The following is a 118999-nucleotide window of genomic DNA, read 5'->3' as shown; positions in this document are numbered from 1 at the left end:
TTTTTATCTAGGTGTCATTTTACAGGTATAATTGGTTAAATCATTGGCCATGTGATTGAGCTCAATTCTAGCCCCCTTCCTCTCCCCAGAGTTTGGGAGGGTGAAAGTTCCAACCCCCTAATTAAATGATTGATTTTTCTGGCAACTAGCCTTTATCCTGAAGCCATCCAGCCAGTCTCCCCATCCCACATCCAAGAACCACCTTGCTGGGATAAATTCAGGTATGGTCCACAGGGGCTGGTATGAATAATAAGACACTCTTGTTCAGGAAATTCCTAGGGTTTGTGAAGCTCTGCTCCAGGAACTTGGGAAAAAATCCAAATGTACTTTTAAAAATTATACCACAAACTTGCAATTTGGGAGCGGTTAGTACCTATTGGAAGTGGTAGGTACCTATCTAAAAGCCTCAGTCATAAGTGAGAGAAAGAATATTATTTTAATGTCCTATTACAGAGTGAAAGTGCAACAGAACTATTGCAACATAAATATTAGTTCAGATAGGACAAATATGACCTTTAAATTTGGGTGTGATTAGTTTTAAATGTTCTTGGACTTTTTTTCACCAAGTTAGATAACTGTAAGTGAAAGGAAATGAGGCAGATCAAATAACTTGTTGAAATATTACATCCCTGATAACTAGTGACATATATTTAATGTTTGTTATAAATACCCTGTAGGTACTGCCTTTAGTGAACCAATTTAGATGAGATCCCCTGGGTATCAAAGCCATGAGAACAATGGCATATATTGAGGAGGATATTTTCCTATTTTGAAGGGTTTCTGCTTAGAATCTATGTGCTTATATATCTCAATAGAGGATTGGAAAGGAACAACTTATCTGTTAATAGGAATACTTGAGTCATCAGTGCTTCTGGTGGGGGGAAAAAGGAGCGAGCAGAGAACCACTTAATAAAAGTGGAAAAACTGTAATAGTGTTCCTCTGAGACACATTTTTAATAAAATTATGTTTTCATTTGAAAATCAGAATCAAAGGCATATTTAACCACAGTGAAAATAGCTGTTTTTAATCACCAAGTCTATCAAACATGATGATACAAATTTAGATAACATGATACGGCTTCTTCAATGTAATATAAACCTAATCGTATTCACATATTTACAGATGAGTAAAAGTGTTTTACCATCCAGTGACTCATTTAGGTGGAAGGCACCTATTTCTTAATTGTATTGTTTTAACCTTGAATAAAAAAAACCTTGTGTTTCTTTTATTGTTTTTTCAAGCCCACTTATTTTCAATGGACTCGTGACAGTCACATGTTCTTTTCACAAGTTGGTGGCCAAAGGGTATTACTGAAATTAATTCTATGGTCACTAATAGGCTTCAGAGACACTGTCCACATTTTCTTGAAGGGACACTATAGGAGTCTCAGGGTGTAAACATCCATTCATGTGCAAAACTGTCTTGCATCCGATGCCACATGCTTATGTTGATAAAGAGACTGTGCCTCCTCATACAGGATCAGTCAGGTCAAAACCACTTTTGTGGGCATTTGCATCATGAAAATTAACAGAACTGAGTGTCACACTAGTAGACTGAGAGTCTTCACCAGAACATCTTCTCTTGCATTTTTCTTTAAAAAAGAATCAGTAACAGAGCAATAGTAAATTTTATGTTTCATAACTCATTCTAAAATTTATGGGAAAATTTATGTAGTTGATATAAAAGGAATATGGAAGAACAATATACAATATTTATGTATTCCAGACTACATGTGAACCAAAGGTAAGTGGTTGTCCAAAACCAAACATTATGATGCAGTCATAAAAAATACACACATAAACAGATTCAGATACTGAAAGTGGGTCTTAGGTTTCCATTACGTCAGGGGTTCCCAACCCCCAGGCCACAGACATCAACAGATTTTGATACAAAAAGTGGGTCCTGTGTATCCATTACATGAGAGAATGATAGCATGTCAGCTTAACTTTTGTCATTACCAATCATTGCCTCTACAAAGGTGGTCAGCCCATTATTGTGACCAGCCTCCTAAAAGTTAATATGAGCAACAGTCCCTGAAAACAGATATTAGTATCTTTTAATAGGAGTAAAATAGTGGATACTACAAATGCCCCTGAGGAGTCCAATAAAATTTGTATCAAACACAGCAGATTTAACCAATGCCTTAAAATTATGCTCGCCATCACATTTTTCCAAGTGGCCCATCTTATTCTCTCCTAAAATTATAACTGCTGAAAAGGGGCTCAGATGTCTTCAATGCTGTTTGTAGACATTTGGCTGCCACCATGGTCTTGAGGCCAATAAAACCTATTAACAGCAGTCCCTTCTGCTATAAGATGAGCAATGAAGAGAGCTGCTTGATAAGGCCCAGCTTCCAAAAGTTACAACACTAAAATTCTAAATAAAAGATTCTGGCTTAAAGATTTAGATGTAAAAGCATTAGGAAAATATACAGATGGATTTGCTTATAGTCTTCATTGGGTAACATCTAAGTATAATACTAATGTTTTGAATTGTGTCCCTTCAAAAAGGTACATCCAAGTTCTAAGCCTGGAAACTATGAATTGTTTTTTTATTATTCTAGAACAAGGTGTTTGCAGATGCAGTTTATTTAAGAATTTTCAGATGAGGCTTTCCTGCATTTGGGATGGATCTTAAGCACAATGACCAATGTCCTTATCAGAGAAAAGAAGGAAAATTTTCAGACAGACACATCAAGGCCAAGGCCAAGCGAAGAGAGAGACAGAACCTGGAGTGATGCTGCTACAAGCCAAGGAATACCAAGAGCCACCAGAAGCTAGGAGACCCAGGGAGGATTCTCCTCTAGAGCCTTTGGAGGGAGCACCACCCTGCCAACACCTTGATTTCAAACTTTTGGCTTCCATAAACCTGAGGGAATAAATTTCTGTTGTTTTAGGCCAGCATGACTGTGGTAATTTGTTCTGGCAGGCCTAGGAAACTGACACACACATTAAAGCCTGAGTTTCATAAAGATCAATATATTTTCATAACATAGAAACCTTATAAAACCAATAGTTAAGATATGAATATCCCAATAGAAAAAAAGACAAAGATGACAAAGAAATGCCATTTAAAACTAGATAACTCTTTTCATATACAACATTTGAAAAGATTAAAAAGAGGCATAATGTGAAAAACTAGCTTTCTTGCCCAAAAAGCAGCTTAAAAGAATCTTGAATAAAGAATGCAGTTATAACTTCTAGCTTCCAGTTCTGCACATCAAGAGCTTGGAAGTCACCATTCCATTCCAACAACAAGTAAAAAGATGAACAAACTGACAAGTCAACAATTCTTCTGAGATCTGTGAAAGAAGTGAGGTCATAGCACAAACCACTGCCTCCAAAGCTGGAGACAGGTGGATCTAGAGAATTGTAACATATGGGAGCATAAACTCCCAAGCAGAGGTCCCGACAGTAGCCGCAGCCAAGGTAGGAAAGCCTGAAATGCAATTGAGGAATTGCTGCATGCTCAGTGTGGAAGTCTGAGAGTTAAAATTCCAGGGGGCCCAGTCATAGGTGGGCTCCTACGCTTTTGTGAATTTTACCTTCAGGAACATGACCAGCAAATATTGGAGAAATATCCCCCTGGACTTCCAGCAGGGAGAAGGAAAAGGGGCAACTTTGAAATATGGCATGGGACTTTGTTCTTAATTAGGTCGGCCCTCAGGAAAACTGATTAACCAGAGCCTAACCTGCTGGGGTTTCAGCTGAGCCTAACTAGCATAGGGGATGGGAAATATCCAAATCCAGCTCCCTCTAGCCACCCTGTTCAACCTAAGAGGGAGAAAGACTGAGACACACTTGTGAACTGCACAGTTCAAAGGCACAGGCTCACTTAAAGACTGAGACCACAACACAGAATTGTCCAATGCTTTCCCTCTGAAACATCTTACCACAACATGTTGAGAGGCCAATTCACAGCCATTCTTTTTACTTAATATACCACGTCCAGCTAGCAATAAAAAGTTCCAATTTAGTAAAAGGCAAAAAATACAGTTTGAAGAGACAGAGCAAGCATCAGAACCAGATATGGCAGGGATGTAGGCATATTCAGGTCAGAAATTAAAAACAATTATGATGAACATGCTAAGGGCTCTAACGGATACAGGTGACAAATGCAAGAACAGACTGTTGATGCAAGCAAAGATGAAATGTCTAAGAAAGAATCAAATAGAAATGCCAGAGGTCAAAAACTGTAACACATGAGGAAAGCCTGAAAGAGACTCTCAACTTGAGGACATGCCAGTGGAAACTTCCAAAACTGAAAGGAAAGACAACAATAAATGGAAAAAAAGAAAAAGAATCTCAAAATACTTTAGGAAAACTGTAAGACACGAGTCAAAAACCACAATCTCAAAAGTGTAGGTAACATATGCCTAATGGAAATATCAGAAGACAACAAACCAAAAGGAATAGAAGACATATTTGCAACAATAATGACTTAGAATTTCCCCAAATTAACTCAGAGACCAAATCACATATCCAGGAAGCTCACAGAACACCAGACAAGATAAAGATGTTATTGCAATGAGACTGTTCTTGAAGGATAGAGGGAAAGATAAAGGCCAAAATCAACACTATATCTAAGCATATTATTTTCAAACTACATAAAATCAAAGATAAAGAAAAAATCCTAAGAGAAGCCAGGTGGGGGGCTGAAAGGAAATCACCTTACTGATAGAGAAACAAAGAACAACATCTGAAATCTCAGAAAATATTCAAAACAAGAATTGAGTGAACTATTTGAAAGAGATTAAAGAAAGAGACCACCAACCTATAATTCTGTACCTTGAAAAACTATCCTTCAAAAGTAAAGAAGTCAAGGCCTGGAATGAAACTGTAACATTTTCCTCCAAGTGCTTATATCTGCTATAAACTGGTTTGATTTTGCTATGAACAAGGAGACTTCTAACTAATATTAATAAGTGCTATTTTTTTTTAGAGACAAGGTCTCACTCTGTCACCCAGTCTGGAGTGCAGTGGTATGATCATGGCTCACTACAGCCTCGACCACCTGGGCTCAAGCAATCCTCCTGCCTCAGCCTCCTAGGCAGCTAAGACTACAAGCACGTGCCACCATGCCTGGATAATTTTATGTATATATATTTAGTAAGCATGAGCTCTCAATTTTGTGGACCAGCCTTAACACCACCCGTAGGGTACTGAAAGTCTGGTGGTGACAAAGGAATGAGAAGAGACAGGTTAGGAGTTCATAAAGGTGGGAGCCAGGGGCCAGCTGCAAAATGGAGGCTGCAAAAGGCACCAAGCTCTGGTCTCCACACTATTTATTGAGTACACTCACTTAGCTCTAAGAAGCAGATGTGCAGGGGTGAAATGGTGAAAGGAGGGCAGTGTGTCATACACTTAATCTATAGCAGTGGCAGTTTAGGTAATTTTCTTGTGCTGAAGCAGCATAAACTTAACTACTGATTTATTCTTTAACTTATCGGAGAGCAGCTGTGGTGAGTGGGACTAACTAGGAGCCGGCATATCTGGCCACATTCCAATGCTTCAAAGGAGTGTCTTTTTCCTTGAGCACAGTGTTCATAGATAAGAGAGCAGGTCTCACTCTGAGCATGGGAACATGATGGCAATTAAGAGGCTTTCCTCCTCAGAGGCCTCTTGTGGCTTTCCACAACTTATTGTGCTGTATTTTTATGGCCAGTTTAGGCAGCCACCCCACAAGCCCTTTTCCCAACATGGCCCCCTTTTTTCTTTTTTAAAATTGCCATTGCTATCATGGCTTGTTCATGGTGTCTGGTCTCTCTCCAGAGGCATCTTCCACATCTGCAGACTAAAAGCAAACAGCATAAACAGATACACATTAAAGCAAAATTTGCAATAGTTGATCCTCCAATGGTCTTAATCCATTTAAGAAGGTTTATGTTTGAAAGTCCATCAGCAGCTCCAGCAAGAATGTCAGTCCCAGGCAGGAGAGTTAAATGAGCCTGAGATGCTTCAAAAACCTATTCCTTTAATTTGGCTATATCCAATGTTAAATTTCCATCCCTTCCTTCCAGATGATGTCTTTTTCCCAATGATGTTCAGTAACATTATATGAATGGGGAGTTATGCAGAAATCAGAAGTATTCCAATCACATTGCATTTATCATTGATGCTCTAAGCTCATTATACGATCTCCCATCCAAATAACAGTCTAAGATCATTTATTTGATTTGCCAATTGTCGGTCTATCTGGATCTGAGAATTCCACAATTTTGAGGAATTATTTTGCCAATTATTTACATATTCTGCAGTTTGAACAGAGGAGTGTAAAGCAATTCCAGCAGCCACAGCAGTAGCTGTGACAGCAATAAGGCCCATAATAACTACTATAAGGGTAAAAATAGATCTTTTTGTTCTGGTAAACACTCCCTTTAACATTTCTGTGATGATATGAATGGAAGGAGAGGCTTCCCAAGGGCTATTGAAGGAAACTGGTATCCAAACTCCTTCTCTAGCCCTCACCAGCAACGCAGATGTTTTCACACCAAATGTGGAATCAATACAGGTGAAAAGGCAACAGTTTTGACAAGTAATAGTTTGAGAATTAGGTCTAATATCAATATTTCTGACCATCAACATAAAAGGAGGCTTGACACAACTCTGAATGGGCACTGTTCGGTTGGAAGAAAACTGATACACAAACTGAAGTCTCTCACCTTTTCCCTCAAGATAATATTTTCCTTCCCAAACCCAAATATGAGATTGGGCCATCATTAACTTCCATAATTTGGAATGTTCAGGGCCTATTACTGGATTAATCATTTTTGGATGTAGGCCAGCCGTACCAAAATTGGTCCAAATTATGGGAAACTGGCAACGTTTTTCAGTGCAAATAGTGTCATCTCTTTGACAGTATAGTTCCTGTTTTAGTCCTGTCTTGCATCTATCATTCTGATTGGTACAATTAACTGAAAAGGTCCCCTTAGGGGACCAATCAATGATGATTCCATAGGAATTATTCTGCAGTACCACAGTGTGATCAGAGATGCAATCCTTCCAAATCAGTATTTCTAAATCCTTTGATCATTGTTGAGGTTATTGACACCTCCCTTTTCTGGGCTTAAACTGTTCCAATTGAACTGAACTCTGTGAATGATCCAGGCTCCATCCAGAAAATAAATGATAGGATACTAGTCTTAGATTATGACCTGGAATTTTAACTAGCCAGTATTGTCGGTAGCCTTTTAGGCAACTGATAGCTGGCCCTATGCAAAGAGGGGGGAACTGATAACCTATTGACACATTTATTAACATTCCTTCCTCCTCTGGGTGAGAGGGCCCAGGAGTATCTGCAGGCTCAGGCATTCAAACACTTTCATTAACATAAACCTCAACCGGGGGTTCCAACCATGTGACAGGCCTAGTTAAAGGCAGAAATTACCGCAATCATAGCCACCATCAGGTTACTCGAGGTTAGTGGTTTTTGTTGTGCCTTCAGGTTTTCTTCTGTAAGCTGGGTCAGCCTCTTGATCTATCCCCAAGTTGGTGGGCTCGCTTGATGGGTTTTGTTGGTCTTCATCTGGTTGGCTGAAATATTCATTCTAGCCATCAGGCATGCTGGGGGGTAGAGATCTTGGTTCCAAAGTCCTTTTCTCTTCTTTGGAATTTTGCTCATGGTAGAGTTTAAGATGTCTTGTAGGTACCCAAACTGAAGCTGGTTTTCTCCTGGGGAAATACAAGCAAACCTTCTTCCCCACGTTATAACTTTCTGTCTTTCCCAGGTCTTTGTTTTAGAGTCTTTCCACCACACAGGTTTTCCTTCATGAACATCTACCTTCTGTTCTGTTAAATGCTGTTCAGCTGCTGTAGTAACCTGATCCTGGGAGGTGTTCAAAAAATTTAAGGTAAGAAGAGCCAATTGTAACTGCATATGATGGGTGGAATACTCCCTATCTCCCTCTGTTTTCTGTTTATGTAATTGGATTTTTAAAGTTCAATTGGCTCGCTCAACAATCACTTGCCCTTGAGAATTACAGGGGATACTGGTACTGTGTTCAATGCTCCATTGTTTTAAAAATGGAAAGATCTACTACAGTAGCCTGGTCCATTGTCCGTTTTTAATTTTTGTGGAATTCTCATGACAGCAAAACAAGAAAGCAAGTGTCTTTTTACATGTGCCACAGTTTTGCCGATTTGGCAAGTAGCCCATATAAAATGAGAATATGTATCTATAGTCACATGGACATAAGAAAGTTTGCCAAATGCAGGAATGTGAGTGATATCCATTTGCCAGATCACGTTAGGTGCCAACCCTCGAGGGTTAACACCAGTTCCTTGAGGCAGTAGCTGCAGTACTTGGCACTGAGGACAATGTTGCACAATGTCCTTGGCCTGTTTCCATGTAATTTGATATTTAAGTCCTGCTGCGTTAAGGTGTGTTAATGAGTGGAAACTTTGGGCATCAGTAAGTACGGGGGAAACCAACAAGTCAGCTTGCTCATTAGCCTCAGTCAAAGGTCCTGGAAGATTGGTATGTGCTCAGATATGAGTTATATAGAAAGGAAAACCCCGAGTATGCACAGCTGTTTGTAAAGAGTTGAACAATTGATAAAGCTGTTCATCAATAAATATATTTATTTAAGGCAGTTTCAATATGCTGAGTAGCTTGCACAACATAAGCTGAATCTAAAACAATATTAACTGGCTGATTAAAATCTTCTAATTCTGTTATCACCAACTGTAATTCAGCTCTTTGGGCTGAGGAAAAGTTAGTGTGAATAACTTTATCAAAAGGTCCCACATACGCCACTTTCCCAGTACTGGAGCCATCAGTAAAAACAGTCACGGCTCCTTCCAAAGGGGTATCATGAGTAATTTCTGGAAGAACCCATGTAGTTAATTTTAAGAACTGGAAAATTTTATTTTTAGGATAATGATTATCAATACATCCCACAAATTCTGCTAAATTAACTTGCCATGTAACTGAGTTAATAAATGCCTGTTTAACCTGATTTTTATTCATTGGAACTATAATCTTACTGGGCTCAGTGCCACAAAGTTTAACAATTTGCATACGAACCTGTCCAATTAAAATTACCATCTGATCTAAATATACTGTAAGTGCTTTTATGGTATTATGTGGCAAAAAGGACAATTCAACTAAATCATCATTTTGAACAATAACCCCCATTAGGGAGTGTGAAGTAGGGAACACAATGAATTGTAAAGGCAAGTCTGGGTCAATCCTACTGACCTGGGCTTGCTGTATTTTTTCTTCAATTACTCTTAACTCTTTCATGGCCTCAGGTGTTAGTTCTCTTTTACTGTGTAAGTTGGAATCTCCCCTCAATATTGAGAAGAGATTAGACAGCATAAGTAGGAATTCCTAAGGTGGGCTGAATCCAATTAATATCTCCTAACAATTTTTGAAAATCATTTAAGGTTTTTAAAGAATCTTTTCTAATTTGAACCTTCTGAGGCTTAATGGCGCTATCCTGTACTTGCATTCCCAAATACTGAAAAGGAGTGGTTGTTTGAATTTTGTCAGGTGCTATAAGCAATCCAGCATTTGCAATTGCCTTTTGCAAAGATGAATAACATTGAATAAGTTGGTCTTTATTTTTTGCTGCACACAGTATGTCATCCATATAATGGATGATGTAACAATCTGGAAATTGATCTCTAACAGGCTTGATAGCTCTGTCTACAAAAGTTTGACAAATTGTGGGACTGTTTAATATATACCCTGGGGCAAAACTTTCCAGTGATATCTAGCTGCAGGTTCTTTGTTATTAACAGCAGGGATGGTAAAGGCAAATTTTTTGAAATCTGCCTCTGCTAAAGGAATTGTAAAAAAGCAGTCTTTTACATCTATCATAACAAGCAGCCAGTCTTTAGGTATCATGGTGGGGGATGGGAGCACGGGTTGTAAGTCTCCCATCGGTTGAATTACAGCATTGACAGCTCGCAAGTTGGTCAGCATGCACCATCTAACATACTTTATCTTGATTACAAATACTGGAGAATTCCAAGGAGAGAAAGTGCATGTAACATGTCCTTTTTCTAGTAGTTCTTTAACTATTTCATGAAGTGCTCCCAACTTTTCCTTAGGGAGCGGCCACTGTTTGACCCAGACAGGGTGCTGGGTCATCCATTTTAAAGGAATTGGATCTGGCGGCTTAACAGTGACTGCTCCCACAAATAACTTAATCCTTTTCTGTTTTTCCAGTAACTTGTATAGGTTCTGATATGACATTTTCCTGTCTTCCTAACCCTCTACCAGGCATATAGCCCATTTTAACCATTATCTTTTGACTCTCTGGACTATACAGAGGCATCGGGATAGAAATCTCAGTACCCCATTGTTGCAACAAACCTCCTCCCCACAAATTGACAGGAATAGGGGTGATAATGGGTTGAATTGTACCCTCCTGCTCATCTGGGCTGAAGCACTGAAGAACAGAAGAACTCTGATACACTTCTGAAGCTGTGTCAACTCCCACTAATCCTACAGAGGCCTTTTGTTTAGGCCACTGCTTAGGCCATTGATTAAGGGAAATGATTGATACATAGGCCCCAGCGTCAACCAAGCCCTCAAACTTCTTCCTTTGAATGGTAACAGTGCAAATAGACCTACTTTCTGACACCTGATTAACCCAATAGGCTGCTTTCCCTGTATAGTTTGTACTTCCAAATCCCCCTACTCTTTTTTTCTATGCTAGTTCCCAATTTAATGTATGGCAAAAGTAATAATTGAGCTATTAGGTCTCCTGGATTAGCACTCCAAGGTGCAGTGAAAGAAAGAACAAGCTGAATTTCTCCCTGATACTCAGAGTCCACAACTCCTGTGTGAATCTGCATACCCTTTAAATTTAGACTCAATCTTCCTAATAATAGTCCCACTGTGCTATCTAGTAGTGGCCCATACACCCCCATGGGGACCTTACAAGGAGGCTCTCCAGGGAGTATGGACACCGCTTCTGTACAGCACAAGTCTACCTCTGTGCTCCCTGATGTGGCGGGGGACAAGTGTGGTAAGTCTGCAATGGGATAGGTTGGGCTGGATTGGCTGGCTGGGTTAGATACACCCCATTTTGGATCAAGGCCGGGGCTGGCCCCTCAATCCATTTCCCAAAAACGGCTGTCCATCTTTATCAAATTTTGAATGACACTGACTTGCCCAATGTTTTCCTTTTTTACATGGTGGGCATATGCCTGGCCCTCTGCTTTTTCCTGATGTGTTTTTGTTGTTCTGACCCTTCTTACATAGCTTTTTAGTATGTCTCATTTGTCCACAATTGTAACAGGATCCTGAGAACTTCTGTGTGTTATTTCCAACTTTTAAACTTGCCATTGCCTGGGCTAGGCGATTAGATTTGTATACATGTCCTCCAATGCCATCACAGGCTTCAATATGTTTATTCACCTTGTCTTCTGGTGCTTTTCCTTTAATAGGTCTAATGGCCGCCTGGCACCCAGAATTAGCATGCTCAAAGGCCAATAGTTGGACAATTGTCTCTCGGGCATGTGTGTCCGAGATAGCCTTTTGAGCTGCATCTTGCAGGCAGGCAATGAAGTCTGGATAAGGTTTCTTAGGGCCCTGTCTGACTGAATTAAAGGAGGGATATGTAACACCGGGATCTTGAATCTTCTCCCAGGCCCTCACACACACTGACCTGAGTTGTGCAGTGGCTTCATCATTCATCACTAACTGTTGTTCTATTGTACCCCAGGCTTGTCCTATTCCAAGCAATTGATCAGAGGTAACGTTAACAAGAGGCTGAGATCTAGCATTTCTACGTGCCTGATTAGTGGCCTCATCTGTCTACCAAGTATTAAATTGTAAAAATTGAGAAGGAGATGAAGTAGATCGAGCTAATGTCTCCCAGTCAGAGAGGCACAGACATTTGTCATAAGCCACAGCCTGTAATAAGTTCAGAACATAAGGTGAGTTAGGTCCACACTGCCCTATTGCTTTTTTTAGATCTTTTAATATTTTAAAAGGAAAAGGTTCCCAGTGAGCCTGAGCATGCCCCCCAGCCTGCTGAGGTGGTATTATAATCACCATTAAACTGCCAAGCCTCCAAGTCCCCACTTTCTTAAACCTGACAAATGGAAGCCTGTATGGCCCCTTCTCCATAATGAACAGCAGGACGAGCCTGAATTGCTCCCTCTCCATAATGAACTGTGGGTCGGGCAATAATGAGCGCGGCAAGCCAAGTCTCGGTGAGCCTAGTCTCGGGCTCCCTCCCCCAAGCACTCACTGGGCTGAAGAGGAGGTGGCCATTCTGGACATTCCTCTGAAGGAGCCGTGGGCTGAACAATTTTCTGAGTAGGTTTAGGGAAACTGGGAAGATTGGCAGAAATCACCTCTGGACTCTCCTTTTGGCTAGTACTTGGTAGAGGCTATTCAGAGTCCTGATCATCAAACTTCTCTCTCTCCTCCTCTGACTCAGCCTCATCATCTGTCTGACGCCAGTTCTGCATGCATCAATGACCAAACTGACCAAACAGGCAAAGGAATCTTCTTTCCCTCTCTGTGTGCTTTTTAAAAGTCCTTTCCAACTCTTTCCCAATCTTTCAATTCCGAAGTTCCCTGTTTAGGGAACCAAGGACAAAACTGTTCCACGGCATGAAACTAATCCATAAGATTTTCTGTATCAACTTTTACCCCACCACGCTTCAAGAGCTGCCACAGCAAGCTCAAATACGTTGTGTACTTACTTTCAGTTTGTCCCATTTGTGTCCCTAGCTTTCTCCGAGCACCCCACTTACCTGCAGAGCTTAAAACCTTTTCGTCCTCAGGAGTCCTTTGTCCGTCAGTCCTCCGTTTCACACGCTCGAGAGTTTCTTCACCAGATTCTTTCAGGCCCCATGACTGGGCACCAGAATGGTGGGGATCAGCCTCAACACCACCCGTAGGGTACTCAAAGTCCAGGGGCAACAAGGGAATGAGAAGAGACAGGTTAAGAGTTCATAAAGGTTAAGAGCCAGGGGGCAGGCCGGGCGCGGTGGCTCACGCTTGTAATCCCAGCACTTTGGGAGGCCGAGGCGGGCGGATCACGAGGTCAGGAGATCGAGACCACGGTGAAACCCCGTCTCTACTAAAAATACAAAAAAATTAGCCGGGCGTGGTGGCAGTCGCCTGTAGTCCCAGCTACTCGGAGAGGCCGAGGCAGGAGAATGGCGTGAACCCGGGAGGCGGAGCTTGCAGTGAGCCGAGATCGCGCCACTGCACTCCAGCCTGGGCGACAGAGCGAGACTCCATCTCAAAAAAAAAAAAAAAAAGAGCCAGGGGGCCAGGTGCAAAATGGAGGCTGTAAAAGGTACCAAGCTCTGGTCTCCACACTATTTATTGAGTACAGTCACTTAGCTCTAAGAAGCAGATGTTCAGGGGTGAAACGGTGAAAGGGTGGCAGTGTGTCATACACCTAATCTATAGCAGTGGCGGTTTAGGTAAATTTTCTTGTGCTGAAGCAGCATAAAGAAATTACTGATTTATTCTTTAATTTCTGATTTATTCTTTAACTTATCAGAGAGCAGCTGTGGGGAGTGGGACTAACTAGGAACCGGCATATCTGGCCACATTTCAATGCTTCAAAGGAGTGTCTCTCTCCTTGAGTACAGTGTTTATAGATAAGAGAGCAGGTCTTGCTCTGAGCATGGGAACATAATGGCAATTGGGAGGCTTTCCTCCTCAGAGGCCTCTTGTGGCTTTCCACAACTTATTGTCCCATATTTTTATGGCCACTTTATGCAGGCACCCCACAAGCCCTTTTCCCAATATCTCACTATGTTGCCCAGGCTGGTCTCCAAATCCTGGGCTCAAGTGATTCTCCCTCCTCAGCCTCCCCAAGTGCTGGGATTACAGGTGCGAGCCACCGCGCCTGGCCATTAACACATATATATGTGAAAATATGTATAGAATATAAACTACAAAAAAGTAAAAATACCGTGTCTTAATATAACTTTACCATGGATTTGTTAAAAACTAAGGTAAAAGTCATTAAAAAAAAATACAAAGCATAAAAGAACATCAATCAAAATTACAAAAACTCCAAAATGAGTGGACAAAGACCAAAAAAACTAATAAAACAACTAAAAAATTACTTAAGCAATAAAACCTAAGCTATGATGACACAATGACAGCTTGTATCTTAAAAAAAACAGATTAGGGCGGTGTGTGGTGGCTTATGCCTGTAATCCTAACATGCTGGGAGTCTGAAGTGGGTAGATCATGAGTTCAAGAGATCGAGACCATCCTGGTGAACAAGGTGAAACCCTGTCTCTACTAAAAATACAAAAATACCTGTAGTCCCAGCTACTCAGAAGGCTGAGGCAGGAGGATTGCTTGAACCCAGGAGGCAGAAATTGCAGTGAGCTGAGATTGTGCCAGTGCACTCCAGCCTGGCGACAGAGTGAGACTCCATCACAAAACAAACAAACAAACAAAAAAAAAACCAGTTAAAGTAAGAATTTTTTTTTTTTTAAATTAAAGGAATAAGGAAGTCTGGAGAGAGCAGCACAATCCCCAAAACTCTCACAATCCAGATGGTCGCCGGGCCAGGGTAAGGTCTTGTGTCCTGACCCTTCCAGATGTTCAAAAGATCTGCAACACAGACAGAGTTTCTAGAGTCACTGGGGCAGCGGGGGGCACAGAGGAGGAGGGAGGAGGGGCTCCCTCGGGTGGGTGTGCATGTCTCAGAGGGCTCCTCAGGCCCTGGAAGGTGGCCTTGGGCCCCTGGCCTCCCCAGAGTCTATCCACAGGGCACTGGGGCCTGTGTGCTGCTCTCTGCTGAGGGGGTTGACTGGCACAGAAAGTGTGTATAAATGTTCTGCAGGAGGCACTGAACCCAGGCACGCACAAGGGCACCTTCAGGGGACTGGACCCTGGATACTGAAACAGATGTAGAGGGACTGGGAAGCTCAAGGATCAACAGGCAAAGTCCCATGGCCCCGGGCCCTGGGAGGAGCAGCAGGTTTGTCCACACAGGGCGAGATGGGGACCTGCCCCTCTACCCGGACCCTCCATGCCATCCAGACAGAAGAGCTGCACATTAAATGTGTGCAGTAGAGACAAAGCCTGAACAGCAAAAGAAATGTGAGTGTGCAGGTGCCGAGGACTTGTTGGCATCTGGAAGGAAGAAAACAACTGCGCATGTCCACAGACCCCAGGGCAGCAAAAGCCCTGTTTTTTTTTTTTTGGGTGGGGGGTGTTGCCCAGAGCAGACCCAGATGTCACTGGGAACCTCTCCAGCAGGATAGGGACAAGCTCTTTTGATCTCAACCCAGCTCCCTGCCTGGATCCTGCAGAGTTGCTCAACAGGATTCAACGCTGCATCCTAGGGGCCAGGAATCAGGACAATGCCGAGACAGTGGGCAGGAGGGCTGCAGAGGGACTTTATAGACACGGAAGACCCAGGACATCGACTGCCACGATGAGACCAGGTCCTTCAGGGGGCTGAAGATAAGATGGGAAGAGAGAGGAGGCCAGAGCTAGAGGAGGAGCTCATTAGTCAGAGAGTGAGAGACAGGATGAAGGAGATCAATTACATGCTGATGGTCATCTGCATGGTGGGACTCTTCCATATCTGCTCCAGAAGCTTCAGGGTATGCAGAGCAGCAGCAGTGATGGGCAGCCATGGGAAGGAAAGTGGAGAGTTAGAGTCGAGAAGGCACTAGGATCCTGCTGTCCTGGGGCTGTGGAACCCCACAGCCTCTGGTGTGCTCATCTCCAGAGCCTTCTCTGCAACCTGGATCACTTCCTCCTTGCAGCTAGGGAGGGGCCTCTGACTTCCCACAAACTTTCCCAGCCCTCACGTTTCGTAACTGTGCCCAGACAGGGAAAGCAGTGTCATCCTGTTCCTCCAAGAGGTGGCTACCCTCCACAGGACGTGCACAGCATGCGATTCCCTCCCTCTTTGTCCTCCTTTAGGACTTGTTTCTGCTCTTCTGATGAATCCCATGTCCTTTCTCCCTGTTGACCACAAATCCCACTGGTCTCTGACATAAGAACATAGGAGGGAAGGGCAGGGCTGCACTGTCAGGCCCTCCGTTAAGTCCATGGATTGCACCCTAGGTTGGCAGCACCTGCCACAGGCCTGGGGCTGAGTTGGGGTCTGTGGAGGCGATAACAACCGACGTCACAGACTAAGTGACTGTTGTATGCCTGGGATGACCTTAGAGACTTGGAAAATACTCAACCCTCACAAGAATCCCACAAGCTTCTGAAAGCTTAGAAACGCTGTAATGGGACTCTAGGAAAAGCCCCTTGTCCCACTGCCTTAATCCACAGGTGAGGCCGCAGTTGTCAGCACATGAATGAAGAGGCCCTGCTGGGATTTGCCTGAGCTGTGAAAGGACCGGGCAGGAGGGCACCTGGCAGGCCTGAAACAGGGAACAGGCTGGGCCTGACTGCAGTGCGTTGAGCAAGACAAACTTGTCAGGCCGGAGAAGATGGTGTGATGACAAGGGACCCCTGTGCCAGCTGCCTAGCGGCTCCATCCTGGGCCCAGCAGATACAAGAACCAGGTCGTAAGGGTAACAGCCGCTGCCTGCAGCAACACATAAGTCCCTCCACACACATACCCTAGGATTCCTGCCAGCCATGGAGGGCCTTGGTGACAGCTGGACACTGAATTCTCAAATGAAAGCTAATTGAGGATCCATCCCTAGCCCAAGGATTTGGGATTGGGTGAGAAGTGGAGGCCAGAGCCATGCTCCAGCATGGGATGCCCCCTTGGGTCTCTAGGATGGGGGGCACACTTAGTAATCCCAGAGGAGGATTCTCTACCTCAGGAGACAAAGGGAGTGCCCTGCGACCAGGAGCACACGGTGAAGGCTGGACAGGAAGGTGCTGCTGCAGGTCCTGAGAGTGCAAAGGGAGAGGGTGGACCCCTCCCACCTCCTGGCACATGCATTAAGAACTTTGTCTCCAGGGTCACATAGCATCTGTGAGGGGCTGTGTCCCACCCCACTCCCCGCACAGCACTTAATACCATACCCGCATACTCACCTCTTGTTCTCCATTCACAAAGGATGCTACCCGCCCCCACCCCCAAAATGCAGGGCTTTGGTGTTTGCTGTGGCACAGGCAGGAGAGATCTGGCTTTCTGGAAAAGGTCATCTTTGCACACCAGGGAAAGAATCATGGGGACCAGCAGAGTACACATGATGCCCATGGAAACAAAACTCCTACTGCTTTCTCATTAAGATGCAGAAAGAACAAACCACACCTCTACACCTATTTCCTTTTATATTTACTGAATTCGCAGCTCCCAGCTGAGGCTCCAAAGTCACAGGTGTAACCCAACTGCCCCCAAAAACCCTGTGCCACGGGCCCCACCTGGAGTGTCTCCACTACTTGAAGAGTTGTTATAACTGGTTTCAGAAAAGCTGTCCTCAGAGCTACCTACAGACACACAAACCTCAGAGAAAGGTGACTTCAGAGTGACACCCAGCACTCCTGTTCCACGCACAGCCACACTGTGGATGACAGCAGGTGCCCTGCTCTATCCTCTGTGATCTCAGACTCTCCCTGGGCTCTGTTGACTCAGCTGTGAGCCTTCAGATGAGATGGAAAACCTGAAAAAATCCCCCTTCACCCATTCACCTTCACTGGCCCATTATGGCTTTCAGCTCCACTCTTGAGAACCCTGAGTTTCCAACATAGATGCACACGTGTTGAGTTAGGTGAATGCAGTGAACAGAACCCAGGCCAGGCTCATGGCAGCTGGCCCAGAGAGCATTCTGGGAGGATGGCAATGCTGTCTGCAGTTTAAGCATTGGGCTACTGGGTAACTCGAAGCATGGCTCTCCAGAGGAAGTTCTGAACTTTTAATATTATTTCTCAAAATCAATTTAAATATAAATAGGCATAAATGCTACTGAGGTCCACACTGAAATGCACAGGTTTAAAGATTGAAGATGAGAAAGACATCGCTCCCCTGCCCTGGTGCTTCCTTGCCGAGTAGCTTGCTGCTCTGATCTGGTCATCCAAGGATGAGTACTTCCCAGGCACATGCACAAGAAGCAGGCCCCTGTGAGGCCTGGGGATGCTAACACACGGAGGACAGCAGCCTGGTCCAGAGGGCTCCCCAGCAGGGGCAGCTTTGTGACAGAGAAAGAGCAGCCCCTGCAACCACTATCCAGACAGGAGCAGAGCAGCAGGAGCAAGGGGGAAACCTCACTGTTCTCAGGAGCCCATCCTAGATGAGAACCCACACAGGCCTCTGGATTAGTTTGGGGCTCAACAGACTGCACAGGGTGAGCAGGAAAACTTTTCACGCTTGTGCTAGATTTCAGCACAGGGCTGTACACATTATAACATCACTGCGGCCCAGATAAGCTGCCCAGGGCTGATGTCTGAGATGAGAAGGAAGGAGTAGGACACAGCCCCTGTGCTCACGGTGACCAGCGATGGCCAGGATTCTTCCAGCCAAGAGTGAGAAAATACAGACTTTGGGAATGGTGATTTCAAGATGATCTCAGAGAAACTCTCAATCTGAGGTCTTATGGATTATACAAGAGAATTAAATGGTGTCATTGCCATCAATAGAAAGACGACGACGACATGGAGAAGAAAAAGTTCCTCTCCCTCAGTGTCTAGGAAGACTGTCAGGCAGTGCCCAGACCAGCCACAAAGTCCAGGCTCTGTTCCCTCTCCCTCAGATGGGGTCTGAACATCCTGGCTGGACCCAGGACATGACGTTGAACTAACTCTCCTGACCTTGCAAACTTGGCTTCCCCCCATGGCTTGGGTGCCCTCATGCCTGCCTTCTGCCCCTTGAAATCATGCTCCTTTTCAGGCCCAGGCCAAGACTGTGCCTCTCTCTCTCCTCCCTCTCTCTCTCCTCTCCTCCTGTCCTCTCCTCTCCTTCTCTCTCTCTCTCTTCTTTCTCTCTCGGAGCCCATTGGGCAGCCGGCCATAAATTCTTAAATCTCCTGCCGGCCATAAATTCTTAGAATTCCCTCTCCCTCTCCCTCCACCCCACCCCTCCCCCCGGAGCCCACTGGGCAGCCGGCCATAAATTCTTAGAACCTCCATGTTGGTAATACTGATTTGTACCCTTTAATCACACACAGCAGAGGCCCCCCTCAGTACTACAGACAAAGTGTGACCTAGAAATTAAAGAAGACTACGGGAATTCAGTTATGAGGAGATAGGTTCTGGGGCAAACAAGGGACATTTTAAAATCATGCATCCTCACCATATTGAGAAGTGAGAAAAATATAATCACCTACAGAGCAATCCAATTCAAATTACATACAATATGTTTCCACCAACTGCATACTCCACAGGAAACTCAAACCATAATTTGCCTCATTTTATATACTTATGGATTGAAACCAACCACTTTGACATGGTTTTTGCACAGGCTTTCAGAGGCGAACAAGAACCTTTATCAATAGTGGGTTCAACGAGGACATCATGGAACCTCTGCTGTAGAAAAGGCTTGTGAAGAATGGAAGTGGCAACAGTGAGGTGTCATGACCACTTCAATATCAGGAAGAAATAGAAGAGTCTGTTACCAGGTGAGATTTATTGAAAAATGAGGTTTAGAAGGGGATTCCCAATGAAAAAAAAAAATCCTGAGAGAGTTTTGTTCTATTAGTACCCAATTAACATGTGCCTGGGTGTTGACAGGATTTCCTTTGGATTAATTGCAATGTCCTTTGCATGCAATAAACTACACACATCGTGCTTACATTTTCACTAATAATTACCTATGCCTCTCATCAGGCTGCAAGAGTGATGGCATTTTTAATTAATAATGTGGACACTAATAAGGGGGAGACATGTATCTAGGGAAACACACACACACACACTCAGGCACAGTCAGCATCACACTACATGCATACACACACACACACACACAGCCAGTCCAGTGCACACAACCCCACCCCATATACAAAGAATGCAGCTGCTCTCAGGGACTGCAGAATGTGCCCATCGATTCTTATCTGGAACAACCATTTCTCCCATCACAACCTAGGTCCTCATTCACAACAGGAAGCTCAACTCCAGCTGCCTGTCTACAGGAAAGCCAGTGAGACAGTCCCATATTCCTCATCTGGACTATTCATCCACACAGGAGGGATTCCCCCATACATACCATTGTCCTGGACTCCCGAGGCTGCCTGTAATAACAGAAAACATATTGCTATGAGCACCAGACCATGCTGTGTCCTCTGTGTACAGGTCTTTTCCTAACTTGGTGGCATTAGAAAACCAGATGGCAAAGAGTGCTCAAGTCAAAGGAACCCAAAAGAAGAACAGGACAAACCGGCTCATGCTAAAGACACAAGTTTGTTTTGTAGGATGTTTCCTCTAAGTCCATGTTGCTTGGCAAGTAAGTAATTTGGTTCCAAGGATTAAATTAATCTGCTAAGAAAAAAGCTCACTGCCACACAATGTGTTGCTGGTGCTATCATATTCACCTGTTGTCCAATATCAAGCCTCCGTGGAGAACAGACTCTCCTCTGAAATTCTCCCCACCAAGGACACTGTACAAGTCACCTATGATACATCTGGTCAGATTCTCATATTTCATATCTTTATGCAGAGAGATAAAGCAAAGAAAGCAACTGTATTCCTCAAAGGCCGGGGGTCTGACCTTCACATTACATGGGGTCTCCTTTTCCTTGTCGTCCTTGTTAAGTTCCTTCACTGGATCCTCCGTGGAAACTAGGAGGACAAAGAGTGACCATCAGCAGGTGCAAGGGAGGAGCAGGGAGGAAAGGCTTTCTAGCTCCAGGCCTCATCAAGTGAAATAGCCCATCTTGAACAGGGCACACCACTCAGGGCAGGCTGCATGTCCCTGCAGCCTATCAGGGCTCCTGCCACCTTATCTGACCTGAGCTCACTTGCCCTCCCTTCCTGATTCCTTCCAAGGTCATTTCTTCCCTAGAATCCTCCTGTGCTGCTGCTGTGAGTATCATCCCTCCTAGAGGTTTTCTACTTGATAAGAAGGAACCTTTCTTTACAAAGAAGACTTAAGTCTAACCGAAGTATTCTATTTATTCACCAACCATTTTTTAGGACAATGAAACAAGTTTGAAACTTGAACTTTGAAACAACTTTGAAAATATTCAGTTTTCCACCCATTTAAAGATAACCCCTATTTAGCATGTGCTATCTGTCCTTCCACTCTCTCTTTCCCATACCCCGTGTGTGTGTGTCTGTGGAGTCCAATACTGCTCACACTCACACTGGCTTCGACACATCCTGTCATGGGGGGAGCATGTCGGGGTGCTGACCCTCTCTAACTCAGCTGTTAGAGATTTGAGCAGGGAAGATGGGCACCAGGCTAACACCCAACTTGTTTTTGAGATCACATATTGATTGGGTGCTGTCCCTTGGGTGTGTGTGTTACTAAGCTGGAGTACTTCTAAGGCTTGTGGTCATCACGATTTTTGTTTTGTTTTGTTTTGTTTTGTTTTGTTTTGTTTTGTTTTGTTTTGTGACAGGGTCTCACTCTGTTACCCAAATGGAGTGCAATGGCAAAATCATGGCTCACTGCAGCCTCAACCTGTCAGGCCAAAGCAATCCTCCCACCTCAGCCTCCTGAGAAACTGGGACTACAGGAGCATGTCACCACGCCTGGCTAATTTTTGTATTTTTTATAGAGATGTGGTTTTACCATGCTGCTTAGGCTGGTCTTAAACTTCTGGGCTCAAGTGATCCTCCTACCTCAACCTCCCAAAGTGCTGGGATTACAGGCATGAGCCTCTGCATTGGGTCCAATCATATCTTTAAATACAATAGGACATGTCCCTGATTATTCGCTGCTTTTGAACAGGAACTGAGAAATGACTCCACCATTGCAGCCAAAAGCCTGTGACTCCCCTTTGAGTGTTTCACATTAATGACCACCCCAAAGTCCACTGTATTCCTACCCTGCCTTACACCATCACTGACAACAACTTATAATAATGGGCAGTGTCTGGGATCTCTCTAGGCTGTCATACTTCCACATGCACACACAGATGCTGGAACTCCCTGGTATGGTGACAAGTTACACCAGGGCTGTCTGATGAATACAGAGTAGTAGCCCATCATGTCAACCTTTTACCCATTCCTGAGTTCACATTTGCCTTTTCCATTCAGGAAATTGAGAGATTGGGAAATTCATCTCTCCATCATCTTCAATCTGAGAACTCGGGATATTAAACTAACCTTCAGGTACAGCTGTGGTGAAGGATGAAAGGATTGACTGATGTGAAGTGTGCAATGGGGATGGAATTTTGTTTCTAGAACACCAATCCTTGGGTCATGCTTTACATAGATGAACATGCTTTCTAGAGAAAAGGATGCAGACTCCCAAAGACATTCACGATCACTCCACATGGACTCTCTCTTCCATAGCTCCACACGCTGATTGCACCCCTATGCCTATTTAAATGACATCACTGCCTCTGGGAACTACAGTGGATGGCCACAGTTGTTGATTAAACTCTTCATTTTTTTTTTTTCATCAAACTTCCCAACCTCATTTCCAGCAGGAAGCTCAAACCAGGGTGGCTGTCAAGCAAAAGCTGGAAGGAAAGTGTCACCTTTCTCAACACTAAGATTTCCCTTAGCAAAGGGATGATCCCAGAGTACATACCTCTTGCCTGAACCGCTGAGTCCGTCTGCGGAGAGAAGGGAAAACACTGTGAGCCTCAGACCATGCTGTGTCCTGTGTGCATGCGTCTTTTGTTTACTTGGTGACATTAGAAAACCGGATGGAACATGTTGCTCGAGGCAATGGCCCCCAAATAAAGCCTAGAAGGCACTTGTGGAAAGGCACAAGAAAAACTGTTTTGCTAAGATTTTCCAAATGATTTTGGGTGCAAAGTCACCATTATTTTCAAGAAGAACGCGTTTCTCCTGAGGAAAGTGCTCTCTGCCATGCAGTTTGTCACTGAAGCTGTCATCTATGAGTGCCATCTGGAACAAGTTCCAAGTTGGTAATGGACTCTCACATACATTTGCCCACCAAGAAATTCTGTAACACGTCTATAGTGTCCATGATAAGATTTGCGTATCTTAATTCAAATGAAAGAGAAAGAAACCAAAAGAAATAAAATTCCCATCTCAAGACAAAGAAAGAAGACTTTACTGAGTGATCAGTCGGAACCTGTTCTAAGGAAGTCTCACTGGTCCACTCCCCTGCCAGGTCATCCTGGAAATCTAGGAAACGTAAAGTCATTGTCAGCCATGGGAGCTGCTGAAGAACCTCTGGCAGTCTTGTGTGGAGGACACAGGGCTGACATGTGTGAAGGAGGTGGGGTAAAAGCACGGGCTGAACTGCTACTGGGCTACCCTCCTTGGTGGTGAAGGAAAGCAAAGGAGACCATCAGGAGAGCCTTGGGAAACACAGGCTTGGGTATCTGGCTAAGCCACCCTCATCACTGTAAAGTAGGCAGTGTTCACATAGGCAGCACATAAATGCACGCATCACTCCAGGACAGGGTCTCCTCACAAAAAGACGCCTGGTAAATATTCTCCTTTTAAAAAAAGTTACAATGTTTAACTTTCCTGAATCTACATATGCTCCTTCTGCACATATCATCTATATTACTGGATTTTAAATCATTATTGGGGTAAAAAAATACATTATATATATTATATTGCTTATTAAATGCAAACTTCAGTGGCATTAGTTCCGTTCACAATGCTGTGTAGAAAAGTAAAAACAGGCCAGGCACAGTGGCTCACGCCTGTAATCCAAGCACTTTGGGAGGTGGATCATCTGAGGTCAAGAGTTTGAGACCAGCCTAACCAACATGGTGAAACCCCATCTCTACTAAAAATATAAAAATTATCCAGGCGTGGTGGTGGGTGCCTGTAATCCCAGCTTCTTGGGAGGTTGAGGCAGGAGAACTGCTTGAACCCAGGAGGTGGAGGTTGCAGTGAGCTGAGATCACGCTACTGCACTGCAGCCTAGGTGACAGAGTGAGACTCTGTTTCAATTATTAAAAAAAAAAAAAAAAGGAAAGAAAGGAAAGTAAAAGCAATCTTAATTCAGTTTTCTTACCTTCCATTTTAGGAAACTGGAGAAAAAATATAGTGTAATGTAAACCAGACACAAAAATTAAAAAAAAAAACCACCAATATTTGCAGAAATCATTATAATAGAAATAATAAACAGAACTAAACAAAACCAAAAGCTGCTTCATAGGAAAGACAAATAGAAATGATAAACCTCCAGACAAGCTAACTGCAAAGAAAAGATAGAAGATACAACTTACAAATAATATAAATAAAAGAGGAATCATTCCTGCTAATCCCAAACAATTAAGAGGATAATAAAGGAATACTTAGAATAAATCTATGCTCACAAATTTGACAGCTTAGATGAAAATGACAAATTCCTTCAAAGGCAGAAACTATCATAACTACCCAATGGAGACTCAGATAATCTGAGTGGCTTATGTCTATTATAGAAATTGAATCAATAAGAACTTTTTAAAAATGCCCAGGTGATTTTACTGAATTCTACCTAATTCTTACAAAGGAAAACATAGTCTTATTATGTAAACAACTGATTAAAATTCTAAACGATTACCCAGTTACATTTAAAAATTATGCCCATTGCAAAATCTGCACAAGAATGAGGGCAGCTGTATTCATAATTGCCTGAACTGGAAGCAGCTGAGATGCTCTTTAGGCGGTGAGTGCACCAACCCACACTGTTACATGGACCCAACAGAATATGATTCACTGATAAAAATTAGTAGGTCATTAAGCTACAAAAAGATATAGAAAATCTTACATGTATACTGCTAAGAGAAATCAGTTAGTCCTAAGTGGCTGCATACTTTGTGATTCCAATTCTATAGAATTTTGGGAAAGAAAATCTAGAGAGGCAGTAAAATAAATGATCTATAATAGTCAGGGGTCCTAAGAAAAGAAGAAAGGGATTAAGAGGTAGAGCACCGGTCATGTTTTGGATGTGAAACTCTTCTGTCAGGGTGATGAATGACATTATGAGTTTGTCAAAATCACAATTTTGGCTGAACACAGAGTGAGCCTTAATGCAAACTCGAGACTTTCACGTAAGATGTCACTACTGGTTCAGCCGCTGTAACAAATGCACCACATTCATGTACGATGTTATCACAAAAAAGATACTGAGGGGGGAGGGTATATGGAAACCTTCTGTACCACTTCAGTTTTTATGTTCATTTAGAAGTTTCACATCATGTCCATTTGTTTGAAAATGCGGCAACACGATCTCAGGAAGAGTTCGATTTTAGCTACTGTTTAACAATCAGCTAAATATCTAAACCTTGCATTGAGATGTTCTTTACTACTAAAAGTGAACCAAACTTGAAGTGGAAATACATCTTTACTTCTGCATTTGTAGTACTAGTGATTGACTTGATACATTAAAATTTGTACACATTAAATAAAGAAGAATATAGTGTAGTAATTTTAGAGTTGTCTGAACTATGGGACACTGAAGAATCTGGAATCCTTATGCTTGGAAGAGTGAGTGACTGGATTTCCACAGTACCTTCAGATGGCTGCCTGCAAGGGTGCACACGACGATGACGCCAGAGCCTGAGCAATCTCTCTCTAAAACTGCCCTGGTGGACCGTGGATGTGCCATGGACGGTGGCTTCTTCTGAGCCCTCAGGCTCCACTGCCGCATCTTGGAGGCAACAATCTGGGAAATGTATTAAAATAAAGACATCTCTTGACATCTTGCTGCAGAAGACCAGAAACAAATGAGTAACCCTCTTTTCATAGTTTAACCCATTTCCTGTTTTCCCTGAGAACACTGTGCCGCCAGCAAGCTGCACTTCTATTTTCTAAATGGGAAATGGGTTAAATCAGGGTTCCCCATCCCCTGGGCCACTGATAGTTTGTGGCCTGTTAGGAACCGGGCCGCACAGCAGGAGGTGAGAAGCCGGCTGGGAGCAAAGCTTCATCTGTATTTACAGCCACTCCCCATCACTCACATCACCACCTGAGCTCCCCTCCTGTCAGATTAGCCATGGCATTAGATTCTCATAGGAACGCAAACCCTACTGTGAGCTACACAGGCCAGGGATTTAGACTGCATGTGCTTTATGAGAATCTAATGCCTGATGATGTATCACTGTGCCATATCACCCTCAGATGGGACGGTCTAGTTGCAGGAAAACAAGCTCAGGGCTCCCACTGATTCTACATTATGATGAGTTGTCTAATTATTTCCTTTATTATTACAATGTAATAAGAATAGAAATAAAGTGCACAATAAATGTGCTAGAATCACCCTGAAAGAATCCCTCCAGCCCATCCCTATCCACTGAAAAATTATCTTCCATGAAACCGGCCCCTGGTGTCAAAAACGCTGGGGACCACTGGGGTTCAATGTTTGATCCATTGTCCACTGTTCACCATCTGCAGATAGGCCTCCTGAATCTGAGGTGGGAATTAGGAAGAACTTGCACTGTGGGTTGCACTTAAAACTGTGCAGACTGATTGTGTAGGTAAATCCCTGTACTGAGATGAGACAATGTAGAAAGGTAGCAGATGGGAGTGACCAAGACCACAGGGCCTGGTGCACAAAGGTCTGGGCTCAAGTCCTTATTGGAAGCTACATGAAACTTAGAAGTTCTATAGACCCTTCTGTTTTTCAGTTCCCTCTTCTGAGTGTGGAAATGTTTATAATGGGCCATGTTATGTTATAAGGCTAAAAGTAATTAAACAGAGGTAAAGCCTGAAGGAACTGGGTGCTTCCTGAGTGCCATAAAGTGTTCAATCATTTTATGTCTGAAAGATTAAGCCAGGCCTTTGGTAGTGGGTAATACAGAGAAGGTGCTTGGGGAGGATGAAATTTTCTTTCTCCTTCACATGGGCCTGATGCTTTAGAGCTCATGGACAGTTTTTGTTATTTCCTGTGATGCCCACATCATCCTGGAGGGATGGGCAGGGCAGGGGCTGCCACCGATAGTTGACAGCTCAGGGAAGTGAAATGAGAGATTTGAAGTGACCTGACGAGAGTCACAGCACTCAAGAATGATGGATCTGGGACAAGAATGTAGATGGTTTTCTCGGGACAGAGGTCCCTGGAGACCTCTAATCATGGCCTGGACCCTGAACCAGGAGCTCTTTTCACTCCCTTTCTCAATCTTCCTGCCCCAAGGGATCTTCAGGAAGGTGGATGCCTGGAGGCAGCTAAATCCAGAGAAGAGCTCAAATCATTAAAACAAAACTTCTGTCACTAGATTTTAATTCTTGACCTAAAATACGGCACTTTCCTGCAAACAAATCCTCTCTGATGAACAAATTCAAATGTCTGGACATCCTCCCCAGCAGCTTCACACTGCCTGGCGGTGAGCAGCCCCATGACCAGTGACTACCCCAAGGGACCAGGGGGTCTGCTTGGCCCCCAGATTGTCTCAGAACTCAGAACACTCTAAGCCAACTGCCACCTGATGGCTGTGCCAAGAATCAACTTCCCTTTAACTGACCAACCCTGCATGAGTAGTTAACTGAAAATGGGGCAATCAGGGCTGGTGCTTAAGTGATTCAGTGAATTAAACCTGTGGCCCTCACTGCCTCACTGTCTCATCTGAGCAACTATCTGAGCCGGCTCAACTAAGGCCTGCCTGAGAGTGGGCAGTGTCTAAATGAAGTCTACTGAGTAACTTGGAAGTCACACCAGATGAAAAGGTTACTCGAATTTAATGAGACAGTGTGTGTTCAGTCATGAGGGAATATTATATTATAGATAAATGTAAACAGAAGAGCTAGTAACTGAAGCAGGGGAATAGCTGGCTCTAAGTAACAGCATGGGCGGTTTCCTGGGCACCTGAAACAATTGAGATGTATCAACAAGCCAACAGCAGAAAATCATGTTACATCTGAGACAAACAATATTTTAGACCTTTAAAAATAACCATTTTAGTATTACAGCAGCAGAATTAGAACCAAGGGGGGGAAGATAAGGAAGCTGATGAAAATTTGAAGGAGAGTTATCATCCAACCTAAGTATAAAGATGTACCTTTTCCAGAGGAAAAGAAACCAGGCAGTGATGTGGGCCCTGTATATTATGTGTAAACAGACACAGTAAAAGTTGCACTTCTGAGGTATAAATCTGAGAAGTTTTAAAACAATAGATTTCAGAATGAAAAATTATTACTCTTGTAATTTCATTGAGAGCAAATTAGTATCTTAAGAAAAGCTTATTTTTTAAACCAAAATTTTAGTTTGCTATTAGTGTATTTTTATATTATAGTTAATTTTAATAAGGCCTTATAAACAAATCTATCTAACCCCAATTTTGACTGCAAAGTAAGATTTTCATAAACTTTTTATAACCTCTAATTTTTTATTTTTTTTAACTTTTTATATCCACTTGATTGTATTTACCTTTTAAAAATGTCTTTAAAACAATTCCTCAAAACCTCTTAACTAGGCTATGTTTCCCATAGAAAATCTGTTTATTTTCTAAAAATCTCCAGATTTAAGCTGTTCCAGTATTTGATTTCAGATTTTCACATCTCTATTCAGAAGACTTTGGCCTGTAATCTGCCTTTCATGGAATGTCTCATTCTGTATTTAGTCTCAAGATCTCCTGATACAATGAAGGCAGTGTTGTGTTTTTTCTGGATCTATTCTATGAAAGGGTATGTACAAAATTGGCCTGGGAAACAGTACATTTTTCTAAACAGAGAAAAATATTTAAGGCAAAAAGCTTGATGGCAGAATCAAAAATGCAAATTGAGTCATAAAACTGAAACAAATTTATAAGTCTGTAGAAAAACTACAGTTTGGGAAATTAAAAAAAAATCAGGATGACATTTTAAGTACACATCTCATCTGAAGAAACTGCAGTGAGAAGATGGAAATGAACATACTTTCAGCACATCAGCAAAGGCTGCCTCCCATCTTTACCACGAGTCTCCCAGCTGGCAATTCAAACACAGTGGCAGTTGGGATAGAAGTCAGAATATACATCATCACATGACCTCAGTGACAGGTCACCACACAATGCTCAAATGAACACAGGAACACGTGCCATACTCTGGGGTCCAGCTGCCGCTATCTAGACCAGAGCACTTTCACAAGGACAAGGGGTCCACTCAGAGTCCATGCTTCATTTCAAAATCTGAATCCCAGACCCACAGTATTATTCTCTGTGTATGAAATCAATGTTAAATGAGGAAAAAAAAAAAGATCTGCCTTCCAAATATATTTGAGAGTGAAAATTTCAGGGTGAAGAGGGTCGAAACTAACACGTTCAGAATAAAAAGAGGTTCTATCCTTAATTTGAAATACAATTCCCACCCATTTTTACTATTCCTGAGTCATCAGAAATTTGTATATTAAGGAATTTTAAATTTGTTCCAGACTAAAGTTTAAAATGCCTTAGTACAAGTCCAATTTTTAAGTCGACCTCTAAGAATATAACTCATAGTCATTGTTTAAAATCTTCTTTTATTGGCTATCTATATTATTTACTGTTTTTCTCTGTATGCAACTACGCTTGCATACTTACTAATTTCTGAATGTCTTTGAGTTCACTGAGAGATTTCTCTGAATGTATACATGAAAGACTGGCTATTCATCCAGAGAGGAAGAAAAATGAAGCATTATATGTTCACCAATGTGTTGTTTGAAAATATATAAAGAATGATTTTCTAAATGGAGAGGTCCGATAACCTCAAACTCCAGGATTAAATGTCTTCTGGCTCATCAATCAACACCCAGTCACACCCATTCTTAGTATCTGGTCATGAGAATTAGCACTTGGAAGTCAACTGACAAGCCTCGCAAAACATGGAACAACTGAAAATTAAGAGAATAAAAATAAGAGCATTATCATGTTTAAAACAAAGTAGAGGCCGGGCGCACTGGCTCACATCTGTAATCCCAGGACTTTGGGAGGGCGAGGCGGGTGGATCACCTGAGGTCCAGGAGTTCGAGACGAGCCTGGCCAACATGGCAAAACCCCATCTCTACTAAAAATACAAAAAATTAGCCAGGTGTGGCAGCGGGCACCTGTAATCCCAGCAACTTGGGAGGCTGAGGCAGGAGAAATCACTTAAACCTGGGAGGTGGAGGCTGCAGTGAGCCAAGATCGTGCCATTGCAACAAGAGCAAAACTCCATCTCAAAAAAAAAAAAGAAAACAAAAACAAAGCAGATAAACCCATTAAGATATGAAATGGTTCAGTGCAAATTTCCATCACTGCAGATATATCACAAGCTTTAAGAATTATTAAATCAAATGGTGAATTGATGAGGTATAAAAACTTCATTAATACAGATGCTGCCATTTTTTTCAGGGATTACCTAATTGAGAAGGTGACTGACAGGATCTGAAATGGAACAGGTAATATTACCTGTCTAAATGGAGAATTATGATCGTGAACAACTGAATAATGTGTTTGCACATAATATACGCATATGTGAACACACATACATATATACACAGACATATATATGCATATATATATGTATGTATGGGACAGAAAGACAGTGGTGAGACAAGAAAAAAATGGAAAACAGATTAACATCTCCAATGTAAACTGGGAAAGAATTTTTTTTTAAATAGAGAATACATTAAAAAATAAAACCATCTCATTAGAGGAACAGCATTAAAAAGCAACTTTTAAAAGAGCAGCTTAGACTTTTTTATTTTTTATTTTTATTTATAGAGAACAGCTGAAATGAGCAAAAGGCTTTCCTTCCTGCTGCCACCTGAGTGTTTACAGGGAATGAAGACTAAAGGTCTTTCACATCAGTAGACAAAGCTCTTAGAAAGCTTAGTCACGGTGTCAGTGCTATATGATTTTTCAACTAATAAACCTGGACAGATGTGCAAAAACTTAACAGTTGTTACTTCCAGAGGCAGAAGCTGGCAGGCTGCAGAACAGGGAAAGGTGGAAACCCAGATTTCAGTGTGCCTTCTTCTGTACCTTGTGAATGTGCTACAAGTGTGTTATTCCTGGTGTGTTTATTGTGAATTTAGTTTTTTTTTTAAACTAATACTCCAAAATACTCATAGAAAACAAGCATTTTGTTTTGTTTATGCTTCACAGGGATAGGAATTCATGCAAGACAGAGAAAAGATAGCTTCTTGTTACTTGCTGATGTCTAGGGACTGCAGAGAAGGCTCACTGGCTGGGGCTGAATCCATAGCAAGAGGTTGGCATCATTTGGAGGTGACATCACTCACAGGTCTGCCAAGGTCACTGGGCTTGGCTGGAGGACCCACAGGAATCTCCCTGGTATCCTGGGCTTCCAAGCAGCCAGGCAGTCTCAGGACATTCAGAGCCCTGACTTGGTGGCCAAGGGCTCCATGGGTGAGTGACTGGAGTGAAACAGGCAGAGGCTCATGGCCTTTTCTAAGGAGCTTGGTAAGTTCCACACATCCCCTCCACATCGACTGTCAGTGACAAGTCAGCACCAGCGTCCCACCCCATGAAAAGAAGCATAGACCCCCACCTCTCAAGAGGAGAATAGCCAAGAAATGGCGAACGTTTAAAAATCCAACACAAATGCCTGTCTGAAAATCCCCAGCACAGAGATACCTCTCAAACATGAGATAAAAGAGCTGCCACTCTATGACCCAGGCCAAGGGTAAGACAAGTGTGGGTTTTACTTCTGCCTCAGGCACTGTGAGTTGACTCACAAGTAAACACAGACATTAAGGGAAATTAATCACAGGATTATGGAGTAAAAGGGTAACAAAAGCTAATGTAGACCTGAAATGCTGCTCTACAAAGGAACCACTTCATTCACTGTTAACTTAAAAAAAAAAAAAGAAGATTTATACATTTGGAAAACAAGTAGAAACCTTTTTTCCACTTTATTTGACGTTCAGGGGCTTCATGTGTGGGTTTGTTATATGGGTAAATCGTATCACTGAGGCTTCATATAAGACCTGATTAAACTAAAGAGTTTCTGGCACAGTAAGAGACTTGATTTCTTATAAAAGTTTATAGCCCACAAGATGGCCATCCTGCAGGCTGGGAAGTGCATGTCCTACCAAGGCCAGGGCCTAGTACATGGAAGGAGGAGTTGGGGCAAGAGCTTTATGCTGGACAGGCTGGCTGAATAGAAACCTTCAACAGGTTACAGGAGGAGCTGTGAATATTCATGAGAGTGGTCCTGATGCATGCATACCAAACAAGCAAATATGTAACATATGACCCATGTTCACTATTGGGTGGAGACTTAATATTTAAATGTATTACAATTAGGCCCTATACCTCAAATGGTCTTTTCAGGACACAAAGGCACACAAGTGCACAGCCTCTGTAAACCGGCTAGAACCCGTCCATGGTGGGTGGTCTCTTCCCAGGAGTTACTGAAATCAGTCTCATGTCCACTCAGAGCTGTCATCATGGCTGGTGTAAAAGGGTATTAGGGGCCAGTCAGTCAGTGTCTGGTGCTGAGCTACAACTGTTAATAGTGTTTATTTAGCTGTTAGAGAAAAAGAAGCCCTGTAGAAGCCAGAACAGTTTCTTCCTTGTTTAGGGGTGTGTGACTCAACCCTTGCCTGGCATGGTTTTACGTGCTGTTTACACTTTGGTACCTTACTGCCACAGAATCTGTTCTGTCAGTCTTATGACCTCAATTGGAACAGGCACACTGGGCAGTTGTGTCTAAACATAAAAGGGGCATAACAAGGCATCATGTTGCCCGTCTGTCATGGCCTGATGCCTAGCACTGAGCAGGAGTGGAGGAAAGGCCTGGGGCAAGCTAGAGTGATGGTATGGTCTGTGGAGCCTCACCCTGGGAGCAGCTGCCTCAGCTCATGGTTCCACAGCCCAGCTGCACTCATCTACAAGCCAATGCCTCCATCTGGAAAACCTGACAGCCTATCCTATTCCTAGTGCCCTGAATTTAAGCACCTCTCTGCCAAACCATCAAGAAAACTCTGGGCTCTGCCGATGCATGGACAGCCTAGTGCATACGCGGGGCATGCAACAAATGCCAAGAACAGCTACCTCCCTGGTGTCCAATGAGGACAACAGTCACCATCATGGCAGTGCAGCCTGAGTCCCAGACTTAAATTCCTTCTCAAAATGTGGAGCAGGGGACCCAGTGTAGAGTGCAGGGCCTCTGCAGACACCTCTCCTCCTGGGCCCCAGCCAGGAGGGGTGGCCTGGAGGAGCAGAGGGAGGACGAATGGACATGGGAGCCAACCCTGGCCTCAGAGGCACCACCATCCCTGCACACACAGGCACAGCCCTCTCTTCCTTGAGGGTCTTCCTCCAACACCTGGCCTGAACCACCCATGAAGAACAGACATCCCTCTCCCCATTCCGTGCTGGGAAATGGAGGCCCAGCACTTGCCTCTCACACTCATGGTGGAACTGTGACCAGGACCCAAGTCTCCTGACACCCTTAAAACGACATGCAGCCCTCTGCTGTGGGTGGGGAAGGGGTCTGAGCACAGCTGAGGTTTGGGAGAAGGAGGTCTTCTGAGAATGTTCTCAGGGTTCCCAAGGATGGTGGTGACTCAATGCACACAGGAGAAATCAGATAATCCCACGCCCTCCTCAAAAGGGACTTGGGGCTCAGGCTCTGATGGAGATGCCTCTGGATGAAGCTACTTCGATGGTTTGGCAGAGAGATGCTTAAACTCAGGGCACTAAAAATGGAACAGGCTGTTGGGTTTTCCAGATGAAGATAACAAGCAGAGGGTTGAAAGGGATGCCACTCCAAAGGGATGCAGCTAGCCAGCAAGCGCAGGAAAAGATGTCCAGCAGCACTGTCACCAGGGAAAGGCAAGCCAGAGCTACAGTGACATGCACTGTGCACCCACTGGATGGTCAGAGTTAGACACACACCAGAGAATAACACCGGGCGGTAAGGAGGTGATAAACACCGATCCCTGTGAACTGCTGCTGGGAATGGAATATGATTCAACCACTGTGGAAAACAATGTGGCAGCTCCTCAAAACACAAAGCAATTACCCAGCAATTTCATGCCTGGGGCCTAGGTATGTACCCAAGAGAACTGAAAGCAGAGATTCAGGTATTTGTAATGGGAATGTCCCTGACAGCACTTTCCATAATCACCAAAGGGTGGAAGGCACACACGACCGTCCCCAGATGAACGGGTGATGGAACACTATTCACCCCTCACAGGAAGGGGGCCTGATGCATGCCACAGCACGGAGGAACCCAGAAGACCTCATGCTGAATAACAGAAGCCAAACAAAGGTCATGATGAAATGTCCAGAAGAGGCCAGGCCATAGAGACAGACCCCAGAGGCTGGGGAGCAGAGGAGGGAGAAGCTGTTGAACGGATATGGGGTTTCCTTGTGTGGTCCTGGAAATGTCTTGGAACTACAGAGGCCATGCTTGTGCAATGCTGTGACGGTGCGGAATGTCACCAAATTACTCACTTAAACATGGATAGTTTTATGTTATCTGAATTTCATCTCAGTAATAAAAGTAAGCGGTAATGATTTGCCACCCTGTTTCCCTCTCCCTGCCCCCCAGCTGCTGGGCCCACCACCAGCCCCTGCTGTGCGGCCAGGACAAGGGCAGAAGAGTCAGTGGGCAGGAGCATGTGCAGGCGCAGCCCCAAGTGCCCCCAGCCCCTTGTCCTCTGTACTCCAAGCCTCCCTTGCAGTGAGGAGGGCCATGTGACAGGATCCCATGGAACACAAAGTGATAGCGGCTCCTCCCAGGCCTCAAAGCTCCTCAAGCCTCAGGCTCCTCCAGGCTCTGGGCCCTCCTGCGCACACAGCCAGGTACATGGGCTGGAGGTGTGGCCACCAATCCCAGAGCCTGGGGGACATGCTAGGCTGCGCCACAAGCAGGACACGAGTGGATGGCATTAAGCCCCTAAGACTGGGGGCGTTCCTGTCACCAAGTACAGTCTCACTTGCCGTCGCAGGTACTGGTCGTCTGGAGATACAGGTGGTCTTGAGGCTGGGGCGGGGGGCAAACAAGATTCGAGGTTTTCCTGGGTCACAGCTTTTCAAGGTTCTGTGGGGCGTCCTGTGTGTGGCCTGCCAGAGGAGTCTCCTGCAGAGACGACCTGCAGGCTACCCACCGGTGCTGGGCCACACAGCCAGGCTGGCCCCTTGCTATGACAGAGTAACATGCCCACGTCACCAAGTGCCTATGAGCCCCATTTCCCCAGGTGAGGAGGGCCACGCCCAGAGCCCCGCCTCGGCTCAGTGTCAGGCTGGTAGGGAGCTTGGGCTTCCCAGGGTGCAGTAGACACCCCAAAGGCAATGGTGGAGGAGCAGGAAGGGGAGCAGACCAGGAGGACACCCCAGCCCACCCAGGACCAGGCCTCAGCTGCCAGGTCTGTGCTGGCTTTAGTGGCAATAGAAGTGTGAGGAGGAAACCCAGTGAGCCCTCTCCCTCCCTCACCCACCCCAGCTTATGCTGCACCCCCAGTTCATTACCCTCAGGTGCTGGCACCTGGAGTACACACCTCCTGCAGCATCCCCCAGGTCATTACTTAAATTCTAGCAAATTACATTTTTTCTTTTTCTCTTTCAAGAACACAACGGTGAGAATTTTCTCAAGTCACAGAGATACAGGAGGGAAATGGAAGCAACTTGGATGGCCCTTGTCCTGCCACCCCTGCCTCCTGCCCAGGGCCACACCAGCACTAAGGTGCTTCTCTGGAACTCTGGGCTTCTACAAGACACAGACGTCAGCAGCCCAGGGCATGGAGGAGCCCAGGGCCAGGACTGGAAGCACCACTGCCAGCACTCGAATCTGGGAGGCAGCTCCAGTGCCCTGGGACCTGGGCCTGCAGGGCCACAGACATCTCCCCTCAACTGCCCCAGCTCCTGTGTTACCACTGGTGTCAAGGAGGAAACCCTGCACCCACTGGCCCACCAGGTGCCCAGGTGACCTTTCTGTGGTTGTGACTGGGCTGCTGTAATTTGTGGAGCCACCCATGAAGCAAAAGCCAACAAAAACGTTTGCTCAGGGCTCACCCCGTCCCTCCAGAACCCAGGTGCACCTGAACTGCTGCCCTCAAGGTTCTGCCTGCACTGTCTCCCTGCCCCATGCTCTCTAGGGGACAGGAGCTAGGCAGAACGGAACTGCGGGAATAAGGACACCTCGCTGCCTGCTCTCACCCAACCCCTACCTTGCCTGGGGTCTCAGAAGGGACAGCTCGGAAATCCACAGGCTTCACAGCCTGCAGGCTCGGAGGCAGAGGGGAGCAAGGTCCCTGAGGCCCCCAGGATCACACAGCTGTGAGACCAGAGGTCCGTGGAGGTCCAGGGATCATCTACTCAGAGACATCCACAGGCCTGGGCCTGACCCTAGAGCTCTGGGAGGGGAGACCAAGGCTGGGAGAAAAGGCACGAACCCAGGGGCTGCCAAGTGTCCTCAAGCCTGGGTCAGGAGACGGCCCATCCTCTAAGGTCCCCTGGGAGAAGTGAAGCCTCCCTTAGGGGGCACAGCATCACCTCCCTCAACCCCAAGCCTGGCTGCCTTTCTGAAAGGAGAGCCAAGTGGGCTCTGGAAGGCCTGGAACCTTCTCACGCCTCCCAGCCCCAAAGGGTGCAGTTCCTGCATCACAGCCCCCAGGGGACCCCTGATCTCAAACTTCCCCGAGTCACACTGACCCGCAGCCTCCTGGGGGCCGAAGACCCCCACCCCATCGAGCACAGAAGATGGCCCTGGCAGGCCCAGGGGAAGACAGGCAGGGAGAGATGGCCCCACTGCTGTGGTCCCCTGCAGCCATCGCCGGGGCGCACTCTCTGTTTGGCAGCCATTGCCTAGACCCTCGCACCTTGCCACAAGTGTGTAAAAGAAATCATGACACAGGGTCTTCACTGAGCCTTCTCCCTGCCATGTGACAGCTCCTGAAGTCCCTGCATCAGTCTTCCCACTGCGTCCCCAGCCCTAGCGTAGCCTGGCAGGAGCTGAGGCTCCCTAAGGAGTGCTCCTGGGCTGCCCACAGCTGCTGTTAAGGATTCTCTGATGTCACTCACAGGCAAACCAATGCAGAGAGGAAAAGAAGTGGGGGGCACAGAGAGGGCACACCCGGGGTCAGGGACACAGCACCAGCACCAGAAGTGGCCTTGCACCTGCAGAAGGGGGCTGTCACAATGGAAATGCAGCCACTTCCACAAGATGGAGGATGTGAGGGCCTGGGCTGCGCTGTACTCTGCCCTTGTTTGCAGCATTTTCTCCCAGGCTGTGCTAGGGCATGGGAGGGGGACCTCGTCCTGGACCAGGAAACACAGCAGCACTTCGGCCCCCAAAACGGAGCCCCTGATCCTCCCCACTGTCCTCAGCACAGCAGCACCCTTGCCCTGACTCCCAGCTCCTGCACCCTGCCCTTTTGCTAACTTGGGATTAAAATCATTATAAAATTGTTTAGCTGGTTTGTATCATTGTTAACCAAATGCTCCTACAGATAAGATATTGTGCACCTGTTTTGATTTGTCCTTTGACCTGAGGTCAATTTTCTTTAATTGTATTCATCAAATTTTATTTACTTTAGATAAAAGAGAACGTTTAGTTGCCATGTGCTCTATGGATTTGTGCTTTGTTAGAAATACAAATTCTGAGGCAAAACCTAAATCTATCAAAATCTGGATTTTAAATTTTTCCAGCTGATTCACATGCACAGTAATGATTGTTAAGTGGGGGAATTCTAGTCTTAAAAGGGGAAAAGATTATATGGGTACACTGATTTGCCAAAAAGATACAGTTAACATTGTATGTCTCAATGCATATACATCTTACCTCACCAAAAAATTAGTGAAAGGAATAATAAAGTTGGGGGGTGCAACGGGTTGAATTATAGATAAAACAAAAAGGCACATGATGATAGTTGTTAAAAGGCTGGGTGTCAGTTCTACTCCATTATTTATTTTGTGTATCTTTTAAATGCTCTGTAATAAAACACACACACACACACACACACACACACACACACACACACAGCTTCTTTCCAGAATTAAATTTATATTGCAAAATTTACCTGATGTGGAGGTCTGTACATCCTTCATTTCTACTGCTTTATTAGAAGCAGAATGTTTCATTTCAATGGTAGGCTGAATGGGCTTTGAAACAAAATAAATAATGTATGATGTATATGTCATATAATATTTAGTTAATAATTCAAGAAGAAAATATAAAAGTTATTACCTTCAAATGAAGATATTTCTCAGGAGACTCTAAAAAGCAAGTGAGACATATAATAAAATTATATGCAAATATGAAAAAACTAGCCACACACTCATGCGGAATTAGTATTGGGCTAAATCCTCAGGGTTAACTTTAAAAATGATGACTTTTGGTCTGGAGATGCGCTTTTTGTTATGGCAGCAACATGACAGAAATATACTGAAGAAAAAATATAAATTTAGATTTCATAAAACATGCAGATAACATATCAAAAGGGAGATTAGGTTTCCAATGACTGCAACTAAAATAGAAAAGTGTACATATATCAACAGGAATCTGATAATAAGAAGAAAAATTATCTTTAACCAGAGGAGCAAATAATGATCCTGAGAAGATTAAATGTCAAAGTTGATAATGGAATGGAACAGCATGCCTTTCATGCAACACATTAGAATAATTTGTATCATTATACTACAAGTATTTATTGTATTCTTTAATTTCCCCTGTGATTTAGAAAGGACACAGTTGTAATGACAGTTCAGTTGGATGTATAATTCATTTCTCATCAAAGAAAGTGTTCTGAATTGATCAGCCTAGATATACATATAGAATAACAGTTAATTTAAAAAGTTCATTTATTTCCATACCCACATGTGCTACTGGTATGCCTATGTTTCTTGTATCCTCCAGTTGAGCCATTTTTAAATTTCTTGATTCACTCATGTAAGAAGGTATATAAAAAACAACAGACATATATTTCTCCAGAAAGGAAAAAATTGTTACAGAATTATTAGATATTAATAACCTTTTGAATTTCAAATTCAGTGCAATATTCCTTGAAAATAATAATTTTAATATTCAAAGGATTAACTCTAATTTTTTTCTAAAATTAGCTTTGTTTAGTATATCATGTTAGTATTTAAAGAATGTTTATGAAACAACTATCTTATCAAAAAATCACCTAACAGCCAATGCTTCTGTATTTAGATTCATCTCATTTAAGTAACATCAGTGCAACATATATTGTTTATTCCTGATAAGTTATGGAGGAAGAAATGAGTCACTATGATTTACTACAATTTGAGCACTCCCTCTTGCCTTCAGTAACGTCTGAAGTGGCAAAAATCTCATTATCTGTGTGATTATCAGTGTGAATACCCTGAAGCCATCGGAAGTGAGTTTTCTCAAGTTCCCTCTTAATTTACTTCAAAATTACCAGGCTACCTTATTTCTTTCCTCCTTTCTACTACCCTCACAGTTCCTCTTTCTTTTCAAAAGTAATCCCTAGATCTGTGGTTTTGATTTCTTCCCTTCTATATTCTTTTTATGGATTATTCCCATGACAACTTTCCTCTTAATTTAGTGGTAGGATCTTACATCTATAATTTCTATTTCTTTATGTCTTTGATCCCTCCCCTCTGAACACAAATACATTCAGAAATGAATGCAAAATAATGCTTTCCATTGATCCTGTTATGTCTTGAACTGCCAGTCAGTGCCTCTTCTCCCAGATTTATCTAAAGGGAAGCTATACCTTTGCTACTCAGTGTGTGGTTCAAGGACCAGCAGCGTTGGCATCACCTGAAAACTTAAGAGATGGAGAATCCCAGACCTGCTGAATCAGAATGTGCATTCTTAACAAGGTCCCCAGCTAATTGATTAAAATTTGAGAGAGATGCTCTGGTCTACACTGAACGTGCTTCCACATTCCTTTTACCTTTTTGGATTCTATCTCGGAGTTCTTCCCTAATATGTTCCCTAAGTTGAGACTACGTTACAAGTCATACTATTTCTAATGGACTCTTTATGTGGCTATAACTTCCTTGAATTCTCCGTAACTAACACTATGCTCTTCTTTCCAATTCTCTTCTTTTGGCTTATATGATAGTATCTATGAAATAACTTTTTTTTTTTTTTGAGACTGAGTCTTGCTCTATCACCCAGGGTGGAGTACAGTGACACACTTGGCTCACTGCAACCTCTGCCTCCTGGGTTCAAATGATTCTCGTGCCTCAGCCTTCCAAGTACGTGGGATTACAGGTGCCTGCCACCATGCCCATGCTATTTTTTGTATTTTTAGTAAAAGAGACAGTGTTTCACCATGTTGGCCAGGCTGGTCTCGAACTCCTGACCTCAAGTGATCTGCCTGCCTCAGCCTCCCAAAGTGCTGGGATTACAGGCATGAGCCATCGTATCCAGTCTAAATTAGCAACATTTTACGACGTTAAATTATGGACATGTATGGCTGACCATATATGCTTATGTTCATCTATGGTAGATGCAGAGCTCTGCATGATCGGGAACCTGGATCCTTAATGCTGTCAAAATGGTGAGGAAGACAGCAAAAGAAGAAAACTTTTGTGCCCCTTCCCTGACAAGTTTTGGTACTGGAAGCTCACCTTATATTGTTTCTGCCTTTTTAATACCCCACACTTTCTTTTTCTGAAAAATTATTTCATTTTACCACCCTCTGTAATGTATATCTGCTTCTTTTCCCTTTACTTCCTGTACTCTCTGCCTTCCTCATCAACATTTCCTCTTTTACTCCTTTTCTTTCTTCTTTCCTTACTTTCCTTAGGTTTTACAGCTTCTTGAAATGAAACTAATAATTCAGCTCCTTTATTAGCACTCTCAATTTAATTTGTTGCTGACATCTAATAAGATATATAACTTAACATTTCACCTCTCTTTTTTCTTACTATGCATTTAATAGGTGATTTTCTTCAGCTATTGGAATATATATATCAGTGATGATGTTTTAAAACAAATATTCCGTAAATGACTTTTTAAAATGAAATACGGTTTTTACCTCTTAGCTGTTCATTTAGTGTAATTTTTCCTTTCTGTTCTGCAGCCCCAGAAAATTCACCAACATACTTCTGTGAAAGATTCTCAGAGATACTCTGTTCAAATTATTATCAACGAAGAGTTACAATTAAAAGATAATACAAGTTCCACAAAAAATTTCTAATAACTTTCTTGAAACAATTGAATTTCCTATTTTAAAAGACTAAAAAATAAGACAAGCATATATTGAAAACTAAAACCTTTCAATAGAGAACCTCATATCTGCTCACTAGGTCAAGCTTATTTTTTATCTTTATATGGCTACTGACTCTGTAAACCAAGCATGGAAGGCCAAAGGACACATATTCACAGTCAAATATTAGCTTATGTGCATATTTCAGCAAAAAAAAAACCTGACTTCAAAATACCTCACTCTACTTTGCATTCCCCACCAAAAATAAAAAGACATTTAAAAAACACAATACACTTACTATAATATTTACAGAATTAAGCATTTAAAATTTGTCTAACTACAGAATTTTTAGTGTTAAAATAAGATAGCATGACAGGAAACTTCAGCATATGCCATGTTTCGTATAAACAGAACATTATAGAAGCTGCTTCATTTAGGCACACAAGGAGTTGGAAAAATCTAAATAGTTCTTGGTAAAAAATATTTACTGACAGAAAAAATGCTTGAATAAATGACAAAGTAGTAGTAAACACTTCCTTAGATTATGTTTAAATAAATGGAAGCAAATAGTAGCAATAGTAAGCAACTCTTTCCCAAATAAGAAATCACCTCGAAAATATAAGCCTTAACTTTAAGAAAGGAAGAGTAAGAACATTTATTTATGAATCATCAAAAATCCACCAGGCACTTATTTGCATATTTGCATATTTTCTTTCCTAAACATTATAATAAAAATGATTATAATGATGGTCACCCCACTTCCTGGTCATTCTATGATGTAAGAATGAAATAATGAACAGATATGATCCATTTTTCTCTCTGTCCAGAATGTCCTTTTCCTAGGCTTTCACATGGCTGGGTCTTTCTCACTTTTTAGTTGATAGATTACATTTCACGTGCATAAAGATCCTCTGACTACAGAATTTCACTCCCACTCCCATCCTTAGATTACATTTCACATGCATAAAGATCCTCTGACTACAGAATTTCACTCCCACTCCCATCCTAACTACAAACTGCTTCAATAACATCTAACCTAAAACTCTGTTTTCCTTATAGAATGCATGTATAGTAACTTACAAGTGTTAGCTGTTTGCTTGTTTTTCTCTTAGTACTACAGCATAAGCTCTCATCCTGTATATTCAGTGTCTAACTGCCTAGCACATAGTTAGTACTCAAAAACAGAAAGGTATTCAATCTCGAAAGATTTTAAAATCTCTTGGGAATATCTCAAGTGCTAAATCACTATATTGCTATATAATATCTCTAGCCATAGTCTGTTGAAACTTAAAATACCCCAAATTAGAAATCCACTTGTGCATTCTAACTTTCCCATTCCTTCTTGACACTGCTGCCAATTTACTGTCCTTCAGGTTTACACAAGAATTCTCCAACATTTATTAAGTCACTGAATACCACTGGGACCATTTTATCTTACATTTGTATACACACTTACCAGTTAACAAAATGTTTTTCTATTTCTCACCACATTTGCTCATTACACGTACCTAAAGGGTACATTCCAGTATTGTTTTTATAAAGGCGGTAACTGATGTTCAAATAGGTTAAATAATTTTTTTATAAGAATCCACTGATATTAAAAAAAAGAACAAAGACAAGTAACATGTTTTGACTTCAACTTGGTGCTGGTAGCAATATGCAGCAGCTGCTTCTGCCTAAGAGGTCAAGCCTTTCCCATGTCTTTCCATGGATGTCACCTTAGAATGTCATCATTTGCCACAAAGGTACCCAATGTGTTTTATTTTTTAAAAAGATTTCTACTTATTAAAACAACATTAAACCAAATTGTTGTTATTATAGCCCGAAGTATTTACTATTCTCTATGCTTTTCTTTCTCCTGAAATATTCCTTGCAGATCTATACTGGATAATCCAAATGTATTAATGTTTTCAAGTCCCAGGCATTACCTCTTCAAGTTCCAAGTTGTGAAAAACTACAGTCCAAACTGTTTTTCTCTGAATCTCATTACAACTTTTACACATCCAGATATACTATACAGTCATATATGTGGCCCTACATTGACCTGGAATAATTCTTTAGTTTTTAGGTAAACTTAACTTCATAACCCAAATTGATTCCTTCTGACTGACTTTTAAGCCTTTTTTTTTTTTTTTTCACTGTACTACTCTGGCTTTTTAAATGAACCCTGCAAATTAGAAGAATTCTACTATGAGGCGAGAAAATAAAGTCAAAGCAACCTCTTTTATGATTTAACATCACGGAATGGTTTTATTTTTTAAAATAACAACAAAAAAACAACAGATAATACCTCAGAATCCGAAAGTGATTCTATATTGCCCTTTTGTCCTGATTCTGATGAGGACAATGAATCTGTAAAATGTTATAAAATGTTATTTACAGATACATTCATGAGAGAACATTTATCACTCTGAATTTTAAATACATATGGAACGCTATATCCATTCATAAATATTTCAATAAAATAAAAGAGCAAACAAGAAATTCAGAGGGTTGAAGTAGTTTTACGAAAAAGAAGTTGGCACTATGAAGAAAAGCATGAAAAAATCTAGAATGGATTTTATATTTGGGTGTACATATTTAAGTTTTTTACCATAGCATTTAAGCATTAAAAAATTATCAGATATTCAGTAAATTAAACTGTTACTATTTGTGTCCTGTCATGGAGTGCATTCAGTAATATCAGTACCATTTTGTCTTTTTCCATTTGCTGGCTTAGCTGCTCCATCCTATTAAAAACAAAGCAAAAAAAAAAAACCAACTTCAGAAAATGTATTTACTCACTCCCCCACTCAGTCAACCAGTTAAGACAATAAACATTCACTGTGTCTATCAAATCATAGGCAATATCCTGGGAAAAGCTGAAAATACATATAAAAGACAGATTCTGCCTTGTATTTGAGTGAAAGTAAAAATATATAAAAAACAAACAGAAAAGTCTAATTCACTAGTAATAAAAGAGAAGTGTATAAAGTACAGTAAGGGCACAAAAGGGACAACAGTCGGTTCTGCCCGAGAAGTTGAAAAACTGCTGTGAAGATGGGCCCTATTTTGAAAGGGAGACAAAGTACAGAGTGAGGGTATGAAGGTTCCTAGACAGGACAGCATGAGCAAAAATAAACTAAAAAGCTTCTGCACAGCAAATAATAATAATAATAATCAGCAGAGTAAACAGACAACCTACAGAGTGGGAGAAAATCTTCACAAACTACGAATCCAATGAAGGACTAATATCCAGCATCTACAAGGAACTCAAACAAAGCAGCAAGAAAAAAATCAAATAATCCCATCAAAAAGCGGGCAAAGGACAGGAATACACATTTCTCCAAAGAAGGTATACAAATGGCCAACAAACAAATGAAAAAATGCTCAACATCACTAATTATCAGGAAAATGCAAATCAAAACCACAATGCGACGCTACCTTACTCCTGCAAGAATGGCCATAATTTAAAAATTAAAAAAAAAAAAGATGTTGAAATGAATGTGGTGAAAAGGGAACATCTTTACACTTCTCCTGGGAACGTAAACTAATACAATCACCATGGAAAACAGTATGGAGGTTCCTTAAAGTACTAAAAGTAGATCTATCATTTTATCCAGCAATCCCACTACTGGGTATCTACCCAGAGAAAAATAACTCATTATGTTAAAAAGACACTTGCACACACGTTTACAGCAGCACAACTCACAACTGCAAAAATATAGAACTAGACCAAATGCCCATCAATCAATGAGTAGATAAAGAAAATGTGGCACATATATACCATGGACTAATACTCATCCATAAAAAGGAATGAAATAATGGTATTCACAGTAATCTGGATGGAGTTGGAGACCACTATTTTAAGTGAAGCAACCCAGAAATGGAAAACCAAACATCGTATGTTCTCACTCAGAAGTGGGAGCTAAGCTATGAGGATTCAAAGCATAAGAATAATACAATGGACTTTGAAACTCAGGAGAAAGTGGAGGGTGACAGATAAAAGACTACACTCTGGGTACAATGTACACTACTTGGGTGATGGGTACACCAAAATCTCAGAAATCACCACTAAATAATTAATTCATGTAACCAAACAATACCTCTTCCCCCAAAAATAATCAAAATAAAAACTGAAGGAATCTACCATAAAAATAAAGTTGTGATTATCCAAGTTGATGATTTAAGAAAATGTGGTACATACACACACCATGAAATACTATGCAGCCATACAAAATTATGAGATTGTGTATGTTCTTTGAGGAACATGAATGGAGTTAGAGGCCATCATCCTTAGCAAACTAACACAGGAGCAGAAAGCCAAATACCACGTGTTCTTACTTACAAGTCAGAGCTAAATAATGAGAGTAGACGGACACAGAGAGGGGAACAGCTGACACTGGAATGTGCTGTGGGTAGGAGGAAGGAAAGGATCAGGAAAAATAACTAATGATTATTAGGTTTAATACCTGGGTGATAATATGTAAAACAAGCCCCTGTGACACTAATTTTCCTCTATATCTAACCTGCACATGTACCCTCTAAACTTAAAATAAAAGTTGCTAAAACAGAACAGTTTTCAAATACATCTATAATTATCAAGCAAGCCCCAAGACAAAATAATCAAGTACAGTATGGTTCATGGAGAACCAGATACATAAAAGAGACTTTTGTCTATAGTATCACCTAGATAATACTGTTCAGTATTTACAATCAGTGTTTTGCAAATATTGCTGTAATAAAGAGTTTAATTTTATAGTATAAAATGATACATTAGTTAGACATGATCAGCTACCACTACCTGAGGAACATTATTACTACAGAGAGAGAAAAATGGAAAAAGAAATGTTCCATCAACTTTCCACTTGGACAAAGAATTAGTAATTGGAATTCTACATAGTAACGTATGGCTTGAAAAGATAGATTTGCTAGAACATGAGTTGGGGCTCAAAAAGGTTTAAATTTTTTAATCTAAAATTCTAAGCTTAGAGTTGAAAGATACTAGAAAATATACCTTAACCATCTTTTCTATTGATGACACATTTCTAATTCATTTCCTTCTTATTTATGACATATTTTTACAACATAACACATCTGAATTTATACATCCTAAACATTAAAAGGCTATATCAGATTAAGCCATATTTTAGAAATGCAGTAGATTTAATTAATGGGTAAGTTATGCATATTATGTTACCTGTAATACTCCACAATATAAAAATCCACTTGTCCATTTATGTATTTACATTTGAAATATTATAAGCTTGTTACATGCAAGATGTTATTCTAGGTACTCCAGGATACAAACAAATATGTTTCCTAACCTCCAGTAGCTCATACTAATGAAGGAGTGTTTAAATGATTATTTAAATAGTTAAATACAAAAACTTCTGAAATTTAAAATTTAAGAATACAAGAATTTTGAGTTGATATTTTCACAAACTACAATACAAAAAACTGAAATTAAACTCTTACATATGATTATTAAAGAGTCTCTGCTTCTAGAATTGTTATTTTGGGCAAAATATTTTTATTCAATTAGATGAAGATTTTGAGTACATTCTTTTTTTTAAAATTTTATTATTATTATACTTTAAGTTTTAGGGTACATGTGCACAATGTGCGGGTTTGTTACATATGTATACATGTGCCATGTTGGGGTGCTGCACCCATTAACTCGTCATTTAGCATTAGGTATATCTCCTAATGCTATCCCTCCCCCCTGCCCCCACCCCACAACAGTCCCCAGAGTGTGATGTTCCCCTTCCTGTGTCCATGTGTTCTCATTGTTCAATTCCCACCTATGAGTGAGAACATGCAGTGTTTGGTTTTTTGTCCTTGCAATAGTTTGCTGAGAATGATGGTTTCCAGTTTCATCCATGTCCCTACAAAGGACATGAACTCATCTTTTTTATGGCTGCATAGTATTCCATGGTGTATATGTGCCACATTTTCTTAATCCAGTCTATCGTTGTTGGACATTTGGGTTGGTTCCAAGTCTTTGCTATTGTGAATAGTGCCATGATAAACATACGTGTGCATGTGTCTTTATAGCAGCATAATTTATAATCTTTTGGGTATATACCCAGTAATGGAATGGCTGGGTCAAATGGTATTTCTAGTTCTAGATCCCTGAGGAATCGCCACACTGACTTCCACAATGCTTGAACTAGTTTACAGTCCCACCAACAGTGTAAAAGTGTTCCTATTTCTCCACATCCTCTCCAGCACCTGTTGTTTCCTGACTTTGTAATGATGGCCATTCTAACTGGTGTGAGATGGTATCTCACTGTGGTTTTGATTTGCATTTCTCTGATGGCCAGTGATGATGAGCATTTCTTCATGTGTTTTTTGGCTGCATAAATGTCTTCTTTTCATAAGTGTCTGTTCAAATCCTTTGCCCACTTTTTGATGGTTTTTTTTTTTTCTTGTAATTTTGCTTGAGTTCATTGTAGATTCTGGATATTAGCCCTTTGTCAGATGAGTAGGTTGTGAAAATTTTCTCCTATTTTGTAGGTTGCCTGTTCACTCTGATGGTGGTTTCTTTTGCTGTGCAGAAGCTCTTTAGTTTAATTAGATCCCATTTGTCAATTTTGGTTTTTGTTGCCATTGCTTTTGGTGTTTTAGACATGAAGTCCTTGCCCATGCCTATGTCCTGAATGATATTGCCTAGGTTTTCTTCTAGGGTTTTTATGGTTTTAGGTCTAACATGTAAGTCTTTAATCCATCTTGAATTAATTTTTGTATAAGGCGTAATAAGGAAGGGATCCAGTTTCAGCTTTCTACATATGGCTAGCCAGTTTTCCCAGCACCATTTATTAAATAGGGAATCCTTTCCCCATTTCTTGTTTTAGTCAGGTTTGTCAAAGATCAGATAGTTGTAGATATGCGGCATTATTTCTGAGGGCTCTGTTCTGTTCCATTGATCCATATCTCTGTTTTGGTACCAGTACCATGCTGTTTTGGTTACTGTAGCCTTGTAGTATAGTTTGAAGTCAGGTAGCGTGATGCCTCCGGCTTTGTTCTTTTGGCTTAGGATTGACTTGGTGATGCGGGCTCTTTTTTGGTTCCATATGAACTTTAAAGTAGTTTTTTCCAATTCTGTGAAGAAAGTCATTGGTAGCTTGATGGGGATGGCATTGAATCTATAAATTACCTTGGGCAGTATGGCCATTTTCACGATATTGACTTCCTACTCATGACCATGGAATGTTCTTCCATTTGTTTATATCCTCTTTTATTTCATTGAGCAGTGGTTTGTAGTTGTCCTTGAAGAGGTCCTTCACATCCCTTGTAAGTTGGATTCCTAGATATTTTATTCTCTTTGAAGCAATTGTGAATGGGAGTTCACTCATGATTTGGCTCTCTGTTTGTCTGTTATTGGTGTACAAGAATGCTTGTGATTTTTGTACATTGATTTTGTATCGTGACATGTTGCTGAAGTTGCTTATCAGCTTAAGGAGATTTGGGGCTGAGACAATGGGGTTTTCTAGATATACAATCATGTCATCTGCAAACAGGGACAATTTGACTTCCTCTTTTCCTAATTGAATACCCTTTATTTCCTTCTCCTGCCTAGTTGCCCTGGCCAGAACTTCCAAAACTATGTTGAATACGAGTGGTGAGAGAGGGCATCCCTGTCTTGTGCCCATTTTCAAAGGGAATGCCTTCAGTTTTTGCCCATTCAGTATGAGATTGGCTGTGGGTTTGTCGTAGATAGCTCTTATTATTTTGAGATACATCCCATCAATAACTAATATATTGAGAGTTTTTAGCATGAAGAGTTGTTGATTTTGTCAAAGGCCTTTTCTGCATCTATTGAGATAATCATGTGGTTTTTGTCTTTGGTTCTGTTTATACACTGGATTATATTTATTGATTTGTGTATGTTGAACCAGCCTCGCATCCCAGGGATGAAGCCCACTTGATCATGGTGGATAAGCTTTTTGATGTGCTGCTGGATTCGGTTTGCCAGTATTTTATTGAGGATTTTTGCATCAATGTTCATCAAGGATATTGGTCTAAAATTCTCTTTTTTGGTTGTGTCTCTACCAGGCTTTGCTATCAGGGTGATGCTGGCCTCATAAAATGAGTTAGGGAGGATTCCCTCTTTTTCTATTGATTGGAATAGTTTCAGAAGGAATGGTACCAGCTCCTCCTTGTACCTCTGGTAAAATTTGGCTGTGAATCCATCTGGTCCTGGACTGTTTTTGGTTGGTAAGCTATTGATTATTGCCACAATTTCAGAGCCTGTTATTGGTCTATTCAGAGATTCAACTTCTTCCTGGTTTAGTCTTGGGAGGGTGTATGTGTTGAGGAATTTATCCATTTCTTCCAGATTTTCGAGTTTATTTGCATAGAGGTGTTTGTAGTATTCTCTGATGGTAGTTTGTATTTCTGTGGGATCGGTGGTGATATCCCCTTCACCATTTTTTATTGCATCTATTTGATTCTTCTCTCTTTTCTTCTTTATTAGTCTTGCTAGCGGTCTATCAATTTTGTTGATCTTTACAAAAAACCAGCTCCTGGATTCATTAATTTTTTGAAGGGTTTTTTGTGTCTCTATTTCCTTCAGTTCTGCTCTGATTTAATTATTTCTTGCCATCTGCTAGCTTTTGAATGTGTTTGCTCTTGCTTTTCTAGTTCTTTTAATTGTGATGTTAGGGTGTCAATTTTGGATCTTTTCCTGCTTTCTCTTGTGGGCATTTAGTGCTATAAATTTCCCGCTACATACTGCTTTGAATGTGTCCCAGAGATTCTGGTATGTTGTGTCTTTGTTCTCGTTGGTTTCAAAGAACATCTTTATTTCCGCCTTCATTTCGTTATGTACCCAGTAGTCACTCAGGAGCAGGTTGTTCAGTTTCCATGTAGTTGAGCGGTTTTGAGTGAGTTTCTTAATCCTGAGTTCTAGTTTGATTGCACTGTGGTCTGAGAGACTGTTTGTTGTAATTTCTGTTCTTTTACATTTGCTGAGGAGTGCTTTACTTCCAACTATGTGGTCAATTTTGGAATAGGTGTGGTGTGGTGCTGAAAAAAAAGTATATTCTGTTGATTTGGGGTAGAGAGTTCTGTAGATGTCTATTAGGTCTGCTTGGTGCACAGCTGAGTTCAATTCCTGGGTATCCTTGTTAACTTTGTCTCGTTGATCTGTCTAATGTTGACAGTGGGGTGTTAAAGTCTCCCATTATTATTGTGTGGGAGTCTAAGTCTCTTTGTATGTCACTAAGGACTTGCTTTATGAATCTGGGTGCTCCTGTATTGGGTGCATATATATTTAGGACAGTTAGCTCTTCTTGTTAAACTGATCCCTTTACCATTATGTAATGGCCTTGTCTCTTTTGATCTTTGTTGGTTTAAAGTCTGTTTTATCAGAGACTACGATTGCAACCCCTGCCTTTTTTTGTTTTCCGTTTGCTTGGTAGATCTTCCTCCATCCCTTTATTTTGAGCCTATGTGTGTCTCTGCATGTGAGATGGGTTTCCTGAATACAGCACACTGATGAGTCTTGACTCTTTATCCAATTTGCCAATCTGTGTGTTTTAATTGGAGCATTTAGCCCATTTACATTTAAAGTTAATATCGTTATGTGTGAATTTGGTCCTGTCATTATGATGTTAGCTGGTTATTTTGCTCATTAGTTGATGCAGTTTCTTCCTAGCCTCGATGATCGTTACAATTTGGTATGTTTTTGCAGTGGCTGGTACCAGTTGTTCCTTTCCATGTTTAGTGCTTCCTTCAGGAGCTCTTTTAGGGCAGGCCTGGTGGTGACAAAATCTCTCAGCATTTGCTTGTCTGTAAAGTATTTTATTTCTCCTTCACTTATGAAGCTTAGTTTGGCTAGATATGAAATTCTGGGTTGAAAACTCTTTTAAGAATGTTGAATATTGGCCCTCACTCTCTTCTGGCTTGTAGAGTTTCTGCCGAGAGAGCCACTGTTAGTCTGATGGGGTTCCCTTTGTGGGAACCCGACCTTTCTCTCTGGCTGCCCTTAACATTTTTTCCTTCATTTCAACTTTGGTGAATCTGACAATTATGTGTCTTGGAGTTGCTCTTCTCGAGGAGTATCTTTGTGGTGTTCTCTGTATTTCCTGAATGTGAATGTTGGCCTGCTTTGCTAGATTGGGGAAGTTCTCCTGGATAATATCCTGCAGAGTGTTTTCCAACTTGGTTCCATTCTCCCCGTCACTTTCAGGTACACCAATCAGACATAGATTTGGTCTTTTCACATAGTCCCATATTTCCTGGAGGCTTTGTTTCTTTTTATTCTTTTTTCTCTAAACTTCCCTTCTCGCTTCATTTCATTCATTTCGTCTTCCATCACTGATACCCTTTCTTCCAGTTTATTGCATCAGCTCCTGAGGCTTCTGCATTCTTCACGTAGTTCTCGAGCCTTGGCTTTCAGCTCCATCAGCTCCTTTAAGGACTTCTCTGCATTGGTTATTCCAGGTATCCATTTGTCTAATTTTTTTTCAAAGTTTTTAACTTCTTTGCCATTGGTTTGAATTTCCTCCTGTAGCTCGGAGTAGTTTGATCATCTGAAGGCTTCTTCTCTCAACTCGTCAAAGTCATTCTCCGTCCAGCTTTGTTCCATTGCTGGTGAGGAGCTGCGTTCCTTTGGAGGAGGAGAGGCGCTCTGCTTTTTAGTTTCCAGTTTTTCTGCTCTGTTTTTTCCCCATCTTTGTGGTTTTATCTACTTTTGGTTTTTGATGATCATGATGTACAGATGGGTTTTTGGTGTGGATGTCCTGTTTGTTAGTTTTCCTTCTACCAGACAGGACCCTCAGCTGCAGGTCTGTTGGAGTTTGCTAGAGGTCCACTCCAGACGCTGTTTGCCTGGGTATCAGCAGTGGTGGCTGCAGAATGGCGGTGGCTGTAGAACAGCAGATATTAGTGATCCGCAAATGCTGCTGCCTGATCGTTCCTCTGGAAGTTTTGTCTCAGAGGAGTACCCGGCCGTGTGAGGTGTCAGTCTGTCCCTACTGGGGGGTGCCTCCCAGTTAGGCTGCTTGGGAGTCAGGGACCCACATGAGGAGGCAGTCTGCCCATTCTCAGATCTCCAGCTGCATGCTGGGAGAACCACTACTCTCTTCAAAGATGTCAGACAGGGACATTTAAGTCTGCAGAGGTTACTGCTGTCTTTTTGTTTGTCTGTGCCCTGCCCCCAGAGGTGGAGCCTACAGAAGCAGGCAGGCCTCCTTGAGCTGTGGTGGGCTCCACCAGTTCAAGCTTCCCGGCTGCTTTGTTTACCTAATCAAGCCTGGGCAATGGCAGGCACCCCTCCCCCAGCCTCGCTGCCTTGCAGTTTGATCTCAGACTGCTGTGCTAGCAATCAGCGAGACTCTGTGGGCATAGGACCCTCTGAGCCAGGTGCAGGATATAATCTCCTGGTGTACCATTTTTTAAGCCCGTTGGAAAAGCGCAGTATTAGGGTAGGAGTGACCCAATTTTCCAGGTGCTGTCTGTCACCCCTTTCTTTGACTAGCAAAGGGAACTCCCTGACCCCTTGCGCTTCCTGAGTGAGGCAATGCCTCGCCCTGCTTCAGCTTGCTCCTGGTGCGCTGCACCCACTGTCCTGCACCCACTGTCTGGCACTCCCTAGTGAGATGAACCTGGTATCTCAGATGGAAATGCAGAAATCACCTATCTTCTGTGTCGCTCACGCTGGGAGCTGTAGACTGGGGCTGTTCCTATTTGACCATCTTGGCTCCACCCTCCTTGAGTACATTCTTAATGAAATGACTTAGAAAACACAATGGAATACCTTTGTAATACAGATTTTGAGAGAGAAAATTTACATTTCTAAAATTCCACTTTTTTTTAATTAGAAAAAGGGTCTCACTCTGTTAATCAGCCTGGTCTTTAACTCCTGGGCTCAAGAAATTCTCCCAGGTCATCCTCCTGAGTAGCTGCAGCTGCAGGCGTGTGCCACAATTCCCAACCAAATTTCCATAATTTCTAATATGATTTTACTCTAATGACATAACCAAGGATAGAAACAGAAAATAAAAAACTTCTCTTCTAAAAAGTGTATGATGCCAAAAAAAGAGGCAAGCAAAATGGCAGAATAAAAGTCTCCATCAATTAATTCCCAACAAGGATACCAATTTAACAACTACCTACAAAAATAAAACACCTTTGTAAGAACCAAAAATCAGGTGAACACTGAAAGCACATGGTTTTAACTTATTACGACTACCAAGAGGCACTGAAGAGGCAGGAAAAATGGTCTTGAATCATCGATGCCAACACTCCCACATCCCCCAGCAGTGGTAGCATGGTACAGAGAGATAATCTGAGCACTTGGGAAAGGGTGAAGCAATTGTGAGACGTTGCATTAAACTCAGTGGTGCCCTATTATAGCAAAAAGCAAAACTGGAATAAATTCAGCTGATGCCCACCCACAGAGAGAGCATTTAAACCAGCCCCAGCCAGAGGGGAATCACCCATCCCAGTAACCAGAACTTGAGTTCCCATAAGCTTTGTCACCACCATGCTAAATTGTTCCGGGGCCCTACATAAACTTGAAAGGCAGTCTAGGCCACAAGGACTACAATTCCCAAGTGGGTCCAAGTGCTGAACTGTGCTATAAGCCAGAGGACAACGGGGAAGGGCATGTGACCTACTGAGACACCAGCCAGGGCAACTACAAAAGTGCTAGTGCTACTCCTCCTCCAATCCCAAGCTGAACAGCTTGGGGCACCAAAAGAGACACTGCCCTTCCGCTTGAGGAGTGGAAAGGAAATAGTGAGTAGACTTTGTCTTGTACCTTAAATACCAGCTCAGCTACAACAGAATAGGGCACTGGTCAGAGTCATGAGTCCCCCCTTACAGCCCTTAGTTCTGATATGATGTTTTTAGATGCTCCCTGGGCCACAGGGAACCCACTGACTTGAAGGGAAGAACCCATTCTTGGCAGTATTCATCGCCTACTAACTGAAGAGCCTGTGGACCCTGAATAACCAGCAGTGATACACAGGTATTATGTTGAGGTCTTGGGTGAAAACACTGACACGTACTGGCGTCAGGTGAGACAGGACATTTCCAGCTGTAATGGCTAGAAGGAAAGATTCCTTCTGCTTGAGAAAGGCAGAGGGAAAAGTAAAGGGGTCTTTGACTTGCATCTTAGGTACCAGCTGGACCACAAGGGCTAGAGCACCAAGCAGGCCCTTGGGGTCCCCAATTCTAGTCCTTTGCTCTTGGACAGCATTTCTGGACCATCCCTGGGCCAAACAGGAGCCCACTCCCCTGAAGGGTGCCAGGCCAGGCAACATTCACCACAAGCTAACTGAAGAGCCCTCAGGCCTTAATAGAACATCAGCAGTAGCCTGGCAGTACTCCCTATGAACTTGTGGTGGCACCCGCCACAAGGCGGGACTCCTCTGCCATTGGATAAAAGAGGTAAGAGTGGGAAGAACTGCACCTTGTGGTGTGAGTCCCAGCTCAGCCACAGTACAATAGAACACCAAGTAAAATTCTGAGGTTTTTTACTCTAGTCCCTGACTCCGAGATAGCACTTCTGCAAAGATATGGAACCAACCTAAGAGCCCATTAACCAATGAGTGGATGAAGAAAATGTGGTATATAGACCCCATGGAATACTGCTCATACATAAAAATGAAGGAAATAATGTCTTTTGCAGCAACTTGAATGGAGCTGGAGGCCATTATTCTAAGTAAAGTTAACTCAGGAAAACCAAATATTGTATGTTCTGTGGGAGCTAAGCTATGAGGATGCAAAGGCATAAGAATAATACAATGGCCTTTGGGGAGTTGGGGAGGAAGGGTGGGAAGGGGTTGGAAGATCAAAGACTACATATTGGGTACAGTGTACACTGTTCAGGTGACGGATGCACCAAAATCTCTGAAATCACCATGAAAGAAGTTATCCATGTAACCAAAACCAACCTGTACCCCCAAAACTATTGAAATTTAAAAAAAAAATTTAAGGAAAATGTCATTTGCAATAACAGGGATTAAACTAGAGATCATTATGTTAAGTCAAATAAACCAGACACAGAAAGATAAATATTGCCCACTTATCTATGGGTGCAAAAAATCAAAACAATTTAATATATTGAGATAGGCAGAATAAGGATGGTTACCAGAGGATGGGAAGTATAGTTGTAGAGTGTGGGGTTGGGGGATGGTTGATGTGTACCAAAAAACCAGAAAGTATAAGGCCCAGGATTTGCTAGCACAACGGATGACTATAGTAAAAGACAACTTAATTGTACATTTTAAAATAGCTGAAAGAATATAATTGGATTATGTGAATCACAAAGGATAAATGCTCAAGGTGATGAATACAGTTTATCTTGATGTGATTATTACACATTGCATGTCTGTATCAAACTATCTCAAGTAACTCATAAATATATACACCTACTATGTACTCACAAAAACTAAAATAAAAACATTTTGAAAGTATATGATACCAAAATAATGTGTCCAAGAAAAAAAGAAGTAATATGCTATCTACTGCACAGTTTTAGAAATAAAAAGCACCAGAGAGATTCCATGATTACTATAAGTAACTGTATCCATTGAAGATTTAGTTAATGGTAAGTTTTATAAGTCATGTTACCATGATTGATTGATTGACTGATTGATTGATTTTGAGACAGAGTATCACTCTGATGCCCAGGCTGGAGTGCAGTGGTGCCATCTTGGCTCACTGCAACCTCCACTTCCTGGATTCAAGTGATTCTCCTGCCTCAGCCTCCCAAGTAGCTGTGATTACAGGCACCCACCACCACACCTGGCTAATTTTTGTATTTTTAGTAGAGACAGGGTTTCACCATGTTGGTCAGGCTGGTCTCAAACTCCTAACCTCAGGTGATCTGCCTACCTCGGCTTCCCAAAGTGCAGGGATTACAGGCGTGAGCCACCGCACCAGGCCTGTTTGCGTGAATTAAAAGTCACAGTAAAAATACTTCTCCAAATAAACCTTGGCCACATTTCATATTTCTTGTATGGTAAGAAAGCTTAGCCTAATATAATTGTTGTATCACAATGTATTTAAAAGCCCATTATTTTCATCTCTACCCCCCTTAGTATTTACCAATCCTTTTACTGAAGAATCCAAACTCATTCCTTGTGACTTCTGGGCTCTGTTTTTGAACTGTACTACACTGGCTTCTTACACGAATTCTGCAAATTAGCAGAATTGTACTATGCAGTAGCAATATACTTAGCCCATAATTACTTTACTAGTTAGGGGCTGAAAACGTAAGAAAATAATTCCTTATGAGCACAAACAGCAGTGAGAAAGCAAAGTCAAAGCATCCTCTTTTATGTTTTAACATCACTCAATGCTTATATTTTAAAATGATAACAACAAAAACAACAGACAATACCTCAGAATCCAAAAGTGATTCTATATCTCTGTCTTGTCCGGATTCTGATGTGGGTGTTGTATCTGTAAAACATTATGAACAAAGAGAGTTATGAGAACATTTATCACCTTGAATTTTAAATGCATATGCAAGGCTGTACACATTCATAAATATTTCAATAAAGTAAAAGTAAGAGCAAAATAGAAATTCAGAGGATTAAAGTAGATTTAGGAAGAAACTGGTAATATGAAGAAAGACAGGAAAAATATTTCAAAGAAATGAATATTGTATTTGAGTATGACATACTTCAATGTATTTTCATAATAGCATGTAAGCATTAAAAAATTCCCACAGATACAGATATTCACTAACTTACCACTTCTGTTGTTTTTGTCAACAAAAATTAAACTGTCATTATTTGTGTACTCTTGTGGGGCACTGTCAATAACACCAGTATCATTTTGTGTTTGTCCGTTTGCTGGCTTAATTGCTCCATCCTATTAAACAACAACAACAACAAACTTCAGGAAACATTGTGTTTATTCACTCTACCACTCAATCATTCAACCAGTAAGACAATAAACATTCACTGTGTCTATCAAATCATACGCAATATCCTGGGAGAAGCTGAATATGTATATACATGATAGATTCTGCCTTATAATTGAGTGAGGGTAGAAATACATGAAAACAAGTAAAAACAGAAAAGTATAATTCACTAGTTCTACAACTGAAGTGAATAAAGTACTGTAAGGGCACAAAAGAGAACAGTTCTACCTGAGAAGTTCAGGAAATGCTGCAGAGACAGGGACTATTTTGAAAGAGAGACAAAGTGTAGAGTGAGGACAATCGGGTTCCTATACAGGACAGCATAAGCAAAAAAAAAAAAAAAAAAAAAAAAAAAAAAAGGCATGAAATGGCATGGCAAATGAGGGCTACCAAAGAAATGATAAAACTGGAACACAGTCAGAGTGAACGAGATAAAGAGATAAAATGGGAGAATCAGGCCAAAACATAAAAAATATCTATCCTATGTATCCTGCTACACTGTGAGCTTTCCCCAGGATGTAGTAAGGATCCACACAAAAGTAGATGAGTTAGATCATAATAAAAATATGTTAGAAAGGTCACCTTGGCAGCAATGTAAAGTTACATGAACATGGTGAGGAGGACAAAACTAGACAAGAGTATTTCAAAATTATGGGTCAGAGAGTGAATTACAGTAGTAAGATATAAAAATGGTAAGCTTGTGGAAAATACAGAGCTTGGTGAGTGACTGGACTGGTGATCTGAGGGAGGGCTGGAACCCAAAATTTCTCCTGCTTCGACATTTCAGTGCTACTTACTAGGTGTTATTTACTAGGATAGGAAAACCAGATGACAGTAAGTCACAAAAAGTCAAAAGGGTCAAAATCAGTAGAATTAAATCATGCAAGCCTATAGAGAACTCTGAAATTTTGAAAATGAAAATAAGTACAGAAAATAAATTATGAGATTTCAATTTTGCAATTACATATTTCAACTTTTTTAAAAAATATAAGATATACTTTTATTAATACATGCAAACATTTATTTCTGGAATATTGTGGTAACATGCACTTAAAATTGAGTGAAAATTTTTAATTTTAAAACATCAATTCAAAATGTGCCAGAACATTCCTTTTTAAAAATTCTGAAGTTTGAAACTGTAGAAGAGAAATGCTTCTGTGATTACAGAATTATCAGGCATTTTTCAGCACTACTATAATGTAAGAGAGAAATGCAAACCCCTATTTTTAAAATTGTATAGCTTTCTTATTCCCCTGTAAACAACATACTAATAATTCTAATCTCCTATTTACACCATATAGAATGGTAGCTAAAAATTGGAGAAAGAATCTAGCATAAAAAATTAGGCTAAGATTACCCAAGCTGATGATTTAAGTTTTCAAATACATCTATAATTTTCAAGCAGGAACCAAGGAAGTATCATCAAGTACAGGAAGGTACATGGAGAAATACAGATATACCACAGAGACCTCTGCTCATAGTATATCCCTAGCAATACTGATCAGTATTTACTCTAAAATTAGTGTTTTGTAAATATTGCTATAATAAAGGGTTTTATACTATAAAATGATATATTAAATTAGTTAAACATGATCAGCTACCACTACCTGAAAGCTGGAACATTATTACTACATAGAGAGAAAAATGGAAAAAGAAATGTTCCACTTGGACAAAGAATTAGTAACTGGAATTCTACAAAGTAACGTATGGCTTGAAAAGATGGCTAGAATATCAGCTGGGGCTCAAAAAAGTTTAAATTTTTTAATCTAAAATTCTAATCTAAGCTTAGAGTTGAAAGATACTAGAAAATATATTGTAACCATCTTTTCTAGTGATGGCATATTTCTAATTCATTTCCTTCTTATTTATGGTATATGTTTACAACATAACACATCTGAATTTATGCATTGTATACATTAAAAGGAAATACAGGCCGGTCATGGTGGCTCATGCCTGTAATCACAGCACATTGGGAGTCTAAGGCGGGTAGATCACTTGAAATCAGGAATTTGAAACCAGCCTGGACAGCATGGGGGGTGGTGCACGCCTGTAATCCCAGATACTTAGGAGGTGGAAGCAGGAAAATCACTTGAACTAAGGAGGTGGAGGTGCAGTGAGCCGAGAGTGTGCCACCCTGCACTCCAGCCTGAGTGACACAGTGAGACTCTGTCTCAAAAAAAAAAAAAAAAGGGAAATACAAATATAAGCCATATTTTAGAAATGTGATAGATTTAATTATTAGTTATGTTATGTATATTATGTTACTTGTAACCCTCCATTGTATAGAAATCCATTTGTCCATGAATTTATTTACATTCCAAAATATTATAAGCTTGTTACATGCAAGATGTTATTCTAGGTACTCCGGGATACAAGCAAATATGTCTCTTAACCTCCAGTAGCTCATACTAATGCAGGAATTTTTAAATGATTATTTAAGTAGCTAAATACAACAACTTCTGAAATTTAAAATTTAAGTATATAATACAAGGATTTGGAGTTGATATTTTCACAAACTACAATGCAAAAAACTGAAATTGAAATCTTATTATATGGTTATTAAGAGTGTCTGCTTCTAGAACTGGTTGTTATATTGGGCAAAATATGTATTCTTCATTTAGATGAAGAGTTTTAAGTGTACTCTTTATGAAATGGCTTGGAAAACACAATGGAATCTCTTTGTAACACAGATTTTGAGAAGAAAATGTACATTTCCAATTTTCCACAATTTTTTTTTAATTAGAGAAAAGGTCTTGCTACGTTGGCCAGCCTGGTCTTTAACTCCTGGGCTCAATAAATTCCCCCACCTCAACCTCAACCTCAACCTCTCTAATAGCTGGGACTACAGGCATGTGCCACAATACTCAACTAAATTTCCACACTTTTTTTTTTTTTTTAAGACAGTCTCACTCTATCACCAGTCTAGGGTGCAGTGCCGTGATCTCAGCTCACCGCAACCTCCGCCTCCTGAGTTCAAGTGATTCTCCTGCCTCAGCCTCTCGAGTAGCTGGGATTACAGACGTGCACCACCACACCTGGCTAGTTTTTGTATTTTTTGTACAGACAGGGTTTCAACATGTTGGCCAGGCTGGTGTGATCTTGGCTCACCTCCTGGGCTCAAGCTATCCTCCCACCTCAGCCTCCCAAGTAGCTGGGACTACAGGTGTGTATGTCACCATGCCTGGCTATATTTTGCAGAGCTGGGGTCTCATCATGTTGCCCAGGCTGGTCGCAAACTCCTGGTCTCAAGTGATCCGCCTGCCTCAGTGCCCCAAAGTGCTGGGATCACAGGCGTGAGCCACTGCACCTGGCCAAATTTCTGTAATTTCTAATATTATCTTAGTCTAACTACTCAATCAAGGACAGAAACAGAAGTTCTCTCCTAACAAGTACATGATACCAAAATAGTAAGTGTCCAAGGAAAAAAAGAAATGATATGCTGATATGCTATCTCCTGTATAGGTTTGACAATGAAAGGCATCCAGGAGATTCCATGATTACTATAATAAGTAATTGGATTCATTAAAGATTTCATCAGCCATAAGTATCATAAAAGTGCATATGATTTAAAAGTCACAGTGAGAATACTTATGAAAATAAACCTTGAGCATGTGTCAGATTTCCTCTATGATAAGAAAGCTTAGCCTAATATAATCTTCCTGCTACAGTGTATTTTCCAGCCCATTCTTGCTTTACCCTCACCCTCTTAGTATTTAACAATCATTTGTTATTTACCAAAGTAAAAAAAAAATGTTTAATTCAACTACTCATATTTCTAAAAAAAGGCTTTCCTTAACCAACTGTTCATTACAAACATAAAACAATAAGTAGACCACTACTAAATTTTAAGAGTAAATATAGAAACCTAGATTCAGAAGGAGAAAATTAATTTCATTAGAGCATTTTTACCTTGATATCAGAATCAATGTCTTCATTATCTGATGTAGGTAATATATCATCAATAGTTTGTTTGCCAGAAAACCTTTGGGGCAAAAAATGTACATAAAAATTAGTGCATTCATTTCTTTAAAAATAATTTCTGAGTTCATATCTGGATGTCCCCTCCAAAAAAAAATCAGGTGAGAGGTCAGCTATGTGTACATTAAATAATGTTTCTTAATACAATTAAAATTTAATCTGTTATAAAAGATTTTAGTTACCTCCTTCCACCTCTCCCAACATACCAAATATAGTCAAGGAAGACACCTTCAGTTCCAGAACAAATCATGACAGCCAATATATTGGCAGCGCCTGAGAATAATAGGTCTTCACAAATTACATGTCCTGGAAGCTGAACTGAAAATCCAATTAATGGCTTACATAATATTTGTTACCTGAACTGCAACAAATCTGATAACCTTAAAAAAGGTAGAAAGATACACTGTCTCAGCCAGGCACAGTAGTTCGTGCCTGTAATCCCAGCAATTTGAGAGGCTGAGGTGGGTGGATTGCTTGAGCCCAGGAGTTGGAGACCAACCTGGGCAACATGAAGAGACCCCAGCCCAGAAAAAAAATAGCCAGGCATGGTGACACACATACCTGTAGTCCCAATTACTTGGGAAGCTGATGTGAGAGGACAGTTTGAGCCCAGGAGGTGGAGGTTGCAGTGACCCAAGATCACACCACTGTACTCCAGCCTGGGCAACAGAGTGAGACTCTGAGGAAGAAAGAAAGGGAGGGAAAGAAGGAACAGAAAGGGAGGGGAGGGGAGGGCAGGGAAGGGAAGGGAGGAAGGAAGGAAGGAAGGAAGGAAGGAAGGAAGGAAGGAAGGAAGGAAGGAAGAATGGAGGCAGGGAAGGAACAAAGAAAGAAAAAAATAAGGAAAAAAAAGAAAAAAACTGTCTTTTCTCCATTATCTACCTCTGATTCAAAGATTAATCTCTGTCACTTAAAAGTGGCAGTCTCTGTTCTTCAGTGTGAAAACCAATTCAGAAGGCCTTATTGCTTCCCTTTACTCTAAAACAGTACAAGGAGTCTAAAAGCTAAATATACAAAAGTCAAAGGACAAATGTATGTTGTTATTAAAAATACTATTCCCAGAAGGATTAAAACAGTAAAAATTATAAAATCCAATTATTTTCCCTGTGTAAGACCTGCCCTATTCAGGTCCACATAAACTAGCAAGCCCTTTAAAAAGTTTCAGAGGCTCTCAGATAACCGAGGAGAGAGATTGCTGGAAAATCACAGTCCTGGTAGTTGTACCTCTATTTCCTTTAAGGACTATCTATCTTCCTTCCTATGGGCTCCCACTTGTAGATTCCTCTTCTGCAAGGCTCTGTGGCAACCTCCACCTTTAAATATTCAGCCAATGAAAGGACAAACTCCTAAAGGGGTGAGTTCCAATTACCAAAATCAGGAGCTCTCTAGTTCCTGGAAAACAAGCTAAAGGGAATCTGTCATCTGCCCCAGCATAGATGTGGTAACAACTACTCAACTGAAGCTCCATGACTGATTTGCCAGCCAATCCCACCCCTGCGCCCTAGCTTACGTGGACATGGGAAGGATGTCAGTGGATTAGAAAAAGAGGCAGGTGAGAGGACACCTGCCCTGGGCCACAGATCAATGTAGTTCAGCAACCTCCAGGCCCCTGGTACTGGAGGGGCTCTGAGACACCCTCTACAAGTTGTGGTGAAACCTTGAAGTCTGTCACTTGCTCCAATTAAACAAACAAAAAGGCAGCAACTTGTCCAGGACTCCTTTGAACCTACTTTAATATGCCTTTCTAGATAACTCCTAATATCCTGTATCCTTCATTCCTATAACTTATCTTTATCAAATTTGTCATAAACCCCAATATTCTGATCTCTTTTCTATAACCCTTATTCCTATCTAACTCAGTGTTGTTTCTCTTCAAACTAGGGCTTTCTCTACTAATTTCATTCTTATCCTCTACCATTAAGTTCACCAGTTAATTCCATCTTTTCCTCTTCCACTGTTTTCCCTAGTCCCACTTTCCCTTTCTATTATTAAAAAAACCCACCAACAGGATGATAAGAAAGGAAGAGCACTGAGCTTTCAGAGGAGTTCAGGAGTTCCAATCTTATTTCTGCCACTTTCTATAAACAAATAAGTAACTTGAACCTGTTTCAGTTTCAGGTTCTCCATCTGAGCAACCAATTGACCAGGGTGTTAAACACAGATTGAAGTACTAGATGATATTTCAGCTTCTCAGTAAGATTTCTTAATATCCTGAAATTCTATGTGATTTTGATTCTGTCTCTAGAGAAAGGGGGAATGCTTAGCTGGAAGAAATGGAAAAAAAATAATAGAACAATAAAAAAAACACCAAGAAAAGCAGAGAGGAAGGTTAAAAACTCAAGAAAAGGTTATAGAAAAATCACAGATTTTGAGAAAAAAGCTTCATGGAACTAGGCAGGGCAAACTAAAGAGAAAACTAAACTGGGAAGTCGGTAAGGAGAGAAATCAATTAGAAATAGCCTCTAACTAGATGTGAAATATACTTATCGTAACATGGTCTATATGTAGATATCCCTCACTTACAAGAAAATAATTCCTCTTCAGGATTTGCCTGGTCTTGCTTATGTAAAACCCATGGTCCTGTGGCTATAGCTAAATGAGACCTGTCCTGAAACCTTTGAGGGTAAAAATGAGGCACTGGTTACCACTGAAATTGTTAAGTATATTAGGACAAACTCTTGAATTAAACAGGCTTCTAAGGAAAAGTGTGTAAGACAGAGTTAAAATATAACTAGATTTGACTTTCTGAATTCATCTAATTTGTACCTGTACCTTGATCCCAGTGCTGCACAGGTATCTATCAATCTATGCTGAGGGACAGAGAAGGAATTTGGGAGCCCAGCAAGCTGTTGGTCAAATCATAGGTCAGCTGCTTGTTAATTATGGGATCATGGCCAATTAACCTCTCTGAACCACAGCTGCCTAGTTAGTAAACAGTAGGTTATAATAGCCTGGATATTTTGCAAAGCTGTTGTGATGACTATATGAGTTAAGCATATAATATGGTTTCTAGCCCAGAGTACAACACTCAACAGATGTTAGTTTCTTTTCTCTGTATTCTCTTAGTTAATATATAATTTTTAAAAATCTGTGAATCCTACCTGATAGCAGAGTCTTCAGAACGCCCATCCACTGTTTAAAAAAAAAAGTAAAATCCATTTTAATCAACAATAGAAATATGTAGAATATTGAAAACCTAAAAGGGCCTGGTTGCACCTTCTTGTAATCTCAGCTACTCAGGAGGATGAGGCTGAAAGATTGCTTGAGGAACCCAGGAGTTTGAGACCAAAGTGGGCAATATAACAAGACTCCGCCATCTCCATTTTTAAAAGTTATGCACACTTTGATGAATGCTTTAGACCTTGTTTTTAAATGTCTTTTAAAGCATAAGATTAATGCTTTCTTACAAAGTATTCTTTTTCAGATTATATGGAGACTATACTAAAATTAATATTAATTACATTATTGATAGGCAATTAATAATTTAAGAATTCTTACTTTCCCGTCTTTGTATCTATCAGATTCAATAGAGAATGGGATTTATAAAATGTGATACCTACAAGTGAATTGCTATGTTCAATAATCATAATCCTAACTGAACTCTATCAGATTGACTGCTGTTATTAGCAAAATCTGTATTATAAGTGAACAGTATCAAACTTAAATAGCATGATTTCCGGACTAATAGACTAGGACTAATTAGAACAGAGTATATAGCAACACCCCCTTAACCATAATATGTGTGAAAAAACAACATTTTTCTCTGCTTTCACACCACAACAATGATCATTAACACAGAAAACTTATGTGACCAAATGTGTGGGGGACATTTCCCCACCAACAAGGAATCAAACAATTCTGCAACAGGCACAAACTGGGTTTTCTGTAATTCAATTTTGACACTATCTACCTGGACATAGTGTCAGATCCCACAGGTAGAGGGCTAACTACCCAAGGTTGCCCGCTCCCCACACCCATCGCAATTCTGGGCCTCCAGAACTCCTGACTGGCTATCTTCAAGTTAAGGTTACGGTTGATCCATGACCCCTCTTCTGATTTAATTAATTTGCCAGAGTGGCTCACGGAACTTGAGAAGACATTTACTTACATTTCCTGGTTATTATAAAGGATATTACAAAGGATACAGATGAAGAGTTGCATAGGGTAAGGTAAGGAAAAGGGGTACAGAGTACCATACCCTCCAAGGATTCACTACCCTCCAGGAACCTCCACACATTCAGCTATCTGGAAGCTCTCTGAACCCAGTCCTTTGGGTTTTTATGGAAGCTTCATTACATAGGCACGACTGATTAGATAATTGGTCACTGGTGATCTACTTAACCTTCAGCCCCTCTCCCCTAGGAAGCTGAAGGATTTAGAGGGTGACCTGGAGGTTCCAACTCTCTAATCATGTCTTGGTCTTTCTGATGAGCAGTCCCCATCCTGAAGCTATTTAGGGGTTGCCAGCCATCAATCAATAATTAGCATATCAAAAGACATAACTTTGGAAGTTTTAAGAATTTTAGGAGTTGTATGCCAAGAAATGGGGTTGAAGACCAAATACATATTTTACAATATTATATCTGTGGTTTTGTTTTCTGTGGTTTTAGTTACCCAATGTAACCCATGGTCCAAAAACATGAAAATTCCAGAAATAATTTATAAGTTTTAAACTGCATGCCATTCTGAGTAGCATGATGAAATCTCCAGCCATCTTGCTCCATCTCTCCCACGACTTTTATCAGTCTTTGTCTAGGGTAACCATACTGTACATGGTATACACCAGTTAGCCACTGACATGTTCTCCTCCTGACATCCAACCATCAACATCATCAAGGCTCACCGGAAATAGATGATCCTCCTTCTGAATGCCAATAGTAGCCTAATTCTGCATCACAATGTTTATGTCATTCACCTCACTTCATCTCATTACAGAGGCATTGTATCACCCCACATCATCACAAGCAGCAGCGTGAGTACAAGAAGATGTTTTGAAGGACTATATTCACGCAACTTTTATTGTAGTATATTGTCATAATTGTTCTATTTTATTATTGTTGTTGTGAAGCTCAGACTGTGCCTAATTTATAAACTAAGCTGTATCACAGATATGTATGTAGAGAAAAAGCACTGCATATAAAGGGCTCAGTACTACCCACAGTTTCAGGCATTAACTGGGGGTCTTGGAATGTATCTCCCAGAGTTAAGACGGGGGCAACTGTACTTATTTTGTTGGACATTACACAGCTGCTGCAGCTCTACAGTTAAAAATGTTCAGTTTAAGATAAAATTTCCTCTCATAAAAAAGCTAGGTCTGTGGGCACTGTACTACGTTTTATGGTAAAACAAAAAAAACAGACCAGAGACAAGGATTCTTGCAAAGACTTTTCAGGTGACAGTGGAGAAGAGCTCAAGAGAGCTCAATGTACTCACTGTCACTAATCCTCTTCTGGGAAAGATACCGATTAAGTTTACTTAGTTCTAGCTATTTTCTCTGTGCTATGTATGGAACAAACAAGGCTCAAATTCACCTGCCATTTTATTTCTCATGAAAAGAACCACTGGAAAGATCACTCTCCTAAGAGCATATCCATGCAGAACCGTATCATTTGTTCAGAGAAAAGTTTAAGGAGAAACACTGGAGGTGAGGGTAAGTTGCCAGGGAGTACAACCTCATATGAAAAAAAAATATAAACAACTATCAACTCACTCAAACTTTCAGAGTGTGCCAACAGCTGTCACTCTCTCTAGTGGAAGAAAAAACATTCTTTTTCACTTCATGTAAAGCAAAACATTGTGACTTGGCATTTCCTGGGAAATCCCAAGCTTGTGCCTGGCTTCCTCCAGACTTTATCACTAGACAGAGAATTTAGCTGTAGATTAGCCATGTTATAACAACATAGAATATTTTGAAACTCATCCCTCAAAAGAAGAGAATCAGTAAGTAACATATTTATTCACCTACAGTATTCACTACTTGGACTTATTTCCTATTGAAAGGTAAATATGAAAGACTTTGGGATTCCAGTTTCATAAAGTATAAACTCTAGAGATTGTCTTCTTCTGTTGCTAGAGTCTATCACCAATCCTAGGGAAACAGAGATATGTGACCTTTTCTACAGAGAATTCAAAATACTTGTTTTGAGGAAACTCAAAAAAATTAACAATAACACAAAGAGAAACTCAGAATCAAGCAAAAATTCTGAAATTGAAAAATGCAATTGGCATACTATATAGAATGCATCAGAATCTTTTAGTAAAATAATAAATCAAGTGGAAGAAAAAATTGTGAGCTTAAAGACAGGCTATTTGAGAATCCATAGAGGACACAAAAGAAGAAAAAGTACAGAACGGTAAGGTTCACGTACAGGATCTAGAAAATACCTCCAAAAGGGTAAATCTAAGAGTTACTGGCCTTAAAGGAGAGGTAGAGAAAGAGACAGGGATAGAAAGTTTATTTAAAGAGATAATAACAGGGAACTTTCCAAATCTAGAGAAAGATATCAATATCTAAGTACAAGAAGGTTATAGAACATCAAGCAGATTTAATCCAAACAAAACTACCTCATGACATTGAACAAACTCTCAAAGGTCAAAAAGAAAGGATCCTAAAAGCAGCAAGACTTTTTTTTTAAAAAAAGCAAACAACATACAATAGAGCTGCAATACATCTGGCAGCAGACATTTCAGTGGAAGCCTTACAGGCCAGGAGAAAGTGGCATGACATATTTAAAGTGCTGAAGGAAAAAAGAACTATTACCCTAGAACAGTATATCTGGTTAAAAAAATAATAATAATAACCTTCAAACATGAAGAAGAAATTAAGATGTTCCCAGATAAACAAAAGCTAAGGGAATTTATGAGTACCTGACCCATCATACAAGAAATGCTAAAAATGACCTCAATCAGAAATAAAAGGAAATTAATGAGTAACAGATAATCATCTGAAGGTAAGAAACTCACTTTTAATTATAAGAAAAACAAAAAATATTACAACACTGTAACTATGGTATGTAAACTACTCTTATCCTAAGTAAAAAGACTAAACAATAAACCAATCAATAATAACAACTACAACTTTTCAAGACATAAATATATAACATAAATAACTGGTGCTGGGAAAACTGGATATCCATATGCAGAAAAATAAAACTAGACCCCTATCACTCACCAAATACAAAAATCAAAATGGAACAAAGACTTAACTTAAAAACCTCAAACTATGAAATTACTACAAGAAAACATTTGGGGAAATCTCCAGGACATTGGAGTGGGCAAAAATTTCTTGAGCAATACCCCACAAGCACAGGCAACAAAGCAAAAATGGATAAATGGGATCACACGAAGATAAAAAGCTTCTGCACAGCAGAGAATACAATCAACAAAGTGAAGAGACAACCCAGAGAATGGGAAAAAATATCTGCAAATTGGCCATCTGACAAGCGATTAATAACCAAAATATATAAGGAGCTAAAACCATTCTATAGGAAAAAATCTAATAATCCAATCAAAAGATGGCAAAATATTTGAATAGACATTTTTCAAAAGAAGGCATACAAATGGCTAGCAGGTATATGAAAAAGTGCTCAACATCACTGATCATTAGAGAAATGCAAATCAAAACTATGATGAGGTATCATCTCACCCCAGTTGAAACTACTTATAACCAAAAGACAGGCAATAATAAATGTTGGTGAGGATGTGGAAAAAAGGGAACCCTTGTAGATTGTCACTGGGAATTTAAATTAATATAACCACTATAGAGAACAGTTGGGAGGCACCCCCAAAGCACTAAAAATTAAGCTAATATATGATCCAAGAATCCCACTGCCAGGTATGTACCCAAAAGAAAGAAAATTAGTATATCAAAGAGATATCTGCACTCCTGTTTGTTACAGGACTGTTTTCAATAGCTAAGATTTGGAAGCAACCTAAGTGTCCATCAACAGATGAATGGATAAAGAAAATGTGGTATATATACACAATGGAGTACCATCTAACCATAAAAAAATGAGATCCAGTCATTTGCAACATCATGGATGGAACTGGAGATCATTATGTTAAGTGAAATAAGCCAGGCAGAGAATGACAAACATTGCATATTCTTGCTTATTTGTGGGGACTTAAAAATCAAAACAATTGAACTCATGGACATAGAAAGTAGAAGGAAGGTTACCAGAGGATGGGAAGGGTAGTGGGGGGGATGGGGTTAGTGGGTAGGTGGGAATGGTGAATGAGTACAAAAAAATAGAAAAAAAAAAAAGACCAAGTATTTGGTAACACAATAGGGTGACTATAGTCAACAATAACTCTTCATTTTAAAATAACTTAAAGAGTGTAACTGGGTTGTTTGCAACTCAGTGGATAAATGCTTAAGGGAATGGATACCCCATTCTTCATGATGTGCTTTTTCACACTGTATGCTTGTATCAAAACATCTCATGTACCCCATGAATAGCTACACCTACTATGTACTCACAATATTAAAAATTCAAAAATATAAAGCTCACAGTCAATTTTATCCAACTTAAGAGGGTTTCATTAATTTTTGTAATAATTGTGCATCAGGCTGGGTACAGTGGCACATGCCTGAGTCCCAGCTAATCAGGAGGCTAAGACAGAAGCATTGCTTGAATCCAGAAGTTCAAGGCTGCAGTACATTATAATCACACCTGTGAATAGCCGCTACACTTCAGCCTGGATAACATAGTGAGACCCCATCTCTTAAAAATAATTAATTATTTAATTAAATGTGCATTATTCAGGTAACTGGGATAACTGTAGAAAAACACAGGGCCATCAGATACAGTATAATACATCACTACTGATAATAGAGTTTATTTTCTTTTTAATCTTAGTTTCATATAAAACTAAACAACATTCACCTCTTAAAGGCAGTTCTTGACAAAACAAGGCAAAAAGTCCAAAAAAAATTGTGTCCAATATGTAGGATGAGTTATCCACTGCTCTCCCAAAATAGTGGATTTGATCATCAAGGAATAATACAACTTGTAACTTATTTGGAGGGAAAAGAGTTTTCATATATAGATGATTAAAAGTGTGATAATCCATTTAACCACACAGTCTAATTAAATCAGAGATTACCGATTTCTGAAAAAAATGTAATACCAGAAAAGCACTTCACATTTAAACAATGTCAAATAAAACAATTTGTATTTGACAATCTAAAAGACACTTAAAATCTTGGTAGGCCATCATCAATGACACTGTCATTGTAGTGCAGATATAAAGTTCATTTAGCCTTAGGACTAAAAGAATACCAGATATACATTAGGATTGGTAGCCAATTATTTTAAAAGGAAGTAATACACATTTGTCAAACATACATATGTTAGAAATGTGTTTTAATAGTATTTTCCCTAGGGATGAAGTTCAAAAGGAAGTAGTAAAAGCAGAGATGTCACAAGAGGGCCAATGAAAAGAGACTTGCACTAACAAAAAGAATCAGGTACTGACTTTTTTACTGATGTCACTAGAATACCGCAAAATACTGAGAACTACTGCATTCAGCATATTCCCTCATTTTTTTTCTCTGTGACATTAGTTTTCTGCAATAAAATATTTAAAAGATGTCAGTTTTTTGAAACCGCTACTCTGCAAACTATTTCTGATCAGAACTTGAAATGCTGTATTATAATTCCATGTCAGAGGAAGGGTATGTGCATCTCACAGTGGCTTCCAGTTGTTGCTGCCAGATTTTTCTTTGAGAATGCACCCAGAAGAACTTATCAAGCAATTGAGTACAAAAAGATATTCCCGTGAAAACCAGATAAGAAAGACTCCATTTTTCCTCACATGTGACCTTTAGAAGTTTTGAAAGTTCTGAAAAAATGTTGGCATGTGAACTCACCAGTCTAGACCAGTTTCCTCCCCTTGTGAAGGTAGCTGCTGCAGTTATAAAAAAAGTTAAGTAGGATCTTGGTAGGTACATCCTTCCATATTGGAACTCCAGAAGTACCAATCATAAATAATAGACTTTGTGACTCTAAAATTGTTCTTTTGAAAAAAGTAGCATGAGAGAGCTTTCAAAAGGTTAATCTAATTTACTTTTTAGTTACTGTACTTGTCAGAATTGATACTCCCTCCTTGAAATTCTCATTTAAAAAAAATTTGCAACATCACTTTGTCTCCTTTTTTCTTTAGCCACTGCTAAGTCTTCTCTACTAACTCCCTTTCCTCTAGGAAATGTTCATATTCCCAGGGTTTTGTAACTGGCCTCCTTCTCATTCTACATCTTTCCCACAGTGGACAGGCTCATTCAATTCTTCGACTTTGCCTAATAATTATGAAAAGATTATTCCATGTTTAAATCTCTGACCTCAGAGTTATCTCTAGCTATAAAAGCTGATTATCCATTTACCTACTGAAAATATCCTATATGAATATTTCATTAAACTGAACATGCATAGAAAAAAAAAAAAAAGAATCATTCCTGTTGACTTGCTGCTCTTTGCTCTTTATTCACCTGAAAATTTCCTACTTCTTACTCATGTCCAGGTTAAACGCTAGTGTACAACCTGGAAACCTAGTAATTATCTGAGATTTTTCTCTGCCCCCTAACTTTTTCCCTTCAATAATCACTAAGTTATATTAACTGTACCTCCTTTCTGTCTCTGTTTTATATTTCCACTGCCACTGGGAATATAAACATAAAAAAAAAGTTTACATTTTATGTTACTATTTCCTAAACATAAGCTTTTATAGAAAAAAAAATTATATTTCTTACATCTAAAAAATTAAGCAAAACAAATGAAAAAGGCATAATACCAGTTTAAAGAACCAACATGTTAAAATTAATAACTAAGTGGTATGATTTGGATCTGTGTCCACACCAAATCTCATGTCAAATTGTAATCTTCATTGTTGATGTTGGAGCCTGGTGGGAGGTGACTGGATCATGGGGGCGGAGTTCTCATGAACGGGTTAATACCATCCCCTTAGTGCTGTTCTCATGATAGTGAGTTATCATGAAATCTGGTGGTTTAAAATTGTGTAACAACTCCCCTCTCTGTCTCTTCCTCCTCTTCTGGCCATGTGAGGATGCCTGATTCTGCTTTGCCTTCTGCCATGAATAAAAGCTTTCTGAGGCCTCCCCAGAAGCAGATGCTGCCATCCTTCCTGTACAGCCTGCAGAACCACAAGCCAATTAAATTTCTTTTATTTATAAATTACCCAGTCTCGGGTATTTTTAAATAGCAATGCGAGAAGGAACTAATAAAGAAAACTGGTACCAAGGGTGGGGTATTTCTATAAAGATGCCTGAAAATGTGAAAGTGACTTTGGAACTGGGTTAAGGAGAAGAGGATGGAAGAGTGTGTAAGGCTCAGAAGAAGACATATTAGGGACAGTCTGGAGCTTCTTAGAGACTTGTTAAATTGTGACCAAAATGCTGACAGTGATTTGGACAATAAAGTCGAGGCTGAAGAGGTCTCAGATGGAGATGAAAAACTTATTGAGAACTGGAGCAAAGGTCACTTTTGTTGTGTATTAGCAAAGAGCCTAGCTGCATTATGCCCCTGCCCTAGAGATTTGTGGAACTTTGAACTTGAAAATGATGACATAATGTATCTCACAGAAGAAATTTCTAAGCAGCAAAACATTCAAGTGTGGCCTGGCTGCTTCTAACAGCCTATGCTCACATGAATGAGAAAAAAACAAACAAACAAACCTGAAAATGAGATATTTAAAATATATTTATTTAAAAGGTAAGCAGAGCATAAAAGTTTGGAAAATTTGCCGCCTGGCCATATGGTAGAAAAGCCCATTTTCAGGGGAGGAATTCAAGGAGGCTGAAGAAATTTGCATAAGAAAAAAAGAAACCAAGTGTGAATATCCAAGACAATGGGGAAAAGGCCTCAGTGGCATTTCAGAGACCTTTGCAGCAGCCCCTCCCCATCACAGGCCCAGAGGCCTAGGATAAAAGAATGGTTTCATGGGCTAGGGCCAGGGCCTTGACACCCTGCACAGCCTCAGGAAAAGACTCCCTGTGTACTAGCCACTCCAGCTCTAGCCTTGGATCAAAGGGGTACAGGTATACCTTAGGCCACTGCTTTAGAGGATGCAAACCATAAGCCTTGATGGCATCCACGTGGTATGAAGCCTGCAGGTGCACAGAGTGAAACAGCTGAGGCTTAGAGCCTCCACCTAGATTTCAGAGGATGTACGGAAAAGCCTAAATGTCTAGGCAGAAGCATGCTGCAGGGACAGAGCCCTCATAGAGAACTTTACTAGGGCAGTGCAAACGGAAAATGTGGGATTGGATCCCAACACAGAGTCCTCACTGGGGCACTGCCTAGTGGAGCTGTGAAAAAAAAGGCCACTGTCCTCCAGACCATAGAATGGTAAATCTCCCAGAAGCTTGTACTATGCACCTGGAAAAGCTGCAGGCACTCAATGCCAGCCTATGAGAGCAGACATAGGGACTGAACCCTGCAAAACCACAGAGACAGCACTGGTTCGGTTTGGGGAGCCCACACTTTGCACCAGTGTGCCCTGTATGTGAGATAGGGTGTCAAAGGAGATTTTTGTTTGAGCTTTAAGATTTAATAATGGCCCCATTGGGTTTCAGACTTGTGAAGGGCTTGTATCCCCTCTATTTTGGCCAATTTCTCCCTTTTGGAACAGGAGTGTTTACCCAAGGCTTATGACTCCATTGTATCTTGGAAGCGACTAACTTGTTTTTTATTTTATAGGCTCACAGGCGGAAAGGAGTTGCCTTGTTTCAGATGAGACTTTGGACTTTAGAGATAATGCTGGAATGAGTTAAGACTTGGGGGACTGCTGGGAAGCGATGATTGTATTTTGCAATGTGAGAAGGACATGAGATTTGGAGGGACCAGGGGAGGGGTGGAATAATATGGTTTAGAATTGTGTCCCCACCAAATCTCATGTCAAATTGTAATACTCAGTGTTGGAGGTGGGGCCTGGTGAAAGGTGACTGAATCATGGGGGCAGAGTTCTCATGAACTGGTTAGCACCATCCCCTTGGTGTTGTTCTCATGATAGTAAGTGAATGAGTTATCATGAGATCTGGTTGTTTAAAAGTGTACAGCACCTCCCCTCTCTCTTCCTCCTGCTACAGCCAGGTGAAGATGCCTGCTCCTGCTTTGCCATGCACCATGAGTCAAATCTCCCTGATGCCTCCCCAGAAGCAGATGCTGCCATGCTTCCTGTACAGCCTGTGGAACCATGAGGCAATTAAACCTCTTTTCTTTATAAATTACCCAGTCTTGAGTATTTCTATATAGCAATGTGAGAATGGACTAATACACTAAGCTTCCTAAATTTTTTTCACCATGGATGGGTAAAAACCTCATAATAGATTTGATGCTCGTCCAAGAATTGGTGACAAGGAAACTATAGCTCTAATTACTGCAAAAGCTTCCTTTGTCACCCAGTCTCTTTACGTAGTCACCTTCCATCTATCCTCTATATGAGAAGTTAGCAAACTACTGGCCCACTGGCCAAATCTGGTCTGCCTTATGCTTTTATAAATAAAGTTTTATTAGAGCACAGTTATGCCAATTTGCTAACATATTATCTATGACTGCTTTCACACTACAATGGCAGGGTTAAGTAAATATGACAGAGACCACATGATCTAAAATATTTCCCACCTGGCCCTTTACAGTAAAAGCTTGCCAATCTCTGCTTTATACCATGAACAGAATGCCCTAATACTCAAATCAAATCTTGTGACTGCCCTGCTCAAAATTCTCCAATAAATCCATACAGCAAACATTGCTGGCTCCCTACTCAACAGCCATTTCTTTTTCTTTCTTGCTGGAGAAACACAAGAGTATCTGGATATTTAGCATCCTAATATGCTTCCCCAGCTCCAAAAAGAGAAACAGTTATTCTAAGCTAATCACAGTAACTACATTTGCTTTCCCAGTGCCTGGTTAGGAAAAAACATGTGATGTAACCCAGCCCACAAAATGTTGCAGGAAGTCCGCTGCATAATTCCGAGATTTCTCTGTTTCAAAGAAACATGTGAAGAAAATCAGCCCTTCTAGCCTTTACATATTATATTGTGAGAACACGATTTTTGGAGCTGTTGCTAATTAGCCAATCATGAAAGGGGACATGAACAATACATGGCCAACAGCACAGCTGAAAGAAGGACAAGTGGGATCTGATGGTATCATCAAAACAACACTGGTCCCTACTGTTTTAGCCACTGTTACTTATCTCATCTAGTGTTTTCAGCCCAAAGCATTCTACCTGGTAAATTTCCCATGGTCTACAGGATAAGATCTACTCATTTCGATAGTATAAAAAAGTCAGTCATAAACTTGCCTTAGCTAGATATTCACTTTATTCCCAACCACTCACATCTCACACTTTTCACACTAGCAAAAGTGAAGTGCTCATAAACCCTGCAAAGTTCACTTAAGCATCTTACCTTTTGCACTTGCTGCTCCTTCTGCCACAACTTCCTTAGATGTTCCTTCTGCCAAACACACAATCTCATTAGATGTTCCTTCTGCCAAAAGGGCAATCTCATTAGATGTTAGTTTTGCCATACAATCTTGTTAGATATTCCTTCTTTAAACAACATTCTCTGCTTCTTTACCTAAAAAAGTTATACTAAACCTGCATTCTTACCTTAAATCCTACCCACTTAAAGCTCTCATTTCTCACCGCATGAAGTGTCTGGCACATGCTGAACAATAAATACATAATAAGTGACAATTATAAGCTTCCAGAAGGCATCTTGGCACACAGTAAGCACTTAATAAAGTAGCAAATAATAAAGATGATAATAAAGCTCCTGCCTGTAGTTTTTTTTTGTTTGTTTTGAAACAGAGTCTTGCTCTGTCACCCAGGCTGGAGAGCAGTGGCATAATCTCAGCTGATGGCAACCTCTGCCTCCCAGATTCAAATGATTCTTGTGCCTCAGCCTCCTAAGTAGCTGGGATTACAGGCATGCACCACCATGCCCGGCTAATTTTTGTATTTTCAGTAGAGATGGCATTTCACCATGTTAGCCACGCTGGTCTCAAACTCCTGGCCTCAAGTGATCCACCTGCCTCAGCCTCTCAAAGTGCTGGGATTACAGGTGTCAGCCACCATGCCCAGCCCTGACTGTATTTTTAAATGTTTGTATTCTGTGACATTAGAAAAATGCTTCACATCTAAAAGACACTTGATAGTTATTTCTTAAGTGGAAAGCTCAATAAATGAATAAAAACACGGTTTTTTTTGGAAATTCTGTTGAAAAAACATAAATCAAATAGAGACAGCTCTATTCTATCATGAGCACCTTAAACACCAAAACTATGTCTACCCCATCTTTGTCTTCTGCAACATGCAAAATCTAACTTACAGAAGTTCTTTGATAAATATGCAAGAAATGAAAGGTGTACTGATACTGTTCAGATTGTACAATGTATTAGGTGTTACATGCAGATAGCAAAGTAGCATTTTTGTTATTGTGAAACATTTTCGTACTTTTGTTATAATTTGTTGAGCCTATAGTTGGGCAATTTGAATATTGATTATGATAAGCTTTTGGCTAATGATATCAGTATCTCGTTCAAACAAAACTACTTTTATCATGACAATTAACCAGCAGGTAGAAGAACACATCTTGTTCTAAGAAAGTTAATATATGGCATTCAATTTTAAATTAGGAGTAATGAAGTCAATAATGGTGTGACCTTGTTGCTAGAAGAATATGTAACATGGCCTATGCTTCTTAATAAAGAATTGCTTTTCTGACTTCTGGACTCAGCAGGTATCTTTGAAAAATAATTTCCTATTGGTATTGGTGCACACTGGCTAAGTTTTGCAGTTCTTATTGCCATTTGTTTATGGTAACAAAAAGGTGTTGTTGGGTTTTCAATTTTAAAGATAGTTACTTTTTTAGTGACACAAAACACTGTGTCCCACAGTTTCAATAGCTTCTCTATTTAGTGAAGCTTGATACTAGATTGTGAACAGGCTTGAGTCAGGTGTTGAACGGTGAATTGTGGCTGAATAAAAATCTAGTGTGTTGGAGAAGTTGAATGTCTGTAATTTAAACTGCAGGGGTCTACTCATACACAGATATTCTTCCACTTCTGGCACCTCAGACAGCAAGATCAATACTGCTCTTTCTCCTTTTCCTCAGCTTACTCAATTTGAAAACTATGAGGATAAAGACTTACCATGATCCACTTCCACTTAATGAATAGGACATATATTTTTTTTCCATATGATTATCTTCATAACAGTTTACCTTCTCTAGTTTACTTTATCTTAAGAATACAGTATACAATATATATACCATACCGAGTATGTCTTAACTGACTATGTTATCAGTAACGTTTCTGGTCAACAGTAGACTATTAGTAGCTAAGTTTTGGGGAAAATAAAAAATCATACACAAATTTTCAATTGCATAAGGGATTGGCAACCCTAAATCCCACACTGTTCAAGGACCAACTATAATATTCACTTACTAAATGCAAACCACTTAGTTTACTAATTAAATAGAATATTCAATTTTATAACAACTTCAATTTATAATATGACTATAAAGAAAATATACAACATCCTAAAAGTCTTTTTTTTCTTATTTATACAGAGATATTACACAGAATTTTAGGAACCACAATTAAATAAATTTTTTCAGACAATACTGTTTGCGATTATAAATTACCTACAATGAAGTTCTTAAATATTTCTGAAATCTACTGAGAAAAAATTAAGAATGTGCAATTTACAAAGGAATTTCTTAAACTTCTCTTACTTTTTTATCTATGGTACAACCACCAAGAGTAATTCACTATCAGAAGTCTTACCTAGATTGCTATGTTTAGAAGTGTTTCTTGGTATATTTTTTTCTTTGTAGTCAGAAAGTTGTTGGCAAATTCTATGTATAAAAAATAAATAAAATTACTATTAATATTTTAATACCAATATAAAATATTTACCAAATATATTAAATTATTCTAAAAAGTGAGGATTTTGTTGCCTTATTTCAGTAGGCGATTATAGAGATTTAATGAGATTAACATTTTTTAAATATGAAGCAATAAAATAATCTGTTCTTAAGCTTTATTGCTGAAACTATCTTGGAATTCCAAATAAAACCCAATGTGTATTTTTTCATAGGTTCTAATATTCATACATTGCAGTTTTCAGAAAATGTTTTTAAGTCCTAATTTTACAAAAAAATAAGAGTCCTAATTTTGCTTATTAGTTGTCTTATTCTTTGTAGCTTGTAATTCAGGGACTCTCAATATCACCCTCTGCATAAGGGAGATTTGAGACTTTTTACCACCTGAGAAAAGACATTATAAGGATAAAAAGGAGCTGCAAGGTACAGATCTGGTAGCAAAGAAAAGAAACTCTGAATGTCAAAACCTGGCTTACACTACTATTCCTTCTCTACAGACTCAAACTCTGAATCAGCAGACCTTTGTTACAGTAATGCTTAATCTCCACATTCATTTCCAACTGACATGGAAGACAAAATGTATATGTAAAGGAGATGTATGTTGACATTTTCTTATTTCTGAGGTACATACTCACAATATATTTCCACACAACATCTCACGTGTTACTCAGCTTCGTTCTTATCTCATAGATCACCTTACATGAATATTTTTGTAGTGTAAATCACAAAGACTCACACTGTCTCCTCAGGGCTAGTCAGCAAATAGTCAAATGATCTTCCAGTGACTGTGCAAGATATGTAGCACTTTAAAAATTTGTGTGTCGTCCTTATGCAGGGGCCATGCTAATTCTCTCTGTATTGTTCCAATTTTAGGATATGTGCTGCCAAAGCAAGCACAAAGCCCTACTTTTCTATATGGATAGTGATGAGTCACAGACGAGCCTTGGCTCTGATCAATCCAACTAACCTACTGAGATTCCAAGAATTCTACTGAATGGCTTCCTATGAGGTAGAATTTGAAAATATTTTTAAAATTTCAGGTAGAGATGCAAGCAGTTTGGGAGATTTTCAATACTGTGGAAAACAATTGTCTTGAGGGGCCATCCACAAGTTGGTGCCCACTGCTCTGCATAAGGGTGATAATGAGACTTTTTACCACCCAAGAAAAGACATTATAAGGATTAAAAAGAGCTTCAGGGTACAGATCTGGTAGCAAAGAAAAGAAACTCTGATGTCTTTCTACAACATGATTTGAACCTCTCTGACAGTTTAGAACAACCCCAACTAATATTCACACTAAAGAAAATGTCAAACAAGGGCTTCAAAGGATAACATACCATGAAGGTCTTAGCCATGTCTAGGCTAAGATGTGGGTTCCACATAGGTTTTACATGTGGGGAGAAGGGTCACTATGCTCACTGTTTGTGGTTAAAGCTAGAAGGCCCAGCTGCCCGAATAGGGTGCTGGTGCTTTGGGAACAATGGCGTAGGAACAACGGGAACACATAAGCTTAGGTATGTGAACTAAAACAGTTGTAAATTTGAAATCTATGCATGGATCACCATGAGGACTGAGGGTTCTGAATCCAGTAAGGGCATCCTGGTAGCAAAGGTCAATCACTAATAGACTGCAAGACCAGTTTCAATGGCATCAATGCAGCACCAGGATCAACAGAAAGAATAGAATGACTAGAATGTTCTTTTTCTCTCCTCCTTCTGACTTGTAAAAAGATTTTCTACCTTGGACTTTGGAACCACTTCGGTTCCCGAAAAAATCAAAGAGGAGGATATAGGAGATAGCCCACAGAAGACAGTACAAGACTTTCTACTAAACTGTCCATTTCAAGACCCAAATAACTAATTAGAAAAATCAAAAATGTTACACTCTATGTATCCCTTGTACAAGGGTTACTCTTGGAATAAAATGGACAACACTGAGATTCCTAAAGATAAAGGTTAAAAGTCCTGAGATAAAGAATCCTGCATCAATTGCCACTTCTATCTACTCTAGCCTTTTGCTTGATTTCTGGCTGATGAAGTAGACTAAATCACTGCCTTTCCTGAACTGAACTAAGAAATATCATATGATGTATAAGATTTAATAGTTATAAGTATTTTAAACCTTAACATTTTAGTGTTAATAGCCTTTCAATGTAAACACTTACTTAATATAATGACTAGAAACAGCATAATCTTCTGCTGTCCGTCCATACATATCTTGAGAAAAGACATCAATATTTAGTTGAAGAAGAATGCTGACCATAATTTCTGATCCACAACGTACAGCAAGTATGAGGGCTGTTCTAAAATAACAGAGAGATAACCTTCACTTTTAGGGACTCTAAATTTTAAAAGCTAAGTTGGTATACCTTACCAATTTAATATCTTGCCTGTCCATGTAGAATTATACATTTACATGTATTAACATACATAAGCATCAGAGGTGCAGAAGCATTTATCTTTGTAAATTACCACCAAGGCTACAAGAAAGGGACAAAAAGGAAGCCTCTTGTCCCAGTCAACTATTACATAATAGAAGTTGCTAAATAAAGTCCTTTGATGGGCAAGAAACCATGCTGTGGTCACTTATCTAAAGTAGGCAAAGTTTTAAGTAAAGATTTCTCCACTGCTTTCCTGGACTTACATGTTGTAATTAAAAATAAGCTAAGGGACCTATCAGTAAGAACTGTCTGGAAGGTGAAAGCAATAATATTAATAATTATGGTAATAATAGTAGTCCTAGGATTTTCAGTTAATGATGATGGTAACCTAGCATGTGCTAGGAACCACATTAAGTGCTATATGTATAATCTTTCTTACTTACACACAGCCACCCATGAAGGATATATTATCCTCCTTTTCATACAGGACAACATATTTGGTGATAAGTAATGTTTCCAAGGTGATGTGGTTTGGCTGTGTCCTCACCCAAATCTCACCTTGAATTGTAGCAATCCCCACGTGTCAAGGGCAGGACCAGGTGGAGATTATTAAATCATAGGGGCACTTTCCCCCATACTTTTCTCATGGTAGAGAGTAAGTCTCATGAGATCTGATGGTTTTATAAATGGAAGTTCCCCTGCGCAAGCTCTCTTGCCTACTGCCATGTAAGACTTTGCTCCTCATTTGCCTTCCACCATGATTGTGAGGCCTCCCTAGCCGTGCAGAATGGTGAGTAAATTAAATCTCTTTCCTTTATAAATTACCCAGTCTCAGGTATGTCTTTATTAGCAGCATGAAAACAGCAACGTCACACACCTAGCAAGTGGGAAAGCTAAGAATTAAACCCAATCTTGTAAGAATCTAAAGCTTAGCTCTATTCTCTTTATCAGCCACCTACAACTTTCCTTCATTAAAGGAAAAGTGTATCCACTTAAAACTATCTTCACTCCCTCTGCCCACACAAACTAAAAATATAAACATCAAAATACACTAGAGATAAAAAAAAAAAAAAGATGAACCCACAGTATCTGGTAATAGCAATTAACTGTCATGTAGAAACAACATGTCATCAACATTCTTCAAAGAATGCAACTTAGAGCAGAGTCCTCCAAAAGGCAAAATCATTTTCCACTCCTATTTATGTTTAATAGAGCATATTTAATGGAAAAGCATATAAGAAGCAGAAGTTAAAAGCCACTATAAAAGGGTTATGAATCTGTTCAATATTGAGTCAGAAAGTAAAAGTTTGCACTTCAGAAAACTAACAAAACTAATATGAAACCCCTTTAGCTAATAAAAGTTCATATGACAAAAACATCACATCACAAATAATAAACATCAGTCAACATAATAAGAGAAGATGAGTCCTATATATGCTGTTCTTCATACTCCCCAGTCCAAATAATTGTCTTTCTACTTAACTGATAATTTGTATTTTTTACTATATCCCTGTAAGTTAATCTTCTTATTTATTATTTCTGACTTGATTGACTGTTACTACTCTACAGCAATACAAGTTTAACAACAACAACTAGTTGAGGACTAAGGTCTGATTTTTTTCTCTTGCCCAAATTCCTATCTAAGGGGTCTGGTGAGGCATGCTCTACAAACCATAAATTCTCATCAGATGGGTTCTATTGAACCCTATATATCATGACTTACTTTCCAATCTCATTCTGGCATAGCATTATGAGACAAGGGAAAAATCAAAGTATGTTATCCCCAAACACATTTCTTTGCCATAGTTTGAAATGGCCCTGCAAAGCTGTCCTTTGTGGAGGAAAATTTGCATTTGTAAAGAATCTCTATTAACACAGCAAGATCTTTTTCTTCCAGGCCCTCCCAACTCTAAAGAGATTAACTAACCATCTACCATCTTTTAAAGATCTGAATAGGAAACACTTGTCATCTATTGTCTCTAAGGGCAGCCACTATAAGACGTCAAAAGAACCTTGGTCTCCACAGTCTTTTATCTTAACCTGAACATTTCCCAGGTCTTTGGACAAACTCAACCAATTAACCAATTGTCAACCAGAAAATGTTTAAATTTACCTATACCCTGGAACCCCCGCCCTTTGAATTGTTCTGCCTTTCTGGATCAAACCAATGTGGTTCTTAAATGTATTTGATTGCTGTCTCATGCCTCCCTAAAATGTATAAAACCAAGCTGTGCCTCCATCACCTTGGGCCCATGTTCTCAGGACCTCCTGAGGGCTGTGTCATGGTCACTCATATGTGGCTCAGAATAGGTTTCTTCAAATAGTTTACAGTTTGACTCTCTTTGTCAACATAGTATACCTTTTGAAGTTGTCAACAGCATTTAAATTTGCTTTCTTCTTTACTAAAAATTCCACCATTTGCTGTTTTTGTTTATGTACCGCAAGTAAAAATGGTGTAAGTCCACCCTGTGAAAGAGCAAAAACAAAAAAGATACTTGCACATTCATGTTTATATCAGCACAATTCATAATTGTAAAAATATGAAACCAGCCCATATATCCATTAATCAACAAGCAGATATATGCACATACACACACCACAGATTGCTACTCAGCCACAAGAAGGAATGAAATAAAGGCATTCATGCTGAATGGAATTTGAGACCATTATTCTAAGTGAAGTAACTCAGGAATGGAAAACCAAACATTACATGTTCTCACTCATAAGGAGGAGCTAAGCTAAGAGGATACAAAGGCATAAGAAGGATACAATGGACTTCTGGGATTTAAAAAGAGTGGGAGGGGGTTGAGGGATAAAAGACTACACACTGGGTACAGTGTATACTGCTCATGTGATGGTTGCACCAAAATCGCAGAAATCACCACTAAAGATCTTATTCATGTACAAAAATAAATAGATAAAATAAAAATATCAATATTTAAAATAAAATCTTAATTATTTATAAATTTTTTATTCAGGTATGGCTTCCAAATATGGCATACTGACCCTTACATAGGTCAATGTTAAAAGAAATGCCCATCAATCAACGAGTGGCTATAGAAACTGTGATATATATATATATACAATGGAATACTACTCAGCCATAAAAAGGAATGCATTAATGGCATTTGCCACAACCTGGATGGGATTGGAGACTATTTTCTAAGTGAAGTAACTCAGGACTGGAAAATCAAATATCATATGTTCCCACTCATAATGGGAGCTAAGCTATGAGAATGCAATGGCATAAGAATGACACAATGGACTTTGGAGACTCAGGAGGGAAGGCTGGGAAGGGAGTGAGGGATAAAAGGCCACAAATTGGGTTCAGTATATACTGCTCAGGAGATGGGTGTACCAAAATCTCACACATCACCACTACTAAGAACTTACTCATGAACCAAATGCCACCTGTTCCCCAAAAACCTATGGAAATTAAAAGTTTAAAAATAAATAAACATATTTCAAATATTTTGAAAACAAAACTAGTTGATCTATACCTTGTTTTCTGATTCAATATTTGCACCGTATGAAAGTAGTTTTTCTGTCATTGATTTATCCTCATTATAGATGGCATAATGTAGAGTAGTATTGCCATAGACATCTGGGATATTTGGATCAGTGCCATGCTCTAGCAAAATAGTTGCACATTCCTCTTCCTGACATTGCACAGCCTGTCAGTATTAGACCAAGAAATAGATTGTAAATTCTAGGAAGTGAAAACAAACATTCCACAGGTTTCACCAACTAGTTATATTTAAATGAGATAAATTCATTTTTATTCTATATATTGAAATCAAATCCATCTCATGCTACAATAGTTGGCTACTATATACCTTTATGAGAGCTGTCCTCTTTTCCCCATCCAAGACATGAAGTTGACAGTTTCTGTGCAGCAGGAGTTTTACCACTTCTGGATGGCCTTTGGCACAGGCCAAATGTAGAGCAGTCCTGAGAGTGGGAAGACTTTTTAGTCATAGTGCATTATCTAAAAACATGCAATGATTCATTGTAAACACTGAATAGCTTGCTATTCCTCTGCCTTCAAAAAAATATTTAATTTCTTGTGAAAAAAGCACCATATTTATTAGCTCTTACTACTCATTACATTAATAAAAGAGCAGCCAATTTGAACAGAAAGATTGTGACCCTTGGATTCCATTCAACTTGGGCTGCAGTCCTACTTTAAGCTCGGTCACTTCCTAGCTATCACTTAGCAATTTTGTGCCTGAATTTCCTCATCAATAAAATGAGAATGAAGATAGCAGCTCTCTCATTGGAAACCACTGTGATGCTTAAATAAGACTCTATGCAAAGCATTTAGAACAGTTCCTAGCACAAGTAACAGCTCAATAATTATTAGATATGATAAGTTTTGCTATTACTAAGGGAGGAGACCACTCCTCATATTGCCTTATGCCCAATTTCTGCCTCCAAAGAAAGAAGTAAAAACTAAAAGGCAGAAATGAAATCCACAGGCAGACAGCCCGGTGCCATGCCCTGAGCCTGGTAGTTAAAGATCAACCCCTGACCTAACCGGTTATGTTATCTATAGATTCCCGACATTGTATGGAGAAGCAATGTAAAAATCCCTGTCCTGTTCTGTTCCGATCTGATTACCAGTGCATGCAGCCCCCAGTCATGTACCCCCTGCTTGCTCAATTGATCATGACTCTCTTGCGGACCCCCTGAGAGTTGTGAGCCCTTAAAAGGGACAGGAATTGATCACTCAGGGAGCTTGGCTCTTGAGACAGGAGTCTTGCCAATGCTCCCTGCCGAATAAACCCCTTCCTTCTTTAACTCGGTGTCTGAGGCATTTTATCTGCAGCTCATCCTGCTACATTACTACGACTTAACAAAGACAGTTTAATTAAGTAAAATAATACAATTATACCTACACTTTGAGGTATGTTTTAAAGATTAGAGCTGACATTGTATGTCAATAATTCTAACATGCTCATTTTCTCATATTTTAACATTTCTCACATTGGTATGCCACTTATAATTCATAATTTATTACAACTATAATTGGCAGTACTTAAATAATTCCCTTATTAATACATAAGAATAATGGGGCATCATACAATTCATGGTGCCTTACATTAAGTAGAATATTATATATACAATAGGTCTAGGACAGTTCTACCAAGATGACTGGCATTTAAATAAATTTTAGCTCTAAAAAGTACTACAGAAAAAGAGGGCTGGGGTTAAAACAACAAATTTTATAAAGAAGGTAATTCTTATTTTTATTTTCAAAAACGTTTAAGCCAACAGAAACTCTGGATTCAAATGAATAGTTATGGCTTGTTTAATTCAGTACTTAGATTTACAGAATGTATGTAAATCAGATATTTTCAATGACTAATATTAGGATTTAAATTTCCAAAATGGCAGTTGAAGGTTCTCTTTCACTGTTTTCTACCTTCAGAAATGCTTTTGTATGAAAGGAGGGAGGAAAAGCTTCCCCTGGGAAGAAGTCCTCATACTGCAATGTTCAGTCTCTCAGCTTGCTCAGCCTAGGCAGGTAAAAATGAAGTTTTTAAGGATGGAAGGTCCTGAAAGTAGTAGAGCTTATGGTCCACGACCAAGAAAATTAAGGAGCATGGACACAAAGGGTGAGGTTGGCGCCAAAGTTTAATAAGCCAAAGAATAAAGCTCTCTGCAGTGGAGAGGGGAGTCTGAGTGGACTGCCAGGTTACAGTTGAATTCAAAAGCTTTTATAAAAAACTGCTCTCATCTCTGTAACTGCTTGAGTAACTTTTCTTAACTATAAACTGTCTTCACAACTCCCCCTCATCTATGTAGGTGTGGGTATGTCTCTAGGCAAGCATAAAGCACTCTTTCTCTTTTTCGTACAACTGTGGGTTTGTTTTAGGTAAGCACCCCTCCTCCCTGTGCAAGTTCCCACCGTGTATATGCCCGAAAAGGGGGGGAAACTTTTTCCTGGGACCTCGCTAATCACACAAAGAACAAAGGGCTTCTATATAGGACTTTGCCTGCCTTGCCTGCTTATCTGTGCAGATGCACTGTAGGCTGTCATTCCTCAGGCAGGCAGCTTCTGCAATCTGAGTTTTTCTCTAAGCTGCTCTATTTTGCAGCTGTGCACTGTAGCTGTGACTTTTCAGGCAGGCAGCTTTCCTGAGGACCAGCCTTAACTGTTTATCTATTTCTTCCTTTTCTTCTCCCTCAATATGTCTGTATCTATTGGCACCTTCAATGGCTACATATTATTCCATCCTATGAGTGCACTGAAATTTGTTTATAAAATCCACTATATCAGTTCTTCTTAAAACCTTGCTATTTTCAGCAGTACTAAGGAAAATGAATTAGATGTATCTAATAATTTCCTAAAGATACTTCAGTATCATGGAATTGTTGCATAAAGAGCATATACATTTTTAACATAGCACTTACCACCAAATTGTCTATTTGAAAAGCCATCAGCAACTTAAAACGCTTTTTACTCAGCCTTATAAGTACCATTGCTCTTCATCCTCACAACTTTGTAGATAAAAAAACAGTATTTTAATCCTCTTTTAACTTAAATTCCTTCTCTTACCGGGAACACTAAATATGTGCATAGGTCAGCTGTAGAGCTGTGTTTTCCTATGTGCATAGGTCAACTGTAGAGCTGCAAACAAGTACTTTGCCCAATTTTAAGTTAGGCTTATTTCCTTGTTGATTTGAAATAATTCTCTGTAAAATGAAAATACATGGTTCATCTGGTATGTGTATATACATGTACGTTGTAAATACATTGCAAGTTTGTTGTGTTTTGTCAATTTTTTTCTTATATATGGGGTGTTTCAATTTCTATTTTGCTAAACCAACCTTCAAAATGCTTGCTTCTGAGTTCCTTAGGAAGGTCTTTGTCAACATAAAAATGTATCTGTATAAACAGGCACTTGTGTTTTCTTCTGGTAGGCTTTCTTATTTTGTATACTTAAAATTTTTAATCTACATTCCATTCGGAACCTATTTTTGTGACATATTTAGCTAGTTTTCTCCAAACAGCAGACACTCCATTTACAAATAATTCATCTTTTTCTACTAATATGAAATGTCACCATTATCAAGTGCTTAAATTCTTTTATATATTTGGGTGTTTCTGGATTTTGTATTCTGTCTCATTCATGTACGTCTTCCAGCTGTTAGTAAACCATTTGTAGAAATTAAAAGCACATTTTGGTATCTACGAAGGCAAATTGGTTTTCATTGCATTACAAAAAATTTTAATGTGATCATAACAATAAAATACAGCATGTGTAATTTTTAAATGTTAAAACTTTGGTGCTTTTATTTGGGTTAGGTGACACTGATAAATGCAGAAAGAGCTCCTATTTTGAGAAAAATAATTCTTCCTATTCAAGAGCACGAACTATCTTCCCACTTTAATGTTTCTTTCTAAAGTTCCTCAGTAAAGTATATATTTACATAGGGATACATGGATATAAAATGGATATTGGATTTTATCCAAAGAATTTGTAGCTCAGAAGTTAATATATTACGGGAACTATTTCTCTCATTATACACTTTTCTATAACGTGAATAACATGTTTTAAACTGTGCACTTTAAAAATAAAATATCGGGCCGGGCACGATGGCTCACGCCTGTAATCCCAGCACTTTGGGAGGCCGAGCGGGGCGGATCATCTGAAGGTCAGGAGCGCGAGACCAGCCTGGCCAACATGGGGAAACCCCGTCTCTACTAAAAATAGGAAAAAGTTAGCCAGTCGTATTGGTGCGCGCCTGTAGTCCCAGCTACTTGGGAGGCTGACGCAGGAGAATCGTTTGAACCCGGGAGGGAGAAATCGTGCCACCGCACTCCAGCCTGGGTGACAAGAGCCAGATTCCGTCTCAAAAAATAAACAAAAAATAAAATATATAGACTTAATTTTGGAAGTTAAATCACTTTAAAGTTGTCTCTAAAGTGCACTACAGGGAAATCGCGGCTGCGTGTGGTTTTCGTTTTGGGGGCTCATGAAGCTGCCTGGGCCCTGTGACTCCTCCAAGGATTCCACATCCCAGGTGCTGCGGGGCCTGCGGGGGCCAGAAAGCTGGGCCGGTGACAGGAGGGCGCACCCCACCCCATCCCCAAGGGAAGGGGCTTCTGCCAGTTCCCCATCCTCCCAGCCCCCGCCCGGCCCATTACCTCTTCTTCTTGTCTCTCTTGTCCAAGCCAGGGTCCCTGAGCATGAGGATGAGCTCCACTCTGGGAACTTTGCCCCTCCAGGCAGCTCTGTGGAGATTACCAAGATCTTCCAGGCAGACGTCGTACCCAGGCTCCAGGAAGGCGCTGTCACTGTGCTCCGCTCCAGAGCCCACGCCGTCCTCGCTGCTCCTCCCGCAGCAGGGGAAGCAGCGGCAGCACCACTTGCCCATCTTGCTCCCAAAGCCAGAGGTCTTCAAGGCAGATGCCGTCGGCTTCTTAGAAACCTCAGTCCCCACCTGCTTTTCACAGCCTCAGGAGCCTCCTAACGAATGGAACACCTCAGCCACCACCTCCAAGCAGGAAATGCAGTTTCCAAACTGTCCAAAGAGTAAGCACCAAGCCAAGCCAGGAAGGCCAAGCCAGTACCAGCCAAGCGACGCCACGCCAAGCGAGGAACGCAAAGCCCAGCAGTTACAAGCGAGTGGCGTGCGCACCTCTGGGGGCCTTACTGCGCGTGGCAGCAACTTCCGGTGGTCAACGGCTCTCGGAGCCGGTCAACGGCAACGGAGCGTGCCTGTGCAAGGCTCTAGCGTCACCAATGTCAGCGACAGCTTGTCACCGGCCCTGCGTTCTGCCAAACCTCGTGGGAGTTGGCCCAGCCTTTGGGCCATGGAGAACGACAGGCAGCCCGTGGGAAAGCTGTCTTGTCGCAGGACGGGGCTAGAGCGGCTGGAACTTGAGAATGCTGAGGCCTCCTCTGGAGAAAGCCCCCAGACGCTCTGGCAGGGGCTCTGCGTGCCAGCGAGGCTGCAATTCCCGCGTTATTAGCAGGCAGGGTTCGCCCCAGGCAGCATCAGAGCCACGAGTGCGCAACCCGTCCGGCCTGAGGGCCCGCTCTTCCTTGGTCCCAGCCCAGACCACAGGGTCGTGGGCGCCGGGCACTCGGGGGCCACCAAGTCGGGGCTGGGCGGTTGGTTACCGCCTGGTGCCGCTGCTGCCCGGCCAACCACCTGGCTCGGCCACGGCCTGGGCTTCGGCCTGGGGTCTGCGCTTCGGGCGCGCGATAGGGGCGGGGATGCCGCCATCGCCTCTCAGCAGGCAGGCGGTGAGCTCCGAGGAGAACTACCTGCAGGAGGCGACAGGCAGAAGGCGTCCCGGTGTGGAGGTTCTGGGACCAGAACTCTACCAGAGCTGCGGGGCCAGACCTGGCTCCCCGCTGCGGGCGGTGCTGAGGCGCAGGACCCACAGCAGGGCCGCCACCCTCCTGCCATGCAGCCGCCCCAGGCTGCTTGACCCGGACTCTGGGCGCTTTGATAGAAAAGTGGAAAGTGGGGCCGGGCTCTGTGGCTCACGCCTGTAATCTCAACCCTTTGGGAGGCCGAGGCGGGCGGATCATTTCAGGTCGGTAGTTTGAGGCCAGCCTGACCAACATGGTGAAACCCCGTTTCTACTAAAAATACAAAATAGCTGGGTGTGGTAGCGGACACCTGTAGTCCCCAGCTACTCGGGAGTCTAAGGCAAGAGAGTCGCTTGAACCCGGGAAGCTTGAAGTGAGACGAGATTGAGCCACTGCACTCCAGCCTGTGCGACAGAGCGAGACTCCATCTTTTTTTTTTTTTTTTTTTTTTTTTTTTTTTTTTTGGAGACGCAGTCTCGCTCTGTCTCCCAGGATGGAGTGCAGTTGGAGCGATCACGAGGCTGACTGCAACCTCCGCCTCCTGGGTTCAAGCGAATTCTCCTGCCTCAGCCTCTGGAGTAGCTGGGATTACAGGCTACATGCGTGCGCCAACACGCCCAGCTAATTTTGTATATTTAGTAGAGACGGGGTTTCACGATGTTAGCCAGGCTGATCTCAAACTCCCGACCTCAGGTGATCCACCCGCTTCGGTCTCCCACAGTGCTGGGATTACAGGCGTGAGCCACTGAGCCTGGCCTACATCTTAAAAAAAAAAAAAAAGGTGAAACGTGGATTGCAGGGCCTGGGACACCCACGGGCTCTTGCTGTCTGTAGGATTAAGCCAAGTCTCCTCTTGCTTTATAAATGAATTTTGAAAAAAAAAAATCGAGAAAAAGAAAACACACTCTCTAAATCACCTTGTCCCCCCCCCGTTGATCGCTGCACATCCCTGGCCCCAGAAGGTCTCCATGGTTTCAAAGATTGCCAAATGACTAGGTAACAATGGAAAACAATGTGGAGGCCGAGAACTTACTAACATAGCAGAAGCTATACAAACCAATGAGATTCGATAGGAATTATTAAACAAACGGCTCAGGAAAAAATCAACTAATAAGAAGACATGACTACCGCAACACATACACCAAAATCAACTCCAAAAGAGAGGGATAGTAAAGTAGCTGAGCAGGAATGCTTTAGGATGATGCAGCAGGGGAAGCAGCGGCAGCACCACTTGCCCATCTTGCTCCCAAAGCCAGAGGTCTTCAAGGCAGATGCCGTCGGCTTCTTAGAAACCTTAGTCCCCACCTGCTTTTCACAGCCTCAGGAGCCTCCTAACGAATGGAACACCTCAGCCACCACCTCCAAGCAGGAAATGCAGTTTCCAAACTGTCCAAAGAGTAAGCACCAAGCCAAGCCAGGAAGGCCAAGCCAGTACCAGCCAAGCGACGCCACGCCAAGCGAGGAACGCAAAGCCCAGCAGTTACAAGCGAGTGGCGTGCGCACCTCTGGGGGCTTCGGCCTGGGGTCTGCGCTTTAGGATGATGCTAAGGACTTTTGGAATTTCATAGCTCTGATATCTTACTTATGCTATGCTCTCTGGCCCAGGAATATTGGTAAAGTCTCAGTAAAGAGAAAAATAAAATGAATGTCTAGTCCCAATGTTATATATTAAGCCTTAACATTGTTGTCTACTCTGTCACTGAAAAATGTATCCGAAAAATGTATAGCATCTGTAACTTAAGCCACAAAAGTCTTGTTTTATAATAGCTTTATAGTCATGGTATTCGGGCCATATTTCAAATGAACTAAAGTTTGAAGATTGAAATTCTGCAGTGTGTACAACAAACACCCATAACATCAGTTTACCTATATAACAAACCTGCACATGTGCCTCTGAACTTTAAAGTTTAAAAAAAATTTTTAGAAGAAATTCTGCAGTGCAGCTCTGTAACTTCACAAATAAAAAGATTATTGGGGCTAAACCTCATGGCTAAGAGCACAGCCTGGGATTAAAGGTATATTGACTGAGACCAAAGCCTATTCCACTTCTTAACAGATTTGTAGTATTTCTGAATTTCACTGTTTTGATTTCTCATTTGTAAAACAGTGTTAATATAAACTAACTACCAGGAAAAAACACTTTAGACTAATAAAAGTGCTTAGTCCTTTAAATGAAACCATTATACAAATAAACATTTCAGAAGAAAATATAGATTAACATTTATGGATGAGTGGCAGAAGATTTTTCAAAGGAAAAAGCAACAGAAGTTACAAAAGACAATATTGATAGACTGACCATATAGGAAAACTTATTAACATACATAAATAATAAAACACTCACGTGTTTTTACAATAAAAGAACTGATACATGATCAAAGAATATAATCAGTTCACAAAGCAACCGTAAATACCATAAACTTTCTACTCTTATTTGATAAGGACAACACTTCAACTTCACCATCTTGCCTCAAGACATTTGCTCTTCAGTTCTGTGTCATAATTTAATTCACTGGGACCTTGACATTCTCACCACCTTACAGGGCATCAAATTTACCCATTATGTGCATGAATTCATGTACTTAGGCACACAGGAAATAGAAGACAGTTTGAAAGTCCTGGTAAAAATTTTTTTGCCACTGTTTTATGATTCAGGTCAAACTTAGACCAAATCAGTTTTACCCATTTTAAGATATATTTCCTCAAAGTTAAACAGAAATTCAAAATATTGCATTGGTATCACATGGAACTTGTTAAATATAATGTTAATAATATAACTGATTTTCACAGTGAACAAAAGTGGATAAAACAAAATTTATGATAAGGGATAGTCAGAAGCATAGCCTAGTAGTAACATCTCACTTTTTAAAAATAAATGTTTTATAAAATCTTTTCAATAATGACATTCTTTTTGCCTTCTACATAATCCTCTAACAATTCTGTTTCTTTAAATTTTATGTGAGATAATTTTATGACATCTTAGGACACTAAAATGCGTTTATATAAAAATCTTAAAATCAAACAAGAATGAAAAAGTATACAGAAAGTCTTATATGGCGCAGACTCACCAGCAAAGACATGCCCTCTGCCAACTTCCCAAGCAGGGAAAAAAAATAAAAACTTTCAGTTACATGATATAATAACGAAAGTATATAAAATTAGCCATATAAATTTGAAAAAGTCCAGTTTCTTTGTGTGATAACAGTATAAAACTTGTTATTTTTCCTCAAAATTTAAGATAAGCTGGGAACCCCTGCAGTTCAGCCACTGGCTGGTGCACTGTTGCAAAGTTACACTCCAGTCTTCTCACTTCCTGCATCCTAATTTCTTCCCAGGCACTCCTGTTGAGTTTGAGCCTCAACAAGAAACTCAAGGAGGTGACAATTAAAACAACACTGAAATATCTTTGCCTGCCTTATTTGCAAGATTAAAAGGACTGATACAATTTACTGTTGGTGAAGGCTACAGGCACTATCTTGCTACCCACCCCTAAACTCTGACTCTGACCCTGACCTCATCCCACGCTTCCCTACAATCCCTCAGGTACGTCCCATTTCTGCTAAATTTTATCTTCCAAACTTCTAACCCTTAATACTCTAAATTAGAATTAAACCAACCCATCCCCAATTTAAGACTAAATCACACTAGGACATGACATCACAAGAACAGAAAGGTATAGATCAATGTCTAGTATAATTATACAATTAATAATGCTCAACAAAATAATTGTAATTGATACTAGCACATATTTAAAGAATTACACACTGTGATCACTAAATACTTTTCTCAGAAAATCAAGCTGGTTTTGCATAGTAAAGCCATCCCTGCAAATAAACATCAAATAAACAGAATGAAGAAACCCACATACTCATCTCCATAGATGCAAGAAGTACTTTCAACAAAGTCAACACCATTTCATCATAAAAACACTTGACAAACTAGGGATAGGAATTTTCTTAACCCAGCAATCAGCCTTTGTGCCAAACCCGTAACTAGCACCATCTCCATTGTTAGGGCCCAATGCTTTACTCCTGAGATCAGGAACAGGGCACCAATGCTCATTTTCATCACTGTATTCAACACTGTACTGGAAATTCCATCCAGAACAAATAGGAGAGAAAAAGAAGTAAAGAGCATTCATTACCTGTAAGGAAGCAGTAAAACTGTCCATTCACAGACCACACAATCTATCTTATGTACAGAAAATCATGAGGAACCCCCAAAACATTATTAAAACTGGTGAATAAATTCAGCAAAGTTATAGCACAAAATGTCAACACATGGTAATCTGTTGTATTTCTAGACACTAGCAACAATCATGAGAATGTAATTATGAAAACGATTCCAGGCTGGAGGTGGTGGCTCATGCCTGTAATCCCAGCACTTTGAGGGGCTGAGGTTGGAGGCTTGCTTGAACCCAGGAGTTTGAGGCCAGTCTGGGCAACTCAAGGAAACCCTGTCTCTACAAATAATTTAAAAATTAGCTGAGTGTTGTGTTTCATGTCTGTAGTCCTAGTTACTTGGGAGACAGAGGAGGGAGGATTGCTTGAGCCTGGGAGGTTGAGGCTGCAGTTAGTCGTGTTCACACCACTGCACTCCAACCTGGGCAACAGAGTGAATCCCTGCCTCAAAAAAAAGAAAAGAAAAGAAAATCCACTTTTAAAAATCAACAGGCCAGACACGGTGGCACACACCCATCATCTCAATGTTTTGGGAGGCCAAGAGGGGAGTATCACTTGAGGCCAGGAGTTTGAGGCCAGCCTGGGCAAGATAGCAAGACCCCACCTCTACAAAAAAATAAAAAAATTAGCCAGGTGTGGTGGTGCATACCTGTAGTCCCAGCTACTTGGTAGGCTGAGGCAGGAGGATCACTTGAGCCCAGGAGTTAGAGGCTGCAGTGAGCCATAAACGTGCCACTGTACTCCAGCCTGGGAGAGAGAGTGAGTCTCCCTGCCTCAAAAAAAAAAAAAAAAAGAAATCAGTATGGGTTTATTTCTGGACTCAACATTCAGTTCCATTGATCTATACATGTGTCCTTACTCCAGCATCATGCTGTTTTTATTGCTGTTGCTTTGTAGTAAGATTTGAAATTTGGAAATGTGAGCCGCTGAGTTGGTCATTTTTTTGACATTATTTTGGCTATTCTGGATCCCTTGAAATTTCATATAAATGTTAGGATCAGCTTGTGGATTTCTGCCAAAAGGACTTTGGGATTTTAACAGGAATTGCAATAAATCTGTAGATTGCTTTTAGTACTGCCATCTTAAAAATTATTAAGTCTTCTAGTTTATGAACATGAAGTGTCTTTCCATTTATTCATGCTTTCTTGAATTTATTTCAGCCATGTTTTGACATTTTCCATATTCAAGTCTTGTACCGTGGTTAAATTTATTCATAAGAATACTAGTACTGCTGATTGTTTTTTGAGAGAGCCTCACACTATTGCCCAGGCTGGAATGCAGTGGAACGATCCTAGCTCTGCAGCCTCAATCTCCTAGGCTCAAAAGATCCACACACCTCAGCCTCCAGAGTAACTGGAACTACACATGCGTGCCACCATGACCAGCTAATCGTTAAAAATATTTTTGTAGGGACAGTGTATGGCTATGTTGCCCAAGCTTTCATTATACAATTTTTTAAAATTCTAAAATTTTTGCCATGAATTACTGTGATAGTTAAGTCTAGGTGTCAACATGACTGGATTAAGGGATACACAGACAGCTGTAAAAGCACTATGTCTAGGTATGTCTGTGAGGGTTTTCGGAAGAGGTGTCATACTGGTGTGACATATCGTGACATATTGTAATACTGATATGACATCCATAAGGCTATGATGCCCACAATACGGACCTGACAGCCATAGACTGATATAACACGTGCAATACAGATGTGACACCCCAACACAAATGTGATACCATAATACAGATGTGACACCAACAAGACTGCTGTGACACCCATAAGACTGATGTGACACCCACAATACTGATGTGATGCCCACAATACGGATGACACTGCAAGAGGGCTATGATGCCCATAAGACTGATGTGACGTCCGCAATACAGATATGACACCCATAAGACTGACATGACACCCACAAGATTCATATGACACTCCTAAGACTCATATGACACCCGTAATACTGATATGATGCCCATAAGACTGATCTGATGCCTGCAATACTGATGACACCTGTAAGACTGATGTGATGCCTGCAATACTGACATGACACCCACAATACAGATATAACACCCACAATACTGATATGACATCTACAATACCGCTATGACATTCCAAGACTGCTGTGACACCCCTAAGACTCATGACACCCGTAATACTGACACCTCCAAGACTGACATGACACCTGCAATACTAGTATGTCAGCCGCAATACTGATACAGCATCCAGATTCTCACCAGGGCACTTGGTACACAGCTTCCACTGACCTTGATTTGGGTCGGGCTTGGCTTGTGTAATGAAGTTTGATGTTGTCTCTGCTTTATGGACATGGTATTGATGTGGTTGTTTATAATTTACTTTCCAGTAATTTCATACTTCTGGGAATCTTGCAATAGCAGTGCAAAGTGTAACTTAACCCTTCTCTTAGATTGCCAGCAGTGACTGCAACTCCATGCAAGATACTCCAGTGTATTTTACCGAAAGCAAGGAAGCTCTCCCAGCTAACCACCACATAACTCCTAAATCAGGAAATAGAAGGTTTCTACCTGACAATCTAATCCACAGATTCATTTCAATTCACTACCTGCCCCAACTGGGAGAAAAATGTCTCTATTTGGATTCAGTTTTCTTTTTTCTGGAATGTTCTTGAGCTGTCCCTCAGTTTCACAACTTTGGCAAATGACTTCCAAACTGGGTCTGCCCTGTGTTTCCTCCTGAGCAGATGCAGATGCTGCATTCCTAGTGGAAACACCCCAGCCTGATGCTGTGCTTTCCTCAGTGCAACCCAGCAGGAGAAGCACAAATCCAACTGCCCACCACTGGTCATCTCAACTTGATAATGGAAAAATACTCATTTACAAACTGAAGGTTCATCATGTCTCTCTCTGTTTTAACTTTTCCAATGGGATAATGGCATGACTGATTACTGAAATTTAATTAAGAATATACTGAGCTGGGTGTGGTGGCTCATGCCTGTAATCCCAGCACTTTGAGCGGTCTGAGGCCAGTCTGGGCAACATGGCACAATTCCATCTCCACAAAAAATACAAAAATTAGCCTGTCATGGTTGTGCATGCTAGTCCCAGCAAGTCAGGAGACTGAGGTGCGAGGATGGCTTGAGCCCGGGAGGTTACCGTGAGCCAAGATCGTGCCACTGCACTCCAGCCTGGGCAACAGAGTTCCAAACCTTGTCAAAAACACAAAAACGAACAAACAAAAAAAACCCCACTCTCCATCTGACTCTCTTCAGGGAGCCAGCCAGAGAATTCTCTCTTGTGCTGCCTCCCTTATGTTTGAACCTAAGCCCCTAAATAAAAGCTTTATCTAGGAAACTTTCTCCGGGCTCATGTCACTTTGTATTACAGGAGGGTCAAGAACTTGTGGTCAGTAACAATAGCACTGACAGCTGGGTCCTGCAAAAGGTGTTTTATTTAGCAGCAATTAATTTAAAATCATTAAAGACTGGGTTATGAAAAATCATCAAATGTAGCAATTATCTCAGTCAAAAACAAAGTAAACTAAGAAACATATTTAAAAAATATTGATGGAAACAAATTGCAAAAATACATAGGATTAAGACTGTAAACTAGTTCAACCATTGTGAAAGTCAGTGTGGCAATTCCTCAGGGATCTAGAACTAGAAATACCATTTGACCCAGCCATCCCATTACTGGGTATATACCCAAAGGACTATAAATCATGCTGCTATAAAGACACATGCACACGTATGTTTATTGCGGCACTATTCACAATAGCAAAGACTTGGAACCAACCCAAATGTCCAACAACGATAGACTGGATTAAGAAAATGTGGCACATATGCACCATGGAATACTATGCAGCCATAAAAAAGATGAGTTCATGTCCTTTGTAGGGACATGGATGAAGCTGGAAACCATCATTCTCAGCAAACTATCACAAGGACAAAACACCAAACACCGCATGTTCTCACTCATAGGTGGGAATTGAACAATGAGAACACATGGACACAGGAAGGGGAACATCACACACCAGGGCCTGTTGTGGGGTTGGGGGAGGGGGGAGGGATAGCATTAGGAGATATACCTAATGTTAAATGACGAGTTGGTGGGTGCAGCACACCAACATGGCACATGAATGCATATCTAACTAACCTGCACATTGTGCACATGTACCCTAAAACTTACAGTATAATAATATAAAAAAAAGAATTCTGCTACAAACTAAAAAGAGAGAAATTGGAAGTTAAATAAGAGAAACTTTTTTGTGTGTGTGAGAGACTGGAGTTTTATTATTACTCAAATCAGTCTCCTTGAGCACTTGGGGAGCAGAGTTTTTAAGGACAACTTGGTGGGTTGGGGGAAGCCAGTGAGCCAGGAGTGCTGACTGGTCAGAGCTGAAATCATAGGGAATAAAAGCTGTCTTCTTGCATTCAATCCGTTCCTGGGTGGGGGCCACAAGATCAGATGAGCCAGTGTTTTGATCTGATGGGGCCAGCTGATCCATCAAGTGCAGGGTCTGCAAAATATCTTAAGCACTGCTCTTAGGAGCAGTTTAGGGAGGGTCAGAATCTTGTAGCCTCCAGCTGCATGACTCCTAAAGCACAATTTCTAATCTTGTGGCTAATGTTAGTCCTAGAAAGACAATCTAGTTCCCAGGCAAGAAAGAGGTCTGCTTCGGGAAAGGGCTGTTACCATCTTTGTTTAAACTATAAACTAAGTTTCTGCCAACATTAGTTCAGCCTACACCCAGGAATGAACAAGGAGGTTACAAGCAAGGTGGAGTCAGCTAGGTTAGATCTCTTTCACTGTCTCAGTCATAATTTCGCAAAGGCAGTTTCAATCCCTCCCTTTGGGTTTTATAACACCTTAATCTTAAGGTGCAGGTTATGAAGATGGGAAAAGGCCGTCGATGGCTCTGGCTTCTTCCTGCTGACAGGGGACGTAGTGGGAATGGGAGTGAACCCCAAGGTGAGAGAGTGGAACCGCTTTGCAACCGTCTGAGCATACTCATGCAGGCCTGGCTCTTCGGTAGGCCTACAAGGAAAATGTGAACATCTAGCCCTGAAAGGTAAACACCAGCTTTGTGCCAAAATCCTAGATGCCATGGTCTTTTCTTTCACTGAATTCAACATATTTTGACATTGATCGCTTTTTAAAAACACATTTTGCACAAGCTCACAATAAAGTATTTCAAATGCTAAAAGCAAGATATGGCACACAAATAATTTATTATTTGCCGTGTTCTTTCACTGAATTCAACATGTATTGACTAAGAGCAGTTTTCAAAGACACATCCTGTCAAACCTCAGAAAACACAATTCTGAGCATAGTAGGCCCATAAAGAAAATGTATTTAGTCTTAAAAGGTAAATACAAGCTTTGTGCCAAAAACCCAGATGGTGTCCTGTTTTCTTTCACTGAATTCAAGATGTTTTGACATTGATCACTTTTCAAAAGCGCATTTTGTACAGGCTTGGGAAAAAAATTTTCGAAGCCACGTTAGTGCCTCCAAGAAGATGTGCATATGCAGCCCTAAAGGTTATAAGCAACACATAGCACACAAAGAATGTACGACGTGTGGCTTTCTTTCACTGAATTGCACATGTATTAACTAAGAGCAGTTTTTAAAGACACATCTTGTCAAATCTCCAAAGACACAATTCGGAGCACAGTAGGCCCACATAGAAAACACTGTGCTGGGAATTAAACATAAGGCAGGGTTCTTAGTGCAATGATTTGTTTACTAAGGCAAAAGTTAATAATATTAGAAACTAGTATTGAGATCAAATTAACAATGACCAACCAGTGCAAGGCTACTAATCTTGCTTTCTGAATGTAATGCTAGAAATTCATAAACAAAATTGGTATTTGCTTTTTTTCCCTTATTTTCTAAGATGAGTGGCAGAGCTTAAAGACAGATATTAAATAAATTCCCCATACAAATAAGGGCTAGTCATTGTACATATTCAAACATTTGTTCACTTATTCGGCAAATATCTACTAAAGGTTTATTACATGCCAAACTCTATTTCTTCCAGTGATACGGAAGGAAAAATCAACATCTTCGCCCTTAAGGTGCTCACATTCTAGTTGTAGATATATCCCCATGGGATGTGACTGACCTGCCGACGTTATTCTTCCAGGTGAGATTGGAAAGCCCTGCGTCCTTGAGCTCATGGACGATGTGCTCTATGAGGAGGTAGAGGAGCTCTGCCTGGTACTCGACACTCCACGAAGCAACTGTCCCTTTGGGGCTGCAGTTGGTGAACAAAAAGAAACTCTCATAAGGATCCGAGATGATGCTGATAGTAAGAAGTCATTTTTTGTGCTTCCACTGTAAGTTGGGAACCGAAATCCATCCAAATCCAGGTTTTAAGGGGTTCAGAAAAATCCCCCCACCTCCCCTGCCTTCTGACTAGGGTTTTTAAGCAATTGAGAAATAGGAAAGAGACAAAGCAAATGGGAAACAGAATAAACCATTAAAACTGATAAAGTTGATGTTGGAGAATATGGCTTATATCTCAACAGTGAATCCCAAACATCCATACCTGCCCTCTCCTCTATACACACCCTTGGGTACAGGGGTAGCAACAGTTTCCTCCCTCCCCACCCACCTTCAGTGGCCTGTTCACATGTACTTTATGGCACATAGGGACAGCTGGAAGCACATGCTCTCTGGGGGCTGGTTAAGTCCCAGGAAGGAGCTGGGCAACACATGCCAGCTTTTCCTTCCACACACACCCTAATTTTGAGTGAGGAGACGGAAGCCAGGAGTGTAATAGTCCTTAAGCCCCTCCCACATGGAAACAAACACTAGAAAAGGGGGAAAAGCATTCCCCTTACTAACAATTTCATTTGTCTGTGTTTTCCACCATTTTAGAGACTCTTATTAAACTTGGAGAAACCAGTTTAACGTCACTGAACCCAAAGAACCCGGAAAGTCAGTGGCTATAAGAATTCCAGTGATTCACCAAGGAGACACTTCCAAGGTTTCCATCGTGAGTCCACACCAAGGATGGCTTGGCCACCTGTGGAGAATCTGTGGGGCTCCCAGGGCCTGTCTCCCGATGGATCCTGCCAACTCTGTGTGCTAGTGCCAGTGCCCTTGAGGAAAAGAAGAGAAACATCCAACTGAAAAAAAAAAGGCACCCTCTTTGTTGGGGGGTATAAGTTTAAGGGGTACAAGTGCAATTTTGTTATATTGTGTAGTGATGAAGTCTCCTCTTTTAGTACATCCATCATTCGAATAATGTACATTGTACCCATTAAAAAATGTCTCAATACCCACCCTCTGCCACTCTCCCAGCCTCCCAAGTCTTCAGTGTTTATCATTCCACACTCGAAGTTCATGTTGTACACATTATTTAGCTATCACTTATAAGTGAGAACAAACAGGATTTGACTGTTTCTGAGATGTTTCAACTAAAATATAGACATATTCTTTTAAATTTATTTTCTTCAGTAAAACAAAAACAATGGAATTTATTTCCAAGAATTTTTTCTTTTTGACTTACAGGGTATATGTGTTAGGACTCAGAGAAATTGTGAGTAAATGTGCTAGATGACCTTCTGTTTCGAGTTCACTTTCTATTGGTTTTATCTTCATTGCAGTTATCAGATTAAATAATTGGCTATATTTTTCTATGTCATTGCAATATGCATGATAGCTGAGATAATCTATTTTAGTTTAGAGAACACCAGCAATCTAAATCTAAACCTAGGGAATGTTGTGGTAACAAAGGACAGTAAAAGTATGGCCAAATATTAACCGCACAGACCATGAATTCTCTGGGATTTGGGAGCCACTTATAGATGTCTTTCATCCCTCTCTTTTTGCAAATGTTGGGCCATTTCACCATTTCCTTTTTTCTTTCTTTCTTTTTTTTTTTTTTTTTTTTTTGAGACATTCTTGCTCTGTTGGCCAGGCTAGAGTGCAGTGGTACAACCTCAGCTCACTGCAATCTCCGTGTCCTGGGTTCAAGCAATCTTCCCACCTCATCCTCCCAAGAAGCTGTGACTACAGGCACGTGCCACCATGCCCAGCTAATTTTTTGTGTTTTTGGTAGAGACAGGATTTCACCATGTTGGCCAAGCTGGTTTGAAACTCCTGGTCTCAAGTGATCTGCCCACGTTGGCCTCCCAAAGAGCTGGGATTATAGGCATGAACCACCAAACTCAGCCTACCATTTTCTTCTGTCAGTAATTAAAACAAGTCAGTTCTTCTCTCACTTGCTGTCTCTCTGAATTATTTGCTTACAGAATAAACATAACTTTGTGTCCAAAATTACATTTATGAATTATTTGGAGTCTAATTGTTCACTGTGTTTCTACTTTCCTACCTCTCACTATCAAGAGTCATTAGTTCTTGATGATCTTAGCACTTCAGGCATTCACTTTTTTCTAATTTACAAACAAAGCTGAGAAAACAAGTGATAGGTATCACTGAATCAGTAACAAAGTTAGTGAGGCAATATAAAAAGCAGCATCTTCTACAAAGGAGCTTGTATTTTCTTCCATATAATGGTTATAATTTGATGAACTACTCTAGAGCTTCAAAGTTGTCCCCAGATTATTCTCTATGTAAAGCATAATATATATTTGAAATAAATCACATATAATCCAAGAGAAGAGAAAACAAAACTGATTAGCTACTTAATTGTAAAATATTAAATGTCTTTCTATAATGAGCAGATTTTACATGAAACAAGAATCTTCTAAATATTGATATAATGGCCTTTAACAAAAAATGTTTTTCTTGGAAGTAAAATGATTCTTTTCGCAAAAACAACAAAATTATAGCTATGTAGTAAACTGAAAAATAAAGTCAGAAAAAAGTTAAAATGTTAAATAAACCTGTTGGTCTCTTTTATCCCATAAATATCAACATGCTTTTTATAATATTTATACTAAAAATTTTAAGAATTTTTTTCTAAAACATTTTCTAATTTCTCCTTTTAAGGTTCACACTAAAGTCATTTCTTTGCAAAAAAAAAAAAAAAGAACAAAATTAAATATATAAAAAAGTTGAACTTTTTCGCCTGCTAAGAAAGTCTAAAGTGACAGGAAAAGATAAAATGTGAATGAGAAAACTTGACCACCATCCAGCAAGTATACTATGAGAAAACAGTAACTAAAATATTAAGATAAATGTTTAATTTTTTAAATTCTAAGAAATTTGGTTTGTATAACTCAAGGCATTACAAAACCTTGTTTACAGGTCTAAGACAAGCAATGAAAATGAGTGAAGCAGGGGGAATATGAAAGAAAATGGAGTGATTGTAATGTCATTAAGCCAGCAAGCCCATTCCTTGCTGAGAAAAGCCTGTATTATCATAGCCTAGTGCGACTACTGCTATGCAGGAATGTGCAAAAGAAACAAAAAAAATCTGTATTTTTCTATGAAATTCCCAGACTTTTAAGTGTTAGTAACCAATTTTTCAATGTCACATCATACAGGTCAAATCAAACAAATGATTAGCTATTTTCTTCTACTGGAACAAGAACCATAAGTTCTCTCAGGGTCCGAGAAGTCTGGGACTGATGGGCTCAAATAACATGCGAAGATTAACAGGAAAAACTGCTGCACCTGGAAACACAGAGAACTAATTTTGAAAAGAAAAAGAAAACATCTTTAAAGATTAAGAGAAAAAAATCATCTTTGTACCTGATAATTTAAAAATTGAAGCAGAAAAAGGAAAATGCACTGGCAATTCATTTTCTTCTGCCAGACTCGAAAGGGTTCGTAATTTAGAATTATAATGATTGAACTGCACCTGCATCAGAAAGCAGCACCTGCTGACTCTTCTAATTGGGATTATGCTATATTCTTTATATTTTCTCTTTTGAAACAGTATCTCAAAAGGTATAGTGAAACCAGCAAAATAGTTTATCCAAGCTTTACCAAATGATCAGCTGCTTGAGTTCAATAAAATCTGGTAATTTTCATGTTTTTAATAATTTTGAGATGAGTGGTTAAAAATAATTCTGATTTTTTTCAGGATCCTAGACTTAATTTTCACAACAATAAGGCAATTCCTTTTTAGTGAGAAGGGACTGGGTGAAGGGAAAAAAATTCCTAGGACTTTTCTAAAGTAACTTGTCTAAGTTTCCAAGAAAACCAAAAAGAAGTCTTTTTGAAATATGATTTGGTATTGTATAAAAAAACTCAACAAGTATATTTCCAGCTCTTCTACATATATACATAATGTAAATTCCATTCACACTCTATTATACCTATGATCACATTCGTCTTGAGTCCTACTGGTTTAGAAATTCTGGGAAAAAAGAGTTTAATTTTTCTGATTATGTCCCAACATTAGAACTACTGATTGACCCTGAATGTCTTAGACCTGTAAACATTCACGGTTTTGTAATGCCTTGAGTTATACAAACCAAATTTCTTAGAATTCAAAAAACTAAACATTTATCTTAAATATTTAAGTTATTGTTTTCTCATAGTATACTTGCTGGATGGTGGTCAGGTTTTCTCATTCACATTTAATTTCAAACTGTGGGCCAACAAATCAATATCTTATTAAAATTTTCTTTCAGATAAAATCAGCATTTGCAGCAACTTGGATGGAATTGGAGACCATTATTCTAAGTGAAGTAACTCAGGAATGGAAAACAAAACATTGTATGTTCTCACTCATAAACAGGAGCTGAGCTATGAGGATGCAAAGGCATAATAATGATACAATAGACTCTGGAGACTCGGGAAAGAATAGGAGGGAGGTGAGGGATAAAAGACTACAAATTGGGCACAGTGTATACTGCTCAGCTGATGGGTGTAAGGGAATCTCAGAAATCACCAGTAAATAACTTATTCATGCAACCAAACACCACCTGATCCCCAAAAAACCTATGGAAATAAAAAAAAATTTAAAAAAATTAAGTCTTGGAAAAAAAAGAAAGTATCAGAGTAAAATGAATAGAGTAAGAATAAGTGATGTTTGTTAAACATTCGATTTCGTTTTATACACACCCAATTATAGTGGGCACAGTGTAAAATGTATTTCTCACTGTAGGCCACAGTTAAAAAAAAAGTTTGACAGAAAACTTCCCATATTCATATGCAAATAATTTAAATCTGTGATTTTGTATTTGTAGAAATTGATTTTAAGGACGGAGAAACCCAAGTTATCTTTGATGAGGTGAGAGAGGCCTTCACTGTTTGCCTAAACCTGATGAAAACATGATAGCAGAGATGCAGGCAAGTAATGCAATGTGTATGTAAAGTCATGGCCAGCACTTTGTCAGAGAAAATGCATAAAAGCAATCACTTAGTGCATAATAAAGTGAGGAGACTTTGTACAAGCCTTACATGAAAGAAATAGGCATAATCTCTTTTTACCACCTAAATATATTTTGTTCTCATTAAATCGCAGTCAAGAAATTCCTATCCTATTCTTTGAAAAATCATGTTTGTCGAAATTCAAGGACTGAAGTCACTGAGCCCCAAGCCAGTGCACCTCCTTTCCCCATGTCAGTCAGTAATGATTAATTGACCTTAGGATTAACCATCAGAGAGAAAGCAGCATCTCAAAGAGGAGACTATTAATTCAGCGCCGCGACTCGCAAAACATATATTCGAACCCACAAAGCAGTGTGCTCACCTTCCAAATCAAAACCTGTTTCTCCTAGCTTTATCAGAATCGAAGTCCACAGCCTCATGATCAAAATGTTGCAGTCCTAAATCTTGTCTATACTTTTAATTGATATTGTCTCGTTAACCAGATTTTCCTCAAAATGAGCATGATTCCACAGAATTTTGACCTTTACACCAAAAATAATTTTTAAAACTACATGTCTTTGGCCAGGCGCAGTGGCTCACGCTTGTAATCCCAGCACTTTGGGAGGCTGATGTGGGTGGATCACCTGAGGTCAGTAGTTCAAGACCAGCCTGACCAACATGACGAAACCCTGTCTCTACTAAAAATACAAAACAAACAAACAAACAAAACAAAACAAAAACCAGCCAGGATGCGTGGTGGCCAGAGCCTGTAATCCCAGCTACTCTGGAGGCTGAGGCAGGAGAATCACTTGAACGGGGGTGGGGCAGGGGGCGGAGGTTGCAGTGAGCCGAAATCATGCCACTTCACTCCAACCTGGGCAAAAGGGCAAAACTCTATCTTAAAAAACAAAACAAAAAAACCTATATGTCTTTTTGGAACATATTAATTTCTCATAGCTTTGCTTAAATTTATTGTGTTACTTTTTTAATTTCATTATTAGTATGATTTCAAGCTGGGAAATTTTTTCCCTTAAATATTTTTATCACTTTTTTAATCTTTACTGCTTGATGGTTTGTCTACTTCAGCGCCTTGCTTTTTATCAAGTCATTTAAAATTCAAGTATGGGCAGAAAATCTTTATCAAATGTAGTTTTATGTCCTGATCACATAAGATGAAACTTTTACTATTATTTTTATGGCATAGCATCTGAAATTCTTTTGCGTAAAAGGAATTAAGATTCATTAAAATTACTTCCAGTGATGAAAGCTTCTTTTAAGAATATACATGTACAGGAGTTCGAGACAAGCCTGGCCAACATGGTGAAATCCTGTCTCTATTAAAAATTAGCTGGGTGTTGTGGTGCAGTCCTGTAATCCCTGCTACTCAGGAGGCTGAGGCAGGAGAATGGCTTGAACCTGGGAGGCAGAGGTTGCAGTGAGCTGATACTGTGCTTGCCTGGGTGACAAGAGTGAAACTCCATCTCAAAAAGAAAAAAAAGTATATACATGTAAAGATAGTTCAGGAAACTATGATATGTAGTCAGATATTGGAAGTTTATTCGGGAGCCAGGGAAAGTTCACAGCAATGTGTTCTTGTCACCTTGCCCAGCAGCAGATGTTCATAGAGTCATCTTCTGTCTGGAACTCAACTTCTCCTCTGCCTGGTTTCAGGCAGTGCCCTCTGCCCTCGGCTGCTTTAAAGAGTTGCTTATCACTGGCATCTGCTTCATAAGGGCTCACACTATGCCATGACCTCTGTGATCTTCCTTTTCTCAGAATGTCCTCCAGCTTACCTCCCACTATCAACGAGTTGACTTCTTCATAAAACTTCCCTTCACAACCCCAAAACAGGTTTAGCTACTGTCATCACAATCAGAGAAAAAAAATTAGAACCCAAACAGCAAGCGGGCCCCTGGCCAACCTTTGCATTGACTGCCCTGGGCTCAGGTGCCCTCCCCTGGAACCAAAAGATGTGAACAAGGTGCCAGGGTGATGTGCAGCAGGCCACTTAGGGCGTGTTGCTCTCCAGGGACTCTGAGTGTGACGAGTTTCATCATAATGAGGCCATGGGTTTGCCGGGCATCGTGAGTATTGTCCTGCATGGTAGAAGCATCAAAGGTCTAATGTTTCACTAGTCAGTGGTAATTATCTTTTCCTTCTAGGCGACCAAAGCCATTGTGTATATAGAAGAAATGAGCAGCATGGCAGATGTCACTTTCCCTTCTGTCCCTCAGATTGTGTCCTTGTTGATGGATGATGATGCTTGCAAGCTACGAATGGGTTTTATATTTTTTAATGTTTGGGGAAAAAAGACAAAACAATAGAAGACTATTTTTGACACACGAAGATGGTATGAAATTCAAATCCATTGCCCAGAATAAAGTTTTATTGCACACAGTTACGTTCATTCCTTCACAGAACAGTGGCTTTCACTCTGAATGCTGAATGGCAGCACTGAATAGTCAACAGAGACCTCAGGGCCCGCAATCCTAAAATATTTACTATTTGGCCCTTTACAGAACAATTTTCAATCCTTAGCTTGTACAATATAGTGGTGATAGTTTTCAACTTTTTTTTTTTTTTTTGGCAGAATCTCGCTCTGTTACCCAGGTTGGAGTGCAGTCATGTGATCTCAGCTCATTGCAACCTCCACCTCCTATGTTTAAGTGATTATCGTGCCTCAGCCTCCCCACTAGCTGGGATTACATGCATGTGTCACCATGCCAGGCTAACTTTTGTATTTTTAGTAGAGACAAGGTTTCACCATGTTGACCAGGCTGGTCTCAAACACCTGACCTCAAGTGATCTGTCCGCCTCGGCCTCCCAGATTGCTGGGATTACAGGCATGAGCCACCGCGCATGACCAGTTTTCAACTTTCATGGTCCAGGACGTCTTAGAAATTACTGAAAATCTCAGACATTTTGTTTATGTGGGTGATATCTATAAACATTTACAGGATTTTAAATTAAAACTGAGGAATTGTTAAATATTTATTCACTTATCTAAAAATAACAAAAATACATTACATATTAACATGAAATACATCTTTTTTAAAAAACTATGATATGAAACAAAAAATCGAGTGGCACGTTTATATTTTTGAAGGTATCGTTAATGTCTGACTTAATACAAGATAACTGGATTCTCTGCTTCTGCATTCAATCAATTGCAATTTATCATATCTTGTAGCCTCTGAGAAACTGCACTTATGAGAAAATATGGGTGGCAAAGTCAAATAATAACCTAGTATCATTATGAAAATAGCTTTTATGTTATGGTTCTCTTGAAAAATTCCTAGGGAATCCCAGGGTTCTTAGGCTACTTAGCACTTTGATCATCACTGCTGTGCAGTATTTTATGACAGTTGTTTTCTCAAGAGATAAAGACATTTTAAATGTTCAAAATTCTTGGCCACCTGAATGTCAACAATGATTTCAATTTATCATAGGCATGCTCCCTGTGATCTTCACTAGAGAGCTTTCCAACTTTGAGCTCGCCCTCAGCCCTGATGGCACAAGACTTGGAAACCACAAATGCTCCAACCTCCTGCATTATACTGAAGTGAAGACCCATCATGATTTCTTGACTGATGCCACAAAAAATCCAGAAATAATTGGAGGGAAATATTGTTACCAGTACAGCTCACCTATCAGAGGTTCCCATACTTTATGCTTCTACCAAAACCTGAACCTAGAGGCCTGTTTATGCGGAGTTTGTCAGCTACTATGACTTGTCAGAACTCCTTGCTGACTGTGGTGACACCACTGGAATGGATGGACAGGTACAGAGTTATAATATCTGAGTTTGGTCACTGGATAAGCCAATTGGTTTGTTTTGTCACATAGAGTTGTACTAAACCTAACTCCAGTTTTCCATCTTGGAGGTGTAGGTCATTAGTGACAACAGGGGACCAGACAGCTGGTATGGATGGTGTGAAAATCTATGTCTATTTCTGGAACAATGGGCCAGAATATACGTAGTCTTTGACAGTGGGTTAGAAACATTGTGTCTATGTCAAAAGGATGCTGTACAATTATTGCTTTATGCTCCAAATCTACTCTGATATTATGAAAATCCAAATACTGACTTCTCTTCAAAGTATACACTATCATTTTTTTGTGTCTCTGTACAGATGCCTGTGATGTTGTATCATGAACCACCTAAAGTAAGGTTTTACAATCCTGGGAGTGAGTCTAATTTTTTTCCTTGTTTTCTAACTCTTCCCTTACCTTTTACAAAACTTCCTATTCTTCTACCCCCTGTTTTGGTCTCCTTCCTTTTCTGTGTTTCTCCTCTTCCTCTCTCTCTGATTCATTTATCTATCATTAACATAGTCAAAAGTATTTACATTAAAAGCTTATTGTTATTTCTACTCTACAAGTACTGATTCTTCATACTACACAGACATTTACTATTTACACATAAAATACACACACACACACACACACACACAATCCTCATCCCCACCCCATCATCAGCCCAAAGTTGTTAAAATGATACGGAAGCAAGATATTCATCAGGGTTATAAAAGATAATCTAAAATATGTAGGGCATATTTTACTCATTTTAGTTTGCTTCTCAGAATGTAATCTTGACAATATTTTCATGTTTTCCTTTGCTACTCAATCTCTGACACACAGCAGGCCTGGGAAGGTAATTCATATTCTCCATGTATAAAATAAAGTACTTTCCGAATAACTATGCTACTATAGTCGCTATGCTGAGGCTGAGACCAAATTAGTAAAAATGACAGACATGCCTTTGTCCACATAGACCATAGATTATTCCTGAGAAGCTTATGTTTATTCATTTCTTTTGAAAATTGTATTAAAGATACTGAGAAGACATTTCTACTCGAAAAGACTGAATTCTGCGTTCTCTTTTGAAATTGATTATTAACATCAGCATCCATAGGTTCTCGCTGTTTCTTTGAAGGATTTATTCCTGATCTGAGGAGGGATCTTTGATCTGGATTTGCTTCTAGTCTGAAGACAGATCTTCAATGTTTTCTTTGTTCTAGGTGTTTTTGCCTGGGCTGACCTACAATTCTGTTATTCTTCATTGCCCTAGACTTGATGATGATGGGCATTTATTAACAGCAAACTCAAAATCCACATGTCTTTTTTCCATAAACATGGTGCCACCTGTGCAAATAAATGTGATTTTGCAGATGGTGCAAAGTGAAGAGCTTGGGAGGGAAGAAATAGGGTTTCTCAAGGCTAGATTCTAGATGAGCAAAAGGGACACATGCGTCAATGCAAGGAGGTACTTTGTCAGTGAATGAGCATGTTCTTGAAAGTATTAACTCAAGACTTTAAGTAAGACAATTTCTAACATATAAGAGAATATTCAATCACAATTTTTGAAATGTGGTCACTATTCCAGTGATATGCTGATCTTTATTTATGTATTTTCTTGCCATTGGCTTTGGCTTTGGGAAATATTCCTGTACCCATTGAAGTTAAACTAACACATAGCTACTCTCATCCAGATCTTCCCATTGGATGTTTTCCTTCACTCTTCCTACCCAACACATCATTTCTGTTTCAATTTTTTTCTTTGTTTAGACTATTTTATATTTTATTTTTAATATTAAAATTTCTAATCAACCTGGAATATTTTTGTACATTGTATGTGGCAGAAATGTTTATTAAATTTTCCAAAAATCCAACTGATTATTATGTCATCTATTGAACAATACATTCTTGTCCTATTAATTTGAAATACTGCCTTCACCTTATTTTTAAATTTTTATGTGCATAACATTTTATTATACTGATCTAGCTTTTTTTCTTTCAAACTTTTATTCTAGGTTCAGGGGGTACATGCGCAGGTTACATAGGTAAATTGCATGTTGCAGAGGGTTGGTGTACAAATTATTTTGTTTCCCAGGTCATGAGTGTAGTACCCAATAGGTAGTTCTTAATCCTCACCCTCCTCCCACCCTCCACCCCCAAGAAGGTCCCAGAGTGTCTATCGTTTCCTTCTTTGTGTCCATGGATACTCAGTGTTTTGCTGCCACTTATATGTGAGAACATGCAATATTTGGTTTTCTGTTCCTGCATTAGACTAAACAGCTTCTGCACAGCAAAAGAAACTCTCAACAGTGTAAACAGACAATCCACACATGAGAAAAAATATCTGCAAGCAATGCATCCAACAAAAGTCTAATATCCAGAATCTAAGAAACTTAAATCAACAAGCATAAAAAAAAAATCCCATTTTTTAAAAAGGGCAAAGGACATGAACAGACGCTTCTCAAAAGAAGACATACACATGACCAAGAAGCATATGAAAAAATGTCCAACATCACTCATCATTACAGAAATGCAAATCAAAACCACAATGAGATACTATCTCACAGCAGTCAGAATAGCAATTATTAAAAAGGTAGAAAATAACAGATACTGGCAAGGTTGCAGAGAAAAGGAAACACATATACACTGCTGATGGGAATGTAAGTTAGTTTAGCCACTGTGGAAACCAGTTTGGAGATTTTTCTGAGTACTTAAAATAGAGCTACCATTTAACCCAGCATTCCTATTACTGAGTATACCCAAAGGAATAGAGATTGTTCTACCGAAAAGACATATACACATGTATGTTCATTACAGCACTGTTCACTATAGCAAAGTCATGGAATCAACCCAGAAGCCCATCAATGGTCGACTGGATAAAGAAAATGTAGTGTTAATACATATACACTGTGGAATAGTATGCAGCCATGAGAAGAACAAAATCATGTCCTTTGCAGCAACAAGGACAGAGCTGGAGACAAACTATCCTCAGTGAATTATTTTTTTATGTTAAAATCTTGAAAATCTGTTCCAATTATTAACAGTCTATAATCTGTTTCCACCTACAGTATTCCTTCATTTACCACCCTTGCCACATCTAAGTGTAATTTTTGAAATATACCTACAAAGTCCTGGGTGCTTTTCAAACATTTTTATCCCCATGTTGCCATTTTAACTATTCATGTTTTTTTCAATTTTGGGAAGAGAAAATATGCTTAAAAACAAGAAATTACATTCATGTATCATATCAGCAGGAAAGACTCATCCAGTGGTAAGCTGTGTAGGAATGAACACTGGTTATCCAAATTAAAGACTTGGGAATAGGAGAAGTTAGGAATTGAGCGCATGGCTTAAGCTTTATTAGGCTGGGATTAAGAGCTTTCTGAACAAACAGTTTTTCACAGTTTAAATTTAGTGAAGAAACTAACCTGTGTTCAAAACTATAACCTTAGATCTTAAAAAAGGGAGAAATCTGTAAACATTGTTTATATTCCTAGTCTTTGAAATGTATTGAAGGCCTCCCAATTAATCTGCTACCTCTGTAGTTGTGTATATTACTGTATTTGGCTTGAATGTTATTACTCTCAATTATCCGAACTTGAATTAAGTCCAACTAACTGACAGATGACATTAACATATCATAGTATTTACTTATCCAGCAATCTCAACCCTCTCAATTCATTCAGGCTGTTCTAACAAAATACCATAAACTGGTGGCTTGTAAACAACAGAAATTTCTCACAGTTCTGGAGTCTGGGAAGTCCAAGATTAAGGTGTCAGCAAACTTACTGGCTGGGAAAGAGTCCTCCTTCTGATTGATAGAGGCTGCGTTTTCACCATGTCTCAACATAGAAGGGGCCAGAGAACTCTATTAACTGTAATTTTAAAATTAAATGTTAAATTTATATATACATACATATATATATGTATATATAAATATATATAAAATTGGATTGAAGCCTTTCTACAAGAGCACTGATCCCATTCCTGAAGGCTCCACCCTCATAACTTAATCACCATCCAAAGGACCTACCTCCCATCATCATACTAGCGGTTAGCATTCAACACATGAGCTTCTATGGGACATAAACATTGAGCCTCTGCATTTTAATTCAGAATGGAAAGCATATCATAAGCAAAAAAACTTTACACAGCCAGAATTAGTAATACAAAGAGCACACTTTTTTTTTCTTCCAGGAACATCCAATATGCCCTCACTCAGAAACAAGTTTCTCTTACTTTACATAAATAGTTACAAATTTAAATGTATACAGATACACACACAAATCTAACAAGGTTAGCTATTTCTTTCTTATTAGAAAATCAAATAAGACAGGGAACAGAAACAAATGCACAAAAAGCAGCAAGAAGTAATACTTGGTACTCAAAACCAGAAAACAGAAAAAAAAAGCAATGTAAATACTCAACAAAAATAGCATCCACAGCAGCAATAAAAACCCGGTGTGCGGTATAGTCATGACAGTTACTGAACATATCTTCCTATCTTTTGAATAACAGAACACATTCTATTCAATGACCATTATTTTGCTGTCAAAATGAAAGATTATTGGGATTTATTCTAGAAATGTGAAGTTAGTTAACATTTAGAAATCAATCAGTGTGGCCGGGCATGGTGGCCCATGCTTGTAAATCCCAGCATTTTGGGAGGCCGAGGCAGGTGGATCACCTGAGGTCAGGAGTTCAAGACCAGCCTCCCCAATATGGTGAAACCCCGTTCAACTAAAACTACAAAAATTAGCCAGGTGTGGTGGGGGGTTGCACCTGTAGTCCCAGCTACTCAGCCGGCTGAGGCAGGAGAATTGCTTGAACCAGGAAGGCAGAGGCTGCAGTTAGCTGAGATCTCACTATCGCACTCCAGCCTCGGCTACAGAGCGAGACTATGTCTCAAAAAATAAAATAAAATAAAATAAAAATCAATGAATATAATTCATCATATTAATAGAAGAGAAGAACCATATGGTCTTCTAGGTAATACTGAAAAAGTATTTTATATAATTTGAGATCAGGTCATAAATAAGCAAAAACTCAGTAAACTGGGAATGGATAAAGTATATTTACAATGTAATCTAGAAAATCATCATGTTGTTTAATTGTGAAATGTTGAATGCTTTCCCTGTCAATTAGGGAATAAGAAAAGGCAATCCATGATCACCTTTTTCTCCCTCTCTTTTTTTTTTTTTAAAACAGGGTCTTGCTCTGATGCCCTGGCTAGAGCGAAGCGGTGTGATCACAACTCAGTGCAACCTCCACCTCCCAGAGGCGACAGCTTGCAAACATTCATGAAATAACAAAAGACTAGATATAAAAATTCTACTAGGGGTTATTTTTAAATTCTTAAATTGATCCTATAATGGGTATACTTACTCTGATTACAAATATGTATTGATAACTGACCCTTAAAATTACAAATAAGCACCAAACAGATCGTGTTGCTTTTCTGCCTTTTAGCGTGGGTAGAGCAGCAAGCTTTCCTGAGAGCACGAGGCAGCCTTTAATTGAAGGTGGTGTTAGGTTCAAGGCACCATCTACTATGATTTGGGATCACAGGAACGTGGGTATACAAATGGAACCAAGGTCCAGAAAACGTGCCTGGGTCCAAAAAAAGGGGAGGATCTTTGCAAGTCAAAGATAAAAGAAAAAGTAACATCATCTCCGACTGCTGACCCTGAGTATCCAGCTGCAGCATCACAACTTGTGAGATTAGCTCCTAAAAGAGAAGTAGACTTGTCCCAATACAGTCTGTTAAAGTTCTTACTAACTAGAGAAGCAACAAGTAACACTAAATTGATATTTTATTAAACTGACAGCTATAGAAACAAATATCTAAATGTTTTAATGTGTGTTTTACCTGTCATATAAATCACTCTAATTGTCACAAGCCTGATTCAATTAGCTAATAATAATTTCTAAGTTTATATACCCACATTCAGCTCATCTTGACACAGGTTCTTGGACTGTATGCTTAGCGTTCCAATAATGGAACACTAGGCATAAGTGTGTTAACAGAATCATGAAAGCATAGCTATTCCGGTAACTATGCAACTAGTTTTTTTCCTTATTTCTACAAGAGCAATGCACTGACTATTTAAAAAATGCAACATGTTGACAAGCAGTTTATTTATCTTTATTTATTATTATTATTTTTTGAGACGGAGTCTCAGTCACCTAGGCTGGAGTGCAGTGGTGCGATCTCGGCTCACTGCAAGCTCTGCCTCCCGGGTTCACACCATTCTCCTGCCTCAGCCTCCCGAGTAGCTGGGACTACAGGGGCCCACCACTGTGCCCGGCTAATTCTTTTGTATTTTTAGTAGAGACGGGGTTTCACCGTGTTAGCCGGGATGGTCTCCATCTCCTGACCTCGTGATTTGCCCATCTCGGCCTCCCAAAGTGCTGGGATTACAGGCGTGAGCCACTGCGCCCAGCCCAAGTAGTTTATTTTTAACTCAGTTTTGGTTTGTTGGTTGGTAAAGCCATTGCTTGGGATTAAAAAAAAAACAGGAGGAGGATGAGAAAAAAGAAATAGAAGCAGCAGCATGCAAAAATGAAAAGGAACAAGATGATGAGAGGAAAAAAGAGACTGGAAGAAAGGAAAAAGAACAGGTGTGGGAATTACAAGGCCTATTATGATACCTTTTTTCCCCTACCCAATTCATGAAATTTGAAAAAGTTCAAGGCTATCACAACAAAAAAAAACAAGCAAAAAGATACACAGTCACCCCCTAAATTTTGTTAAGAACGAGACAATGCTGCCACTCACACCTGGTTCAGGTGCCAGCAGGAGGAGGGCGCCCTTCAGAGACTTCAGAAGGGGAAGGACTCCTCCTTGCCCTGGCTGTGCCTCCACGGCTGTGACCAAGGCCCGTGGGACAGCACCCACAGCTTCCTACCCACCCCAGGCTGCCAGGCCCTGCAGTGCTCCTAGTCCCCCTTCCCTCCTACTCCCCGTTCCCGACCCCCAGACTTGCTGCTGCTGCCACCACTAGCACCAACGCCAATACATCCACCTCTGCTGTTGCCCTCAATGCACTGGCCCACCCTATAAGGCTCCTACCATCTGGCTGCCACAGGCACCCTCCTACCACTTCAGTTGAGCTGTAGTCTCCGTGGCCACCACCAACTGCAGCAAGGTGAGCCGCAGAGCCATGCCATCTGCAGGCTCCAGCCTCCAGTATACCATGTACAGCCTCCTCCTTCTCATCCTCTAGCCAGGCATGGAGCAGCTGTGCAGACAAAGCCAGAAAAATCTAGAACAGGATGCATGAGGTGGTAAAGTTAGAGCCTCACCTTGTCATGCTGGCCACTGGGTGGCCAGGGTCGGGTGCAGTGAAGGCACTCACACCCACCCTCCAAAGTTCAGCCTCTCCTTTTGGCCCATGCTGGCCAGGAACTGGGGCCTGGGGTGGGGACTGGAGACACCGGAGTTCCCGGCTCCCCACTCCACAGGAACCCCTGGGCACCAGGGCTGCCCTCCTTGGGGAGCAGGAGCAACAGAAACTCAGACCCAGCCAGCCCTCCCCACCCAAGTGCCTGTTCCCAGCGCCTCCACCTGCAGGGCCCTGTCCCCCTGTGGTGTCCAAGACTCCATGCCCAGGGATCCGAGGTGGTCTCTGCAACACGGAGTGAAAGTGCTCGGCCCGAAACCACAGGCGGGTGTGGGGGCCCTCCTGCTGTCTTCAGGATTCCCAAAGAAACGCTGTGCACCCGCTCAATCACAAGACTCCTCTAGAGTCTGGAGTCCAGGAAGAGGAGAACCGCCCCTTCTTTGGAAGCCATCACTATTCACTGCCACCTCTGCTACCCACCACCACCAGCAGTGCAGCCCCTGATAGCACGCCTGACCCATCCCTGCCACGGGTGTTGCAGCACCAGGTAGTGCCTCAAACTGCCCCCTCCACGGCACAGGCAGTGCAGCCCTGGATAACACCAACTTCCTCCCTACAGCAGCCCGAATAGTGCCCCCAACCAGCCCGGCACTGCCAGCAGTGCAGCCCCTAATAGCGCATTCCCCCCACTGCCACAGGCAGTCCAGTACCCAACAGCACCCCCAAACCGCCCCCCCACACTGCCAGTATTGTAGCCCTAGATAGCTCACCCAACCCATCCCCCTGCCACAAGCAGTGCACAATAGCGGACACAACCTGCCTTCCCTCGAGCACCCCCTATACCCCCCACCACTGCCGGCAGTGTAGTCCCCGATACTGCAGCCAATCTGCCCCACCGCCTGCAGTGCAACCCCAGACAGCTCCCCAAACCAGCCCTCCTGTGCTGTGGGCACTGCGGTCACAGACAGTGCAGCCCCACCAGCACACCCAACCCAAACTCCAACGCTGCCCCGATAGTGCACCTACCCCGCTGCATTTCTACCACTCTAGTCGAGCGAGCTGCTTTCATTGCCACTACCTACCACAGGGAGAAGAGCCACAGTGGCACAGGCTGCAGCCTCCAGCACGCGGTAGGTGACTCCTTCTTTGCATTTTCTAGGCCGAACGGAAGACTTTGTCCGACAGACCCAGAAGAGTTGGAAAGGCGTGAGGCCTCCTCAGCCTACTTTACGTACTTAAATTAGGGGAATGTGGTTCCTGGACTCCATGTCGGATTGGGCAAGAAAAAAACCTCTAGACCTACTCTGATTGGACTTTATTTTCATGCTCTGATTGGTTGGCCTAACACTTGCTCTCATCCAATCAGAATATGATAATAAAGTCCAATAAGAGTAGGCCTAGAAATTTCCTCTGGTCTAATCAGAACATGTAGTCCAGAAACCTCATTTGCATAACCTCACTATACAAATGATGCTGAAATCAGGCCATTGCTGTTTCTTGTGGATCTTCCCGAGTAGCTGCTGCACTGTTCCCGGCTTAAAGGACTATGAGCTAGGGGAGCTTGCCACACTCTGGAGGCTGGAGCCTGCCCACTGAGGCTCACCTCGCTGTGTTTGGTGGCGTGGCAGTGATGGTGACGGCAATGGCGATGGAGACTGCAGCATGGCTGAAGTCGTAGGAGTGGGCAAAATAGTTCTGGGGTAGATGGAGGAGTGAAGAGGGTGTTGAGTGCCAAAGGGAAGAGAGGATGGCGAGGCAAGCAGGAGAAGGCATTGCAAAAAGATGGTGGGGAAAAATGTGGGTAGATGGAGGCAGAAAAACAGGGTGGCAAACAGGAGGAAGAGAAGGTTTTGCAAAAAGGTGGGGAAAAGGCAGTGGGTAAAAAGTTTTGGGGTAGTGGAGGAGTAAAAGTGGGTGGCATATGGGAGGAGGAAATGGAGGATGGTGGTGGGGGACAGGAGGGAGAGAAGGTTTGCAAAAAGACGGTGGGGAAAAACACGGTGGCAAGAAAAGAAAGATGGTGAGGAAAAGATTGTGGGTAGATGGGGAAAACGAGGGTGGCAAGTGGGAGGAGAAAAGTGGGTGCTGAAAGGGAGGGGGAAGAGGGCGGTGAGCAGGAGAAAGAGAAGGTTTTGTGAAATGACAGTGGGGAGAAAAGACAATGGGAAAAATATTTTTGGGTAGATGGAGGGGGGAAATGGGTGGTGAGCGGGAGAGTAGAGAAGGCTTTGCAAAAAGACAGTGGGGAAAAATTTTGGGGTAGATGAAGAAAAGGGTGGTGACAAGGAGGGAGCCGAAGGCGGTTGGGAAAAGAATGTAGGGAAATAATGGCGGAAGACAAAGGTTTTGAGTAGATCATTTTCTGATTTTTAAATCAGATTATATGTATTTTTGCTTTTGAGTAGTTTGCATTCTTCATCTATTTTGTGTATTAACCCTTTGCCTGATGTGCAGTTTACAAGTACTTTCTTCCATTCTCTAGACTGGTTTCTTCATTCTGCTGGTTGCTTTCTTGGCTTTGCAGAGGCCTTTAAGTTTAATGCAATTCCATTTGTCCATTTTTGCTTTTGCTGCTTGTGTTTTCGATGCCTATTTAAAAATTCCTTGTCCTAACCAATTTCATGAAGCATTTATTTTTTCTTTTTTAGTACTTTCATAGTTTAAGGGCCTACATTGATATCTTTATTTTGAGTTGATTTTTGTATATGGTAAGATAGCAGTCTAGATTTATTCTGGTACATGTGGGTGTTGGGTTTTCCTAGCACAGTTTATTGAAGAGATTGTCCTTCCTAAACGTGTGTTCCTGGTGCCTTGGTTAAAAATAAGTTGACTATAAATGTGTGAATTTATTTGTGAGTTCTCTATTCTGTTTCATTTGTCTGTGTCTATCGTTCATCTGTCTCTCCCCCACCCCCTTTTTTTTTTTGCCAGTACCATGCTATTTTGGTTACTATAGATTTGTAGTATATTTTGAAATCAGGTAGTGTGATGCCTGCAGCTTTTGTCTTTTTATTCAAAATTCTTTT

General features: G+C 40.6%; 1 protein-coding gene, 1 long non-coding RNA gene and 1 other non-coding gene across 6 annotated transcripts; 1 reads left to right on the top strand and 2 right to left on the bottom strand.

The window, feature by feature from the left end:
* Positions 1-16981: 16981 nt before the first annotated feature.
* On the bottom strand, positions 16982-88750 carry LOC129463876 (POTE ankyrin domain family member A-like). 3 transcript variants are annotated; one of them, XR_010115940.1, is made up of 21 exons: positions 88270-88750; positions 83951-84065; positions 83615-83788; positions 82474-82580; positions 79899-80036; positions 77637-77707; positions 75254-75334; positions 63930-63960; positions 60760-60832; positions 56678-56798; positions 56323-56384; positions 43675-43714; positions 43276-43337; positions 40815-40908; positions 38027-38055; positions 37860-37941; positions 25449-25601; positions 22554-22578; positions 20562-20632; positions 20061-20085; positions 16982-17071 (listed from the first exon to the last, which is right to left on the bottom strand). XR_010115940.1 is itself a non-coding variant. In XM_055244583.2 (20 exons), exons 1-19 carry the CDS (start codon positions 88497-88499, stop codon positions 20602-20604), a joined length of 1719 nt encoding a protein of 572 aa, XP_055100558.2. In that variant the 5' UTR covers positions 88500-88750; the 3' UTR covers positions 20049-20085; positions 20562-20601. The 3 variants fall into 3 exon arrangements, 1 of the variants encoding a protein (XP_055100558.2); XR_008651322.2 differs by having other exon boundaries at positions 75254-75301; XM_055244583.2 differs by lacking the exon at positions 16982-17071 and having other exon boundaries at positions 20049-20085.
* Positions 78525-78631, bottom strand: LOC129464310 (U6 spliceosomal RNA). Its single transcript, XR_008651537.1, has one exon. It is a non-coding gene; the product is annotated as a U6 spliceosomal RNA (small nuclear RNA).
* Positions 88751-89207: 457 nt separating the features above from the next.
* Positions 89208-104786, top strand: LOC129463879 (uncharacterized). Of its 2 annotated transcripts, XR_010115941.1 has the most exons (5): positions 89208-89670; positions 92779-92986; positions 99743-99907; positions 100480-100597; positions 104709-104786. It is a non-coding gene; the product is annotated as an uncharacterized lncRNA (long non-coding RNA). The 2 variants fall into 2 exon arrangements; XR_008651325.2 differs by lacking the exon at positions 104709-104786 and having other exon boundaries at positions 89211-89670; positions 100480-100905.
* Positions 104787-118999: the final 14213 nt, after the last annotated feature.

The sequence above is a fragment of the Symphalangus syndactylus genome, chromosome 15, assembly GCF_028878055.3.
Source record: "Symphalangus syndactylus isolate Jambi chromosome 15, NHGRI_mSymSyn1-v2.1_pri, whole genome shotgun sequence".
In the NCBI taxonomy this organism is placed as follows: Eukaryota; Metazoa; Chordata; class Mammalia; order Primates; family Hylobatidae; genus Symphalangus; species Symphalangus syndactylus.
The sequence above is the reverse complement of the archived record's forward strand: the minus strand, read 5'-3'. Positions and strand labels throughout refer to the sequence as shown.

Bases quoted from the DNA above. Each gene is read 5' to 3' on its own strand.
- LOC129463876 (XM_055244583.2), bottom strand. From the start codon at position 88,499: ATGGGCAAGTGGTGCTGCCGCTGCTTCCCCTGCTGCGGGAGGAGCAGC. The intron at 56,799-60,759 runs GTAAAAATGCTC...GTTGTTTAATAG, and splicing joins ACATTGATTCTGATATCAAG to GATGGAGCAATTAAGCCAGC. The intron at 43,715-56,322 runs GTATTGTCTGTT...TGTTTTTAATAG, and splicing joins AATCACTTTTGGATTCTGAG to GATGGAGCAGCTAAGCCAGC.